Below are 144,179 nucleotides of genomic sequence, written 5' to 3' on the forward strand. Positions count from 1 at the left end.
TAGAAACACATACTTATTCATACAGGAACTCTTTCAATCTCTCACTCTCACATATACTCACTTATATACACCAATAGTCACATATACTAGTTTAAAACATATGTAGTTACTCATAAAGACACTATTGAGACAGTCATTCACTCACTAACACACCCATACACACACTCATCCACCCATACAGTCCTGCACACATGCTGTGTTCAACACATACAAACAGTGAGTCACTCATTCATGCACCTATGCACTACGTAATACCCCCCACCGAACCATGCAGACACTCAGACTGATACTCAAAAAACCAACTAATAACCTATATAGACACCCATGTAGCTACTCACCAACCCATGCAGCCACTTATACACAAAGTGAGAGACTGATACAGATATTTACATATTTAAACATTACTCACTAAGCCATGTATTCACTGTGATACACTTAATCAGTCAGTTACACAATCAATTTTTCAAAAACAAATCATCCATTTAGACACTTATATACCCATTTATTCTTCCATCGACCTTGAGATATACATATATAAAACATATTTAATTTTCAGAAAAACACACATTCACTGGATGATGTCATCAGTGATGTCATCAGTGATGTCATTTGAGATGTCATCAGTGATGTCATGAGTGATGTCACTGACCATGTCATGAGTGATGTAATATGTGACGTCATCAGCAGTGCATTGCGGGCGCGCGAGTTATAGTTAGCAGAACTAACTATAACAGGGGAATTTCAATGGTTTTGTACAAGTGAAAAGTCCAGCTAACTATAACACCCCTGAAACCTATGGTTTTTTCAGTGAATTTCTGAGGTTTTTTAAATGCTAATTCCTAACTATAACGTGCCTGAAACCTATGTTTTTTTCTGTGAATATATATATATATATATATACGCACACATACATACATAATATTTATCATGTAAACAGGATTAATGATATATTTTACATTTAATTTACTGTTGTAATTGTATCTAAATAATTTAATATAAATATTTTAATTTCATACTGAACCCTAAAAGCCCCTTCCTACCTTTAACGCTACCATTCCTTGAACCCTAAACCCCCTTGCTAACCCAATATCTATCCCTGAACCCTAAAAACATATTGCTATCCCTTCTCACTACCCATCTTTGAACGCTAAAAACTCCTTGCTATCGCTTAACACTACCTATCCACGAAGACTAAAAATCCTTGCTACCCCTTAACCATTCCCATCATTGAACCCTAAAAATCCTGTGCCATATCTTAACACTACCCATCCCTGAAAACTAGAAAGCCCTTGCTATCCTTAAAACTAACCTTCTCTAAACCCTAAAGAGCCATTGCTGCCGCTCAAAACTACCCAGCCCAGAATGCGAAAAACTGCTTGTTACCCTTAACGCTACCCATCACTGAATGATAAATACCCCTTTATAATCCCTTCACACTACCATACCTGAATGCTAAAACTCCTCGCTAACCCCTTAACGCTACCAATCCCTGAACACTAAAAACCCCTAACTACCCTTTGACACCATCCATCCCAGAAATGTAAAAACCCATGACACACCAAAACATTCTCCAAATCTGAACCCGAAAAAAAATCTTATATTTCATTCAAAATATTACAATACATAATAAATACAATTAGAATATTGAAATATTAGTATATATAAATGATTATAAATATAGATTACACGTTAGATAATTGTAAAATAATTTAAAATATATAATAAATTAACTCTTACTTACCACACATTAACTACTTTACATTCATTTTATGCATGCATATCCTTTTATATACCTATAGATGTGTATATAAAATTAATAATTGGCAAGTGTTATTTTTAGAAGTGTTATTTTCAAAGTTCTCAGGACCACCCTGGTGTGATTAGTGGCAGGTCATGGTTATAGAAAGGGTCGATACAGTGGTCAAACAATGCTAAATCTCAAAAAAAAACTTAAGTGCAGGGGGGCCCAAATGTCAGGGTTGTTTAATACCTGGCTGTCTAGTCTTGAGGCCACCTCGTGCCTCTTTTTTTCACCACTCTACACTTCCGGCCTCTATGTTGCACTCTTACAGGCCATTTTTAGGTCTCGCCTATCAGACAGTGCAGGGGTTTGGTTGCGGAAGACCTATTGTAATTACTGTGGGAATACAGGCAGCCCATTTCTTGCCATTGGTTGGCTTTGTTGTCACTCTGATTTGCTTGCACCTAGTTCAATGGCTTGCCTTACTCTTCTTGTATTTGTTCCTCCCCTGGAATGAAGCCTATTTATGATGCTTTTGATTGATTGACTTAGAACCTTCCACTGCTCAGATTTATCTTTTCCGTTCTGCACTCCTTGAGAGTGAGTGTGTTTTCTAGCCCTCTCCCTCCTGTGCCGCTTGATTTGATTTGATCTATAGACTTGTAAAGCGCACGTATTGCCAAGGGCGTCTTGGCGCTAGAGTAGGCAGGAGTACTGAACTTTGGCGGCCCAGGAAATATCGGTGTTTCAGTTGGCGAATAACCACGTTTTCAGTAGCTTTCTAAATGACATGAGTGACGTACTGTTCTTTATCTGAATCGGTAGACGGTACCAGGTCTTTGCTGCCCCTAATAGGGAGCTTCTGCCCCCCCAACGGGCCTGCTTGTACCTGGGACAATAGTTGAGAGTGACCTTTTGTTCATTTATGTGTAATCGGATACAGGACTGTATCCCACTACTTATTAATTTTGTTTCTTGACATTGTTTAATTCTTATTAAATCGCACTATCTGGCCGGATAGTTTATATATAGAACTGATTTCTTTCTATATTCATTCTGTGTTTTCTAATTACTTTTTACAAGGACCGTTGTTCTTTCAAAAATTGACTCCCTAGGTCCTTGGTTACCTTTTAGGGTTCCCTTGTCTTTAACAAAAGCTTATTTATCTTCAGCAACTAACAACCATTGACAAAGCCAATTGTCCTGACTTGTTGTAGGTATGAGGTCACTTGTTGTATCATATATCCGGATGGCAATGACAGTAACAGCTAAATACAAGCCCCGCGGCACACTATGCTAAGCACAGATTTTTAGCTTACAGTTTTAAGCCACACCCTTAATTACAGTGGCCACGCCCTTTTGAGAGACCCGCCAGTTTTTTCATCCCACTTAAAGCCCTGGGCATTATGGAGTGTGCAGTGCGCAGTGCGAGTGCTCAGTTTAGGGTCTCCTGGCACAGGATAGCCCGTGTCTTTGGAGTCAGCCGTGCCCCTTGCAGGTATGAGGGGTGGGGCCGGATTGGGGGTGATTCGATAGACGACCACGAGGGAAATGTGATAAATAATTAATTTCCCCTCGTGCTCGTCTGTCGGAATCCCCCCCACTCGGCCCCACCACTCTTACCTGCACGGGCCGCAGCTGTTTGGAGTGCCTGTGTGCCTGCATTCAGTTGACACCACACACCAACAATCTGGGTGTCCACATGCACTCCACACCACAGACCAACATCCTGTGTGCCTGCATCCATTCCACACCACACACCAACATGTTGTGTGACCTCATCCAGTCCACACCACACACCAACAGTATTAACAGGAGTTTAGCCAATGCCCCTGCCGTGGGCACCTGTTTGCACGCGATAAAGTGTCCCATTTTGGTAAGGAAGTCAATGACGACAATTATTGCTGTGCAGCCTTGGTCTTTGCACAGCAGACCGACGATGAAGTCGACGGAGATCCGTTCCCAAGGATGCAGAGGGGTTGGGAGCGGCATCAGGAGACCTTGGCTTTTCAGCCGATCGGTTTTCATTTGGGCGCAGACGGAACAGTTCTTAACCCAGCGTAGGACGTCTGGCCTAACAGAAGGCCACCAGCATTGTCTCAGCACTAGCTCCAGGGTCTTTGTTCCTCCCATATGACCTGCGCACGGTACGTCGTGACACCATGAGAAAACGAGCCTGCGAAGCTGGAGGGTAGGTATCAGCACTCGAGAACCGCACATGGGAAGGCCGCTGTGCAGTCGCCATTCCTTATGTCACTTCAACCATGCCACCCAGGTGAACGTCTGTATCCCTTTCTTCACTTTCTGTAAAAAGGACTCCGTCCGTAGACTGCCCACCACTTGCTCTGATGATAGGATGGGTTGGTCGGGGGTTTCCGCCGGGCGGCAGGGCAGACCTTGTCTGGATAATGCGTCTGCTTTCTTGTTTTGTGTGCCTGGCCGGAAGGTGACGAGAAAGTTGTACTCTGCAAAAAAGAGCATCCATCTTTTTTGGCGGGGGGAGAGCTGTCGTGCTGAGCGGAGGAACTGAAGGTTGCGGTGGTCGGTGAACACCGTCACCTGGTGTTGTGCGCCCATCAACCAGTGCCGCCACTCCAGGAATGCTTCTCGTATGGCGAGCAGCTCTTTCTCTGAGATAGTGTAGTTCAGTTCGGCCTGGCTTAGCTTTCGGGACATGAAGGCAACCGGATGGAGCTGTCCGGTATCAGGTTGACGTTGCGAGAGGATTGCTCCGACCGCCACTTCAGAGGCATCCGCCTCCACGACGAAAGGAAGGTCAGGTTTAGCGTGGCGTAGGACGGGAGCGGATGTAAACGCCGTCTTGAGTTGGTTGAAAGCTGTTTGGGCATCAGGAGACCAGACGAACGGAACCCCCTTCCGAGTCAATCTGGTGAGGGGGGTCACCAACTGGGAGAAATGGTGGATGAACCTCCTATAAAAGTTCGCGAAGCCAAGAAAGCTCTGAACCTCTTTCATGGTCCGGGGTTGGGGCCACTCGACGACTGCTTGTACCTTGCGATCGGTCATGACTTGCCCTGCGGGGGTCAACAGGACTCCAAGGAATTCCACCGTCGTTACGTGGAACTCACATTTCGTGAGTTTGCAAAACAGACGATGATCTTTCAGGGCTTGTAGCACTGTCTTCACGTGGTGTATATGGTCTTGTAGATTAGACGAAAAGATCAGAATGTCGTCTATATACACCACGACGTACTTATCCAAGAAGTCCCTCAACACTTCGTTGAGGAAGAATTGGAAGGCTGCCAGGGCATTACAGAGACCGAAGGGCATGACCAGATACTCAAACAGGCCGAATCTGGTCTTGAAGGCAGTCTTCCATTCGTCCCCACTTCGGATGCGTACCAAGTGGTATGCCCCTCGGAGATCCAGTTTGGTATATATGTTGGCTTCCCTCACTTGTTCCAGGAGCACCGGAATCAGGGGCAGTGGATACTGGTTTTTGATGGTCAGTGCATTTAGAGCGTGGTAGTCTATACAGCAGCGGAGATCGCCGTTGGCCTTTGGAATGAAGAAAAGGGGTGACGCTGCTGGAGACCTAGAAGGGCGGATGAAGCCCAATTTCAAGAATTCGTCCAGGTACTCTCGGAGGTGCTGGGTTTCGGGACCCGTGAGGGCGTATATTCTACTACACGGGACTGTAGCACCAGGCATTAAGTCTATGCGGCAGTCGTATTGCCGGTGCGGGGGTAGCTCCTCGGCTTTTCGTTTGTGGAAGACTTCTCTGTAGGGGTATACCAGTTTGGGAGTGTGACGTCCTTCTCAGCCGCTGTGGCAACGTACTGGTTGGTTGTGTTTCCCACATCAGGAGGACGTCTCGGCATCTTGCACTGAAGTTGACAGAAGCTGGAGTTAAATATATTGAGTTGGTTGCCCACGTGATGTGCGGCTCGTGCACTCTCAGCCATGGTAACCCCAAGATGAGATTGCAGCGTGGAGCCTGGATGATGTTAAAGGTGAGCCACTCGCCGTGGTCTTCCCCTATGGTAACCCACAGGGACGGGGTTTGAAAGATGATAGGGCCAGAGTCCAGCTCCTTGCCGTCTACCGCAAAGACAAGTTCTGGATGGTCTTTGTGCAGTAGAGGGATTCCAAGCCGTTCAGCTTCCGCCTTATCTAAAAAGCACCCGGTGGCTCCGGAGTCTATCATGGCTCCAACCTGTCGGGGACGGTGGTCCACTACCACTTGTAACGAGACAAAAAAGGGGTTGGGTTCCTTGGTCATATCGGCTTCCGTAGAAGGGATGGAGTGGTAGCTTGAGGGAGTCCCTTCCTGAACCTTCAAGCTCTCGGGTTTCCCGCCGATTCGTCTTGGCTGATGGCTGCTGCTAGGCTACTGCGGTTGCGGCCGGTCCCAATCATATAAGAGGGCATCGTCTCTTCGGACTATCGGGACGGCCCATTGTGCTGCGCTCCCGCCAGGTAGGAGATGAGGAACGCTACCCTGGCTTGATTGGTCTGAAAAAGCTTAGGCTTGCAATGAAAGTGCAACAATATTTGGGTCAGGAACACTTGCACCTTATGAATCTCCCCGTGGTATCTTTCCAGAGGAGCTAGTGGTACGTGCGCAGGCATCTCCACTACCACTTGGGGAGTGGGTGTAGGGAACATGGTTCCTGCATCAAAGGGATTCCTCTGGAGACGGTCTAAGCGGGTATGTAATGCGGCTGTTTCCGCTCTGGACGTGGCCAGGTCTACCTGTACCTGCGCCAACGTGGCTAATACGTCGTCTAACGTGGCCATCTCTATATCAGCGTGATCAAGAGGAGGGGAATTCGTGGGCCAATGATTCTGTTGTGAGGGACCCTGTGTCTTCTCCTCGGGATGACGCTGATGCTATAGAGGGGTCCCACTCCCATCCGTCCCCTGCCCGGATTTGTATAAAAACCCTCGGGAGCAGGAGACAGGTGGGCGAGGGAAGGAAAGGACGGAGGCCGCCGGGAGGGATACCTGAAACGAGACAAGGAGAGAGGGGTTAGAGGCGACGTTAGTCTTTCCCTCTCTGTGGTGAGAGTATTCTCCGTATGCACCCTGCTGTACCTGTCTCTTTCGTTGTCCCTTGATGGGTGGATCAGAGGGCGGTAGTCATAAGGTGAGTCGGGTCCAGTTAACTGCACTGGCCCAAGGCCTCACGTTGAGAAGCGGGGTTCTGCGACGGTCTCCGGGTTTGGTTCTAGGATTTAATGGTTCTGTGACAGGATTAGCTCAAGGCTCTTGAGCTTCGCAGGAGCCACCGGTTGCGCTACTACTTCCAGCCCAGGTATCCACGTCAGGTGGAGCGCATGGCCGCGGTGTCTCTTGGGGGTTGTAGTTCCGCGGGGATTCCTACCTCCGGCGTGAGCATGACAACACCACACACAAACATCCTGTGTGCCCGCATCCACTCCACACCACACACCAACATCCTGTGTGCCTGCATCCACTCTACACCACACACCAACATGTTGTGTGCCCTCATCCACTCCTCACCACACACCAATATCCTATTGCCCCCTACTAGTGATAGCCAGATCTGGTGACTCAGTGGGCTAATGCATCCACTCCAGGCATCTATGTTGGACCCCGCGATCACAGGTGTATATCATGGTGGACCCATCAGCATGCCATGCTTCTGAGGCCGATAACACCTACACCATTGAGTTGGGTAACATTAAACATTCTTAAACTGTCTATAGTGCCAAAATGTCCTCTTGGGAGTGCACGTTGCACTCTTCAAATATGCATGTTGTTACGGTACAAGACGCTATACAAGCGGTGTTCATGTAATGTTATATGGCTGCCCTGCAGTCATTTATTGAAGAATTGTATGGCAAATGAGCGCAGGCTAATACTTAATTTTAAACGTATATTTTTAGCTAAAGAAATTCCACCTAGAAGAATAGAATAATAGTATTATATGAATTCAGGTGACTTTGGCAGAGCTTTTAAGGATGTGCAAACTGTTTACTTGAGGGTGAGGAGAGCAGACGCTCAGCACCTCCCCATAAAAAACGTCTCCCCTCTGCACAAGTGCGCATGAAAGCTTCCAAAACACATTGCATAAAGTTTGTGCGGCAGAACAGTTAATTATTCGGACCAATTACCTTGTGCCACAAAACTGTGCGCCTTTGCAATATGGACAGGAGGCATTAGGCAATCCTCTGTCATAATACCATTAAATGGGACTTAGATTGAAAGGAGTGGAAGAAGAGATGTTTACTGAGAAAGCTTTCGCCTGTCCCCAGTAGCGTAGCTCCTGCGTTTGCCGCCTGTGGCGGCCAAATTTAAAGATTGGGGCGCGGGCGCTGGCCATTCCTCTGCCACGGCTGCAAATAAGAGCGACCGCCCCCCCACCACCTGCAAAAAAAAACTCGTGCCGCCTGGGACCACTGCCCCCTTATTCATTCATTTATTTATTTAATGCGTTTTTGTACAGCGCGAACTTTACCCGAAGGTGTGGGAGCGCTTTACAAAAGGACCAGGTACATTACATAAGGACTTCGGCGAACATGAGTTACTTAAAAGATACAAACAGAAACAGTCTTTAAGTACAAAAGTCTACTACAGACACTAGTGGTTAGAGTTACATATATATATATACAAGTTGCAAATTCACTCAAGATCACATTTTAAAAAGCGATTAGGGTTGGACAATTATATATTACATATTTACAGAGCATGAAATTCTTGCCGTCGTTCAGCCAGGCCTTCAGGTGCTGTAGCGCTCATGGCGTGGTCTTGGGTCTGGAGGGATCCCCGAGGTGGAGATGGCCGTGGGGGTAGAATGCTGGGTGATGGTGGGCGGAGGCAGCATGCTGGTTCCCCGGTCTGAACTCAAGCTGCGCTGGGCGCCATCTGTGGGAAGAGAGAGGACGCTCAGGGCATAGTGCCACAATCACCAGCCTTCCCGCAGCAACATACAGGTAGCATAAATAAGCAGACAAGACAACTTTTTGGTGGAGAAAATTGCTGCAGGTTTATTAGCATACCAAATATGCCAACATGGTTGGTTATCTTACAGGCGATCCAAAGGCAAGCCGCCCCTCGCGGCCTACCACCTGATGGGCCAACTTGCATCGTGGTCTTAGCCAATCGGTGCTTACCAGTTGTGGTGAGGGGATAGCCCCTCCCACTTCCGGTGAACCATTGTCCACCATAACTCACGCCCCCCCTATGAGGGGCGGAGCGTTCAAGCGACCCCTGGTTGTACAGGTTTCCAACCGCCCGTAGGACAGATGGGGCACCGTCGCACCCTAGGGTCCACCGCACAGACTTCCTGGGGATATTCGGCCTCAGCACCCTTTGTGCTCCTGAAGAGGGTATCCCTGAGTACCTTTCCGCCTCTGGATCGCCATGTAACTCCGCCTGCAACACAAATAAAAATATTAGAACATCCTTCCCCCTCCCACCCTGATTATGCCGGGTAAGCAGTAGGGAGGGAATCGGCGTCAGGGCGAGGGGACAAAGAGGCCGCCAGGTGGGCGGGGGAGGAATTTATACCTCTCCCCGAACCCCACCCCAGCCGGAAGTGACGCGCGGGACCCCAAAGGGGTTTCTGGACACTAGGCTGCCCAGTGTGCCATCTTGTGGCACTAACGGGGCCGCCATCTTATGAGGGTCCCCTGCGGTGACTTTGCCGGTCAGCCCGCAGACCCATTGCCACGCCACTGCCTGTTCCGCACTGAATTCAGTACGTGACATGCAGAGTATAGTTGTTATTTGTAGTGCCACACAATCATTATTACCGGAAGTCGCTGAGATTACAAAGGCATTGTTCCTCTCTAGTCCACACTGTAAACCCCCATTAACATTTGCAGCATGACTGGATAGGACCTTCCAAATGAAAATAAAACAGGAGCAGCCAATTGGAAATGCTGTAACATTCAAGTCATTGAGGCTCTGCGTGTAAATCTTCACACATAGAGGCATATTTATGAGACCTTTACATCATGCTTACACCACGCAAAGTGGCACATGCGTGATGTAAACCTCTAAGTCACATTTATGAAGCCACACAAGGCCACTTTTCAAGGCTTTGAATGGCTTCAAAAATCTGGAGTAAGGCAACGTAGCTGAAATCGCTGCGTTGCTTAACTCTGTGCAAGGGAGGCGTTCCATGGGCATTGCGGTGAGTGTTCCCATGCAACTCTCATGGTTTTAGATGCATTCCCAGATTTACAAGTACTTTCTATGTGTGCTGCAGCAGCACACGTCGAAAGAGGAAAAAGCCTATCAGGATTGTTTTTGAGCAATAAGGTGCCCCTTCCTGCACAAAATCAATCCTGCCTACAACACAGGCACCCTTACACCATGGTGCAAGGGTGCCTGCATTGGTGCTAGGCTGCTAAAACGGCGCAAGCCCAGGGGGAAGGGACAGGAATGCGCCATATTGGATACAAACAGTGCATTCCTGCCATTTCCTTGTGATGTAGGGCAGCGCAGCAAGGTGACAAATTCCATAAATATGGCCCATAGTCCATCAATGTACTAACTGCCAGAAATTTGGCTAAAGCACGCACATCTGTTAAATGTGTAGGGATCAGGAGAGCCTTCTGCAAACCAGAGCTGGTCTCTGATTCCCTGTAGAGCCATGGACACAGCAGGGCTAGTTTCTGATACCGTGTAGAGGCTAAGGCACACCAAGGCAAGTCTTTGATACCCTGTGGAGTATCCCATACCCTCTAGAGGCTTAGGCACACCAAGGCTAGTCACTAACCCCCTGAAGAGTGCAGAATACACCAAAGTTATTCTCTGATACACTGTAGTGGCTCGGGCATGCACATGTTAGTCACCCTGTAGAACCTAGGGTACACCAAGGCTAGTATCTGATACTCTGTAGAGGCTAAGGCACACTAAGTCCAGTCACCAACACCTTGCAGAGGTTTGGACATACCAACGGTGGTCATCACCACTTAGGAGAGCATATTGTAAATCAATTCCAGTCACCAACACCTTGCAGAGGTTTGGACATACCAACGGTGATCACCACCACTTAGGAGAGCATATTGTAAACCAAGGTTAGTCACCAACATCCTGTAGGCACAAACAGATAAGTCTCAGGCACTCTGTAGAGGTCAGAACATACAAAGGCTAGTTACCAACAGCCAGAAGAGTCTCTGGCAAACTAAGGCTCTTAAAACCACTACAGGTGCACCAAAGCCAGTTACTAGCACCCTGTAGAGCATAGGGCACACCAAGGCTAATCTCGGACAACCTAGAGAGCCTAGAACACCCAAGGATAGTCTCTGAAACCCTATTGAGGTTAGGACAAACAAAGGCTAGTCACCAACATTCTGCACAGACAGAAACACACAAAGGCTACTCATTGTGAGAAAGTGGCTCTGTATATACTGTCCACAGTCCCCAGAGGTTTGGCAGAGGTTAAAGTTAGATATAACCTTACTCTCTAAAGTGGTAGCTTGGTCGAGCAGTAAGGCAGTATCAGAGGACAGTGTAAAGCATTTGTTGCACACACTCAGTCAGCAAATGGTCTCACACACTCAATAACTGAACTCTAGGCCAATGGTTTATATATAAAAAATATTCACTGAAAAAACCATAGGTTTCACACATGTTATAGTTAGCAGGACATTTCACTCGTGAAAAACCAATGAAATTCCCCCGTTATAGTTAGTGCAGGCAACTATAACTCACGCGACCGCAATCCTCTGCTGATGATGTCAGATATTACATCACTGTATTTAGACACTTATTTACCCATGTCTTCTTCCATTAATTTTTAGCTATACATATATTACAAATATTTTTTTTTCAGAAAAACACATATGTCATCAGTGATGTAATATCTGACGTCATCAGCAGAGGATTGCGGTCGCGTGAGTTATAGTTGCCTTCACTAACTATAACGGGGGAATTTCATTGGTTTTTCACGAGTGAAATGTCCTGCTAACTATAACATGTGTGAAACCTATGGTTTTTTCAATGAATTTGCAAGGTTTTTTAAATGCTAATTCCTAACTATAACGTGTGTGAAACCTATGGTTTTTTCAGTGAATTTCAAAGGTTTTTGTTAAAAAATAATATCCAACCTATGTATAAAATAATATATGTACTATATCCTGCATTATGGAATGGTTATTTTTTTTTTAAATTAATGTTTACATATAGTTGTACATCACAGTTATTATCTTCTACAACCCTTGAAACTTTAAATTTTTTTTTTTATGGATTTTTTGCCGTGCGCGTACGGTACGCGTAGTCGCGGAATCGTTACGCGAAGTTCGCGGAATTTTTCCGTTTACGCCGTGCGCGTACGCTGTGCGCATTCCGCGATTTTTTGAAAAAAAATTACAATTAATTTTTGCCCTTGGGGGTCCTTCTGGGACCCCCTGACAAAGGCTAGGGGGTCAGGAACTGTCCACCCTGCCCCCTTTTCACGTTCTCCACCTTTGTTTTTCACCCCCTCAGAGTGCGAGAGACAAAATGGCGGCCGACACTTCCTGGTTTCGACCGATTCGAATGTTTACTAAGATCTAACAACCAATCAGAATCGCGCTCGCGCACGGCGGCGTGCGCGTACGGTAAGCTTACGGTACGTGCTCGGAGCGCGCCTATAGATATATATATTGATTTAAATGCTATTTTCTCAGGAAATACTGAACAGATTTACACGAGACCTTCAAAAGGCACATCCCTGACCTGAGGGCTACCTCTCTGCCAAATTTCAAGTAATTCTGTTCAGCCGTTCGGGCTGTAGCTCGGACTAAAGGTCCTATGGAAAAATGCATGGGGAAAACGCGTTTTGGGACCCCCCCTTTTTCTCAGCCCCCGCTTGACGAATCCCCCCGAGACTTTCAGGGAAGGAGCGGAGCGGAGCGCCCCACCTATTTTGAGAATTTCGCGAGGATTCGTCAATCGGCGCCAAAGTTATTCCAAATAGAATGTTGCGGATTTCCTACGGAAACACGGTCCTAACTATAACTATCTACTGGCGACCGCCAGTAGATAATATGCTTGTTTTATTTTAGAACCGACAATAGGTATTAAAATATACTTTCTCAGAATGAGATGCTTTATATAAAAACTTTTGCAGTATGCAATTGGCTTTTGTAGAAAGTTACAAGTGGTTGCAATAGGCAACACAATTTTAAACACAATAATGCATTGAGTTCAATGGAAGTTTCAAGTTATTTGCAATAGATTACTTTTAGGATTACTTTTGGGATTCCAGGACTGGATCCTAGATTCAGTCCTGGGTCAGTACTTAGAAACAAGTGATACAAGTCGACTTAGTTACTGTTGTGATTTTTAGACAATATTTTGCTATTTTAAAAGTTGACAAAATTTTTCATAGAAAACAGTCAATGATTCCCTATGGAAGAAAATTCAAGTTGCAGGTATAGTATGTTCTTGTTACTTTTGTAATCCAGTACTGGGTGCCTAGACTCAGTACTGGGACCTTTATCCAAAACAGGTAAGTAATTACGTTTTCACAATTTATACGATTTTTAAAGACTATTTAAAGTTTGCAGAAATCGACACTTAGAAGAAATTTCACAGAAAAACAGTCAATGGTTTCCTATGGAAGACAATTGGGTTACTGGTAAGTACGGTTGTGAATATTTTTCAGGGTCAGTGCTGGGCACCAAGATCCAGCACTGGGAGCTCACCTAATAGCAGGTGAGTATCTTCGTTTTCATTACTCGGCTGATTTATGGTGAATATTTTAAGTTTTGAAAAGTCCACAAATTTCAGGAAAAACCAGTCAATGTTACCCATATGGAGAAAATTGAGTTATCGGCTTTCAGGTAAGTACTCGACTGGCAAAGTTAAGGTTCTGGGCACAGACTAAGGGGTCTCCCAGGGTCAGGTAGGTACAGTTGTTACACCCTCACCAGCACGGGGGCAGCCGGGTGCAGAGTGAGTTAGGCCCAATGTTATCCTATGGGAGGCAGGGGGGCCTTGGTTGGTGGCTGCTGACTAGCAGGTCACGCGGCTGTGGGAGCTGGGCTCCTGGTCACTCAGGGCAAATGGGGAAGTAGATAGGTGCACAGGTTACACTGTCAGGGCCACTTGGGCGGCTGGGTGCAGGGTGCTTTTGAGCCTTTGGGCGCTCAATTGATTTAAATGGGAAAGCTCCAGTTTAGAAAGACTACAAGCTCGGGGGCGAAGATTCTTCAGGTGCCACCACCACTTCGAGAGGTAAGTTGGGTAGATGGAGGATAGGTAGGTACCCAGGAGTTGGGCACAGGGGGCCACGGGGCGCCGGGTGCAGGGGTGCCTTTTGGTGTTGGGAAATCTTACCCTCTGTTGATCGTGGTTGGGGGGGTACCTGGTTCTGAGGCTGCAGGCGTCACCAGACGCATCGAGGGAAGTCCTTGGGTGCCGGACTCGGGGTCACAGTCGCCGTGGGGTCGTCCTCGTGGTCTTTGGTCACTCCGGCACAGGCCAGGCTTGGCGGGTGCAGAGTGTTAAGGGTTCACGGTTCCGGGCTGATGCCAGGAATTAGAAGCAGATTTTGAGTAGAGCCTCTACTCATGGGAGTCTCAGGTGCTTAGAGCCAAAAGGTAGCCAGGTCCCCCGGGGTTTGTGAGGTTGCTGACCACAAGAGATGCAGGGTTGGAGCAGGAGCAGGTTTGAGGGTCGACAGGCCGGTAGGGCAGGGGTCAAAGCAGTTGGTGTCTTCCTCTTCTTAGCAGCTGCAGGGCAGGTCTTCTTTCTTCTTGCTCTTCTTTGTATTTCGGAATCTGGAATCTGGGGAAGGAAGGTTCAGGGTGCCCCTAAGTACTAGATTTAGGGGCGTTACAGGTAGGTAAAGGGCAGGGACTGTCCTGGGGTGGGTACACTCCCTATTCTGCCACTCTCCTATGGGAGGGGGGCAGTAGCCTAGTCCTGATTGGGCAGGGCCTCCCATCTTCAAGATGCGCCCGGAGATGTGCTTCACCTCGCCTTCCCCACCTGAGGGGTGGGGTTGGCAGGCTGGCACATCCCTGTCCTTATTTGGGGTTTCCGGCCAAGCTTCCCGCCAGAGTGGGGGTTGCAAGTGGCCTGGGGAAGCTCACAGAGGCGGCATGCCTTTGAAGCTTCCCCCTGCCCATCCTGGGGGAGGAGATCTAGCACCTCGCCCAGGATGTGCATTGTTGCAGGCCCAGGAGAGCAGGGGCTCTCCTACCCAGGGGTCCAGCAACATGTCTGCTGTGTGGCAGCCTAGGCAGCCTCTCAGACCAGACGTGGTCTGTGGTGCTTGGTACATTAAATCCCACACTGGCATCAGTGTGTGTTTAATGTGCTGAGCAGTTTGATACCAAACTTCTCAGTCTTCAATGTTGCCATTATGGTGCTGTGGAGTTCGTATTTGACAAGCTCCCAGCACCATGTACTCTTAAATGGCAGCACTGCACTTACAGGGCGCAGGAATGGACCTGGGTACTATAGGGGCACAGAGCTCGTGCTCCTGTGCCCACACCACTGGCATAGGGCACCCAGCTAGAGGGGTGGCTGATGTATGCCAGGGCAGTGTAGGTTGTGGGCATGGCACACAGGGATGTGTGCCATGTCGACTCTCTGTTTTGTCCTGTATCCAGACACTCAGCCTGCAAGGGCAGTGTGTGTGTGTTACGGTACAGGGCGTCTAAGGGTGGCACAATGAGTGCTGCAGCCCTTAGAGGACTTCCCTGGTCACAAGGCCCTGGGTACCTAGGGCACCATTTACCAGGGGCTGACATGTGGCCAGGGTTTGCCAATTTGGGTTGGAGGTTTTAGTTTAGGGAAGGAACATAGGCCCTGGGCACCTGATTGGCAGGAGCCCAGGGCACACTCAGTCAAAGTACATTCAGCAATTCAGCAAAAAGTGGGGGCATACCATGCAAGAAAGATGGCACTTTCTCACACTCATCAACTCCCAGAAGAGCCTACAGCAAACCAAGGCTAAACTGTAGCAACCTGTAGAGGCTAGGACAACCAAGGCTAGTCTCTCATATCCTGTAAAACCTAAGACACACTAAGTCGTCACCAACACCAGAAGAACCTATGGCAAACCAAGGCAAGCCACTAACAATGTTAGAGCTTATGACACACCAAGACTAGTCAACTACACCCTACAGAGCATATGACAGATCAAGTATAGCCTTAAATACTACGTAGAGCCTAGGGTACGCCAACTCTAGTCTCTAACAACTTGAGAGTGCAGGACACATCAAGCCTAGTCACCAAAAGCCACAGATCAACAGTTGGTATATGTTTATGCTCTTTAGTAATACCCTTCCCTCATAAGTTTTTGCCTGCACAGTGCTTGTGCTGTGCTCGTGAAATATCTTGTAAATATTTTTTTTCTTCAAATTGGCTTAGAACCCTTCTATTACTTATCTTTACTTACCATTGGTTGGCTCCCACGTCCGTCACCCTCATGTCCTTGCTTCCTATTAGACAGTGCCTCCTCCTCGCCTCTGGCTTCCTCCTGGTCTTTGAGTCTCTGTCCTGCCATGGAGCATGGACCAAGTGAAGCTTCTTGTCTGAGGCCAATGTCTTTCTGCTGGTTGCAGACTACTGCAAGTACTCTTTTGTTACTTTTTGACATGAGTGCATGTCCCCACAGTCTCTCTTCTTCATCCTCTCCCTCGGTCATGTTTCTCTAACAACCACCCATCATCCTGCTTGTCATTATTTTCAACCACCCCCTGCACTCCTCCCACTCGCTGTGGTTTTCATTCCACCACCCCGCCCTCCTCCAGCTCGTGTAAGGCTGCTGTGCCACATAGCTTACAGGGAAACCAAAGCACTATGACGCGGTCAGTGCTTGCCGTGTCATAGTGCTTTTTTAAAAGTTTAAACCATGTTGCACAGTAGCTCGCACTGCTGTGCAACCTGTAAACAAAACATTGATAAAGCCAATAGATTTTGCATAGGCAAAACCTACTGGCTTTGCCAATGCTCTTTTGTTTGGCTTTGGAGAAACAGAAACAAAATCCTTAAATAGTGAAATACATACAAACACAAGTCACATCTTGACCTTTCTCTGAGCAAAGATTGTATTTAAAAGACAAGTGTCATGGTGTAACTCCATGCCACTGATCAGCTAAATAGGATCTCCCTTCTTAATCCATTGAAGATTAGGCTGCTGGTGAGCTATTTTAAGCCATTATTTAGCACGAATGCCTAGTAAAAGACTATTTAGTTAATGTTAGGAGTGCAATTAGCTAATCCCTATTAGACGTCCTCATGACATTTCAATTCCCATCAGAAAAAAACAGGCTGGAAGGAGCTTTAGTGGGGATTTGTACTTAGAATAGGAGCAGTAGAAGGCATACTGGTAAGGCTCGATTTTACAGACTCATTTCTACTAAAGCGCACTACGCCGGAGGTAGCATGCTGCCCGGTGACTTTCTTCGCTTCGATGACTTTACTGTTGGCCTCACTGTATGCTTCTGAAACACCATGGAACTGGGGAAGGCAAAGCTGCTGAGAACTGGACTTAATGCTCTATGCCATGCGATGCACCCTGCTCACGGCTTGGCCTGGACTGATGGCAGGCAAGTGGTGTTGACTGCTGTACACCTTCACAATAGAGAACCAAAGTTTGGAGCCTCAAGCGTTATTGGGCAGTTTGAACATGTACATGGACTTTCCTGGGGTCCCGTATGGTCTCCCGATATCCCAGCTCTGCTTGCTGTACAGCATAAAAAACATGTCACAGTATGGCAGCTCTTCACCATCCCATTGGAAAAGAACAAGCTTTTGCTTTCTCAAACCTGCGAACTCGGTGAGCCCTTTCCAGTGCTCCCCCAAGGCTGCGTGTGGCATCCGCAGAAGGATATGTTAGTCGTGTTGACCAAACAAGAAGCCTCGCTCTTGCATTCGGTGCGTTCTGACAACTCCAGCATAAGAGTGGACATTAAGAGTGATGGGTTTATCCAATGTGCTTGTTGGACCAAAGATGGAAATCGCATGATTGTTGCCGCTGGCACTGCGATTCATTCCTACATATGGGATGATGACCAGAAAACGCTGAATGCATGCACTTTTTGTCCCGTATTTGACGTGGGTGGTTACATATGTGCTATTGAGTCTACTCTGGATTCCCAAGTTGCTGTAGCCACCGAAATTCCTCTAGAAAAGGCTAGTGAATTGAACGCTGGGGTTGCATTCGATGTTCCAACTTCTGCTAAGTCAGCATCATTAAACTCACAGGCTTCTCTTCTCTACTTGGGTGAGAGGCTCTCCAGAGACCTGAGAAGAAAGTCAATTGACTCTGAACAATCCATAGCCACTGACTCGGTGTTATCCTCGTTATCAGCCCCAGTGGATCTTGCACATATCCTTGCAAATCATCGACGGTCTGATCCGAGTCCTCTTATTCATCTGAAGCGCCAGGACAACTTGCGAAAAAGCCGGGACTCGTCATACCTGGTTCTTGTAACTTTTGAGAATAAGGTGACCACCACCAGAAAGGTCCACATCTCCAGTATTCTCATGCCTGACATTGTGACGTTTGACCCAAGGGCTCAGCTTGCAGCAGTGGCTTCCAACACCAGCAACGTCATCTTAGTTTACACTTTAACTTCATCCACCGTGCCAAATGTCCAGCAGATCCACCTGGAGAAAAATGAACGAACCAAGGGAGTGTGTTTTCTAACAGACGATAGGTTGCTGGTTTTGGTGGGAAAACAGAAATTTAACGAACCAGCATTTTTTCCTTCGTCAAGTTCAGACAAGTACATTGTCCGCTTAGTGGTCAAGGAACTAATGCATCAAGATGATTCTTCAACCATATCCGATGCCTGCAAGAATCTCTTGATTGATTTTGATCCCGGTGCTAACGTAGCTGGAAAGGGTACGCCTCTTGAGATCGCTTCAAGGGGAGAGGGCCCTGTCAGTAGAGAACACCTGATTCCAAACTGTACCATTAGTAAATCTCCCAGTGGCCGGAGGAGGCTGGTAGACTTGGCTGCATGTAGGAGTGCGAGCTGCGAGCAGAGTTCAACGTCGAGCGCTAGCGACTTTGATGACATCAAAATACCAACAGATTCCTCCATGGTGGTGGAAACCCTCGACGCCGAACCCGTTAATCGGTTACTGGCCCTGATAAACACGGGAACAGTAAGTAGGGGATGTAGCAGGGCCTCTTCACTCAAGATGCCATCTAGAAACAAGAACATGTCTGATGAAGGAGAAAGTCCCATTTCTGGCAATCTTGAGAGGCTACGCGGGGGTTTCGCGCAGCTTGAGCAGCGTCTCTCTGAACTGAAAGGCTCCCCTAAAAATGGAAAGAAATTTATTCCAGCGTACCCATCAGCGCTGGAACCCCCATGTGTGTTCATCACTTTTCAGGTAATGTGCATCTGTTTGATTACATGTTAAAGTAATAGGTTGACGTTAGAGGTATTGTAGAGGTAGCCAACGGCTTTAATTTTCAACTCATACAAGGGGGATTGTGTTTCAGCTAAACAGTGGCAGAGACCTGGCGTGGGCATGTCAGACGCTTTGTTGGGTCTGGGGGTCAAAATCTTTGCAGGGCCTTTTCTAGGTTTGAGCTCCAAGAAGTGTTAGTTAGGAAGACATTCACTCTAGGGTTTGTTTGGGAAAACACAGTATTTGGTGTCACCTAGTGGTGTTGCCGCAATAGCTGCATTGAGGAGGAACGGCTCAGGCTTTCTGTTTTATCATTTAAAAACATGCTGTAGCGGGAGTGTTGGCTCCAAATGATCGGGGTCCAAGATGCAAAGACCCTGGTTGCGCTCCCATGTGACGGCCCTGCCAGTGATGGGTACCCATGTGGACGGCGATCGAGACAACAAGAAACTCAAAGAGGGACAAACTGGGAGGCCCATCCACGGTGCTGACAGTCTGATGTGGGAGACGAGCCCACCCAGGAGAGGAAGGTTGTATTTACCACAAGGGGTACAGAGACCACCAGAAAGTGATGGGAGAGACTACCAATGGAGGGAGTGAGAGAGAGAGAGCGAGAGAGAGAAAGAGAGAAAAAGAAAGAGAGAGAGAGAAAGAGAAAAAGCGAGAGAGAGAAAGAAAGAGAGAAAGAAAGAGAGAGAGAGGGAAAGGGAGGGAGAAAGCGAGAGATAGAGCGAAAGAAAGAGAGAAAAAGAAAAAGGGAACAAAAGAGAAGAAAGAGAAAGAGCGAGAGAGAGAAAGAGAGAGAGGGAGAGAGAGAGAGATGGAAAGCGAGAAAGAGAAAGAGAGCATGGACAGGCAGAGAGAAAAGTGGAAGCTATCGGAAGACCAAGGAAGAACAGCTGGAAAAGTAACAGAAAATGAGGAATTAATGGAGACTCTACCCATTGAAAAGTAAATTATATGCTAAAAAATGCACACATCGAATCGGCTAGAGTTTAAGCTCTGAGTAAAGCATGGTGTAGTGCAGCTGTCAGTGGAGGGGCCAGACGAAGCAGCCAGTTCAGTCTGTGCACACAGTTGAATTAGTTTAACTCTCCTGCTTCAGTTACGTTAAAGGTTAAATGAATCTAGTAGCACAGTAAAGAAATCTACATACCAACGAAGACGGGATCCAAAGCCCAGTCCCAAAGCACACAGAAAGATATTTCAAATATTTATGAAAATGATCCATCGTGGTGACCTCAGTGACACAGATCCAGGGGAAAACTTGAAGTGCTACAATGAAGTGAAAGTGTATTGTAATTTTTTACATAGCGCTCATTAACCCTGATGAGGCATTGAGCGCTTTACACCTGGCAGCACGCTGCTCCACAATCCCAGGCTTGTAGTTAATCTAGTGGTTATTGTTGGTTATTAATATTAGTCTTCTGCTCTCAAGAAAAGTGTTCTTTGCTTTTACTCCGACCTCTATGTGGTAGATTAAATGAATAGGAGTTAGTCGTGCTCGTTAGGTGGTGCGGGTATGTGAGTTCATGCAGATGGTGTGTGGAATTAGTAAAGGAGCTAAAGAAGATTAGGTTTTGTTACGTTGCAGAGGTATGACTTTCAAAGAAGGAGAGATTGTGATTTTTTTAGATGAGGAATGGGAAATTTTCTGAAATACAATAACATAGCCTTAGAGCCCTTTGTAGCAAACGTTACCGGCCATTAAAGGCCCGCTCCACCGTTAAAGGGCCTTTAACAAGGGAGTGGGCCTTTAATGCCTGGTAGAGTCTGCCACGGAGGGCTTTATGGTTCTTAGAACATTCTGCTCCTAGAGGGCAGAAGGTTCTAATTTGTAAAACAAAGGCCTCACTGAGCCCGAGGGGATTGAAATCCCTTCGGGCTTGGTGAGGCCTTTTCACAGCTGTTGCTGTGAACAAATATTGGAATGGAGTGCTCCATGCTTCTACAGGCCGGTAAAGGCCCGCAGAGCAACATTCCAATGTTTTACAAAAGCCTCTCGAAGCTCGAGGGGATTTAAATCCCCTCGGGCTCCGTGAGGCCTTTGTTTTACAAAGTCCCCCTAGAGGGCAAAATGTTCTAACAAAACAAAGCCTTCAGGGAGCGCGAGGGGATTGAAAACCACTCAGGCTCCCTGAAGCCTTTGTTCACAGCTACAGCTGTGAACAAAGACACATTGGAATGTTGGAGCTCCGGGCTTATACCAGCCATTATAAGCCCGGAGCACTCCATTGTTTTCAATGGAGCTACCAACATTCCAATGTTCTAATAAAGCCTTATAGCCCGCCGTAGCGGGCTATAGCGGCTGTTAAAGGCCCGCTGCAGCGTTAAAGGCCCGAGCCAAAGGCAAGGGACTTTAGCAAAGCAGAGAGACTTTAAAAGCCGGTATAGCCCTGTTACGAAGGGCTATAAGGCTTTTAGAACATTCTGCCACTAGAGGGCAGAATGTTCTAACAAAACAAAGCCTTCAGAGAGCGCGAGGGGAATGAAATCCCCTCAGGTTCCCTGAAGTCTTTGTTCACAGCCAGAGCTGTGAACAAAGACACATTGGAATGTTGGTGCTCCGGGCTTATACCAGCCATTATAAGCCCGGAGCGCTCCATTGTTTTCCATGGAGCTCCCAACATTCCAATGTTCTAATAAAGCAGACAGGTAAGTGACAAGCAGACTGTTCTCCGAGAGAGGAGGTATGTAAAAAATGGAAGGTTAGAAGGAGGTCATTGAAAAGGAAAAGGAAGGAGGCAATCGGAAGTTTAAGTCAAGGTAAATTTTTCATGCAGGCCTTTAGGAATATGGAGGAGACTTTTTGAAATAGCATGCAGTCTGGATGCACAACAGTAGAAACGAACCACATTCTTTGCATGTGCGACTTTTTGAAGTATTTTTTAAAATCAGGTGAAAACATTCTGTCCATTGGTTCACAGCCAGACCACCATCAAGGACATACCGTCAGCTCAAGGGTTGGTAGTGTAAAGAAATGGCTGGATGCATGGGTAGGAAAACATTGAGAGATTTCGGCTGCGTTCACAGGAAGCAGTAACCTCATGATCTCAGCATCGTAGACAATATGTGGGGTAAATAATGCAAACATCGAAAAGTAAATTCTACAAATGTTGGAGCAGATGTCTTCTGATGTTCCACCTTAAAGTTATGCACACAATACTAGTTAGAGAAGCAACGGAGATCTATCTAGGTGTCCCTTGTTTAGCATGGTACAAGATGGGGGTGATGACAGGTCCCTTAGAGGGTGGAAATATATTGGCTGTATTCCTGTGGCCAGAGGCTGGAGGCTCAGACACCGAAGTGAAATGGATGGAAACAGGACTGCCTCCATAAGTTCAATGAAGACCGTGTTAGCAAGGGGCTGATGATTAGTCCCTCCTGAGCACTGTGCTTTGGTGGCTGTTAGGAGTGAGGGTGGGACTGCAGTTTCTGTTGTTCGGGTGAAGACGTTTCTAGTCCAGGCCTGGCCTGTTGTAAAGCCCTAATTGCTGCCACAGGAAGGTTGAAGACAGCCAGGTAGAAAGATCTGACACTTCTGTGTACCCATGTTGTGGATAAGCCTGCTTGGAGCCAGTCCCAGTCGTACCTGCTGTGAAAAGCATCACTTTACACAAAGGCTCCGTCGGGATGGCAGTCCGAGCGGACACTTGAAAGAGACTTTACAGACTTCACAACTTGACTACACAGGCAATTATGAGTACATTAACACACATCAAGATCGAAATATCCTCACAACATTTGATTTCTAATGTCTTTTCTATGCTTAACCTGCTGCGCATGCGCTAGGAAACACAACACATTCATTAGTAGTCCACAGTGCTGCATATCCCAGCACATGTACAGCAGATCAGGCACAAAAAGGCATTGACAACTTTTATTTATTGACCCACACTGAGTAAAACAAGGATTTACACTATACGAGACATTATTCTCGGGCTAGTGCCTTGTTTTCCGTCCTTCACTTTTAAACTAGGGTAGGAGACCCCCAGAATAAAATTCGTTCATGTTAGGTACTCCTTTCCCTATTTTAATCCACTACACTATTCTACACCCCTTAGCCCCCACACCTGCACTTCACCATACGGCATCCGGATAAGAAGATCTCCGATAAAGAGCCCCTATTACAGGGAGCCCGTCAGGTATTGCACCGCCGACCCGACGAGGAGCAGCCCATATGATGAAGCATGACACCTGCAAGGGTGTGTGAGAGCATTACTATCCGGAATATGGATTTCCCACACAGACCCCAACTCTCGGGCTAGTGGGACTCCTTGTCTTCTCTGACTCTGTATTTCTAGCTCTCTTATATGAGAGGAACGGCATAAAAACTGTTTTGTAACAATTGACAACTTTTACCCAAGTAACATGAATTAGAATCTGAACATGCAGGATAATACATTATCTTCTTCAGATTGACACAGATGAAGTCAACAAGCAGAGGGCAGGGCCAACGTTTGTATCTAGACACTATGATTTGCAGTGCACAGCCCCATATTGATCATACATAAATAAATATATTAAACCGTTTTAACAAATATCTAATAACCATAAAGGTTTATTCTTCAAGTTATTAGTCAGTCGTCAATGAACAAATTTGGCACTGGTTCAGAAAATATATAAACGCAGCCATAATATTCAGGTGTTCAAGTATTCTAAATTTAAGTATTATGAAGTACAGGATAGTAACAAACAATATGTAAAGCAGGCAAAATATCCAAATATTTTGTTCTGGAAAGAATCCCACACTGTCTAGGTTAAAGAATTAAGAGCGGCGAGGATTTTTAAAGAGAAAGGGAAGAAGGTGTTAGCATGATGTGAGCCTCGGCAGACATTCGGAGGAAAACTAAGGAGTATCTAGCATAAAGCTTCCCGCTCTGGGGAAACCCCAACAGAAAGGTCTATTGTCCTCTAAGTTAGGGTAAATTCTGCCCAAAACTAACTATGGAACACTAATTAAGAGCACAATCGAAGGTTTCAGAACATCCATATCCCGCCCCTACAGTCCAAGACCAATCCCGTGGCGGCATTTGCAGAGAACCGGTAGACTCCCTACATTCCCATTCTCACGCAAGTAGGTACACATCTGCTCGGCCTTGAGAGCTGCATCTTCCAAGCATGCCGAGTACAGGAGGCTCCTTTCATCGTCATCTCTTCACGTCTGCTACCATCTGAGTGTATTCAGGCTGCAGTGGTAAGAAAACCGTACACTAGCAAGCTTAAAATGTGAAATACTCAGCTAAGGCACAGAGTCAATTTAAGTTAACTTGAGAATCAAAAATGAATGCACAGTACAATATTATTAATCCTTAGCAATCAAACGATTATTATTAAGTTTAAATACATTTAGAAAATACAATTATATTGATTATCATTCAGTTTAGCATAATTACAATTGATTTTCTCAACAGCTTAAGTGATGACTTACTACAATTTCTCGGTAAAAAAAATCAGTGATCAGTGACTGTTAAACACACATTGGAATATATGAAACACACGTAAATGCATATAAATGATATATAGAATGTTGAGCCTTCAACTATGTTGCTCACTCTATTTCCCTCCCTCTGTTTCTTTAGCATCAACTCGTCTCTCTCTCTCTCTCTCTTTCTTTCTCTCATACAAACACATATCTCTCAGGACCTCCTTCTCTATTTCAACTCACCCCCCCACCATAACTATTTCTCTCAACCTCTTTCTTTACAGATATCACTACGGCAACATCTCTTCCCCTGACAACTCTCTAACTCTGTATTAACCTCACCTCTTTTTCACGTCTCTCAACTTCTTCTTTTCACTCTACACCACATTCCTCTTTCTACCCTTCACCCCTCTCTACCTTTCATCTTCGTCACTACTCCTTTACCTGACCCATCTTTCTATACCTCTTTTTATTTTACTATCTCTATACTTTGCATTTCTTTATTTTTCTCCAGTCTCTTTCCTCACTACATGTCTCTAATTCTCTCTTTTTTTTTACATTACCCCTCTCTTTGCCTCACCCTTTTGGAGATTGTACTCCTCTGCCTCTCTCTACATTTCCTTCTCCCTACCTCTATCTCTCTAAATCTCTCCCACACTCTAAACCCTTACTCTTTCGCTATCTTTTGTTCTGGCTCCCTTGCCTTTCAATGTTTACTTCTCTCCACATATCTTTCTACTTCATCTCTAGCTCGACCCTGTATCCCTCTACTCTATGTTCTCTTGCTGTACTGTTCTTGTTATGTCTCCTTCCATCTCCTGCATCCCGCCCAATCCCACTGCTCTTCTCAGCGGTATCACAGGCACCAGTCTAGCCAGGGAAGTCCACATATAAGGAGCAGAAGAGGGATGGAGCAGGGAAGAGACACTGGGAGAAAGCGATTCGATGCCAACCGATGGAACGGGGACAATCCTCAGAGCAGCGCTTTGATGTTCACGGTTTCAGCAACAATGCTGGTAGTGGATGGGGGGAGGGTACATTTGTGATTACAATTATTCAGCAACTAAAGCTACGTTATGCACTAGTCTTCTGAATATCTAACAAGTCTCCCCCAGTGTGTTTTTCCTGCATTACATTTAAAAGTCTGGTAAGACACTGAATTCCACATAAAATGCTGTTGCAAATAAAGAAATCTAGATCAAAATGCAAAACAAAATGGCTTTATCAATTGCTGTTCAAACTTGCTTTTGGTCGTACTTGGCTGGTGGACAAGAAGGCATGATATTTAGCAGACACAAGTCTCTAGTTCTAGAGAGTTTATGGCTAGAAGATAAGTGGGTAAGTGTGCCGGACCATACACCAAAAGGGAATCACAGCTCCACAACCTTGCTACCCCGCGCTCCACTAGGAGAACCCTGGTCTTGCGGGAGGAGGTCTGAGGGCTCCTGAGACTCGGAGACACTAGAGGTCCAGAGCAGCTCAGAGCCCACTTAGATTCCATCCAAGCCCCTGCTGTGGCTGGGAAACCAGTCAATAAGGCTTGCTGATTGGCAGATCAGGCTGGAAGTGTGCACAGGCTGCTGTCAAGGGTGCAGTGAAGGGATTGCAGGCTGGGGGTCAAGTTGCAGTGAAGAGAGATCAGGGTGGGAGTGTATTCAGGCTGCAGTGAAGATTGATCAGGGTGGGAGTGTATTCAGGCTGAGGTTAGGGAGTGTATTCAGGCTGCAGTGAAGAGAGAGAGATCAGGGTGGGAGTGTATTCAGGCTGAGGTTAGGGAGTGTATTCAGGCTGCAGTGAAGAGAGAGAGATCAGGGTGGAAGTGTATTCAGGCTGAGATCAGGGAGTGTATTCAGGCTGCAGTGAAGAGAGATCAGGGTGGGAGTGTATTCAGGCTGCAGTGAAGATTGATCAGGGTGGGAGTGTATTCAGGCTGAGATCAGGGAGTGTATTCAGGCTGCAGTGAAGATTGATCAGGGTGGGAGTGTATTCAGGCTGAGATCAGGGAGTGTATTCAGGCTGCAGTGAAGAGAGAGAGATCAGGGTGGGAGTGTATTCAGGCTGCAGTGAAGGGAGATCAGGGTGGGAGTGTATTCAGGCTGCAGTGAAGAGAGATCAGGGTGGGAGTGTATTCAGGCTGCAGTGAAGAGAGATCAGGGTGGGAGTGTATTCAGGCTGCAGTGAAGAGAGATCAGGGTGGGAGTGTATTCAGGCTGCAGTGAAGAGAGATCAGGGTGGGAGTGTATTCAGGCTGCAGTGAAGAGAGATCAGGGTGGGAGTGTATTCAGGCTGCAGTGAAGAGAGATCAGGGTGGGAGTGTATTCAGGCTGCAGTGAAGGGAGATCAGGGTGGGAGTGTATTCAGGCTGCAGTGAAGAGAGATCAGGGTGGGAGTGTATTCAGGCTGCAGTGAAGGGAGATCAGGGTGGGAGTGTATTCATGCTGCAGTGAAGAGAGATCAGGGTGGGAGTGTATTCAGGCTGCAGTGAAGAGAGATCAGGGTGGGAGTGTATTCAGGCTGCAGTGAAGAGAGATCAGGGTGGGAGTGTATTCAGGCTGCAGTGAAGGGAGATCAGGGTGGGAGTGCATTCATGCTGCAGTGAAGAGAGATCAGGGTGGGAGTGTATTCAGGCTGCAGTGAAGAGAGATCAGGGTGGGAGTGTATTCAGGCTGCAGTGAAGAGAGATCAGGGTGGGAGTGTATTCAGGCTGCAGTGAAGAGAGATCAGGGTGGGAGTGTATTCAGGCTGCAGTGAAGAGAGAGAGATCAGGGTGGGAGTGTATTCAGGCTGCAGTTTAGAGAGATCAGAGTGGGAGTGTATTCAGGCTGCAGTGAAGAGAGAGAGATCAGGGTGGGAGTGTATTCAGGCTGCAGTTTAGAGAGATCAGGGTGGGAGTGTATTCAGGCTGCAGTGAAGAGAGATCAGGGTGGGAGTGTATTCAGGCTGCAGTGAAAGGACATTAGACTGGGAGTGTTTACAGACTGCCGTGCAAGGACGTCGATTCACAAAAATGCCAGGGATTGCAGAACCGACATCACTTCCCTTTTGACCCCATGATTACATCACTAGAAATGTCATCCCCTGCCCTGTTAGCGTGTGGCACTACAGGAAATGAACTAACTAGATCTTTGCACCAGATGACGTAACTGTCTTGGAAAAATAGCATGATTTGGGGGAAATGATGCAACTAATATATGTGCTGCCCTGAGACCTGCGAAGCTCTAATAAGCTCACTGAGCCATCTGGAATACATCCTACATACTTATTCTTCATGGTGTATGTATGGAGGCAGTCTTCACAATGGCTGACTTATAGTGCAAAATTCACTACCCCTCTTGTGATTAGTGTATGAAATGTCACAATATAACTCCCTCCTGAACACTGAATATAAAATTATTTGAAAAGTCTTGGGCCACAGACAACCCCCCTGCTTCCGAATCGAATACATATAGATCAATGTGGTGTTCCAAACCAAGGAAATCACTTAATATTCGACGCCTCTATCAAGTGATGGAAGCAGCACAGAATATCTTCCCAGGTGTTGGCTGTCTATCCCTTGATCCACATCAGTCCTTTGATTCTTTAGACTGGGAATATTTGTTTATGCTTCTGCAGGCCTTTAATATATAGCCCCCATGCCTTCATAAATTGAGTTAGACTACTACACGCGGCTCCAACAGCGATGGGCAAAACAGGTGCGCATATTTTCACTGAATACACGACAGGGAACCAGGAAGGGGTACCCATTCTCCCCACTGTTATTTGTGCAGGCCATGGAGCCCTTAGCGCAGTGCGACCGGTGCCACCGCACCGGGTGCTGACTTCCGGGGGGCGCTGTGTTTGCAAGCTTATTATTATTTTAAAACACCTGCTGCTGCGTTCGTTTCCACCAGGAATTTCCAGCCAACAAATAAATGTCAGGATAACTCCTGTGATTAATGTTCTTCCTGAAGAAGATTTGGAGTTTTGTTTAATTGGGGGGTTGACTCACTATAAAGTAGCACAGAAGGTTAATAGGTCAGTGGGTTAGCTTTTAAAAGAGACATCATTTTGTTACTTGCAATTTATAAGTCCGAATCCTATATTAGGATTTTAATTTATATAAATTGCAAGTAACAAAAATAGACATCATTTTGTTACTTGCAATTTATAAGTTCGAATCCTATATTAGGATTTTAATTTATATAAATTGCAAGGAACAAAATGAGGTCTCTTTTAAAAGCAGTAAACCACGGACCTATTTACATTCTATGCACTTTGTAATTGAACTGAACTATTAACTTTTATCAAAGAACTGCATACAGGCTGCAAAGTATAGATTTGAGAAAAGATTAATGTTGCAAAAAGTATTCATTTGGGCAGAAATCTATTCTCATTATTAAAGAGAACACCCAACTATGGTGTTTCTTTTTAAATTCGGAGTATGTGCTTCTCTAGACCAAGCACTATTAAACTATACTGCCTACCAGTGTTGATGACATGTGAATCCTACCCCTTGGAGTCCTATGTCTTATGTAACATCTCCTATACGCTGAGTTACACATGTATGATTTATTGTGTCTGTTTGGGTGTCTGATGCAAAGTGCTCTGACACCATACACTGGTGAGTGGTGCTATATATGCATCTGAGCGAGAGTGCTATATATGCATCTGAGAGAGATTGGTTATGGAGACGGGCACTGTTAAAGGGTGGTGTTGAGGGAATCCGTGGTGGAGGTGGTCATTGGGGGTCGCCATCAAACATTGTCGCACCGGGTGCCACCAGCTCAAAAGCTGGCCCTGCCTTAGCGCATAAACTTCGGCAAGAGGCAAAGAATGGTGCATCTGTAGTGGACACCGGACACATACAATCTCCTTATATGCAGAAGACATTATGGTTTATATCCATAACTTTGGTTTGGATCTTGAGCCAATCGCTGCCCTCCTGAAGCCATTTGAAGTCTTACCTGACCTACAAGTCAACCATGGTAGGTCTTATGCCTTTACCTTTCAAGATACCATCTTACAGGACATGCTCACCATGGGGGAGCAGCCCACCCCAGTTGCCCGAAGCACATTTCGCTATTTATCCATCCAGGTCTATAGCTCCTCGGCAGACTTATTAGACGGAACCTTCTTTAAGCTGTTTCTGCACTCGGAGCGCAGGTAAAGTTCAGAGTCACCCAGCCCATCTCAGTGACGGGTCGCCTTGCCTTTTCAAAAATGGTAATGTTGCCCAAATGACTTCACTATTTTGTTAACCTTTCAGTAATAATCCTACATAGGGTTTTCAAAACTCTGGACTCTCTCCTGCTTGACCTTATCTGGGGCTCTGGCAGGAGGTGCGTTAGCCCCTAGAATCTACAACTGCCGCCGGACAGTGGGGGTTTAGGAGCCCCTGATTTTCAATCCATTGCTTTGCAGCCCAACTGCAATGGCTTTCTTATTGGCCGACTGACATGCACCTGCAGGAGATTGATTACACACCCTCGATGCTGCGCGTGGACTGTTTGAACAACCTACTGCCGCTGGAAGATTTGCGCCCCCTACTCCTTCCGCCCTCCTACGCAATGCCCCACTGTATTGGAGCGCTCCACTTCGCTCCACACGTGATGTCACATCTTATGCACCCCATGTGCCTATCAGTGGTATGCCGACTTCACTAGGCAGGTTCACATCAGTGAGATGGCCTCCCTGGGGAGGATGGGGTTACTTTTTGAGGATGGCACACTATTATTACATCAGGACTTTACACAACTCCATGGGTCACCAGGGACTCCTCTTATTACATATGCCAACATTACACGTTATATTCACTACACTGGTCCCCTACAGGAGCACAGCCAATCACACGTGTTTGTCCAAGAATTACATGGCATGGGAACTGGTAGGCATTTAGTTAAATGCTCTACAAGGGAATACGCTCTCACATACATATGTTACTCACACAGCTGCGGGCCACATGGGAAACAGACTTCACCGCATACTCCACAACAAGAAATGGAAATTCTTGTTGGAATACCCAAGCCTGGTACCTCCAAACATGAGGTTGAAGTTCAGTCAGTTCTCGTTGCTGCATAGAGCATAGCTTACACCCTAGAAATTACTCAAGACATTCCCTACCCACCCCTCCACATGCCCGCCCTGTCGTACGGATGCCGCAGATCTACTGCATATGTTGAGGTCCTGCCCCATGCTGCCTCCTTATTCGGGGTGACATTAGAGAATCCCTCGTCTCCCTTACGAGGTGTCTTTATTGGGACACAATGGAGCCCCGCGAGTTGGAACTCTGTCCTGGACCCGAAACACTAAAAAGTGACACACGATTTGTAGAGCTGGCGCTTCTGCTGACAACCTTCCTCCGCTCCTTCAATGACTGGCGGGCGAGTGGAGGTCTGGCGATGGGGGTCGGCTGAGAGGTCTGTGCTTTGTTTAGAGGAATACCAGGGACACGTAAGCGGCCTAGAGTCATGGAGTGGGATGCCATGCTCGAAAGCGTCAAAGCGCAGGATGACAACATGGAGTAACCCTGTGCGGGGTGATGTTGGTGGCCCTGTTCGACTCTATTATTGATGGGCTCTCCCCACCTTCTTACATGGTGCATACGTGGATGTGAGCTCATGAGACCTTCTTCATTACTCTTTATTTTCAATCTGTGCAGTGCTAGATGGGTGGGCAGGTTTGTTCTTTCTCGTGTTCTTGCTCTAGGGAGGAGGGTTGTTATACAGACGTGTACAGCCTCATGGTGCATGTTAAACCACTGGGAAGTGACATGCACAGCCTCATGGTGCATGTTAAACCACTGGGAAGTGACATGTGCAGCCTCATGATGCATGTTAAACCACTGGGAAGTGACATGTACAGCCTCATGATGCATGTTAAACCACTGGGAAGTGACATGTACAGCCTCATGATGCATGTTAAACCACTGGGAAGTGACATGTCTGCCTGTAGCTATACTGGCTAAGCTATGTGTATGACAACTGTTCTTCTGATGCACATAACCCCTGTTGCTCGCTGGAACCATATGTTATTCTTATACATGTCTGGTTCATGTTCCTTGATAACCCAATAAAATATGTTTTTTAAAAAAACTATTGGAACTCCCACTACAGTTCCACGCACTCTCTCTCCATCCCACCAAATAACCCTTCTTTCCCCCATTACCTCATCTAGTCGGATCAGGTTTGTTAGGCATGTTTTAGGTTCCCCCAGAATCTCTCAGTTCCACGCACACATGATCTACCTTAACACATGCAGAATGAACAAGGCTCTTAAAAAGCTGTCTTAGGTTTCTATGACGCTCAATGCCCCTTTGATCAACATGCCAAAGGTCGCAAAAGCAATGCCAGCAGCAGCAAAAGACATGCCACGGGCAGCAGGCGCTGACCATGGCCACTCCTGAATCACGTCTAGAGGGGCGGGGTCGAGAGGCCGGGGTGCGAGTATGTTTAAAACATGCACTGAAGAGTCATCACTGGGAGTGGTTTTTGTTGTTGAAATATCTTTGTATTAATATTTTTGTTACACATAATGCATATATAATTAGGGTACAGATTCTCGTTCAAGTAGACTGTGATGTTACATTCTAATAATCACATTATTAATCTGGTCGTATCATCGGGGCCCAATTGTCAGCAAGTGTCTTGAAGGAGTTTTGTATGACATCCTCAATTCGACATTTCAATATGTTATAATTAAACATTTTAAACAACAATCACATGTAGAACTTTGGAGTAATGGGAGCACTCAGGTGTTCGTGATGAGATTCCTCGAGCAGCTGCTCAACGCTTCACAATAGCTGGTGTTCTACACCATGGATGGGGGTCTGCCAATCACTAGTGTCAAGTCAGGGGGGATGAGGCCCTTTCAGAGAGATGGTTCCTTTCCTCATGTTGTGCTCGTATGCGGGTAGATGAGTATCCTTGTTCAGTGGTCTACATGACGTCGGAAGGGCCCCCTCCCCCATCCGCTCCTCTGGTATCCCACTCCCGCAACGCCTTCGACCACAGGTCTGCGATAGGGCGGCGTCCCAAGCTTCTGTTTTCTTTCTCGGTCAGTGCCCGCTCTTCCACCCTTGCCCAGGCTGTGACATCTTTTTCCCACTCAGATATTTTGGGACCTATTGAAGACTGCCACCTTAAGGCTATATGCCTTTTTGCCAACACTAAGGCTAGGTCTATAAATCTAGTATACACTTTTTTGGCCTTAGGCCTAGCAAACAGACCTCTGCTGTAAGGGAAAGGGTGCGTGCCAGTCTATCATGTAATATCCCCATGCTCTGATGCCAATATCCTTGCAGGGCCGGGCATTCCCATATCATGCTTGCGAAACCCCAATCTAGGGTCACCATCTTGGGCATTGCTTGTCTGTGGTTCCTAGCATTTTGGGGAGACTGTGTGGGGTGACGTAAGTCATATGTAGTAGATTGAACTGGGTGTATTTAAAGTTGGAGTTTCTAGAGATCTTCTTTGGTAAACTCAGTGCTCTATTCCATTCTGCCTCTGTAATTTCTCTACTTAGCAGGTCCCCCAATTTCCTTTGTAATGCAAGCAGCGGCTGTTCGGACATCTCCCTAATACCCCTGTATAACCTTTTTACAAGATGTCTTCCCAAGCCCAATGTTACCATCGCTTGCCACAGTGCGTGTGTGCCGCATTCTTGGTTACCCCCCCCCCCCCCCCAAGTGTTCTAAAAGCTTTCTGTAAACCATGGTAATTCAAAAATTGGCCATGAGTGATTAGGTCAGCTAGTGGGATCGATTCTCCCTCCTGGTAGCAGTCACTGGTTGTCTGGATACCCGCAACAGTACATTCTCTCAGCTGGGCTTCAGTAAAAAAGGAGGAAGTGTTGCCACGCGGGAGGCCCACCAAAGGAAGGTCAGGTGCGCATAATGGATTCCCCGTTGCCCGCTGGATACCTCTGTACCAACATTTCAACGCTACTTTGAAAAGGGTGCCCTGGGGTTGGATCTCTACCTTGGGACACAAAAGTTTTGCGAGTAGTCCCCCCTTCTGGTCTGTATGTTTCAAGATATCCAAAGCCTCTAATCCTATCGAATCTAACCTTTGGGCCAGCCCCTGGAGTTGAGCTGTCAAGTAATAAGCTTCGAAGTCCGGTGCTCCCAGTCCTCCTCCTGTTGGGGATCTCTGCATATTAGCCAGTGACACCCTATGACATCCCCCATCCCAAATCAGCTCTCTCAGCAATGTGTCTAGGTCCCTAAACTATTGCTTTGGGATCACTACTGGAAAATTTACAAAATAATATAACAGTCTCGGCAATTCCAACATTTTGGATAGAGCCACCTTGGACATAGTGGTAAGTTTAAGGGAGCGCCAGAATGAAATGTTTGATTTGCTTGCCGTAGGTTGCCGTACAGAAGGTCCTGTTGCTCATGGTACACCTGTACTCCCAAGTATATAAATGAGCAAGGAGCTCAGTTGGTGTTAGATGGGAATGTTGGTGGGTGGGGGTGTTGAGGGAGTAAGTGGAAAAACAAGTGTTTTAGATGAGGTCACCCGCAGACCCGTCAGGGTGGCATATTCCTTCAGTATGATCAAAGCACTCTTGACCCCTTGGTCGCCTTTTCGTAGGTATAGGAGTATGTGGTACACATATAGGGATATTATAAACTCCCTCCCATCTAGAAGCAGACCATGCCTCCTTCCCTCCTGCCTAAACCGTTCTTCCAGCGATTCAATGGCTAAGGCAAACAGAAGGGGGGACAAAGGGCAGTCCTGTCTGGTTCCTCTATGAATATTCTATAGTGCCGAGACTATTCCACCTGATCAGACCCTGGCCATGGGGCAGGTACAGAGCAACCTCACCCATTTGATCCACACCTCTCCCAGTCCCATAGTTTGCATTAATTGCATCAGAAAGTCCCACTGCTGGGAATCAAATGCTTTTTCTAGGTCCACTGCCATTACTACTGCTTCGGGGTTTGCGGCAATCTTGCAATGGTACAGTACATAATATAGTCTTCTAAGGTTCCCAGATGTCGATCTCGTTGGAAGTAATCCATTTTGGTCAGTGTGGACTAATGCACGCATATGTGGGAGTATTCTTGTGGCTAATATTTTACTTATAATTTTGAAGTCCATGTTTAGCATGGACAGCGTGCGAAAATCTGAGACATGTGGATTTCCTAATTTGGTTTTGGGAAGTGGGATCACTTGTTGAGGCCGGGAAGCAACCGGATCGTAAAGAGTCTGTATATAGCTTCTCCAATTGGGGGGCTAATAGAGACCTGAAAGTGGAATAAAACTCTGCCGGAAGCCCATCTGAGTCCGGTGTCTTCCCCCTAGCTATGTCTTTGATAGCTGCTCAGATCTCGCAGGCACTTATCGATTTCCCCAGATATTTCTGTATGTCAGGGTATATTTTATTTAAGTGTAGTGTGTCGAGGTATCTGTCTATGTGTTTGATTGGCAGCTCTGTTGGCGGCTCATTTAGTGGTGTGTAGTATTCTAAAGAAGCGGTATTGATTGTTTTGGGTGAGTATAGCGTGATCTTGTCCTTAGCCTGCAACCTAGTGATAGGAGTGCCCCTGTTTTCTGGCCTAATCAGCCATGCAAACAATTTCCCTGATTTCCCGCCCTCGATATGCTGTCTTTTATGGTAAGCTTTGAGATCCAGCATGCTCAGTCTATCCAGTGTTATGTTATGTTTACTCCTGGCTTCGGACAGTTGTCTCTGAATGTCGTTTTGCTCCACAAGTGTGGTTTCTAAGGAGTTAATCTCATTTTCTAATTTCCGGAGCTCAGTCTCTATCTCCCTCATCGCCCCTATGCTCTGCCCCATGCACTGGCCTCTGGTGACTGTTTTAAATGCGTTCCATTCGATCAGGGAGGAACTTGCATGGAAGTATTCTGAAATCGAGGTACTTGACGTGTGCTGGAAGCAGGCGTCTTTCAACATGGCAGAGTATAGTCGCCAAACCGGGATGGCTGTGCCTTCAGACTGGGGACAGAGATAGGAGTAATGGGCTACGGTATGATAGGGTGCGCCCCAGGTACTCAGTATCAGTTACCACCGGGCTCAGGTTCATCAAGCAGACAAACATATCCAACCTAGTGTGCCGGCAGTATAGTGGGGAGTAGTATGAGTAATCCCGTGTGTATTCATGTTGTAGCCGCCATATGTCGACCAACTTCCAATGCCCCATCCAGTCGCTGAGATCTTTCGCGTTCGAGCTCGCTACTGTTCTGTGCTATGGGGGAGGGGACCTGTCAAGGCCTAAATCCGCCACGCAGTTATAGTCACTCCCCAGTAATATGTCATGTGCTGCGACCCCTGCTAGTGGACTAGATAGCTTGTGTAGGAATTGTAGTTGGTCCTGGTTAGGGGCCTAGATACTACCCACTGTCACCTCTTTGCACAGAAGCCTGCCTTTAACAATCACGTATCGACCCTCAGGGTCTACAAGTGTCTGTGTTGCCTCAAAGGGGGTCCCCAGACATATCCAAACTAATGCCCCTCTGGAGTATGCAGAGTATGTTGTCGCAAACAATTGCCCCTCCATCGTCTATGGAGGTGATGCCCCCCTTCCGCTGTTAGATGTGTTTCTTGGAGTATTACTATATGTGCTCCTCTACACCAAATATAACTGTGTATGTTGTGACGTTTTGCGGGGCATCCCATGATCCTGATATTCTAACATAAGACTTTTATCCCCCGAATATGTGTGTTTGTAACTGCCATGTGAATCTTATGTTATAATCTAGTCCATGTGACAGGGTGAGACTATGCCTAGAAGTCCAAGTGCTCATCTTAAGGTTCTTAAACCCAACTCCCCTACCCAAGGGCACCAGCACAACCGCTAATTGCCCAAACCTGCAAACAAACAAATACGTTAAGGTAGAACGCTGCCTCCGATACATCTGGCAGAACACTCTGCAAGGAGGGGGGGGGGGGGGGGGGGGTAATCGTGTTAATGTAGCATCTCTTCCTCATCCCGGTCCATCTTTTCTGTACGTTGTCGAGCCAGCTGCTCTCCAAGGGTTTTTGGTGCCCCCCACAGCGGTGCTGGTGTGGGTGATCCCATAGGACTCTACTCTCCGTTTGCGGCCCAATTTGTGACCTCCATTAGCACACCAGTCGTGGTTTAGTCTTGGGTTCAGCAGGTCTAAACAATGTCATCTGCTGACCGTGGGGTTAATTTGGGGAGTGGGGGGTCACTTCCAATTGAGTCTTCAGGCTCAGAGGCTGCGTATTTGGATCTGAAAGATGCATCTGTGTCTCGGGCGCGATTGTGAGGTGATATAAGTTGTGCTACGGCTTGTAGCGCTGCTTGTCTACCTTGCTCAGTTTGGGAGGCCGTGGGTTTCTGCAATTGAGTTTTTCTCTGTGGGCGCCTTTGCCTCTTCCTGGTAGCGTAAGACAGTGTCTGAGGGCCCTGTTTCTTTCTGGGTAGAGGTGTGCCCACATTATATGCTTGCAGCCAGGACCAGGTCTCTTCCGGGGAATCACAGAAGTGCGTGGCTGCATCTCAAATGATTCTAAGCTTTGCGGGAAACATTAGAGAGTAATGGATCCCTGCCTCCCGTATGGCTCTTTTGGCTTCCAGGAAAGATGCTCGCTGGGCCTGAACCTTGGCAGTGAAGTCTGGAAATATTAGCACTTTGTTGTTGTCTATTATGTAGCGGCCATGAGTGTGGGCTGGTTGTAATATATTGTCACAATCCCTATAGTGGAGGAGTCTTGCTATCAGAGGACGGGGCGGTCTTCCTAAAGCTGCGGGGCGAGCTGGGACTCCGTGTGCCGTCTCTAGGGTGAAGAATTGTGAAATGTGTTCCAGAGCTACCACAGAGCATAGGCAGTTTTCCAGATAGGCCACCATATCTGCTCCCTATGCAATTTCAGGGGCACCTATGACTCGTATGGTATTTCTTTGGCTGCGACCTGCTGCTTCTTCAGCTCTACATTCTAAAATTGTCACTCTGGAGGTGAACTCTTCTATTCTGCTACTGTTTTCTTTTTGCTCAGGTTGCATTTCTGTTATTGTGGTCTCCACTTCCCACACTCTGTCAGCGAGTTTGTGGTGTTCAGCATGTAGAAGGCCCAAGCTCAGGGAGACCACCACAAAATCCTGCTGCAGGGCTGTTTTAGTATCGGCAATGGACGCCAGTACTCTGTTCAAGTGCGAATGTAGAGAGTCGTCCGCTCCAGTGCTCTCCCCTTCGCCGTCTCACGTGGCACTGGGGAGGTCTCTCTGGTGGTTGGGTCTGTTCTCCCTGGCTTCTGTTTAGGTTTAGGCATCTTGTCTCAGTCCAGGTTCTGCAGGCCTGCCTGCAAGCTCTATGTGGCATACCAAGTGAGAGTTGAAGGGGGTATTTATTGTTCTTGGTTTGCACCTGCTTGCGCACTGCATATGATTAGAGGGCTCGAGTGATTCCATATTGAGGAGGCGTGTGGAATGAACACCCAATTTGCTTAGGCTTATTGGAGCCCTCTCCTCACAACTGCCACTATCTGTCACCCTACTCCATTCATGCGGTGCTCTGTATCCTATGTTACTTATAGCCCATTCACGAGAAATGTAGGTTAGAGGAAGGAGTCATCTTCAACTCTCCCCTGTTGGGTCCTCCAAGTGTGCACAGGTTCTTGGCAGCGTGTTCCAATTGTCAAGTGTATTGGGTGCACACCTCCAGGTCCTCAGGGTTACATGGCTTCCCACGGTCCCATTTGAACCCGGGCCCGGGTCCTCGCGTTGATCTCCACGTTACCCAGCTACAAGCCTTCTCCTTACTGCATTAGGCCTACCCACGGGGGACACTGGGTCAGATCCTTGAGCTGGCAAAGTATCTCGGGGACCTTCGCAGCTTGCTCCGTCTCTTCAGGGGCCCCACTGGGCTCTCATGGCTTAGAATCTGGGCCTCCAGGCCTTGATATGGTCAGCGGGGTGGAGGGGGTCATCTGGCCCCCCCCCACTCAGGCTATGGCCGGTGTCTGGTTGTGCTCCTTATTTCTCCCGCACTTTAAAGTCCTGGCTATTCTCAGGGCCTCATGCTTGGCCTCGGCTACCCTTGCTGGGCCCTGTGATCTTTGTTGGAGTGGGCCGTGCCCCCTCAATCTCGATTCTCGTTGGCAGCCTGGGCTGGGGTCGCGCCTGAGCTATGGGCAGCCTACTTTTTTCCGGGACTGCAACTATCTCCATTTCCCAGTACTGCCCAGTTGCAGCGCGCCTCCCGGGGAGCAGGATTCAGGGCAAGTCGGCTATCTGTGAGCCCCCAGCCGCCCTGTGCATGAGCTGCCCTCCAGGCCTCCGGCTACTGTCCCGCTCGTGTCTGGGGTCCTCCCTCAAGTCTGCCATATTCAGTGTGATGGCTATGTGGCAATGTAAGGTAGGGCATCGCTAATTGTGCAGCATCTGTTTCCACTAAAATACGATTCTCAGGCGGCTCCCCAACCCCTGTCTGCAATGGGGTCCTAGCCAGCTGCCTTTGCTTTTCTTTACTCCCCCCCTGGACCATTCAGTTGGCCCTGGGATCTCCAAGCAGTCACCGAGCGCAGCAGGCCCAGCGACCTCGCCCCGGCGACCCGTCACCCATAACTGTGAGTGGGCTTCACCGGCTTCCCTTGGGTCTGGGGTCGATAGGTCTTACTTTAGGCTGCGGCTAAAGAGCCAGGGCCCCTCCTGGGCAGAGGTCATCTTCCTCACGCTTCATGACTCTCGGGCCGATCTCCAGCTGTTTGCTCCTTTACGTCGGCCTCCTCGCCTCCGCTCCAATTCCTCTCTCCGGTGCTCTCTTCCGGCGATTTCAAACCATTTCTATGCCCCCCAACAGGGGTGTGTCATAGGAGGTCAGTTTGTGCGCCTCAATTTCAGTGGACCCCACTGGTTGGGACCGGATTACTGGTCGGCCGGGATGGAGCTCCGAGCTCACACGTCCCCCATGCTTGAAGTCTTGGCCACGTCCCCTCACTGTGAGTGTTTTTAAGCTGCAGTGAAGAGAGTTCAGGGCAGGGAGGAAATGTCTGCAGACTGCTAAGAAAGTTGTTCAGACTACAGTGACGAGAGCTCATTCTTGGGACTGACTGCAGATGTGTAGAGAAGATACCAAGCTGTGGGAGGTCAGGCTGCAGAGGAGAGAGACCATAGTTCCATTATAGGCACAAGACCCCACCCACACCACAGCAGAATAGGCATGCATGAATAAATACACAACACAACTTTTTATTTGGAGAAAATATTGCTGCAGGTTTATTCCATACAAAAGTATGTAAATACGGTGGGTTATCTTACGGGTGATCCAAGGGCAGGCAGCTGTACCAAACTATGCTGCACTGCCCGCCTGATGAGCCAAGCACTGTGGAAAACCCAATCAGAGCTACCCTTATAGGGGTGATCCCCTTACTGGATCACGTGACACATTGGTCCCTTATTACTCACGCCCCTTTCAGGGCGGAGCGTAGCAAAGCAAGCTCCCGGTTGTTCAGGCCCACAACCGCCCGAAGGACTAATGGGCGCCAACGTCATTGTTCCAGGACCCTCCCATGAGGCTCCTGGGATTTGGCTCTGGCACCCCTATTGTGCTCTTGCAGAGGTATCCTTCTGTACCCAAACTGCTTCCAGATCACCCTGTAACTCCGCCTGCAACGACAAAGAAAAATATTACAACGTCTTCTGCAGTTCGCCTGCCTGTCCCATGCTGGTACGCGGTAGGGTGGGAGACGGCGTGCCAGGCAACAAAGGGGACCCAAAATGGAGGGGGGAGGCCTAAATACCCTCCCCACCCCACGGCACGCCGGACATGATGTGTCTGGCGCGCCCAGTAAGGGGACTCCTCCTGGAGTCCCGCAGTAGTGAGTGGGGGTGGGGAAGTGCCCAAATGGATCTAAGGGGGGCCGCCCTCTGAGGTGGCCCCCTGCGGGGGCTGTGGGCAGCCGCAGACTGTATGTTCTGGCTGTGATGAAGCGAGATCAGGCAGGGGGACTCTGCATACTCTGCTGTATTGAAGAGAGGTCAGCATACATGCCAGCATTTCAGAACTAGAAAGAGGGAGATTTAAAAAAAAAATCAGTGTAATGTATATTCCCCGTTGACTTCTTTTGAAGCAGAGGCAATTTCAGGTGAACGACAGCTAAAATTAGACAATTTTTGGGATTTAAAATGTGCGCATCTCCTGCCTGAAATGAGTCTGTTGGCACGTATGAGTCATCAGTATTTTATTTTTGGCAGGTTTACATAACACAAACAAAAACAGAGTTTGGAAGTTAGCTTCATACACATTTTTCTCTTAGATCATTTGTTGAGATTCACGTGATGTTTTAGAGCTGAGGGGATTTGAACATGTGTTCTTTGCACAGCCGAGGGACCAGCCTTGCAAGTGTGCTAATGCAAGATTGGATGTCAGATCAATGGCAAAATATACTTCGTTTTTCCCCATACATGGCGTGTTGGTGCTTTGACAGGCAGCGATGGTGACAAAGGGGATGTACAAGAGCTCAAGCTGCCTGCCTTGCCTGTCCCCAGCAGATCATGATTCGGCAAAAAACGGATTTCTGCATGCAGGAATCGGGAGGTGGGAGAATAGCCTTGAAATCGGTAGTCTCCCGCCTGAATCCCGAGAGCTGGCCTGTGTGGGTCAGGCAGTGAGTGCATGAAGGATGCAGTGACGTGACATCAGACTTTAAGAGAGCGCAGGCTGCAGTGAAGCGAGATCACGTTGGAAGTGTGAGGGTGTTACAGTTATGAGGCATCAGGCTTGATATGTATGGATGCTGCACTGAAGAGAAAGCAGGTCAGAAGGGTGAGTATGCTGCAGAAGTGAGAAGACATGTTAAGGTTATAACCTCAGCCAGAGAAAGCAGGCACAATGTGTAAGGATGATGAAATGAAAAGAGATCTGCGGAGACCGTGTGGGTCCTGCAGTGCAGTGATCAGGCTGTGAGTGTGTCTGGCCGCACTCTGGGATGAAGAGAGATCAGGTTGAGAGTGTGCCACGGCTGCAGTGAAGATAAGCCAAAAAGCCTGCAATGCATAGAGATTAGGTTGTGAGTTTAAGGCTTTAGCTGTGAAGAGAGTTCAAGCTGCAAGTGGGTGCTGGCCGCTGTGAAGTGCTTCAGGCTGAAGGTGTGTGGAGGTTGCAGTGAACAGCGACGCGACGTGGACGGTGCACTGGCATTATGTGGTGAATCAACTGGCTAAATGTGTTTATGTAGAAGCTGTACTGAAGAGATCAGGCAGATATTGGCTGACCAGGCTTTGAGAGCCAAACTCTGGGCCTGCCACAGACAGAGAAGTAACACTAAATGTTGGCTTCACCCATGGATGTTTAAGGACTATAACACAGCACCCTCCAACATAGAGGAATTCTGCCCTGACACAGCCCGCACATCTATATTAAAAAAAAATACATATCAGTGCTGAAAAGTAGGGGGAACCTTGTTCCTTCGGCTATTCAGGGGCCAGATCTGGGATCCAGCTAACCCAGGGAAACATGTTGAATTTGTCCTGGTGTCAGTTGCACCAATCGAGATTGAGTGGTGTCCCTCTTATAGCACAGCCTGTAGAGGCAACGATGTTGCAATGATGTAATCAAAGTGGAGGCTGTGGTTTGAAAATAAACAATTTATTGATGATAATCCATCCGTATTGTAATCTTCATTGTATTCATGAGATTATAAATTTTCAAAATTTGAGTGGTTAAAGGCTACAGAGAAAATATAATCCTCAATGTATTTCGGGTACGAAGTTACCCTTCATCAGGAGTAATTCTGTGAAAACATGATACATAGGAGTGATTTGTAACGACCTATTCAGTGGAATAGTAGTTAGTCAAAACGTGTCCAAGTGAACTATAGTAACGTTAGAGTGAAAAACATTGTGTGTTAGCGATATTCCAAAAAAATGAAACGAATGACGAAAATAAGCTGTCCGCATTAAGGAACGGTTAAAAAAGTTAGAGAAGGTGATACTAGTGAATCACAGAATAACGTGGTGTATCCATGTAAGAAACGTGCTCTGGAGCTGTAAAACTTGTCACCCCGTGATTGAATAGACAATATACGTGTGAACCAGTGTGGAATAATCTGTAACTGAATTTGTCCTGGTGTCATTTTCTGACACCGGACAGAATTCAGCAGATCCCGCACGTTGTCTGCATTCCGTTCGGAGCATCAACCCGCAGGTATCGATGGTGCTTGTTTGTTTATTTTCACTTCCAGTGAGCCAAAAACAAAGGGCTGATTTAAAGGACCATCAGCCTTTCTTTTGTCCACGTATCACCGTGGCTGGACACTATCTGGAGCCTATCACAAGAGCTGACGCAATAGAAGAAAACAAGGATAAGCAGCTTATCACTTCACAAGTACTTTAGAGGAACTATGACTTGGAAGCAAGTTTTTGACTTTGTCCACCCCCCTATGTAGGAGATGTGCATGCACTTTAAGAATGCATGATTTAACTGTGCGAATGAGTATTCACACAAATATTGATTTAAATGGCACTTACTAATTTTTTTATTTAATCATTTACAGCACTACAAATCCCAGTGTAGTGAGTCAGAACGCTTTACATCACACACAGAGGCACAATAAATCATGCAAGTATGTAAATCAATATACAGGAAATATTATGTAATACAATGAGGGATTATAAAGGGTAGGAATCACATATCGTCCATACTTGTAGGCAGTATATTTTAAGAGAGAATGGTCAGGAAAAACAGAGCCAGGATATACTCATTTATTCTGGTTGTCTATACTAACAAGTCTTTATAACTTCCCAAAGGAACCCTTTTTTGTAATCTTAGAATAACAATAGATTGAAGAAAAAAAACAATAAGGGCCTAAACCTGTGGCTTACAGTTAGCATGCAGTTCCTTAATGCCGGTAAATAAATCACTGTGCTATATTAGAAGGATTGCAATTTATGAACTGAAATTAAGAAAATAATCTCAGTGTCAAAAGCAGTAGCCCACTTACCTATCTACATAAAATACAAATTTGTGATCTGTGTGTTACACAATGAGCTTTGCCTTAGGCACATTTTGAGTCGAAAATGTGACTGGACAAAACACAGAACTGAACCGGGATTGCATTAACCACTGGAGTTATTTTAACACTGTTATAATCCCCTCACAATTGCTGGGCACACAAATGTCTCTTCAGAAAGTGACTTAGCCCTGTAGGACATTTCAAAATGCAGCCTCTTTGTGGCCAATTAAGTATGATAGAACAACTTTACTGTCACATATGTCCTTGTTGACAATTCCTTTGCAGCAGATTTTGTTCAAAATAAATTTGTACATTGTCTGTCACGCTCTGCTTTTTGAGTTCTGCCCCTTGTGACTCCACCCTGTTTTCCACGGCTGCATTGTGACCCCTAATTTATAGGTCACGGTAGTACATTTCCCAATTCCAGCACTGCTACATATAAAAAAGATAGAAAAGACCAGCGTTTCAGAGTTTGGTTCTGTGTTCATTTAAAAATGTTTACAAATCAAAGAGAACAGAGCTCTCAAGATGCCTCAAGTCACATATGGCCAACTCATTGAATCCGTTTTTAGGTAGAGCTTTCGACCTCTTGTTTATACTCTAGTTTATTGTTGTTTCAGTATCCTTTAAAAATCCTTGCATGCTAGTGGTCAGTCCTGCATGTTTGTCACTCCTTTTGTCTTTGTTTCCTTCCATGGGAGCAGGGACTTAGTAATGCATCATTACGCTTTGGTTGTTTATCTGTTCTTTTTTTCTTAGTTTCCTGCTGGTGCTTGGGAAGCTTCCCTTTTTATTGGCAGAGCATTCTTGCTCTGAGCTTAGCTTCGCTCCAAAGCTGTTTCCATAAACAGGGCTGGAAATCAGGGTGTTATCTCTGTCACATTTGCTTAGCATTCAAAGACCGATCATCGCTGGTTGCCCCTCCCGACATATCAAACTCTTTGCCCCATTTTTATTTATTTATTTTTCTAAACAATCACACACAATGTTGAGCATCCCGCAGAGACTTGAACCTGGTTCCCCAGTATAAATTTGACCGCTCTAGCAGTTACTCCACATCCACAGTGATGGGACTGATGTAGCAGCCATCTTAACCTCTTGCGTGCTCATGACGAGCTCAGCTCGTCATGAGTCACAGTGGAGCTGTGCTCATGACGAGCTGAGCGCGTCATAACGGCTGCGGCCCGCCCACGTGCGAATAATTCCCCACCTGTGCGGGAGAATTAATCAGTGGGTGGGGTCGTGACGAGCTCAGCTCGTCATGAGCACAGCTCCACTGTGAGTCATGACGAGCTGAGCTTGTCACGAGCACAGCGGCACTGCGGCCCCCCGCCCCCCGCACCGTGGGGGAATTACCCCCGTAGAGATGGGGTTAATGTTTTGTTGCTAACTCCGTGCTGCAATGTCAGTGCGTCCACTGAGACACTGGTGTACACAGAAATGCAGCATGAGAACCAGGGAGCAAATGGCCGGCCAATCGTAGACACTTAAGAGTGGCTAGCAACTCCAACACTACTGCTTAAAGTATCCGGACTCTAAATGACAAAGTCCATACTGGTTAACTCCTGAACTACACCATGTCATCACATAACTGTGGACTGTAGCCTCGAAGAGCTCTGCTCTCCGTGCCCGTTGCCTGAAGAGCTTGCACCGGCACCAGGTGACAGAGTGTAGCCCGGGACCTGCCACCACTGTCAATAGAAAAATCTGGAGCCCAAGAGAGCAACATCAGTCTGCTGGGCCCGGGGTATGGCAGATGGCGATGGCCATGTCAGTTGTGGGCACAACACTTCAATGTGGCTGTTGCGCATGGAGGATGTCCATTGTCTGACATTAGCGAAGGGGCATGGTCTCAACACGCAGGCTGCCATATTAAGTGTGGCTAAAAACCTTACCAGAAAGAGGACATGAGAAAGCTTCTCCCTTATAGCACAACAACTGCTTACAGTTATTAGGATTTATTTTTTTCACAGTTTATCAACTCATTTGTTATAGGGGTAAGAGAAAAAAGTAAAGCACCAACATTGATAATAAGTGATGGCATGATAAATACATTAAGTCTGCAGTGGGCAAAAATATTTTTCTCACTCATTTTAAATCAACATTTTATAATAACTGGGTACCTTTAAAGATCCGAAGACTGTTTTAGTTGCATTTATATGTTTAAACAGAATTTCTGCTCACAGCTGTGTCATTTTTAAGATGGCTGCTTGCTCGCGACGCCTGATGGAGCCAGTTGTGAAGTAACTTACCTTTTCCTCCATTTGCAGCTTGTCTTTTTATAATGTTTATCCTACCTTAGCATGGAGCGTTCATGTTCTGGTGTTCTGTAGAATGTGAGGCTGACGACACTCGACGGTTGTCAGTTGCTGCTGGATCGTCCAGGTAGTTGGATGTCAGGTTGTGCTCTGGAATAAATCTTTTCTACAAACTTACCTGGTGTTCCTGAAGTTTATTCAGATGTTCATCTCAGCAGAGCCATTGTCACTTCGCGTAATGGTCAGCTGTTTACAAACGTCTCTCCACCATCGTAGAATGGTGACGTTCAAAACCCAATCCAACATGTCAATTGACATCTGGAACTAGTGAGTGTAGCAGGGGATACAAGACTCTCATAGTCGGGGCAAGTATATGCTCTGCTGATCTGAAACAGGCAGATAGATATGGCCGTGGACATCACCCTACTCTTCGAAGCTAGCGTCAAAACACTGAAGACAAGAAACAAGGCACTGGGAGTAGCCCTGGACAACAGCAGTAAAGATGAACTGTTTAGGAAGAGCCACCCTAATGGGGTCTTCAATGCTCGAACCAAGGAGGTGGTGAGTGACGTGACAAGATGCATACATGAGTTTGATTGATAACAAAGTCGCCCCTCAGCCCCCTAAAATATTATCTATTTTTATTATTGAGCATTTGTAAAGACCTCAAGCTCTCCTGGCATGCTAAATGTCATATCTGTAAGAAAGGAGTGGTAGAAAGCAACTTTCCACGTGGAGAGCCACTATTCAATAAAAGGAGCCACTTTGGAAACATCAGAGTGCTGCTCCACTGCCCTAGTGAGGAATACATTTGGTGGAGTTTATTATTTTATGACTTTTACATTTGCTTTGTGTGCATGGATCATTGAATTGATTTCTTGTATTTTCGATGTTGAAGGTTGTTTCACTTCACACCTCCACCCATCACTTTTAAATTGTTTGTTTCAGTGTCCTTTAAAAATCCTTGCTTGCTGGTGGTTAGAATGTGCTACTTTATAAAGTCTTCCATTGTCACATGTCACAGGTAATCTTCCTCTTTATCACTGTTTTTTTTTCTCAGTCCTTCTGCATGTACTGAATTCCGTCACCTGCCCTTTCTCTCACACACACACACACACACACACACACAAACACTTTATCTCTCTCTTTTTCTCTCTGTCTCTCTTCCTCTCTCTCTCTCTCTTTTGCTCTCCCCCACCCCCTCTCGCGCACTCTCTCTCTTTCCACCAATGCAGCATCTAAAAAGAGCACATACTTTTAGGGAAATGCAAAATTAAGTGAAAAAATAAAAAGGCTGCATTGCTGCCATAGATTACCTGAAAATATTTTAGAGTCAGTCATTACTGAGAAATCAATCCGTGTTTTTGCCTGTAAACTTAAGGACTAGAAGATAGGGGACAAAAGAGACCCAATTCTATGTCTGTTTTATTTCAAATGGCATGACCCAGTGTGCAGTAATTGTATAGCTGTTCAATTCCTGGAGGCACAGCACCCAGGATAATGTGCTGTATGGCTAAACACTTACAAGCTCCCAAAAGCGAGACCTATTAGCTTTGCCAATGCTTGCTATTTTGTTGCTGTCTGTGACTCGTAGTCCTATATTTATATCAGCAAAACAAGATTACAAGTGCAAGAATCCAAATGCAAAAAACAGGAATGGATTAGCTTCAATTTCTATGATTCCATGATGAGGAGCGAAAGGTGGAGAGAGAGAGAGGAATAAACCTTTGATGGGATTTTTATGCATTCTGCATAGGGAATCAGAAAAAAGACCATAAAGGCTCTCGTTTTGCCTTGATATGTAAAATGATGCTAACCTTTGATAACTGAAACCCACAGTGGGAAACTGAAACCCCCTCCCTCGTGCTGTGATGAGCAGCAGGGGCAGTCCACTCAGCCTGCGCCTTGGCCAGTGGGCTCCTCCGATGCTGACTCACCCCTCATTAAAGCCTGCTGTGCTGTGTGCATGAGATGAGGCAGCACACCAGGTGTCTCTGTAAAGAACTTAACATCTGCCCATGTTGTGACGAGAGGGCTGGTGGAAAGCATGCACGACAATTTAATTATTGTGCACAGTCTGTCTTGAAAACCGAGACTGGTATTTCTCTAGCAAAAAGTGCTAGAAATTAGTGCCAGTCTTTGAAACACTGGTACTGTCTGAGCAACTAGGGACTTTTGGGCCAGTGTTATATATAGGGCCATAATGTACCTTTCAAAAGATGCGACTGGTGCAGACCGGGACAGTATGCCCTATTATGATGAATGCGCTGTCCCCAGGGCAGCAGCAAACTTGCTCTGCCCTGGAGGCAACGCGTTTAGTGAAATACAGCGCTGCTGTTCACAAGCCTCTCTGTGTTTCTCTGTGCAGGCAGCAACCCACCTGCATTTTCAAGAGGGATCAGAGATCCCCCTGCAAGAGGGTGCAGTGAGTGACAGCACCCACCTGCAGAGGGTTGCCCTAAGGAGGCACACAGCCAGTGTTTCACTTTCGTTAGGCACACTGTCAGTGCACTTCCTAAGGGCATGGTTTCCTCTGTGTCTGCTCCCATAATACAGTGCTGGTGCAGAGGCAAAATGATTCCCTCATTTGTATGGGGCACGCATCCGTGCAAATGAGGTAACACTATCTGATGTTAGCGCTGGCGCTACATGTGCGCCACTGATATCAGTATTACAGAAGGAGCCACAAAATAATCTTTAGCCCCTTCCACAATCCCATATTGCCCGGAAGCGCAAAAAGCGGGAGCACACCCCTGTCGCGCCCCTGAGGCACTACGTGTAATATGGCCCCTGGTTACCCTAAACTGGAGTAAAGTCAACTCATACAAGATCCGCAGGAGACACTGCACCAAAGATTCTAAAAACGGTGCAAAAAAAGAGACTGGGAGATAGTATAGGAGGCAGTGAAGAGACACCAAGCTGGGGATCTCTGGAAGCTATACTGAAGAATGTTTTTGTTTTCCCCAAATACCAAGCATTCTGCTAGTTTTCTTAATCCAAAGGGGCTGTAGAAGTTTCCGGAGGATGAATTTTGGACCGGCCTCAACAGTCTCCGGGTTGCAGAGGGCCATGTATCACATTTCCAGGGATATAGAATTATATGTTAAATGATTCCTAAAAGATATTTTGATTTTCTCGAAGAATAAAAAGGATTGTATGCAGCTGGAAGTCTGCAGGAGAATAAAGGAAAATAGTTTGACTCAGACTGGAGGCAAGGGTAAATGTTTCTGTGACAAGGTGGACAATTTGGGGCTCACGGTATCCAGAGAAGGTTTGTTGCCTAAAGGGTCTTTGGTTGAAGCTGTGCAAAAAAGTCCTGCGCTGGACAAGAAGGAGTTACCTCTTTGCAGGACTCTATGAGTATTGAGTGAATTCATGAATAACTTTGCAGATGTAATGGAGCCAATGAGAGCATTGATAGGAAAGGAAGCAGAGGTTTGTTGGACTGAAGTCCAACAGAAAGCCTCCAATCAGATAAAATCAGAGATTATCAATGAACCTACTTTACAACCTTTTTCCCTGGGAAAGGGTTGTGTGATGTGGTGATGGTTGATGAAAGTATTTATGAAGTGCAGAGTTATTGCAAAAAGCAAAAAAGAAAGAGTGGAATATGGTTTTCAAATGAGTATGGAAAAGGAGTTATTGTCCTTCATGTGGGCCACAAAACATTTCACAAATGATATCTGGGGCTGTCAGCTTGTCCTCTGCACTGATTATAAATAAGACACTGTCCCCGGGAGTGGGAGAGTGGTGAGTAAACTAACAGAGAGTAGTGACCCAATATGGGGGAGTTTGGAATCTCAGGGGTGGTGAAGTGTGGAATATGGTGTGCTGAAGGAATGAAGCTTCTGATAATGTGTCTGGTGAAAATTGGGGCTGGGCCTCACTGGAGGCCGGAGAGAGGCCACCAGCCACACTGGAGGCCAAAGTGATATCACAGTGGTGAGTGGAGTGGTTGCAAGTTCTGTAGCTAAGCTCCACTCCGATGATTCAATTGCTTCCAAGGTACAACAGATAGCCGATAGGTAGAATGAGGACTGGATCTGTAGGACTCAAGGATTGCGTGCATCGGCTTTGCATCACATGGCTTCGTAACTGCTGTATATATACCTAAATTGTTACTTTCCATTTTCCAGTGGGGGAAACGGGTTGGATACTCCTCTTAGCATTTCCTTTGACTTTCCCTGGTATCATTTCAGAATTTTCCACGCAGCGCTTAGGGGGCCTCGAGTCCACTATACCTTTGCTTTGCGACAGTTTCTTTCTTGTTCTTGCCTGCTACAAGTCCTCATCTTTATTAGAGACTGGTTAGCAGATGTAGTAAAAGATCATAGCAGGATTATGATGAGACAACAGTGGTTATAGATCAGGTAAGCAGTGTCCAGATGTTGTAATATAGGGGTAATTAGCTCAGATGTGTACGTAAGTGGTAGGCAAGGGAGGCGACGCTGGGGATTTTGTTGTGCAAACTGCAAAGAAGCCTGATCAGGCCTGGAGATTGTGGATACACAGTAAAGTTGATGTATTTTCTTGCATCCAGCATTTCTAGTACAATACACTTTGATATCACACTGGTTGTGCATAAGTAACTGTCATAGAAGGTCAATCGTTGGCTGAATATGAGGAGTTTTTATTCCTTACGATGCTACGTTTCGAGCCCATAAGGGTAGGTCTTAACTGTGGAATCCACGGTCTACGCTTCTCCCAAATGGCTGTTAGACTCCCGGAGGCTGTGGTAACAAGAGTGGCTTCGGCTGCTTCCTTCATCATGGACTCTGGCTTCCTTTTGTCCCAGCCACACTGGACCAAAAGAGGCTCAGGAGTCCACCCACTGTGCTGCAGAATGAACCATGCTCTCCAGTGCTACTCCGGTCTCGATTTAGAGACACTAGGATTCGTCCATTTGCAGGAGAGTTCACTGGACTGGACACCTTTATGAAACAACCCTGGCTTCATGATGGATCTACAAGCTTATTATAAAACCAGGACTACAAGTCCCAGAATGTAAATAGAAAATTAAGCTGGAGCAGTTAGCTATACATAGACCTGGGAAACATGGCAGCTATGTAGAGCTCAGGTGACGCTGTGCGTAGAAAAAACAGGAGGAATGATTGTTTGCTTTGATTTGGTCCCTGAGCCAGGCAGTTTAATGGCTTTGCAGGCAGGTGGTGTGCTGACCTCCCAATATTGCTCTAAAATGATGGCACGAGCTGTGTGTGGGCTCAGAAAAGTCTGCTTTTACCTATCAGTCCAAGGGAAGGGAGAAAGAGGGTATAGAGTCCTGCTACCAAGTTTACTCTCTTCATCTGCTGATGAAGGTGGTGTGAAGACCTAAAGAGAGTTGTTGCTGGTGCTTCTGCAGAGCCTAGCTAAACCCCTTCACACTAGCAGGATGGACCTCGTGGGTGGCACACTTCTGCCAGCACCCAAGTCCGTTCAGTGGATGTTAGTGCTGGTAACGCCCAGACAACTGATGCCCCACCACACAACGTGCCATCGGGACACACACAGATTTGAGCCGTGGCCCACTGCTGCAACTTACTGGGCAAGTAAGTCAGCTTTACTATTCCTTCAGCAGCTAGGGAGGGCCCAGGTTTTTTTTTTACAACTGTGTACCTCTGTCATATGGACTGACCCTCCACTTGGGTGAGGTTCCCAGAGACAGTCACACTATGAGTCAGACAGTGACGGCTCCTCAGCTAAGGCGGAGGAGCATCGCCCCACTGCTTTCCAGCAGTAAAATAAAGGAAACATAAAATTATAATAACTCATTGTTCTTATCATTTTATGTTTCCCTGCTGCGGTAGCTTTGCGGGCGTGCGGGGCTGCTCTGCTTACAGAGCAGGGGAGGAGTGGTTTGCACTCCCTACGTGCGCATTACTGTTTGGCCGGCCCCCTCAATGGGAGTCATAGTCCAAGAATGAGGTGTTTTTGTTGGGTTTCCAAGATGATTTTCCAAGCAGAAGTGGGTTTGGGTGTCATCAGCATACATTTAGAAGTTCACCTGCTGATGCTCAAGAAGAAGTGCCAGGGGCATAATCAGATGCTGAGGAGAAGACATGAGAGGGGCAGTCTTTTCACTGGGCCATGGGTGACTGATCACGCTGCAGTGGTCTTGATTGGCCCTATTGCCTGATATGCCAGCCCAGAGTTCGAGCCTTGTGTACTCTCTTGTATGCTTGACAGGGCCACAGAGAGGGCAAGGAATATCAGAGTAGATTTGTTCTCCCTACTCAGGGAGAGCAGGAGCTCTCCTCTAATGCTGGCCAGGATGCTCTTGGTGCCTTCACAGCTATGATTGTTGTGTCATAACGAAAGGAGAATATCTCCCCAAATGCTGCACAGAATCCTAAAGTATTCTACCTAATATACTCAACTTCTTATGGATTAGAGAAAGTGCTTCAAAACAGAGAGGAAAGAATGATTAATGCTTATTTAAAAAAAAGCTTTGGATGAGTCAATGGAAACAAACTAAAGATAGCACACATTATGAAAAGCAATGCTTTGATGTTTTAAAATAGTGTGTTTCTTAACCGTTTTGGTTTAATGTTGATGCCAGTTCGTATGTACACCACAGTGTTCTCAAAGGAGGGCAGTCAAAACGCTAACGTGCCTTATAGAGAAGCACACACATGATGGAAATATAACAGACACAATGTTCCACACGGCTGTTTTGTGTTGCCAAATGGGGCTTCAAGCAGCCTTAAAGTGAAAGAATAGAATAATCGTGCATGGAGAGAATACAATGAGAGATTCTTCTGTGACAAGACCTGAAGATGTCTACTGAGTGCAGCCTTGCATATATGTACAGAGAGAAATAGGTAGTTCTGGGTCCATTGCACCCGGTGGTTCCTCATTCTCTTCCCAAGTTTCACCTGGAGATTGTGGCTGCCTTCAGCAGCTGCTGGAGTCCCTGGGTGAACTTTACCAGCTCCAGGGTAAATCCCCAGACTTGTAATTCCGATGAGATGGACTATGGGGAACACCATGAGCATTACTGGCAACACACTGTAGTGTAAATAGTATTTATGACACTAGGCACCCTGCCCTACTGAAGCAATATGGACCAAATTCACACAAAATCATACATTTCCCCCGTAGGTTTACTCCTACGTTTTGAGTAGATTTACATTATTATTTGTTTTACTTACAAGGGTTTCATAGGGTATGCAAAGGACAGTTGAATGATCCTTGAGCAGTTGTGGAAAATGTGTGTAAATTCTTAAATACTCACACAAGGAAGCATTTTTGCATGCGTAGGTGAGTGATTGCACATGGGAAAATATCTTACCTGAGTGAAATTGCATGTGTTTGCTTTTTTTTTTTTAGGTCTGGATTGACTGCTGCTGTCACCAGACCTGATGAGATCAACAGACGAAAAGCTGTATGGAACAGTACTGATAGAAGGGCTCAGGCTCTGCTTACATGTTGATCTTCCTCTCTACAGGTTTTGATTGGGCAAAAGATGTGTGCTTCCACTGAAAAAAGTGCTTTTGTTGAACTGTTTGCCTTGTTAGAAAGTTTATACTCAAGACCGTATACATGAGTTGGCTATGGTGACAATCCATTGATCAAAGCAGACCTCTTTTTTATGAAGAGATACAACAGGTCAGCAGGCCTGACTCATTTATTGTGAAAAGCATATTTTCAAGGCATCTGGCATTTTTGTGTGGTTCTTATTTTACTGTGTTAAAGGCTGTGTATTCCATTACATGAACTCTATAGAATACTGTATTAGGCAAGGATTTGGGGTAGAAGATGGTCACTGTAATAATCCTCAACATTGTATATTGTTTTATAACTATACACATTTATGTAATTATATGACTGTGTGCCTGAAGGTTGTCTTTTGGGAAAGTTTATGCTAATACAGTAGTCTTGAGTTGTTAATGGGAAAAAAATGATAAAGGCGAAAGGGCTGATTGGCTCATTGGTAAAAGTTATGTCAGCTGCCATATGTCTGATCTGTTTATCATGAAACCTTATGAAAAAGGCAGTAGGCCTGACTTACTTATTGTGAAAGGCATATGTTAAAGTCAATAGCTCTTTATAGATGGATTGTTATTACATAATTGTAATGCCATTAGACAGACATTTCATCATCTGGAATCTCACGGATGACCATATTAGAAAAAATAATTTGGTGTTGGTTACCCCCTCCAACAAACCCTGGGGGCTGAAAGATTTGTACTGCGATACTCCTTGTTAACGCTTCTTAGGAGGGACTGAATATTGTTTGTCAAGTGTAAGAGCACACGTATATATGACTGAATGACTGTAAGCCTGACGACTTCTTTATAGGAAAGTTTATGCTCAATACAGTTGGTTAAGGTGACAAGACAACAAGAAAGGCTACAGGCCTCGATGGTTCACTGTCTGGGAAAGGTTATGTTAGACGCCATATGTCTTATCTGTTTATAATGAAAGATTATGGTAACTGCAGTAGCTTGACTTATTTACTGTGAAAGCTTATGTTAAAGGCAACAGGCCTTCAAGGGGGGGTATGTTTACACTGAATCTAAGCCTGTAACAGGTGTCTTGCTAGATTGAACCTCACAGATTACCCTGTTAGGCAAATGTTTGGTGTTAATTACCCTAATGACAAACCTTGGGGTTGCACTATGATAATCTCCATCGGGCTCTCTTCGGAGTGCTTGTATACTGTTTTGCCATCTGTAGTTTTGTACAGATTTGTAATTGAGGCTCAATTTATGTCAGAGGCCATAGATGCTTTCTGACTATTTTTAAATGTTATCAAAAAAGGCATCAGGCCTGATTTATTTCTTGTCAAAGGCATATGGTACAGCAAATAGGCATTTTGGGGTGAATTATTATTATACTGTGGATAGACTGCACAATACCATTTCACGATGGTCACTTGTTGCTATGTTTAATTTGTTACATATTTTTCATTGCAAACACGTGCACTCCACGTTTAGCCAGAATATTTTCTTCTTTCTACTTTTCTTCTTTTAATTTATCTTGTATATGTTTGTGAGTTTGTGTGTGTGTGTTTTTGGGGAGTGAGTGAATGGATGTATGGATGCATGGGTGCAAGGAAAACAGAGTGCATGTATGACGATTTATTTAGTGTCTAACTGCACTGGTGACTAAAGAGGTACTTTTAATTTATAATCCAGACCTGCTGGCATTGCCAGTGCAAGTTTACTCTTTCTTCCCTATCAGCCGAACAATTTTGAGGGTGTTCAATTCCCATACCCTTCCTGTAATTGGTTGATTCCGAGGGGTGTTCCCTTCCCACACCCATCCTAGAACAGGATTGACTTCTGCTCCTGATGGGAGTATGTTTCAGTCATTTTCAGGCTGGGTAATACCTGTGAGTACCCACAAACAGGTGAGTTTGTTCGTGTTTAAAATCTTTGCGCATTTCCGCCCTGAAACACTGACTGGCAGCACTTGGGAGAAAATTTACTCACACAAAAAGTGCTTCTTAGTGAGTATTTTATGAGGAGAATTCTGAAGTGCATTCTGAATCACAAATGTTGCTTTACACCTTAAAAAGGTGGTTTGGACATGTAAATTGAAGACACGTAGAGCTCCATGATGTGGAAGAAAGGTTATAACCAGGGCCACTGAATTACGCAGCGATTTTCACATAATAATAAATTTGCCGCATTTGCCACATATTTCATCTGCTGCTGCATAATCTGCCGATTTTAACAAAAAAATAATTTTGTCCTTCGCTCAAACGGTTCAAAAGTTAACAACAAGGATGCGACACCTGATGCTGCACAGTGGGAGACCCTTTGGAAAGGTTGACAGGTCACATGTCTGTTGATTTTTTCTGTATCTGGTACTAATGAGATGCAACCAATGCCCAGACAGTCTTAACAAGTGTATAAAAGACAAAATAATGAATTAACAGCATCACAAAATCTGCTGCATTAAGCCACATAATTAGCCATTTCTTGCCGCATAATTTACTCAACACTGCCGCATAATTTGGCCCTCCTTTGCCGCATAATTCCATTGTCCCTGGTTATAACACAAACCATCCATGAAACATTTGACCAAAGACTTGAGTGTAGCCCTCAAATACATGCATTGTAAGGATTTAAGATGTAATCTCCAAGAGAAGTATAGCTGACAATGCCAATCCTCCACCTGGTCCATCTCAGACACTCAATAGGAATACACAGGTTAGAAACCTGATGAAAAATAATCAAGAGAGGTGAAGGAAATTACGCCAGAAACACCAGGTATGAATGGTACCCACAGCAACCTAGATCGTCCAAGACCCGCTGTTTGGATTTCTTGAATAAAACAAACACAAAATACACTGTGAGACTTACACAATATAGAACATACAATCTGTTGCATATTCAACTCCAGTGGTGCCTTAAGACTTGGCTCTGTCTTGACAAAGCAAGACTGTGAATAGCCCCAGTGCAATCTGGGTTCATTGCTAGAGCTGAATAGCGAAGGAGAGGCTGTGAGAAATGAGATGGAGGAAGGTGGCTCTCTGGAGGGCAAGCAGGTGTGTGATGTAGTTGCTGAAAGATGTAGCATCTCAATTGAGAGGCTCCCAGGATGGTGAGCATAGCACATGTATAGCACAACAGCAAACACAGGAAGAGTGTAGCAAGTGAAGGAAGGATTGGGAAGGTAAGAGGGGAAGGTCACATGTTGGCGGGGCAAGGAACCAAAGGGAACAAAACAACATCGTTGATGGTACTGAATGCAGAGTGATGAACTGCGCAGTAGCGATGAAGGCGATACAGCTGGGATATTTCAAGGCACTGACCTAGTGCCTGGCCTGCGAATACGTGGTCACTGTCTCCCTGAAGTCTCATCCACAACCCTGAAGTGTATGTCAAGCTAATCTCCAGGATGCGGTTTTCCATATACCTCAATCAGGACTTCTTCTAAACTTCAGTGAGGTCTTGAAGCCTACATGGCTGAGTATCTGCCCTTTATTTACAAGATACTTCCCAGTAATCCTGATGTGCATACCCAAATGTCAGGGGACTGGTGGGGTGCATGTGAGGCATTGGAGGCAGATGGCGGTGTTCTGTGAGACCCAGCTCTGCCCTTGGAAAGAGTCGAACAGGTCAGAGTTGCACAGTAGTTGCTGGTGAAGCAGCCTGGGACCCAGTGAGTGAGAGAGTACAGGAAAGGGCCAGGCTGGCAACCACAAGAGGAAGAGTGTTGCAGGAAGAATTCTGGCAGTGGGCCAACATCCCAGAACATAGGCAATGTCAAACAATAATAATGAAAAAGCATCAATCCTCCAAATGAAGGTCTGTTAATGGTGCAGCAGTTTGGTAGCTTCTTGGACCTGGAAATCCCTACCAATGTAGACTGTCTGCCCCCAGTAGTGAGAAGTAAATTGGAAAGTTTTTGTAGTCTGTGGTAGTATCTGCACTTGACGCAGATTGATCTTTTATGGAAGTACCCAGGATTGGTGGAAATCTAGTGGACTTCTGGTTTCCCGGAGGAAGAAGTTGCTGTGGTGGCTGTACCACTCCTAGGGAGGCCCAGGCTTTTTTACGCATACTTCAAGCATCTGGATCTGCAATACCAGAAAAGTGTACAGCTTAGCAGCTTAGCAGGAGACTCGTGCCTCTCCCTTTGAAGCACCTTCACCTCCCTAGGATGAATATAATCAGTGACAACCAGACCCACACAAAGAAAAGCATTCGTCTCTAGCACTGGGTGTTGTGTCCACCTCAGGGAGCTTCCTTCCCTGGATGGTGTGCTCTGGATGATGCTGGTGAGATCAAGAACCCATCTGACATAAGGAGTCAACCAAGGCCGACTGCTGTATCTTTCCCTGTCCATGAGTTACTTGTGGTGAGGTTTACCATGGATATGGGTCTCACAAAGGTCAGGGACTCAGGGCCTCTTCAACCCACACTTCGAGACACACTGACAGATGACTGGGTCTTATCTTCTGTGGATGGCAAATGGAGCTGCACCTGATCATTGAAATTTCTTTTCTGATGTCTGGACTCCTCCTGGCCTTCTCAGCATTGGCAAGACAATCATCAGCCCACCAATGTACCTAATGACAAGGGGCAAGCTGGATGGTGGAACAATGAAAGATGATGACTCCCCTGGAAGGTAAATATCACACTGCTGGCCCAGGGGTGACACTTAACAGCCGCACCATTACACCAGTTTTCTGGCCTGTTTTGAAGGCATACAGACTGGCCTTCAAAACTCTTCATATCTTTGTTCAATACTATGCAGAGATATGAACCCAGTACTCTGGTAACTCCATCCTCATGTTTCATCGGGCTATATCTAGTGTGGATGATTCAATTCATAGCGTCTGATCTCAGGTTGTGGCTACGGATTTCCTGGTGTGTGAACGTCTGAAGGATATTTGGGTCCGAGTCCCCACACATATTGAAAATAGTGCAACATCTTTTAAATTTTATTCTCTGACCCATTGTGATCCACTGACCCTCTTTAAGAGTAGAGGTGATGTGTGCCAATTTCTATTTTTTATTCTTTGGAGTGCCTTGATTTCCTTACAAGGGGTCCCAGTGTAGCTTATGTCACAGTGATATAGTTTGCAAAGCACCAGTACTCTAGTTTATTTGATTGTGTGATGTAGGAGCTCTTCTGTAGGAGAGGGGTAATACTAAGCCTCAAAAGTTTGCAGTTGCTTTACTTAACTACACAGAGTGCAAAGTAGAGCTCTGGGTTCAACCATGCTTCAACATTTTAATGTCTTTGTGGGAGAGGGCTAATTCCCCCACATCCTCTGGCCATTGCAAGATCACCAGAAACTATTTCAGTATTCTGCTTGTGAAAGTATGAGTGAAAGGTTGTAAGGTGACTGTCGCCAGATTTAATTTTTTTTAGAATAATCAATAAACAACTTGCAGCTGTGCCACCACTGATCCTAACTTATAACTGCGGATTTCCACTATTCTTCAAATGTATATACATGCATAAATACATTTTGAGGTATACCCGAACATTTAATCAAGGTCAAAATAGGTTCGTGTAATACCTGCAGTGCAGGAAATACACGGCCCCATGTAGTATGAAGCATTGATGATCATGGGAAAAGAAGACGCCTAGTGTTAGTGCAGTGCTGCAAGAGTGCCTCACTAGAAATAATCAAGCAAAAAGTGTTTGTGTGACCTGTAATTTGAAGTAATGCATACACACTGATTAATAACGTCCAGTCTGGATTCTGTTCCAAACACAGTATGGAGACAGCACCATTCAGGTACTAGATAATGCTCTACAAATCCTTGCCTGTTGGTATTGCTTGTTCTCACAGCAGGGTCCAATACCCTTGACCAGTCCCTCAAACACATCCTATCTCTAAGAAGCAAATGCAAAGGTAAAGTCCTGAATTGCATTCAATCCTTCCTGTCTTCAAGATCTCAGTATGTAAACTTAGACTCATTTGAATCTCCCACAATGTGAGTCAAAGTTGTTTTCCCTCAAGATCTATACTTTTACCATATCTCTTTAATCTCCATATGAAACTCCTAGCCTCTGAACTTCAAGACAAAAGCATTTTCATATGCTAACATGCTGAAGATAAGAAACTCTGCTTTAGTGTCTCCAACCCTGCTAGCCTACACAACCTGAAGATTTTTCTTAAAACACTAATTGACTGGATTCCTCTCTCTCCCTAAAATGAAACCCCAAAAAACTAAATTTGTTCCCCTCCACTCCAAAGTCACCACGCCTATACATGTGTGGCTAGAATCACTACACTCTGTGGATTCTACCCCACTCTAATGCCTCATACCAAATCTCCGGTCTTTCTCATAGATCAATGCCTCAACCTAGTAGATAACATTGCCAGGCGGACTAGACCTCATCATTTCAACTACACCTACTTAGGAAACTAAAACCATACATTCCTCACTCAGACTTCAGATCAAATGTTTAGGAGCTGGTTCTGAATCATTTACATGGAGGAAATGCAATCTTGTCAGGCTACTCTATCACCTTTAAAATATGGCCTACGTGCAGCTGATTGCTTAGTCACAGGAGCCAGAAACTCTGATCACATCACTCCCATCCTAAAACACCTTTACTGGCTCTCCAAATGTGCATAGTCCCTTGAGCCATTTATGTGATTCTCTTAGGACTCACATTGAGATCTGCAGCCCAACTTGGATAAGGCATTGCATTCCTGGGCTGTGGTTTCCTCCATTACCTGAGACTGAATCCAGGATTTGGAGGAGCCTTCTTCCTCTGTACTTCTAGGATGAAGTTGTATTGCATTGGAGTGGAGAGGAGCTGGCCGAACCTGGGAGTAAACAAAAAGTCCTAGCTGAAGCGTGGGTGGAGGCTTATTCAAGAATAATAGCATACCGTTGGGGCTTGACTTAAGATGCAGCTATGGTTTGTAGTATTCTAGTGAGTTGCTTGGTAATTCTGGCATAGAGGGTGCTCCTGTAGTCCAACCTACTATTGACTAGTGTGTGAGGGAATTTTTTTCTAGTGTTGCTTTGGAGCCATTTGAAAATCTTCCTCAGCATCTTCAGGTTGTAGAAGCAGGTTGCAGTGACGGCGTTGGCTTGTGCGGTCATGTCCAGTCTGCTGTTGATGATTATTCAGAGGTTCCTGCAATGGGTGCTGGGTGTGGATGTGGGTCCGAGTTCAGCTGTCCACCAGTTGGATTCTAATGGTGAGGTGTTCTTGATGAAGATCACTACTTCTGTCTTATCAGTGTTGAGCTTGAGACAGCTGGCTTTCATTCAGTTAGCGACTTTGGTCATGCAGGCAGTGAACGTGTTTCTTGCGCTGGGAGTCTTATCTGAGAAGGAGAGAATGAGTTGTGTATCGTGACATTGCAGAGGATGTTGATGTGTGAGTGGATGACATTGGCCAGAGGGATCATGTATGCATTGAAGAAGGGGCTGAGCGATGAACTTTGAGGCACGCCACAGATGATTTTCAAGCTTCCATTGAGTAAGGTGCCAGGCTGACAGATTGTGCTCTATCCATTAAGAAGGAGCGGATCAAACAGAGGGTGGCTCTTTGGATGCCAATGTGAACGGGACATGAGACCATGTCAAATGCTGCAGAAAGGTCATGGAGAATGAGAGCTGCTATGTCACCTCTGTTAAACTGCATTGTACAGCACACATACAAAGCAGGAAAAGTGTTAAGGGATAGTTTTTTATGGAAAGGCTCTTTTTCTAGTACAAAAACTATTCTTTACAGAACGCACACACCCTTGTACTATGGAGCAAGGTTGTGTGTGTTTGAGTAGGATAGTGTAAAGTGCGCTAGTGCAAGGAAAGAAAAATAGCACCATATCTTAGTAGATATGGCACTGTTCTGCTTTCTCCCTTTCATGCAATGCAGCATAAATATTTTGTACATCTAGGCCTTGCTACCCTGGTTGCCCCATTAACTGGACACTATATCACTTGGAGATGACAGGTGTTTGGCCTACTTGAAGCTACCAAGGCTCAAACCCGCGGAGTTATCCCTTCTTGAACTTAACAACATTGAGAAACTTGGACAAACAGCAAATATGTCAGACCACATTTAATACTTTGCATCCACTGCACACATTAAAAGACTGGTAACCAAAGATTTCAGAAAACTGATGGAGGATCCCAATCTACAACGCACAGACTTATATTATCTATAGACCACAAAATTATAGTTTAATAGTGTCAGACAGCTTGGGTGCTGTTTGGGAGATCATCTCAGCCGCAGAAGCTGCTCAGAAAGTTATATTTGGATCCCCCCTGAGTCAAGAAAGACAGTCATCCATGCACTCATTACCAGCAGACTGGACTACGGAAATGCACTCTACGCTGGCATCAACAAGGCCCTACTCTGCAACCTCCAGACAATACAGAACACCGCCGCTAGACTCGTCCTCGGCATCCCCTGCCACAAACGCATCAGCCAACACCTACGAAGAATCCACTGGCTCCCCGTGGAGAAAAGAGTCACCTTCAAGATCCTCACCCATGCCTACAAATGCCTCCACAAAAACGGACCCAAATACCTCAACGACAGAATCAACTTCCACGTACCCAAAACAAACCTCCGATCTTCCTACCCCGCAATGGCTGAAACCCCACGCATCCACAGAGCCAGAGCAGGCGGAAGATCCTTCTCTCACATTGCAGCCAAGACCTGGAACGAGCTACCGGTGGACATCAGACATGCCCCCTCCCTGAACACCTTCAGGAAGACCCTCAAGACCTGGCTCTTCGACTAACAGATCTGCGGACCCCCCCCCCCCCCCCTTCAGCACCTTGAGACCCTCACGGGTGAGTAGTGCGCTTACAATTCCCCTGATTGATTGATTGATTGACTGGCTGCATAATGGCTGGTGTATATTTAAAGAAATCAAAGTTCCAATCCCTCATCATCTGCTACGTAAGCCTTGATGATGTAAACATTGTAATCTCAAACCCAAAGACTGTTGGCAACAAGTGAACCAGCCTAGGTTCCCAGGCCCTTGGATGCCAGTGGTAAGCAGCATTTACTCAGCAGTTAACAACCCAATAATCACTGTCTTCTACAAGACCAGTGGATAGCCCTGACAGAAAGTCACTCAAAGGAGATATGATTATATTACTGGTTTCAAGTGGGAGTGGTAGCCTTTTCTACTGTATATTAGCAAAGGACAGGTGAGGTAGATATAACTGGTCTATACCATCTACAAAAACCACAAGGGAAATGCTGCTCAATTTCAAGAGACCATGAAGAAATAATGACATCTCCAAAATAAGCCTCCCTCTGTCTTCTCCTTCTTGCGCCTCTATCCTCCTGGTGAGTGTCACATGGGTCAGGTCGTGTGATTTGGGGATGACTGTGAGCGTGTTCTGTGATTTGGAAGGCAATTTATAGTTGACAAAGAATCATTGGAAAATGCTAGTGTTACACTTTTGTGTGTTAATTCAAAATGTGCATTATCAATAGTGTGCAGAGCAATTAATCTACACTTCACATGTGAATACCGACATGAAGATATTACAGTTTAAATACATTTGCTATGATATATGTTCTTTTGGCTTAGGCTAAACGGGCCTCAATCAAACCTTGACGCTATCTTGTCCAAAATGGATGTTGTAACGTCATGTTTACTCTCTGTTTATAATTCTGCCTAACACTACATGCAGCAAAATCATTTTGATATTTCTGAATAACACTGTTCTTGAAGAGAGCCTGCTAGAGGAAGCTTTAGTAACAATTTCCAAGGACCTTCCTCTTGCATGTGCTGTTGCATTCATTCACAATGGCTCACAGTTGTTTATGTAACTAGTTTTTTTCTAACACCTCCGGACGATATTAGGTCAGAATGGTCAAATCAATATTCACACAGTGTGTTAGTGCTAAGTTAATAGAGTTATATGCCGAGTCATAATGCTGTAATATGATTTGTTTCCCTCAAAGTCAGTCTCCAGCAGCCTTTTTGTGTCAGACAGTCCGATTCGGAAAGGCTGTCAGAATCTGACATCGTAAGCGGTTGGTCCGAAACGGTGTCCATAGAGTTGTACGATTTGGCTCTGAACGACTCGAGGACTCTTATTGCCGATCAGAACCGAGTCGGACTTCCCGAACAGTTTCCCTGCATCGTAATCGGTCAGTCGGAAACTTCTCCGATTCGGTCGGAAACATAGGTTCCGAAATGGTTTATGGAAATCCGATTGTCAGTCGGCGGCTTTCTTACGGACATCATAATCGGCCCCTTAGTCTATTTCTGATTTTGCCTATTATTCTGCATTGTTTTTATTACTGAGAGCCTTAACCTCTTCTGTGCCCATGACGAGATAGTCTCGTCATGGAGCACGGTCGCGCTGTGCCCATGACGAGACTATCTCGTCATGAACCCCGCCCGCTAATGTAACGCCCGGCACAGGAGGGGGAAAGGGCGTGGCACAGAAGGGGTTAATGGCAATGACTCAGTGCATGTAAACGAGACAATTGCTGCATCTGCACTTTACAATCTCTTTATTGTGCTTTTGAATTTTTGTAATAAACCTTTGTTGTTTTCTAAATTCAGCTCTAGAACTCACTTTTTGAGGCAGTCATTTCCTTAGTGACCATATTTGGAAATGCAGTCTTAAACCTTGTCTCTGGAACACATTGCCTCATGATTTGAGGTTAACACAATCCCTGATCCACCCAACAGCAGGACACTCAACTGAGATGTACAATTTCTAGGGGTAGTATATTTTCATTGGCACTGTGTGATCTACTAGATGTAATTTATTAGACAGGTATTTTCATGGCATTTAGGAGCTCTCTAAATGCCTGTCAAATTCTGCTTATTAGCCTCAAAATATTTTTTTTTTATTTATTGTCATTAGGCATATTAAAAGGAAACACTAATGATGTGTGCCAATGAAGAAGCTGAAAGAGGCATTCATGTAGTAGAAAGGGCAATGCCCAAACTTCTGAAACTGTGAGGATATGAAGTGGAATTGATGAACATGATGTCAGTCTTGTGGGCGTAATAAGTAACCAAAACAGGTAATGAAAGACGCAGCGGTAGAAGCTTAACTAGCGACAAGAAGTGACTAGTGATTAGTGGGGGTATGGAGGGAGAGACAGCAAAACATGCTAGACACAAAAGATGACCAACCAGATAAGTGATATCGCAACCAAGAGTGCGAAGTGACAAATGCCAAGAGGACATAGAGTATCAAAGAAGTGAGAAACTACAAACAGCAAGTTTTTTATGCCACCAGGAGATAAGACTGGTACAGCCACAACATTGTCTAGTTGTCACAGATAAAAGGTGTATGTTACGCTTTTTTAATAATGAGAAGAACGGGGCTTCACCTTGCGTCCATGCTTCCTACAAGACCAAAGGGGCATGGTATCTGCAAAGAGCACCCATTATTGGATGGACTTCCAGATTACAATTTCCCAACTTCATCAAGAAAAGATAAAAGACATAACATTTGGAAAGAATAAATATACCTTGTTCGCTGGGAGCATTAAAGAAGAAGGAAAGATGCAGTCTAAGTAGATGTGACATAAAGTGACACTGATCAGCAGTGAACGATACTTGTCAAAAGGGATGAAAAATATTAAGAAGAAGGATTAGGAGATGGAGCGCAGCAGAGGAATCAGTAATGGAGGAGAATGGTATAAATAAGATGTAGAAGAACTAAGAAAGAAGGAGAGTATTGATAATAATAAAAACAGGATAAAGTGGAGTGGGGAAGGCATAAGAATTAATTTGTTGACTGTAGAATGAACAAAAGGAGTAAAGAGCTTAAGATTTATATCCTGATTCCAGTTTATTGGAGTCCATGTGCTGTTTATTGCACCCTATAAACAATTATATCCTGAGGTATGTTACTTATCGGTGTGATAAATAGAACCCATTATGGGTTTCTGGGAGACAACATGCAGATTTTAGATCTTACTGCACCAAAATTTGCATAGTATGGTAAATGCAGTACACTTTTTTCCTCTCAGATCCCAAAAGGTTTGACCAGCTAATTATTTTTTGAAGGGTGAAATATTTCATGCACCGGGTAATTATCAGATGCAGTAAATATAACTTAATTCAGAATTCCGATCCCTGCTCAAACAAGGGTTCACGTTGGTGACTGAAAACACCAACCCCCTCGGAATCAGAGTAATGGTGTCTACCTGGAGGATGTGTGTTTTTTAGCAGAAAGGATTCCGTGGGTTTTAGCTCCACCCAGAGGAATATTCCTCTATCACCTCATTATTGGCTGTTTGGTGCATCATTCATTCTCCTTTAATTTGTGAGGGAGTTAAGAGTGTAGACATGGACCTCAATTCACCAAAATGCCATGTGTAGTGAAAGTAACAGCACAAGCCATTTGACCTTTACTTTCACTCACGCACCTACACATACACACACATTCACACATTGTCTCTCACATAAACACACTTTCATCCGCAAGCACACATACAAAATCCATTTGAAAGCAATTTTTGCTTACCTCAGCTGCCAGGGACTCTCATATTTCAGCTAACTGTACCCCATTTTATAGCACTAATAGTAAATAATATATAACATATGGGGCAGATGTATTAAGCATTTTTGAGTTCTCAAAAGGGCAGATTTGCAGAATCTGCCTGTTTGCGAACGCAAAAATTGCTTTTCCGATACAGCAAACCTAATTTTGCGATTCAGTAACCTGTTACCAAATCGCAAAATGGATTTGCGATTCGCTATTAGGAAGGGGCATGTATAGGACGTCCCTTCCTAACACCGAATCGCATCGGTATTTATGAATGTTTTGTGACCGCAACCGCGGTCGCAAAACATTCGCATTTTACCACCTACTTCAAGTAGGTGGTAACCCATTCGCAAATGGGAAGGGGTCCCCAAGGGACCCCTTCCCCTTTGTGAATGTTTGTAAAACTATTTGTAAGAGCAGGCAGTGGTCCCCTGGACCACTGCCTGCTCTTAAAAAATGAAAACAAATCTTTTCATTTTTCATTTTGTAAAGCATCTCATCTTCTTTTAAGGAAAACGGGCTGCTTTACAAACAAAAAAATATTGCTTTATTGAAAAGCTATCACGGACATGGTGTTCTGCTGATCACAGCAAGCCACCATCGCCGTGATTTTTGTGATTCCTAGGGGGTCGCAAATTGCGACCTACCTGATTAATATTCATGAGGTAGGCCATTTGCGACCCCTTAGGAATCGCAAATGGTGTACTATACACCTTCATACATTGCATTATGCTATTTCTTAATTGTGAATCCTTGTAATTCGCAATTAGGGAATAGCAAAATATGAGTTACTTACATCTGGCCTATTATTATTTACTATTAGTCAAATAAAAAATTGATGGAAAACAAAACAGCGGAATCCCAACCAACGTCCTTAAGGACGAGCTGCCCCTGTATTCCTGGCACTGATTTTGCCACCTCTGAGGCCAGGGGTCACAAAGACAGTGTCAGGGATGGCAAGGGGCAAAGCAGGGGAGTGACGTCAATGAGTGTAGACCAAAGTCATCAATATAACAATAGCGAGGCACGCTGTTATGAAGGTTCACATCAGCTCGATGTAAGCAATGTTTCAGAGATAGAACTTACTTGGGGGTTGGTTGATTTTTATAACACTGTAGGTTGACTTTAACTCTTGAAAAGCCTGATTGAATCTGACGGGTGACATTTCTGGTGGGGGTGATAGGTTCCAAAGTTAGATCTGACAGTTTGATCGAGAGGAATTACTGACCTGGCCATGCATGTGGATGGGCCATACTGTTTAAGGTATGAAGTCTGTGTGTGAATATGAGGTGCAGTGCATGTCCAGCTGTGTGTGTTGGGCCACTCATAGCCTGTTGTCAGCATTCCAACATGGGTAGCATTGCGAGTTAATTTGTCGGTAGACCTATGCTACATACATATAAAGAATATAACATAAATGAAAAGCAAGCAAAGAATTGAATTCAGCTGCTGAATTTATCAGATGTTGGCATGTAGACTTGTGGATGGGGAGGCAATCTCAGGAGTACATCTGACAATGGATCGACTCATGCTTCAATGCATGGTTGTTTCGATTTTTTCAGCGCCATTTCCACCAGTGCTAGCAGAGGGGGAACAACAAACACCAGGTAGTTTTAGAAATGGACCAAGGGCTGAATGTTTTGATTCCTAGGTCTGCTTGTCAATCACTGTTCACCTGTGCTTTGTGGCTCAGTTTGCCACATGTGAATGTGCTGGGGAATCTTAATGTGGCATTTATTTGACAAATCACATACTGCTGGTAGAAGCACTGCTACCTATTTGTTCCATATTGTTTCTGATTATAGAGCAAGACAGTCCAATTCCGGCTTCCTTGCATGAATCAGTGCCAGCTGTTTCAACATTAAACCATCTAGAAAAATCCCACACCTTCCAATATCCCTGAATAGTCTGGTCAGATAAAATACCTTGCAGCGGCTTGGTTTTGTTGCGTGTTTAAATTGGTGTTCTATATAACGTGTTAGAAATAGTGTTTCTGGTTGGCAACGGTACGCACCCAGGCCAGGCAGAATCCGCCACTCTAGTCAAGGTAAGTCAGATACACACCAAAGATAACCTATGCTCACCCTCTGGTAGCTGGTAGACTTATTTACAGAGGCAATGTGTTAAGCATTTGTGCAACACACTCAAACAGTAATACAATAAATGCACCACAAAAGAGACTCCACACAGGGTTGATACAAGTAGAATTCTATATTGTAAACACATCAAGGCCAAAATTATAGAAATACAGTGTATACTTGCCAAGATTTGCACTTGTCAGAATAGTACCCTCTGTATTGCGGAACACAAGGTCACAACAATGGAAGTCGCAAGAGGACCTATTGACAGTGCTCACATTACATGTATACAGGCTGGTAAAGCACCCTCCCCTCTATTAGGGGCTTTTCAGGAGTGCTGCTATTGCAATTGCAATGATCCTGTTCGGGGATTGCCCACTGAAACTCTCGATGTGGCCACTCTAAACTGATGGGGCAAAGCGTGCTTACCCTGGGGTCCTCCCCCGAGGCCCCTACTCTGCACAAGTGATGTTCCTGAATTTCAGCATGTCTGGAGCCCACCTGGGCAACTCAGACCGCTACTCCCAGTGCAACCAGAGCCGCCCACAAGGGAGCACGGGATGTCTTTACTTGTTATTTGTTAATTGGATTTATATAGTGCAGGGATACTCTGGCAGGCTTTCCCAGTGCTATGCTACCAAAACAGATCTGGCTACACATTAAGAAGGTGGTTCCTCTTCCAGGAGGTTTAGAACAATCAGGTTTTCAACCTCTTCCAGAAAGTCAAAAGGGAGCGACAGGACCTCTGATTAGTGGGGAGGGAATTCTATAGCTTTGGGCCTAAAAAATAGAAGACTTGACATCCTAGTCGAGATCTCCATATTCCAGAAATGCCCCACAGGTCCCTCAAGGGTATCAGAGATAATTCCAAACACCCTCTATTCGCAGGTCGGTTACAGGGACCACACGGGTCTTAGGACCCCAACGCATAGTACCTTCTGTGCCTCGGTGAAGAGGAGGCAATACGCAGAGGGGCAGGAATCTTTGGTGGCCCTGAGATTGCAAAAGAACAGAGGGCAAGCCAACAAGCCCTTGTAGAGCATGTGGGCACACAAAAGCAGGTAGTTAGCAGCAGGTCAGCTCATTCAGACAAGCTGCAAAGTGGCAGTCACTCCTGCTGCCCATCAATCAGCAGGCTAACACAGCAAAGCAGTTAGCAAGAATATTGGTTCCTACTGGCAGCACAGCAGTCCTCCTGGCAATGAGCAGATATAAAGCCAGCAGTGTCTGGTTACAAGTCCCATGCAGTGTCTGATTAGATGGGGTCAGAGCCCCAAGTACTTATACCCAAAAATGCCTTTGATGAAGGGGGTGACTTCAAAATAGCCCTCAGAAGTGCACAAATATCCCTTTCAGCCCAGCCCTGGCTTCAGACTATCAGTAGGGGGTAAATCAGCCCTTTGTGTGAGTGCAGGACACAACCTATTCAGCTGTAAGTGTGAACCACCTCGCCCTCTTCCTGCCCAGGAAGACTATCAGTATGCAGATGAATGCAGATGTATCCCCTGTCACACCCAGCCCTTCCTGTGCGTTGGTTGTCTGGAGAGAATGCACAATGTATATCTGTCACCCAGCCCAGAAGAGTATTGGAGACAGGCTGCAAAGCACAAAGAGTTATTAGCTTAGAAAAATGTCCACTTTCTAAAAGTGGCATTTCTAAAAAAGTAGTGTGAAAGCCAACTTCACTAGTATGTAGGATTCATCACTTCTATTCTAAACACACCAAACATGGCAACAACACTCCTTTCTGATCAGGAATAACCACTGAAACATACATAAGAGAATTCCCAATGTTAGCTCATTAGAGAAGTAGGCCTCTCCGAATTGAAGAACAAAATAGACTGTTTGTCGCTACCAGGACATGCAAAAGTTAAAGATTCATGTCCTACCTTTTATTTACACGGCAGCCTGCCCATAGGGCTACCTAGGGCCTACCTTAGGGGTAACCTATGTGTAATAACTTGGGATTTTAAAGCTTGAAAAGTAGTTTTAAATGTCAGTAGAACATAAGTGTGAACAGACAAGATACACAATGACCGACAGTGATATAAGGGAATATCCCTTTTTAAGGACAACTCCCCTCACACACCTGTGGTGTCATGCTTCATCATAGGGGTGCCTCCTCGTGTCAGAACCTAGTTCTGGTGCGGGCTACAACCTCCTCTCTATGAGAAGGGAGCTCAGGGATGTTTTGAATGTGGGCACACGGGTTGTTCTAAAAACCCTATGTGAGCGTGGTGTGTGGAAAAAGTAACGTGCAGTGCTGGTTATGTGTGTGTGATTTAAAACAGCCTACAGAGGTAGCAACAAAATTTGTTCAGCTCCCTTGTGGCAGGATTAAAAACAATAAACTGTGTAATGAGCCTATCCAAATTCGATATGGCTACATTAGTAAGATCAACATGTTTCAGCCTTAATAACCTGTGTGTCTAGGCTTTCTTCAGGATCTATAGAGAACAGCTACTGCTGTAGTGAGTGGGTGCAAATAGTGTAAACGTTAAAAAGGGAACAAACAATGGTGTCTAGAATACTGAACCAGGTATTTTCGTGTTCAGTCACATCCACCGTTCAGACCTGTAGTGGAGACAAACAAAAAACAGCGTATATCTCAAACTGTGTCACACCATTTACTGACAAGTAGAAGCCAAGGCATACTTAGCCTGGCTTGTTCACTGTTAGTCTGCTAGCAGTAAACATTATTATGGCACTCACCTATTTAGGTTAATAGAGTTACCACATCTGTCCGGTACTATATAGTAAAAGGTACAAACGCCAACCTATATAGAAAGAAAAGTGGTGGCGTAAAATAGGAACTGAAGAGAAGGAAAGAAAAGTAAATAAAATGATAAAAAGGAGACCTAGCCAGTGACGCACAGAAACAACGCTGGTATGGGTTTAAGGGTAGAGGACCAGTCTGGGACCCAAGAGGACACCCACATGACATTGCTAAGTATCAAGGTCCAAAAGTAGGGACCTGAAGTAGTTAATGTGGGTATAAGAAAGGCGCTTACCATCTCGCCGGTAATAAAAGTAGTAAAGGAGAGCGCGATGTTAAACCGCTCACCATTAGGGGCTCCCTAAGAGGGCATGAGAGTCACAAAAATGCACGTATTGATAGGAGTCGAAGAATTGCCTCCGACAACCATAACGGGCTCATTAGTAGCGCTAAACCCTCCTCCGGTCCCAGCAACCTCGGTAAGAAATTTGGGATTCAAATTCGATGCCTCTTTGTCAGGAAAAGCCCAGATTAGCCAGGTTTCTGCCAGCTGTTTTTGGAAGCTAAAAACCCTGAGAAGATTCCTGAAGCTAATACCGATCAGCTGCAGAAAGTCCGTTGTTCATGCTCTGGTCATCTCCCAACTTGACTATGTGAACAGTTTGTATCTGGGCATGCCTGAGTACCTTGTTAGAAAGCTGCAGATTATACAAAACGCAGCAGCAACACTGATTAGGAATGTTCCATTCCGCCATCACATCTCACCACACCTCCGGAGCCTTCATTGGCTACCGGTAAAGAGACGCATCAAATTCAAGGCTTTAACCTTGGCCTTCAGAGCTTCTCGAGACTCAGGCCCTATATATCTCAAGAAAAGACTCCAGAAATACCATCAAGGCAGAACCCTTCGCTCGAATTATCAGGAATTACTGGTAATCCCCCATTTCAAGAAATCTAGGATGGGCGGCAGGTCGTTCGCGGTAAGAACAACCATGCTATGGAACTCCATGCCGGAACATCTGCGTAAATCCCCTTCAGAACGTGTCTTCAGGAAACACCTGAAAACATGGTTGTTTGATCGGGCCTAGACCCTCTTGGCACCTTTGCGTTTTGCTGTCATGCTCTGCTGCTAGCGCCGGGACACCTCCGTTGGAGGTAGCCGCGCGCTCTACAAATGCCAATAATAATAATAATAATAGTGGGCTATAAGCCCACTACGCCGGCCACACGCTCGACCCCGTCTTCTCCTCCAGCAAGGACATCACCTCCAGCCACGCCACCGGACTCCACTGGACAGACCACAGCTGCGTCCACTTCAGCTTCAGAAGGACCACAACTCACCACCACCCGCAACTGGTCCCCCGCAGAAGCTGGAACAAGACCACTGCCGACCAGCTCACCACATCCCTGAGCCAGAACCCCCCCCCACCAGATCAGCGAACCCCAACCAAGCCGCCAACAACCTCACGAAATGGATCAGCAACTGAGCAGACTACCTCGCTCCACTGAAGACCCCCCCGCCAGACCCGGCACCAAGAAAGCATCTTGGTTTACCGACGAACTCAAGAGCTCCAAGAAGAACTGCCGGGCCCTCGAGAAAGCCTGGCGCAGAGACCCAACTACAGACAACATGACCACCCTCAAGCTCGCCACTCGAAGACATCACCAGCTGATCCACGCCACCAAGAAATCCGCATTCAAGGAACGACTGGACAACAACGCCCGCAACAGCAAGGAACTCTTCAACATCGTCAAAGAGCTCTCGAACCCCAGCGCCGGAAACAACGACATCACGCCCTCGCAAGACCTCTGCAACTCGCTCGCCTCGTTCTTCCACAGCAAGATCGCAGATATACACAACAGTTTCAGCACACAGCCATCACACCCTACGACCGAAACAACGCCCCCCACCACCACCCTCCGCGCCTGGATCCCAGTCAACACCGAAGACACCATCCGCACGATGAACTCCATCCACTCAGGATCTCCAACCGACCCCTGCCCTCACCACGTCTTCAACAAGGCCGACTCCGTCATCGCACCCCACCTGCGGGACATCATCAACGCCTCCTTCGACACCGCCACCTTCCCAGAGAGCTGGAAGCACGCCGAACTCAGCGCCCTACTGAAGAAACCATCAGCGGACCCCACCGACCTCAAAAACTACCGCCCCATCTCGCTCCTTCCTTTTCCGGCCAAAGTCATTGAGAAAACCGTCAACAGACAACTGGCCACCTTCCTCGAGATGAACGGATCCCTCGACCACTCGCAGTCCGGCTTCCGGGCCAATCACAGCACCGAGACTGCCCTCATCTCAGCCACCGACGACATCCGAGCTTTGCTCGACAACGGGGAAACAACGGCCCTCATCCTCCTGGACCTCTCCGCGGCGTTCGACACGGTCTGCCACCGCACCCTAGTGCAGCGCCTCAACAACATCGGTATCCAGGAGAAGGCACTGGAATGGATCATCTCCTTCCTCGCCGGAAGAACACAGAGAGTCCGCCTACCCCCGTTCAGATCCGAGGCCACCAAAGTCATCTGCGGCGTACCACAAGGATCATCACTCAGCCCCACCCCCTTCAACGTCTACATGAGCCCCCTCGCAGCCATCGCACGCCAACACAACCTAAACATCAGCTCCTACGCCGATGACACCCAGCTGATCCTCTCCCTCACCAACGACCCTGCCACCGCCAGAACCAACCTACACGAAGGGATGAAAGACGTAGCCGAGTGGATGACGAACAGCCGCCTGAAACTGAACTCAGATAAGACGGAAGTCCTCATCCTGGGATCATCACCCTCCACCTGGAATGACTCCTGGTGGCCCCCTGCCCTTGGCAGCGCACCCAAACCAACAGACCACGCACGCAACCTGGGCTTCGTCCTGGACTCCTCCCTCTCCATGACCAGACAAGTCAACGCCGTCTCCGCATCATGCTTCAACATCCTACGCATGCTACGTAAGATCTTCCGGTGGATCCCCACCGAAACCAGGAAGACCGTCACCCAGGCCCTCGTCACCAGCCGACTGGACTACGGCAACTCCCTCTATGCCGGAACCACAGCCAAACTCCAGAAACGACTCCAGCGCATCCAGAATGCCTCAGCACGCCTCATCCTGGACATTCCCCGACACAGCCACATCTCCGTACACCTGAGAAACCTGCACTGGCTCCCCGTCAGCAAGAGAATCACGTTCCGACTCCTCACCCACGCACACAAAGCTCTCCACAACCAAGGCCCAAGATACCTCAACGACCGCTTGACCTTCTACACTCCCACCCGCCAGCTTCGATCAACCAGCCACACCCTCGCCGCCGTCCCCCGCATCCGAAGAGCCACAACAGGAGGAAGATCCTTCTCCTACCTGGCTGCCAAGACGTGGAACTCCCTCCCCATCCACCTCCGCCTGACCCAAGACCACCTCTCCTTCAGGAAGCAACTCAAGACCTGGCTGTTCGAGCAGTAGCGGACCCCCCTCCCCCAAGCGCCTTGAGACCCTCCGGGTGAGTAGCGCGCTATACAAATGCTTGATTGATTGATTGATTGATAAGCAGGCTGTAACATAAATAGCGCCGCATGCAGTCGAGAAAACTATCCATAGTGTGGCCAGTCTCTACTGTCAAAGCCACAGCTCTGACGAGCAAACTACAAGTATCCACAAACGTATAGGACACTTACCGCAAACAGTTTGCTGCGTGGGCCACGGCGTCTGTCCAACCGACAGGAACTGCCGAATGACCTGGAAGCGGAGGTTCTTAAGGAAGCACTTCCGACTGCAGAGGGTCAGGGGAGTTGTAGTAACACCATGACGGATCATGGGACGTTAAGTCACCGTGATCCTGACAAGACCAAACCAGAACGAAAACTGCAACAATTACCGGAAGCAGTAACACTCTGGAGTTGGACGTAAAAAAGGGGTTTGAGATAATTACAAAAGCGTGCAAAGGAACGCACGCAATAAACCACCTAATGCACGCTAGCGGTACGTGAGGCTATCCGGGTGCCTAATAGACGGAAAGTCCGTTTAAAGGATCAAGACTGCAATAGGATAAACGTAGCATGTCAAAATTAATGTATATATAATGACAGCCTATGGAACATACCAGATGTGGTCAATATGCAATTGCGCTGATAGGGGAAATTTATAATAGATATACAGGGTAGAATCCCAGGGGGTATTCAAGGCACACAAGTGCCGTAAACAGCGAATTAATTGAGCTCATCCGATTCTTTAGTAAAGAAAATCTGCAGGAAAGGGATGCAGCATAAAAGTCTCGGTTTAGAGAAGATAGTCATGTCAGTGATAGCCAAGGGATCTCATCGTTGAGTCCCACCCTGGATGTGCCCAACCTGAACACCCATCGTTGTTCCATGCGTAAAAGCTTGAGTGTGAGATCAGGTGTGAAGAGATTCAGTTTGTCAATTACCGTCCAGGTCAGGGAGTCTGCCTGGTGTTGTAGTTCTGAGAAATGTTTTGTCAGTCTTGTGTTCTGTTTCCCACACCTAATAGTGCTTTTATGTTCTTGCATCCATATCCATACCTTGTGTGTGGTCATTCCCACATACCTGAGACCGCAAGGACAGGTAATGAGGTTCACTATTGCAATTGGTATGATACGTCAATTCCCACGGTTTGTTGGTCCCAATATCTATATGTTTAGTGGGGCATGTTTGTGCACAAACTGAACATGAGCCACAAGGAAAATGGCCCTGCACAGATGGCAGTTGCCATAGTGTGTTCACCTTTTGTCTGGGTTTAGGAAGAGGTCTAGTGTGTACTAAGGTGTCTCGTAAGTTAGTGCCCCGTTTAAATGCAAACAGTGGTTTCTGTAGTGTAAGCTGGCCTTTGTTGAGAATCTTCCAATTGTTCTGGATTGATTTTTTGACTGCCTTGGAAAGTGTGCTGAAGGTGTTCACGCAGACCAATCTGGTTTGTGGTGGCTTACAGGAATTGTTGTCTAGTAAGGCATCGCGATGGTTATTGAGTGCACGTTTTGCTGATTTCCTTACCAACGTACTGGGATAATGTCAATCTGAAAGGTTATTTCTGAGCGTGTGAGCATGCTCTTTGTATTTGTCAATGTTGGAACAGTTACGTCGCAATCTCAAAAATTGTACAAACGGGAGATTGTTTCGAAGCGATCGCGGATGGTAGCTCTCATAGTGGAGAAGTGCATTCCTGGCTATTGGTTTGGTATAGAGTTCAGTATCTGGCTGGCACCTTGATGGAAAAATTGAGAGATACAAAAAGGCGAGTTTGTTCTTGCTGTTTTCACATGTGAATTTAGGATACTCGCTGCATGTATTGAGCCAACTATGAAAGGAATTGATAGTTGTTTCTTCTCCTCTCCAAATCACCAAAATATCATCGATATATCTCTTCCAAACCCGAATATGGGTCTGGAAGGGATTGTTGGAAGAGAGTACCATGTTCTGTTCAAACGCATGCATGAACAAATTTGCCAGGCTCGGCGCAAAAGTGCTGCCCATTGAAGTGCCAGACACTTGAAGATACAATTGTGTTTCATACAAGAAAAAATCTCTTTCATAGCTAAAGTCGTGCACTTCATTATGAAGGGAATCGGTGTAATGGTGTCTGGAACATGTTGGGACAGAAGTTGTTCAATAGTCGCCAAGGTTTGGTCTTGTGGAATGCAGGTGTAGAGTGATTCCACATCAAAAGAAACAAGATAATCAGTAGCAGGATCAAACAAAATCTCTCTGAGAAGCCTTAAAACATCTTTCGTCTCTTGTAAAAATGTTGGCATAGTACGTACCAGTGGACGTAAAAAGAAATCAACAAACTGGGACAAAGCCTCCAAAATGGAGCCAGTGCCAGAGATGATTGGTCTTCCAGGCAGAGGTCTTGGTATTTTATGAATTTTTGGCTAGACATAAAAATAAGGTGTGACTGTTTCTTTTGCACAGAGATACCCAGCCTCCTTGTGCGTAATCCAGCCATTATCAAGTGCCTCTTTCGTCATCGTCGATATCGTTTTAGAAATCCTTTCTGTAGGATCTTGAGCTAGTTTACAGTATGAAGTCTATATGTTCAGCTGACGCAAACATTCTGATCTGTATGCTGTTGTGTCCATTACGACAGTGGCACCCCTTTTGTCTGCGGGCTTGATTGTGATCGTATTGTCCGTCTTCAGTTGACATAAGGCTCTTTTTTCTTTCTTGCGGAGGTTCTGCAAACTATGTGAGGGATTTGAAGTGCTGAGTTCTAGATCTTTCAGAGCAGCCTTCTCGAAGGTAATGACTTCTGCTGGTATTGACATCTTCGGTGGATTGAAAGTGGATCTGAGGCAAAGATCGTTGTTCGCTGTTCTCAGATTATTTTCTAATGGTGTTTTGTCAGAAAAGAAAAAGTAAAGCCTCACTTTCCGAAAAAACTGATGGATCTCCTGTTGTGTTTTGAATTGGTCACCCCTGTTAGTGGGGACAAAACCCAATCCTCATTTCAACACAGTATTTTCATCTGTCGTCAAAGCTCATTGGCTTAAATTCACTACAAGGCTCGGTCCCGAATGGGACCTGGCTGCTGTCCTGTCCTGCTCCTCGTGTTCGGTGGAGAATTCGGGGGGGGCTTCCCAATGGACCTGTTGTTGAGCTCTTCTTTTTCCCCAGGAACAGCCACGGCCTTACCCTAAAAAAGGCTGGACAAATTCTTGTTGTTGTGGAAATGTCATCATCGGACCCTGTGGTGCAGGTCCATAAGCTGGAAACGGTTGATACCCCCATGGAGCCGGCGGACACCAATGGTTTGGTTGAGCTCTGACTCGTGGTTTACGCCAGTTGTTGTTACCCTGGTAATAAGTCCGTTGGTGTGTGGAATCATGGCTGTTGTCCGAATCACTGGAGACTTCTTCACCATCTGAAGTTGAATCGTTCGATCCATAACGCCTCCCTCCTTTATTGAAAGTCTGGGTTTGTAAGCATCATAGTATAAGGGTATACCTTTTCCAAGGCAAACTTGGCCAGATCCTTCTTAAATTTGGTGATCTTGCTTGTAAGAAGAGATTCTTGATACTCTTTAGCTGTTCTGTAGTGTCGTCCAAGTTTTTCTTAAACAGTGTTGCTCCAACTATCACTTTGATTTTGGATTCCAAAGTTTGAATATCAATTAAAATGGTATCAGCTACTTGTTTTGCGGTTTTTATGATGAGTATTAGCCAGTCCCTCGTGCATCTCCATGCAATGAGGGACCAGTCTTTGAGGAAGACTTTGTTATCTAAAAAGAGTCTAGGGGCGTTTGGAACCAAGAGAGCAGTTGGCGCACAGTTGCCCCTCAAGTACTCAGTCATAATCGAACCATGGGTGGTTGTTCTAATGTGTAATCATTTCAAGTTTTGTCATTTGCTCCAGTCATCTGATGCCGTGATGGTTTGAGTTAGTGGAGTATCAAGAATGCTGGGTGTTGTCAATATGTCCAGTATCAGTGCAGTGATATAAGGGAATATCCCTTTTTAAGGACAACTAGGTTCTGACGCGAAGAGGCACCCCTATGATGAAGCATGACATCACTGGTGTGTGAGGGGAGCTGTCCTTAAAAAGGGATATTCCCTTATATCACTGTCGGTCATTGTGTATCTTGTCTGTTCACACTTATGTTCTACTGACATTTCCTGGACCCGTGGGTTCCTTTTTGTGTATGCAATTTATGAGTGGGGATTGTACCCACACTGGTCCTTAAACTTCTCTAAGGACCCCCTTTTGTGTGTGTTAAAGTAGTTTTAAATGCCAAGTTGAAGTGGCAGTAAAGTGCACACACAGGTCTTGCAGTGGTAGGCTGAGACAGGTTTGGAAGTCTGCTTCTGCGGGTAGCTCATTCAGTGCTGCAGGCCCACTGTTAGCATTTAATCTACAGGCCCTGGGTATATGGTATACCATTTTACAAGGGACTTACAAGTAAATCAAATATGCCAAACAGGTGTAAACCAATCCTACCATGTTTAGGGGGAGAGAGCACCTGCTCTTTAGCACTGGTTAGCAGTGGTAAAGTGCTTGGAGTCCTAAGGCCAACACAAAGAGGGTCAGAAAAAAGGCAAAAAGTTTGGGGATAACCCTGCAGAAAAGGCCAGGTTGAACAGAGAGCATTTTTGTTAGGCTGTGTTTTTTAACCAACTTTGCAGAATCTATCTGGCAAATAGCCATGTTTTTTAATTACAGAAAACGTGGTCCCCTCTCAAGTTGTGTTATCTCACACAAGCCTTCCTGCATGTTTGGCATCTTTTTAGTATTAAAGTCAATCACCAAATAAGTTTACTTCCACGCATTTCCGCATACAAGGCTTACCTATCATTGTTGGCATTCATCTTAGATTTCACACATATTAAACTAAACATTTAAACTCTTTTCCAAAATTATAATTATAATACTTGAATTCAGGACAGCTAATCATTCAATAATAAAAAAAGGGAGAGAAGACGAGATACATGTATTCATCAAGTATAGATTTGCTCTCTCTCATACCTTCTTTTGCTCCCCTTCTCAAACTCACACACCCCTTCTCTGTCCCTCCATTTATTGGTCTCTCCATCCATCCCTCTTTCTTTCTCTCCCTCTTTCTCCCTATTTTTGCTGCTTCCTCATACACACTTTGTAGATAGGAAAATAGTTCACTGCTATTTTGAAACAAACTTTGTAAAGTGTGTTTCCCCCCACACTTCTCCATCTAGTTTATCTGGTAAACTGGTGTTTACAATTTCTTTCACACCCTCTGTCTCTCTCTTTTATCCTCTCACTCTCTTCTCTTTTCTCACCTTCTCCATCTCTTCTTTTCTCTTTTTCTCTCCCTCTAACTTCTGCTTACTCAAACAGACTCCAACTTGTTCTATTAATATTAATTAAATTATGTCAAGGTTCATATCCTTCACACACTCTGTCCTCTGTCCTGCCCATCTGGTGAATATTCTGTAGTAAATCTTCTTTTCACTGGGCTTCTCCTAAAAGTGACCAATCACTAGCCTCCCCTGCATATGTTTGAAAACTCCTACGATGATGCTGCAGATGGGGCTTCCAAGGCCCTCACAAACCTCCCCATGGAATTTCAGAATTCTGTGAAACTCAGTTTATCACCACTGTCAATGACATGCATACATTTACAAGTATGTCAGAATCAATTTACCCAGAGGTTTTGCCGACCAATTATTCACAAAGCTTAGCCACTGAGGCATCTTCAAATGCCATTAGCTGATATTTACATAATAACAGAAATTGGGGCAAAATACTTGGCAAGAATATAATTTATCATCACAGCAATTAAGAGAAGAAGAAAATTCAGCAAAAGGCAAACCAATGGTAGCTCTCCAGAACATCCATGGAGTGAGACATCTTTGCACCACGACTGTTGTTAAAATGCAATTGCATCCTTTCTCAAATGGCGACAAGCATTGACAATTCCAATAGGTCAGGCATTTAAGGAATATTGCATGTTTGTGTGAAACATTACAAGTACATAGCATGGGGATGACTATCAATTGTGTGGAAGCAAAGACCTGTAGAATAATACTGGTGTTGGATAAAAGGTCAGGCGACAGTTGCACTATCAAGCGAGACCCTTGCAGGTTTATGCTTTTCTCCCATCTGTGCTGCTGCCAAATAAAACACCATACGTTATAGGGCTATCTAAGACACATTAATAGCATTGCATTGTCATGGGTATGCCCCTGAAAGTTTATGCTCAGGCAGATGGATAAATAAACAAAATGATTACAGCTGTGTGGAGGGCTAGCACATTTTTTTCGGAAGCACACACATCCTACCAAATCAAAACATGTATCCTGGCTCCCAACATGTGGGCAGAGCCACAGCACCGCTCTAGTGATGCCCACATAAATGTCTGGTGGCAGCTGCGCAGTCAAGCTAAACCATAAAAAGGTTGTTGTGACAGAGTCAGGAGGAACTGGGTACTAATTTATGCAGAAATTAGATACATAGTAAGATGGTTTAATCCAATAAATGACATAATGGAGGTGATGGTTTTCAGATGAGCTTGTATCAGGAGGTCTCAGAACAGCTAGTAACCCTCACTGTGATTTAAGATTTCCACAGAGAAAAGCTATCATTGTTCTCATTCTTAAAAAGTCAAGAACGTGCCTAATTACACAGAGACCTTCAGCGCTAGGACTTGGAGATAATACAGATCATGATTGTAAGAGCTCTATATATAGCCAGATGGCTGTTTTGAATGTTTGAAGGGTTCTTATAAAGCTCATGGTAGAATAATGGAAATGCTAAAGACATATAAGTCCTGAAACTCATCTACCACACAATACAGGTACACAAAAAACACTATCAACGAACCAGGCTTCTAATGCCCACCTTTCAAAACAGATCCAACCTCGGCCCAGTGAGATAAAAGTGTTTCCAGGAAAGATCATTTCATAAACTAGGTTTGTCCATACAGAAATGCCCCCCTTTCAATCTCTTCAGATCAGTGGATGGGTAGGAGTTCTTGCTAGATTTTTCAACTGCTTCCCTCACCGGACATGCTCCTCCTATATGGTCATGTTTAAGGAAAGGCAACCTTTAGAAAGTTGCCCCTCTACTGCCCATTTTGTCCAGTGGATTAGCACAGTTGCTTCCCAGCAGACAGCCTTCAGCCCTCCTGGCGAGTAGTGTGAACGACTCCCAGACTCAGGAACAATAGTAGCTTGCTACATAGGAAGGAGCTACCTCGCTCTTGCTGAAAGCCACGCAGGGAGTTGGCCCAAAAGGCAAGCTTTAAAGGTGAAGCTGCTTTTGATGGGAAATGGCAATCACACTCATTTTGGGCTGCCCCTTTGTTCAGGTAGACAGGCTGGTGGCGAGAACAGAAAGGGAAAACCAGTGGCCAAACCTGTTCTAACATGGGTATGTAGCCCACAGGTAGCCACAACTAGAGGGTAGGCTACCAAGCTCCTAACATCCAATGAAGGGCCCAGACATCTTGAAAGTGGGCAGAATAGTACACTCTGGGATTGCTAGATGCCACACGTAGCCGGAAGTTTCAGGACAGGAGGGACCCTGGCAGCCCATTGGCTAGTGACCTCATTATTCCCCCCAGGGCACTTTCTGGACATAATTATGGCACCCCTGGTACCCAGAACCTCAGATCATGATGTAACTAGAGAAAGGACTGAAGAAGGGGTACCCTGCTACCTGGAAAAGAGAGGCTGCACCGACTGCTAGACTGCACCTGCCGCACCTTGGGCTAGCAAAACAGGACTGTGTCTGTGGTTCCTGGCTCGTGGGAAAGTTGCTTCCGATGCCCCAGGCCCAAGAAGTGACTCCAAGGGACAGTCTGCTGACCCCCTGAAACAAGCCCAAGGACGCCATAAAAGCTGAAGTAGCCCACTTCGGAAAGTCAGTAGCTACATTCTTCGAATCGCTGCTGACCACCGCTGCAACTGCTTCTCCAAGCGGGGTCTATGGGTGGGGATGGGCCCAGCTAGGAGGAGAGGCAACTGCTTTCTCCAAGCGGGAACTATTGGAGGGGACGCAGGACAGATGATGTCAATGACCGCCATGCCATCGTCAACCTGAGCAACGGAACAATCCCTTGGTCGCACTGCTAGGCCCGCCACCCACCCTCGTAGAGGCAACAGAGAGGCTTTGTTTACTTTTATGGATACTTGAGCTATGTACAGTCACTGGGAGCAGGCACAAAGATAGAGCTCAGAACAAGGCAAGGGGGAGACAGAAAGGTTAAGACCTTTCCTGGGAAAGACATGAGTGAAGAGGGAGTGGGAAGCATCTAGGAACAAGCGAGTGCCAGGGACACGACTCCACTCTCCAGCCCGATCCTCTCCTCCACTCGTGCCCCTCTAGAACTCCCGCACCACAACCTTCCAACCATTCCATAACTCATCACACACACCAACTTATAAGGAATCACAGTACTTACATATACACTACACATCCCCCTTCCTTAACAACCCAAAGAAGGAACCAGGATACAAATACAAACATAACAAAAACAAGTAAAAGCGACAAACAGAAAAACAAAAAAACTACAACAATTCTACCACACCTCATGTTACATAATCTTTAAGCCACACTGAAGGAACCCTATTCCTTTTTGAACAATTTACACTCTGCGTATCAGAAACAGAGAAACCTTGAACTGCTTCAGAACTAACAGAAGAATCATGGTCAACTTCAGGAATGGCGAGAGACCCTTCCCCTCCTGTTGTAACAGAAGCAAAACTATTCTGAACCTCCTCTCCATTGGAAAGTGCAGCATTGGGATTTCCTTCTACAGAGTTGAATTCTTCCCCCAAATAATCATCCGAAAATAACTTAGATTGTACACCACTGTTTTGAAAATAATCCTCCACCCAATCATCTTTTGAAGGGGCAACAACTTGTTGATCACCTTGTACATTCCTGTTATTAACATCTAATGCCACATTCTTAAGGTTCCACACTCTCCCATCCGTTAATCTCACAGAATTACAAAGAACTTCCACCACTTGTTTCAGTGCCTCAAATTTACTCTCCCCTTTTGATACCTTGATAGGTCTTCTTACACGGACCCAGTCTCCCACCTTTACAGAAGTAGATTTCACTCCATGACGAACATCATAAAATATTTTACTCTTTGTATGATTGGAATCTAACTCATTTTTGACTTGTATCGGGGACCAATGTTGTACTTCCCCTTGAAAAGACCAAAAAGAGTTTTGAATCCCGATTGTCGCCAGTTTGTTGTGAAGCACGTAGACGGATTGGTATTCAAAAGGATTTATTAATAACACATTAGAAATACAGGAACAAGCGAGTGTCAGGGACACGACTCCACTCTCCAGCCCGATCCTCTCCTCCACTCGTGCCCCTCTAGAACTCCCGCACCACAACCTTCCAACCATGACATATATGTATTTCATAACTCATCACACACACCAACTTATAAGGAATCACAGTACTTACATATACACTACAGATATCCTCATGAAGTGGGGGAAATGAATAGCAAATATCTGAACACCCAGGTATGGAAAAGGTGTATGGGTGTTCACCCTTTTTGTATTACATTTCCCTAAATAGTCCTGCCATTTCCATAGGAATGGTCCCTTTTTTGTATCTATGGGGAACCTAAGGCTGGAAATGCTACAGAAACGTGGCATGTGTAATCTGCATGCATCAATGCAACCATGATAGGCAGAATCTAAGTGTTTATTCTTTTGTGAATCACACCTAGTTGTTGTATGTGCAGGTTAAACTTTTTATCGTTAACCCTCACTTATGTAGAAGAGCTTTTGCATTGAAGCCATCAGTTTATGAAACATCTGCATAAGTAGTTGAAGTTTTATTAACAGTATTATATCTGTGGGGTTACAAAGAAGCTGCTAACTATTTAATCTAGTGGCACATGTTCATGCTGAAAAAGGAGTGAAAGATCTTATGGCAAGGCCACTTAGGAGGACAATCTAAGTAGTGCGATTGGAACATTCAGAAGTAGAATTTTGAAATGTCTCCTTAAGTTTAAGTTGCCATCAACAATTCCTTCTGGTTGTTAAAGCTATGAAGCACTGCACAAACATGTGCTTCACAAGGAACAAAACAGCTCACAATCCTCACCACTGATATTTTTAGTGATCATGAGGTCACAAGTTTGAATCCCAGCAAGGCAGACTCAACCTTCCATTCTCCAAAGGCCAGTAAATTAAGAATCATCAAATTGAGTAAACAACACATCTGTTGCTTATAGTGCTTAGAAGCAGCAGCTATATAAACATATTATTATTATTAGCGATGGCATGGAACCCCAAGAAAATGGTATTGTCAGTTATTTGATTCAAGTGACATATTTCCTCTATGGTTTGGTGAGTTAAATATAGTGTAATATTTTTAACACAGTGGATGTATTATTATAGCAATATAGCCCCCGCTGTGGGCTATATGGGTCGGTAAAGGCCCTCTACTTGAGATATAAGCCTGAGTTGCAGGCAAGGGCATATAATGAAGGAATGGGTAGTCAACGATTGGTATTGCCGTACAGAGAAGAGCTACAATGTTATTAAAACATTGGAATGTTGAGCGCTCTAATGAAGACAATGAAGTATTCTGGGCTTCTAATATAGCCTTATAGCCCGACCTAGCAGGCTCTACCAGCCATTAAAGGCCCGCTCCAGCATTAGAGGCCCAGGCCGAAGGCGAGGGCCTTGAACAAGGGAGTGGGTCTTTAATGGCCGGTAGAGCCAGCTAGGAGGACTCTAAGGCTATTAGAACATTCTGCCTCTAGAGGGCAGAATGTTCTAATTAGTAAAAACAAAGGCCTCTAAGGAGCCCGAGATGGTTTAATTCCCTTCGGGCTCCAAGAGGCCTTTGTTCAAAGCAGCAGCTGTGAAAGGAAAACACATTGGAATGTTGCTCTCTGGGTTTCTACCGGCCAGTAGTGCCCGGAGCACTCTGACTACAATTGAGTACTCAACATTCCAATGTTCTAATGGCCAGTAGAAGCCCGGAGCGTCAACTTCCAATGTTTTCCTTTCACAGCTGTTGCTGTGAACAAATGCCTCACTGAGCTTGAGAGGATTTCAACCCCCTTGGTCTCCCTGTGGCCATTGTTTTACTAATTAGAATATTCTGCACTCTAGGACAGGAATGTTCTAATAGCCTTGTAGCAAGCTATACTGGCCATTAACCCCTTCCCCGCTCATGACGGAACCGCTCCGTCATGAGCCACGGTTGCCGTGTGCTCATGACGGAACGGTTCCGTCATGCCACGCCCGTTGGCGGCCGCTCCGCCCACGCGGCGCTGTTTCCCCGCCTGTGCGGGGGGACAACGCAACTGGGCGGAGTCATGACGGAACTGTTCCGTCATGAGCACAGCTCAACCGTGGCTCATGACGGAGCGGCTCCGTCATGAGCACAGCGCCACCGCGCTGCCCCCCGCACCCCCCAGCGCCGCGGCAGAATTCCCGCCGCGGCGAAGGGGTTAAAGGCCCGCTCCCTTGTTAAAGACCCTTGGCTTTGACTCGGGCCTTTAACGCTGGAGCGGGCCTTTAATGGCCGGTATAGCCCGCTAAGTTGAGTTATAAGGCTATATTAGATCACACCAACAACTGAGGGTGGAATGTTCTGAATGAAATAGGTAGAAACAGAAAGAAAACATTTGGAATTTTGGAGCAGACACTCTACACCAGCCATTATTGATCCTCGGACACCACATTGTCTTCAATGAAACTAATAACATTCCAATGTTTTAATTTCCTAAAATGAACTGATGATTCGAGAGATGTTCTTTGGAACTTTAAAACCAAACATTAAAATATTACTTACTACTTTAATTATGGTCAGCATAAGGATTCTCGGGTCTAAGCATGTTTGGGAATTGTGGTATAATACCTTAAGCCTTTAAAGCTCTGCTTTTCTATCTGTTCCGTATTTCCTTAGTGCCACATATAATGTACCTTCTGGGGATGTTATTTCCTGTAATGTGACAGGGTTTAAAGGTCATGCCTTGCAACTTAGCACTACCCTCTGAGATATCTGGAAGTTGGCTCTACTACTAGAGAGACAGATACTTGCAAGTACTCATTATGTCTCGCTACAAGTATTCATTATATCTCGCTATGTCAACTAGCATTGTGTTAGGGATTACATTGTAGTTTGAAGCTGCATGAACATCTAACAATATTTCCCCATGTTTGTCTTCCCAGAAGCCTGTTTCTGAGGGCGCTGTGACGGAAGACACAAGAGCAGTTCTCCTCTGCGATGGCAAACTTCAACTGAGCACAATTCAGGAGCTCTTCCGGCTGCCGGTTATCGAAATCAAACATGGTAAATTGGCTTGTCTTTCTCCCACCCTTGTCAAGGCTGTGACACACATTAAATAGTTTCACATTGTGTGTAAGCCTCAATACTTGGTCAGCAGTGTCACCCTGGACTAGCCACACTGTGGCATCTCACTCCTGGTGGCCTGGTGCACAGTGAGCCAAATGTCCACCCACAGAAGAATACTGCTCCAGGCCACTGTTGAAGATCCTTAAGTAGAAATGCAATCTTTGGCCCCATATTTTTAGAACTTGGTTACATGGAAACACAATTGAAGTTACCACAAACATAACTGCAGATTGTCTGTTATGTTTTTTGGTATCATAGTGCTTCGTAACTCCTTAAGGTCACCTCAAAGCACTGAAGCTGCAGGTAAACGAGGATTATTATTCCACTCGAACTGTGTAGCCGTATTATTCCTTTTGCACACTTGGCTCTCACTTAGGAAAGTGAGCTGGGCAGTTGATGAATATTGCTGAGATAGTAGAGAAGCTAGAATTCAGATCCTGTAGGATACAAATAATTACTCTTAAAAGTTAGAGCAACTGAATTTATATTTGGCTTTATGTAGATACTAGGCCTGGGAGGTAAATTTCGTTCTGCTAGCGGAATTTGCGGAATTTGGGTAATTGCCAAAAAATCAGCGGCTTCGCGTAATTTTTTGCTTGTTCATGCGTTCAAACAGCGTCTGCAAACAGCGTCTGCGAACAGGAAAAAAGCATTGCAAACGGGCGGAACAAGCAATTCCGCGTGTTTGCGGAATTTCTGCGTGCTCGCTGAGATTTTTTACCGTTTCGCGGAGCTTTGCGTTGGGCAACTATGCAAATTCCGCCCACCCCTAGTAGATATTTGTAGGTAGGGCAGTAAAAGTTAGAAACAACACAAAAAGAAGTTCTCAGATCCTCTTGTGGGCGAAAAATTAAATATTTCACTATTATCACCCCATGCTGTGAGGTATTACACTCAGTGCTTAATATGTAAAAAAGAAAAGAACATGTCGGGGACTACTGTTTCTTCTTAATAGCCTGCTGCTGAACAGCAGGGTTGCAGATTCGGCCTTCCACCACCCTACCTTTTCCTGCGTCTTTATCTCACTCCTGCAGGTTTTCATTCTCCTTCCTTCTTTCTTTCTTTCTTTGCCTTTCTTTCTCTTCTGCTCTACATTAAATCTGATAATTAAAAATAAGTTGTCGTCGCCAAAGACAACTGATTCCCTCCCTCCCACCTACAACCTATGGTACAAACTAAGCACTAACTATACAGCAATAAGATGGAGCTCTAAGGACAAGATTTGTCTATGAGACACTTTGCTTAAACATAGCCACCTAGTGAGTCAGAAATACCAACCAGAAGGCAATAAAGTATCTATTGGCTATGACATGTCTGCCATCTTCCCTAGTTCCTGAGCACCCCTGGTGCCAGGCCGTACACCCCAATGAGTGTGGTTCAACCAAAATAGATTAAGAACCAAGGAAACCAAAATCGCACTACCCAACCTGTAACAGGGATCCCACTCAAGCCCAAGATAAACTTTGAGATTGTCAGTGAGATAATTCACCACAAGTCTCAGCATGCGTTTCACTTGATCACCAAGGAAAAATTCGAAGGGGAGGTCATTTAGGGGATCTAATTGGTCACTCAGTTTCAAGTCAATGCAGAGAGACTGCTTGTACTGGCTGGAAAGGGTTACCATCCTAAGAAAAGTCACCATGGTGTAGCGAACTTCAGAGGCTGGCCGATTGTGGCGAAATTGTTAAATGGCAGGATCACCCCAGTCGTTGGGGACACCCACCCACCCAAACAAGTGTGAACAAAAGTGATAATAAGAAGGCCAATGCAAGCATGCAACATGTTGCCACATACAGGACTGAATTCCCAAGATGACTGAGTAGGTCTCTACCCTTAATTACCCAGAAACGACTCGAAACCAGGAACTGTGTAAATAAGAACCACTCACATTTAGTCTGGTGTTCGTTTCTCAGCCGCCATCAACCCATTTTCCAGCACCTCGAGCCCCACGGGTCTATCGCTCGTCTGAATCTTGACACTTTCCTGATTCATATAACAATTGCTATAACAAATTAATATGCCTCCAGAATATCTCTATGCCTCAGACTTTCTTAGATATTGCTGTTAAACACTCCTATTCCTGGAACTTAAACGTAAGAGATATCTACATAATTGATTTTACTTGTTTTTTTGTATAGCCTCACTCACTTCACAGATAGAGGCAACTTCTGTTTTGTGAGTACAAGCTCTCTGGTTCTGATATATATTCATGTTTCTTAACATTAATCGAGATTGTGTAGTTCTCTCTAATGCCAAGTAAATTCTTTCCTAAGCGCATACAGCTACCCTAAATACAATATAAGCCTCGCGAAAATATCTAAAGTCTCTTAAAGTGATGAGAATCCTTCCCATTCCTCACAGGAAAGTGAAACAAAAATGTCTATGTTTATACTCCTTAAAGATTCTCTCTGAAACAGTAGTTTAGGCTCTTCAAGCTTGTTTCCAAAATGCATTAAATTCCTTGGAATACTTCTAGGCATCAGCTTCACATTCACATCAGGACTGTCTGGACCATGCAGGAAAAAGAAAAAATGTAGGATGAAAAGGAAAGAACCTGTGTGCTCCTCCGTGCATTAAAATGGACAGATATGATTTCGCCATGGATCAGGGGTGGTATTGGATGGGGTGGGGCAATGCAGGCTCATTATATTAGCAGTCCTGGAATTCATCTGTGCATATCCCTCATCTCTGGTCAAAGACAGATCTAAAATCAGTTCTGACCAGTTGGACTGCATGGTCCTCTGTGGCTCAGTCCCTAGCAAGCATTGCCTCCAAGGCTTTGCTCAACTGGGCCTTATTCTTTGCCTTCTTGGTCCAAGACCTGCTCATCTCCTCATGTCAGGCAGAAGACCTTCCCTCCCTTCTTCCATTGTGGGACTCAGCGGAAGGATTTCTCTTGGATTTAGACCTAATCCTGGTATGGAGAGAAACTGGATCCAAAAGCAACATGGCCCTGTTCTTGGTAAATGCTGCTGCTGTATAGTCTCCTTGAAATCCTGCTGAAGTTCAGTGTTTGGCTGTGTTGGGCCAGTATTTGCAATCTTTTGAGGGTTCTGGAAGGAGGCCAACACACTACCTTTCCTTGTAATTTCAAGCACTTCCAATCTTGCGGGAGTGCATATTTACAACCTTGTTCAGAAAACAAGGGCGATGCTGGAGCAAACATAACAAACTCTGTGGACCTTAGACATTCCCAGTAAAGGTCACAGATGCTAGGTGAAGACTGACACAACATAAAGGAAAAGTGGAGATTAAGTACTGAGGTAGCAAAATGCTGTCTGTCAGTAAAGCAGATGTTTCCTCCCCTTACAGAATTTCAGGGCATGGTTCCAGGAGCAGTTTCAAGCAGATTGTCACTTTTGTAGAGAAGAAAACAAGACCATTTGTATGGGAACCACCATTTTGAGCTCATGCCCACTGTGTCCTCCATAGGATGCGGTTCACCATGCACACATAATCCCTAGTGCACAGCACCCATAACATTTGCCTCTCGTTGCACTCCACACACCTAACACCACTGGGGGTAAGTAAGGGCCCAGTTTTGGGGGGAAAGCACACCTTACACAGAGGAAAGGCTGGTAGACCCTCTTCCCTCTAGGAGTACAGATAAAAAAGCCCCTATCCCTGAATGAAGATCAACTGTCAAAAACATTCAGACTACACATAGCTTGATGGGCGGACACAGTGGCGTAACAGCCCCCGCAGGGTGGGGGCCCCAAGCTCCAGGGGGCCTCCTTGGCCCAGTACTCTGGCCGGAGAACTCCTGATTGAGCCAGAGGGGGCCCCTATTCGTACCTTGCAGGGTGGCCCCCTCAAGTTTCCTTACGTCAGTGGGCCCACAGCAACCAGACCTATGGGTGGAGTGCACTTTGTTTGGTTGCACCCAACCCCCTAATACATCTGAAAACACATGAACACCTCAAGTGAACTCAGTTTTGTATTCTCCTGGGCCAGAACACAAAACACAGGGAAGGACAGCAGAGCTCAACTGGAGACGAAGGGTGGCACAGGTTTCAGAGGCATGCAATACTGTTTTTCACTACACAAGCAAAAGCCAGAGAGCCATTGGGAGGCAGGAGTGCACTTCTATGCAAAATGTCTATGGAAGACCAGTGACACAACACAAAATTATACACACACCCAGCCCCACCCCTCCACAGAATATGGCGAGGAGCCGGACACACCTATATCTCACAGGTTTGTTTAGCCATGGGAAGGATGGAGGGTCTCCTAAAAGGTGAGCCAGTCCTGCACTACAGAGGCTGCAAGAGTCTATGGGGCATATTATCAAGCACAGCGTTAAAAGTATCGCCGCTTTAGCGGCAGGAAACTGCTGCTAAAGCGGCGATAATGGGCTTGATAATATGCCCGTGAGGATTCCCATAGAAGCCCATGTTGACACCAGAACATGGGCTTCTATCTGAATTCTCAAAGGCATATTATCAAGCCAATTTTAACGCCGTTTCTTGATAATATGCCCCTATGTTCCTCCCCAAGGCGGATCCCTCATGTAGTCTTTACATCATAAATATATTTACCTGGCGGTGGTACTCGCTCCCTCACTTGTCTTGTGCAATTGAATAGAGGTCTCGATTACTAACTCTCTCAGCCTCTTTAACGTTTCTCTACCAGTGCTGGCTAACAAATAACTGTTCCATGTGTTAAAACTTTGACTTTTGGTCGAATCTCTCACGTCGTTTTCCTGCCGACTTGTTGGTTGAGCCTCAGCTTTCATTATGTATGAAATACACAGCGGGACAGAGATGCCAGCAGAGCCTGGCAAGCTGTGAGGAAAAACACGCACGAGGCGCTTGTAGCCAGAAATATCTGCACAGATTTTCCCACTTCCGCAGCATCTGAAAGCATGTTTTTTGTTCTCTCAGGGAACAGAGGAGCTCCCTCTGAGATGACTAATTTCTGAGCGCGCTTGCCCACAGCAATCTGCGAGCGCTCGTTTCTGTGGAAAGAGCCAGCAGGGACGATACGGGCGCCAATCAATAGACGTGGGATAAAACAAAAACAAAAATGCTGTTATTCACATAACATCGTGATGAAGCGCAAGGAATGAGTCTGAAAAAAAGGAACGTGCTTACGTCATTGACGTAACTAGGGTTCGCCATGACTAGGCTTTTTTTGACACGCCTGGCAAGGCCCATCCTGCTAAATTGCCAAAAGGGGTCGTGAAGACCAACAGCAGCAGGAATAGAAAGTAAACAAGGCTCTGAGACCAGTTTACTTTCTCTATTTCACCTTGGTACTTCTCTACTCTGGGCCTTCAGCAGCAAATGCAGGGATGTGAATGGGCTTATACAGCAAAAAGTGTCAGTCCTGTGATGACATCAGAAGACCAAGGGTGTGTGATGTCACTACTGGCATTCTCTTGATTCCACGACGATGGTTCACATATAAAATATAAATAGACCACAACTCTGAAAGAAAGGCTGTTTTGTGTGTTATTTTAAAAGACTAATGCCCCCCCCTGCTTTTTAGGTAGTTTCCCAACTGCGTCATACATCATTCTCAGCCTGACCTGATGCCTCTAGGGCTGCTCCCCGCCTCTTCAGGCATTCCTACTGCTTCTGTCTGTGGGTGGGTTGCAGAAGCAATGCCTTCTGCCTGCTTGGCGATGCGCCTCGTGTCGTGCTGAAATTTCATTGTAGGTGGCACCAAGAACAAACAGTACGTGGGCTAATCTGGCGCGTGGTGGTCGCTGCGCATAGGACTAACGCTTCACCTTAGTGGTGATGCCCAACAAAGCCGCACCCGATATGGGGCTGCTCTTGACCTGGAGAGGCAGTTTGGACTAGACTGCTCCGATTTGACGAGGACCAAGGCAGAGACGCATGTTGTTGATCTCTCTCATTAGTGGAATTGGCAGATGGAGAGGGGGGTGTTAGAAATGGGATTTCTGGTTGGCTAAGGCTTGCACCAAAGCCAGGCAGAAACCACCACTCTAGTCAGGGCAAGGTAGTTACACATTGATGATAACCCCTGCTCACCCCCTTGGTAGCTTGACACGAGCAGTCAGGCTTATCCCAGAGGCAATGTGTAAAGCGTTTGCGCAACACACACACACAGCAGCAACAAACTAGGCACACCACAAAAGAAACTCCACACAAGGTTATATAAAAAAAATAGCCTTTGTATTATCATAAACACAGTAGAATCATAATCACATAATCTACTGTGCCAACTGGCACTAGGCAATATTCACAGGGGATTATATACAGGACCAGGCCAATCGGGCCACGGTCAGAACCATCAGAACAGGTAAGTAACTAAAACACAACCAGTAACTACTGGTACCACAATGACCTAAGCATTATCACATGAGCATTAGACATCACTCTAAAATATCATAGCATGACATTAGGCATAACCACATTAGGCCCAAACCTCATTAGCATAAACACATTATGCAACATTCACATTTAGCATAAACACCTTAGGCCTGAACCACCTTAGATCAGGCCTAAATCATGAGCATAAAGGTACCATCATTAGGCATAAAATACATTATGCATAACCATATTAGAAAGGGGCATAAAATATGAGCAAGAAGGCATCATCAGCAGGCAGAAAACACATTATGCATAACATCAGCATAGTAGTGCACACATAGTAACACCTAAAATAATTGCCCACTACGTTGCAGCTGCCCGCACTCTCGCGGTGCAGCTGATGTAAACTAAGGCCCCAAAGAAAAGGAATCACTGGCACCACTGTGCACGTTGGAGCCCCACTCTGGGACTCTGAAGTTAAAAATGCCCAACGTTGCAGCTGCCCGCTCCTGCGGTGCAGCCGTGACCAAGGTGAGCCCCCCTCTGGGACTCAAAAGAAAAGAAATGGCACCCCCGTTGCAGCTGCCCGGAATGGCGGAACAGCTGAGGAAGAATCAAGCACTGGCACCACTCGTGCAAATTGGAGGAGCCCCCAACGTTGGAGCAGCCTGCTGTCCTGCGGGGCCACTTGGGTAACCAGGCACCGGCAATGTGTCTCACTCTCACTATCCCAGGCCAGCCCCACTCACCGGCAGTCCGGGGGACTCTGTGGCATCTCCGTTGGATGGCGCCACAACACGTGGGGCTCTCTCTGCTCACAAGAGCCACGCCTCAAATCCTGCACAGGCCCTGCCTGTTCCGGCCGCACTCCTCCTGTTCCCACGAAGGCGGGGTGGGCTCCCGCCGGGCCTCAGGCACCTCCTTCTGGGGCACGCAGCCCTCCGCCAGGACTTCTTCAACACGGCGTCTCTCCTCCCGGCCTCTGCAGCGACAGCAGGAGCCCTCGAGGCTCCAACGTCGGGACCCCGGAACTTCCTTTCTTCGTCCGGCCCGCCCACAGTCAGGCACAAGCGCCTGACTTCCTGGTCGCTTGGCGATCGCTGCTGTCCTTTTGTTCTTGGCCTGGGTTGCGGCGGTGACTTCTCGGCAATGGGGGTGGGCTCCCGCTCGATGAGGCAAAACCGCGGGGTGGGCTCCCACTCTGGTTTGTAAGTATCCGCAATGCGAGGTGGGTTCCCGCTATTTTAAATATCTATATAGTGGGGTGGGCTCCCGCTCGGTAGGCGCAATGCGGGGTGGGCACCTGCTTTCCTGGTACCAAGGGGGGATTCCTACGATGGGGATTCCCTCGAAAAAGACAGCAGCTCAGCGGTGCGCATCCCACGCTCTCCTCCTGCTTGGGCAATTAAAGGAAGAAAGCACAGCGCTCACAAGGCGCTAGAATCACAGAGAGTCGAAGCCCAAAAGTTCCTCGAGGTTCAGGATAAAGCTGGGCAAGGCATTAAGAGTCCTTGTGGCTGGGGACACCCCAGCAGGGCGCAGCCAGGCAGACCAGCACGCAGGGACCCCCAAGAAGCTGCAGCTGGGTCCCACGACGGTTCCTCCTGTCAGAGTGTCTCCCCCAACCCAAGTAAGCACAGGGAACAACTCATGGGGTCACAGCCACTACATTTATATACCAGTTTCCTTTGTCTGTAGGGCTGGGCATGGGAGAACCAGATGCAACTGGTTCTGGGGGATTTTGGAGCACTCTGCTTACAGTGCTCACACCCTCCTTTCAGAGATGGGGCTCTGCCATCAGACACACCACAGGGGGGCGGAGCCAGCATTCACTAGGGCAGGCACAATCCTATTCAGGCATCAGGGACGTCCCCTCCCACTACTCAAAATGTAGATGTCCCATTCAGCCTAGCGCTGACTCACCCTGCCCCTTCTGGAGCCACACACACCTCACCAGCCCCTGTCACTCAAAAGCCAGACATGCAATTTACATCAGGCAGGCAGACACATAGCACACAGAAATGCCAACTTCTAAAAGTGGCATTTCTAAAATAGTTATAATAAATCTGCGCACACCATTGCGTAGCATTTATTATCACGATTCCAAACATACCAAACTTGACCACGCTGCGCCTCTCATATCAGGGATTACCACTGAAACACTTATCAGTGAATCCCCAATGCATTCCTAGGGGAAGGCAGCCCCACAGTAGTGAGAAACTAAAATGTCTGTTTGTCACTACCAGGACATGTCACACACTTAAGGTACATGTCCTATCTTTTACCTGCAATGCACCCTGCCCATAGGGCTAGCCAGGGCCTACCTTAGGGGTGACTGACATGTAGTAAAAGGGGGATCACGGACATGGCACACACTTTAGGTGTCACGTCACAGCGGCAGTAACACTGCGCGCACAAGCCCTGCAATGGCAGAGGCCTGAGATAGGTTTGCAAGGCTACTTTGGTGGGTGGCGCAATCAGTGCTGCAAGCCCACCAGTAGCATTTAATTTACCAGCCCTGGGTATGAGATACCACTTTACAAGGGACTGACAGGTAAATTAAATAGACCAAAGCAGGTGTAGACCAATCCTTATATTTCACACAGAGAGCACACGTACTTTACACTGGACGGCAGTGCTAAAGTGCCCAGAGTCCTAGAACCACCAACACCATGTCAGAAAAAAGGCAAGGAGAAAGGCAAAAAGTTTAGGGATGTCCCTGCAAAAAGAGCCAAGTCCAACAGGGGGAAATTGACAAAGATGCACTGTAAGTGACATAAGGTCAGGGCCGGTTCTAGGATCTGCGGGCCCCCGGGCCAAAAGGGAATATGCGAGGCTCCCTCTAATTTACATAAGTGACAAAGCTCCGGAAGCTGCTATGTGCAGACTCCTTCTGGGCAGCAGCTCCTCCGCCCAGCCTCCTACAAACACCTCTTTTACAGCTCCTATGGGGCTGAAGGTGTGAGAAATGCTTGTGGGCTGAAAGTTAAAACTGTGGGGGCGCTAAAATGCTGGACAATGGGCGTCCTGCAGTGTCTCTGAATGGTCTCCTTGCAATTGGGACAAAAGGCAGTCTCTCCCTCCCACTGGCTCCCCCCCCGAAACCATCCCTGAGAGGCTCAGGGGAGGGGGCCCCTCCCATGAACCATAATTGGAAGGGGACACCTTTCTTTCAGTTGGATCAGCAGGGAAACAAGAGGACACCACCTGTGCGGGCTGAGTGCGAGACCCTGGGCAGCTGCCCACACAGCCCGTGCCTAGAGCCGGCTCTGCACAGGGTAATTAATTAGCAGTTGTTGAGAATAATTCAGGCATTCCACTAGTAAGTTTTTTTTTTCCCCTGTTGTGGCGTGCACCTATGCTGCACCATCAACCATCTTGTGTTATGTGTGACTATGATAATTCTGAGCCAACAAACAAAAATATGCTTCAGTGCCATTAACATTTGCATTTGCATCAGGATAGAACTGTCAGAAGAGGGACAGATCAGTTTGCTGCAGGCCCAGGTCTCTCTAACCTTAAGGTTTCTCAAAGTGGGGGTGGGGGCGCGGTAGCCCCAAGTAACTGGCACCATTTATCCACTCTCCCTCCCACCTATTCAGGAGTGTTATCCTGAGACTGGTCCTCCTTGGTCTGTACCCTAAGGCTGGGCAGGAGTCAGGGCCGAGTCCGTCCTCCTCCTGCTATACTTTTCGGGGTTCTGTACCCTCCTTTTGGGAGTGGCACCCCCAGAATTCACAACTGCCAGGGAGCTTGTGGCAACCATCCTGCACAAGTCTCCCACCAGTTCAGGAGTGCTTTCCTGAACCTGATCCCCCAACCAGGGTCTGTACCCTGGGGGTGGGGGGGGGAGGAGTCCTCCCACCCTCTCCTGGAGAAACACATTCTTCATGTATTGCGTGAATGTCTGCCTGGCTATGGTCCCCTGACCCCTGGCCCTCTGACAGAGCATGAAGCCATCCTAGGCCAAACATGGTGTCACCAGGGTCATTCCTGGGGTGCTCTGACCTCAGAGCTGGCAACCCCTGACCCACTGGCCCTCACAATCCTTCATCTGGACTTCTGCATCTTCCTCACCGGAGTGGTACTGCCAGACACCAGAACTGGTGGGACGCTTGGGGCAGCCGCCCCTCAAGTTCTCCTGACAGTATGGGTTTCCCCACAGTGAATAGCCTCCAGGTACAGACTAGGCTCTCTCCCTGGCAACCCCTCTGGGTACAATCCAGGCTCTGCGGATGGGTATTGGGCACCTTGGGCTTCTGCCTGCCCCCACCCCTCTCTCCACTCTGAGAAGGGACATGGGACCCTCTACCCATCCCACTACACTGGAACCTGTCTGGATTACTACGAACCTCGCCTGCCCTTGGTTGGGGGGAACCTGAGCACTCTTTGGGTTTGCTCCCCAATGCCTCTTAAGACCCTCTGACACTCACCCAGAAGTCTGCCTCCAGTGCAAGCTCCCTGGTGTCAGAAAATTCCCACTCCACCAGGTCTTGGCTTAGCTCTAGAAAACTGTGACTGAACATATGCTCTCTGGCAATCAAATTGTACATCCCTTGTGTGTGTTCACCATACTACCCTTCACCCAACCATCCAGTGCCTTGAAAAAGTACCCCACATTATCCCCCATCTGCTGAGACAGTGTCTGACTGCCCCTCAAACTCAACCTACCCTCCTCTGGAGTGGCTCCTTACTCCCTTTCCCGGACTTCCTCCATCGAGGTATACCTCTCCCTGTCACTCTCTTCTAGAGCCAGTAGTGTGTCCCTCCCACCACTTGGAATATGACTCCCTATGCCAGTTCCCCAATCCTCCTCAGGGACCCTGCTACCTCATACACCTGAGCCCTCGGGTGTATGCCACCCCCTCACTAAAGTTAGAAACCAAGGGGCAGATTTACAAGCCCCTTGCGCCACTTTTGCGTCATTTTTAACATGGGAAAAGTGACGCAAAAGTGGCGCAAGGGACTTGTAAATAAGCCCCCAAGTCTCTGAGTGTGTGGACCTTTTCTTCAGTACAGGACATGGTCTCTGCCAGCATCTGAGCTGGACTCAGCCCTCCTAGCTTCTAAGTCTAGTTCCGTCAACTTCATCTAATGAGCTAAAATCATTTCCTTTTTCTCCATTTGCAGTCTCTTTCTCACCATATCCAAAGTTTTGTCTCTTTCATGCTTCAACCTCCTTTCTAGTGAGGCCTTTAAAAGAAAATTTGAGATCCTTGCAGAACTTTTTGAGCTGAGGCAGAGTATAGGTTTCAAACCTCTCCTGCTCAAACACCAAATCTGCTGTTACAGCTGAGGGCCCTCCAAACAGAGACATGATCGTAGAAAAAACTCAAGAGTTGCAAGAAAGCAGAAAGAGAAAAAAACTGCATGCTGGGGTGTAATGGGCTGTGATATGAAGCAGTGTACACCAATCATTGTATGTAATACACAAATACAAGTTCTATCGTAACAGCTGATCACAAATGTTAGAAATGGGGTCTCTAGTTGGCAGTGGCTTGCACCCTGTTTAAGTAGGGACCCTCACTCTAGTCAGGGTAAGTGAGCCACATAGCTAAGATAACCCCTGCTCACCCCCTTGGTAGCTTGGCACGAGCAGTCAGGCTTATCTCAGAGGCAATGTGTAAAGTATTTGTACACATACACAATAACACAGTGAAAACACAGTGTGGAGAGAAGCCAACAAAGATGGCCGTTAATTAACATGGCCATCTGTGATGGAGCCTAACGGCTAAATTGTGTAGCCACGAGCACATGGCCCGATCATAAGTGGATTACCTAGCACACCCCCCCCACAAGAGGTGATCAGAGGAGGCGGCCGCCTAAGGCCTTGAATGCCTCTGGAGCCGCGGAGGCCCGGAGACGAAGCCTGGCCGCAGAGGGGTGGATCCCACACTGAAAATCATTAAACAAACAAAGGGTCAGAGGTGTAACCGGAGAGCTGAAGCAGCGGTGGAAGCCAGGTAGGGGGCCTGGAATGTCGGAGGTGAGGCTTTGCCATGAACCATGCACATTGTGGCCTGCCTGTTTGTGGGGGAAGCCTGAGGAAATATGCAGAAAGCACAGTGCCAGTGAGTTGCTGAGCTCCCAGAGACCACGACAACCCTGTGTTGGGCAAAGAGCCAACCGAAGAGACGAATATCTGGGGTGGGACACGGATGGAGTGGACGGGCCAGCTTGTGAGTGTGGTGGGTCTGGCAGTGTGACCATGGAGGGGTGAACTACTTATCAACCCGCTTCAACACTGAACTGGGGCATGCTTGGCTTTCACAAACGACAGTAGCAATCCGACCTGGGCGCCGCTGAGCTTCCCTTCTAAATGTCGAGGATTCTCAATCCTATAAGAGTGATTGACCACAGGGAGGGAGGCTGGAGGCAACTGGTGGATCAGTAAGCATTGTGGAGCTTCGTGAAACCACCGGGAAGCACATCCTTTGTCCCAGGGAAAACCCTGAGTGGGGTACTACTTACTCACGACTAGGCAGCGGCTACTACCTGGGGTAACGTAGTGCCCGAGCAAGGGGAGGAACCCCCCCTTCCCCTCATAGACAATATGCCTGGTGCTAAAGGACAGAAGGAGATTTTCCAAATTAAGCTTGACAGATATACAATGTCAAATCCTCCCGAAATGGAGATAGCAGCCTCAGCCAAGAGGGTCGCACCAATGGAACCGATGGTTCCGTAAAAGACATAATGGAAGCAAAGGTGGAGTGCGCACCTCACTTGAACCGCGAATGGACTCAATACCACCTCTTATCAGGGTTGACTTTCGGAAAATAAATGACAAAGTCACAATAATTGAAACCATCGCTAGTGAGCTCCATTCTGACTCAGAAACTTTGAAACAACAAATTAAACAATTGCAAACCTCCTGCCAAATTCTATAAATGAAACTTGATGACTATGAAGACAAATCTTGCCATAATAATGTCAGAATTTTGGGAGCTCCAGAACGAGCTGAAGGGCCCTAGTCACTACCTATCTGCAGCCACGGGGCCTCTCCAACTTACTGTCAATCGAAAGAGCCCTCCCGGTTCTGGGGGGCAATCCTAAAAAAGGGGCACCTTCTAGGCTCCTGTTAGCTAGACTGTTCACCTTCAGAGATCGATATGCCATATTATAAACAGCTCGCAGTGCCCCGCCGGTTAAATATGAAAATAGTACTATATCCTTTTTTTCAGACTTCACAATCAAAGTGCAAAGGTAAAGGAGATCCTTTCTAGAATTTAAGAAGGTGCTATGAGATAAAGGGGTGAAATACTCAATGTTATTACCTGCAAAACTGTGGGCTGAGGCAGAAGGAAAGGTATGGTTTTTTGACACTCCAGAGGCTGCACAGTAATGGCTCTATGGTTGGAGAACAGTACGTGGTAACAGTCCTAGAACACAACGTGAGAAGCCCCACAAAAAGATGAATGAATACGGAGGCCGCAGGACAGCCAACATCAACACAATGGACACCGAGGATAAAGATAACAGACCCGCTAGATTAGACCTAATGGTGACTCAGTTCGTGCCTTAGAGAAGACAAGTTGAGATGGGCCAGGTGGACCCCAGATCAAGAGGCAAAGCGGCGGACACTGGACAATATCCTTTATAAATTGCATATATAGTGCAGATAGTGTGATAGTAAATTTAGGGAGCGGGGTCTGTGCTCTTGCTCCGTGGCACTTCCTCTCTTTCTTCTTAAAGACAAGTTGGGGATGGGACGAAAAGCACTATGCATAGTTGTGGGAACAGGTAGTTAAAAATCCGGATTGCAGCAAGCCGCAATTCATGTATTGTGTTTTTGTTGTTTACATTGCAGATGACATGAAGGGTGAAAGTGACGTTACTAGGCGGGCGTGTGTCTAGCTCCTTGAGACACGTGGGGAAAACATTGCAAATATCCTCCTAAAGCATTGTGGAGCGGAGAATGGGAACATGGGGCCAGCACCTGGGCCAATTATGGGTATCCGCTCCCCGTATAGGAGACCGGGGTATGGGAGGGATTATTGTACAAACTCTACACAAGCCAAACATAAGCACCAACGTTTAAAGGGATGAAACTCCTCTCTTGGAATGTGAAAGGGCTGGGAGATAAACTTAAACGGGGGATAGTGTTCCAATATATATAACAAAACTCCCCCGATGTCGTCCTACTGCAGGAGACACACCTGGTCGGCAACTTCTGTAAACCTTTAACATGTTGCGGATGCAAACTCATGGCACATGCTGGATTCTCCACTGGATCCAGAGGGGTGGGGATACATATGCGAGGTACCTTCCTCCTGGCAATAGAACATACTTGGGTGGACACACAGGATAGATTCACTGCTGTTACAGGACTTTGGGAAGGCCAACCGATTACAACTGCTGCAGTCTACATCCCTCCTGCACTGCACAACATAGCTTTCCAAGACCTGGGAGACCTGCTTTTGAACTTCCCAGCCGGGAAATTGATTATAGAGGGAGACTTGAACACAGCTTTGCCAGAATTTCTGGATCGCTATTCCCACAAGACTTTCATCGCAAGCCATCACATTTTTCTGAATTTGTAGCAGCCTTGCGACTGGTAGACGTTTGGCAAACCCTTAATACAGACAGGCAACGTTTTACATTCCACTCGGGTGCCTAGAATAGCCTTTCCAAAATAGATTATGTTCTCACTCTGGCTGATGAGGTTACACACTTTAAAGACATACAACATTTAGCAAGAGGTATCTCAGACCACTCCCCGTTATGGCCTCTCTATGCATCAGACACACGACAATTAGGGGCGGGCGGTATACTCTGCTCCACCAGCGGAGTTCCCGGAGTTTTTGCTACTCCGTGCTCCGCTTTGAGAGCAGAGTTTAGCAAAAACTCCACTACCCACCGCTGCATAGCGGTGTTTACCGACAACCACCATTGACATTGGCAATTATGACCACAACAGTGCTGCTCCGTCTCAGAGCTCAACAAAGTCGACATTCGATCAGTGCCTCCTATTCACAAAGTGAGATTGGGATCAGTAATTTGGCTAACAGAGAATTAATCCCCTAATTTCCATACTGTCCGTTCTGCTTGTCACTTGCAATTGCCTACCTGTCCTGTCCCTTTGACTGCCTGCTCCGGTTGCGCTCTTTCCTCCTCCACTTCATGGCCTCCTCCACTAGTACCCTGATACCCCCTTGTTGAGAGTGCTTCGGAAGTAATGTAACGTGCAGGGATGCACTACTGCACTTTTCATAACTTCCGCATTTTTTTACGTATTTGACGCAATAAATAGCTACGAGTGATTGGCACAAAAGGAATAGGGGAATGAGGGAATACTTTAAAAAAAATTAGTCTCCCCTCCTGTACAAGGCTGGTGTATTTTCCTTCCTTGCTAATATGGTACTATGTATACAGATATACATATTAGGCCAAAAAAGTATGTAAATTCAGCTTGTATCGTTAAGCACTACACCCGCTGACATAAACTGCGCTAGATCTTCTGCTGCACCACCCGGGTGATACCTTTGTCAAGTGTACGTCCTGCCCATGGGGCTAGCTTGGGCCTACCTTAGGGATGCCTTACAAGTAATATAGGTTTGGACCTGGCAAGTGGCTGTAATTACCAGGTCAAAATGGCAATTTAAAAATTGCACATGGCACATTGTGGTGGCAGGCCTGAGATAGGCTTGAATGGCTACACATGTGGGTGGCACAACCAGTGCTGCAGGCCCACTAGTAGCATTTGCTTTACAGGCCCTGGGCACAGCACCCCTGGTGCACGGCACTAGGGACTTACTAGTTAATCAAATATGCCAATCATGGAGAAACCAATCTTACCATGTTTTAGAGGAAGAGCATATGCACTTTAGCACTGGTCAGAAGGGGTAAAGTGTCCAGAGTCCTAACGCCAATAACAAGGTCAGAAAAATACAGAAGGAAGGCAAAATATTTTGGAATAACTCTGCAGAAAGGCTCAGGTCCAACACCAAGCAATAACTAAGGTAGCCTCTGTTGATAACAGTTCTGGCTGAGATGATCTAGGAAACTAAGTATGGTGATGAAGAAGAGCAGGACTCAGAGTAATTAAAATTACTGGTCAGTAACCTGGTCATTACCTGGCTTCCTTGTACTAGTCCATAAAGATTGAGGCAATATCCAAGCTTTCAGAAATGCCACACTGTCTCCAAAAAATAGAAGGAACCAAGCTGTTTTTTTCAGTGCATATTTCAATAGACATAAAGCAAAAGAATACAATATATATGTTTATGGCACTCAACCTCTGAAGCAAAATCTGCTGAAAACTACCTCACACAAGCAGCTGATAATGTGACATAAAACTATGCAAAGAAGACCAAGTTATCATTGTATATACCTCTCAATGTGGCTCCCTTGAAAGCTGCCCAGGAAGTATAATTACTTCTAGTTGAGCAACCCTGCACTGAGCCTGGCAAAGGAACTCCTATTGAGTCATAGCTATTGGAAATAGCCAAATGGGTCCGCCAACTAAAGGTGGAAGAGAATGGATGCTTGCCCTGTCTGTGTTATCCAAAAGTAGTAAAAACGTTGCCATCTTGTCCAAATAGAAGGATAAAGCCCTGTATACGTTTATCGAATCCAAACAGTCCTCGGCTGCAGAAGATGGAAAAAGCAAAAAATACCAGAAGCACCAAATCCTGGGAGAAATGAAAAATTGTCGGGATCTTCGGGAGAAAAACCAGAGAGGCTCATAAAGCCACTTTCTCTGGGGAAAAAGTAGGAATGGTTCTACACATAACGCCCCGAGTTCACACACACACTTTGATCTGAACAGATAACAAAAATAACACACTGGCCAAAAGAACTTTAAAATCTACTGTTAGGAGAGGTTCAAAAAGAGAATCCTACAAACCTGGATGGCCAAAAATTAGATCACAAGAGGGGACAGGAGAGTTGTTTCTAACAACTTTATGAATGGCATAAGTTAATCTAGAAGTTAGTTGAAGCTATTAGATTTTGATGTTTGAAATTGGCACAACCAACACCGTCGTTTTTAACAATTCCATCTGTAAAGCACAAGTGAGAGGTGAATGTATTGTTAAATAAAGGATGATTTCTCTACCTACTCAGCGACTGGTCAATTTAAAAAAAACTTCAGAAAATATGCTGGGCAGACTCTCCAAATCGAAACTACAGAAACCTGCTCTTCCTACCAAGAACTGCCCAATTGCAGATTCCAGGCAGAATCCTGAACATTTGTAGTTTGGCAAGGGGTACCCATTACCAACCTGCCACAAATCCTTTGACATCTTTTAGTTCATCAACTAAAGATTTCTTCGGTGAATTAGTCACTCTATAGAATCTTGACCTACTATTAAAATGTGTCTTCACAAGCTCACAGGGCCATATTGGACATTCATCGTGCGCTGTATTTGCCTGGGCTGCATTTGGTCCCAGTCCAATCCTTAGCAGCAACAGCCTATCACAATGTTAACTTGCCTAAAAACGTCCATAAGGATTCTGCAAGGGCGAGGCAATACCATAATCTTAGCCATGCCTATGGACTGCTGCTGTGCAGTCACTAGTAGGCCAAGCATGGTCAAGGGTTAAGGCTCCTGGGCCACAATATGCTGTAACAATATTTAAACCACCAAGAGGTTAATGGAAGCTGTCCAGCAACTTTCTTTGTTGTGTTGGTGTTTATCAGTTGGATCACGATTGTCACACCCCTCGCTTTTTGTTATTTTTCCGTCTGCAGTGCCCTCGGTTACCTGATCTCCTCCTGTTTGACTTGAATTCAGGATACTGTTTTTTTGTGCCGTTTCCTTGTTCCCTTCAATGTGCAACAGTTCACTGGGTTGTCATTTTACTACAGCCTTACTGGCTTTTTTCCAGCTTTGGTTAGGTTCACATCGACTGTAGCTGTGTGTCCTTAACCTATTGGAGAACCATCACACATCTGTGCTGGGAGAGTGGTGCCTAAGAATGTGGCATATTAGCTGCCTTTATTTAGTTTTAACTTGTGCATTCTCATGAGTATGGGTCGAATCACTTTCTGGAAAGCGGGGCAGATTGTCATCAGAACCTTTTAGCAAACACCTGCAAATCCTGACATAATTGATAAACAAAGTGATCACACTCTAAAACATTATTCTTCATTAAATGCTAATGCTTTATCATTTAATCAAAGGACTAATGGGGAGAATCCCATGCTGCCATCTCATATGGGTCAAAGTATTGAAAAGGTACAAAAGGCACAAAAGAGGATCTTCAAAGAATTCTAAAATCTTGAAAATGCATGCAGGATGGTTAATTCATAATACTGCCTGATGGTGTTTGGAAAGGTTTTCAGTGTTGTTTTTTATGACCCTTTATCTTTGGTCTTCCAAGAATTTTAAATTGCATTTAAAATTATCAAGAATGATGGCTGTATTGCACTGCATCCCAAGCCAGAGCCCAATAAATTCTAGTGATATTGCATTGGTATGTTTTTCAAAGACCGGTATTATAATCAGGGATGTTACTTGGGCAGGTATTATCTTTGTTGCTATTAATGCCTGCTAATTGAATTCCGGTCCAAGGACACTATCTGATCAACAACAATAGATATACTAACATTTTGTTGGAGTCAGACAAATTTGATTCAGTGAAATCTTCAAAACTGAAACAAGTGTTTAAGGTCAAATCTGCTGATCCGCTCTCCTAATGTCTAGTATAGGACTGTGTCTTGTCCCAGAAAGTGGTCATTATATATGTTTTACAACTAGTATCGGAATGAGATATGTGAAGCCCACTAATGTGGCACCAAAAATAATTATAGCACCTTAGCTGATGATCTTCCCTGAGCGTGGTTTTGTTTGGTTACCCAGTTTGCATCTTCCATGGCCTTAGTGATGTCCCTGATGTGGCGGGTAGCAGCAGAATTATGAGAAACAAAGGAACATCACAGATTTGTTTACCTTAACTTGGAAATTGTCCAGGTGAGTTTCCATGACAGAATAAGGAATTACAGGGGGAATCAAGTCCAGAGCTACCAATTTCCACAGTTTGCAGGATTACCTCAGGGATTAAACCCCCCTCTTCCCAGTTGTCCAATTACCCCAGGTATCAGTAGCTAACTGGGGGCAGACATAACGTGTCCACATCCAAGGACCTCTTAATGAGTGAAGTGAAATTGTGTATATTTTACCAATAATTGTTCTCCAGTAACGTGGGGAAAAACAGGTGACTGAAATATGCCTCATAAAAGCTAATATAATTTATTTACAAAAAATCTGGTTCCCAATTTCTTATATTTTAAATTATATCATTATTACATTTACTATTAACCAGCAATATATGTTGAACATTGACAGGTAGCTTGACAATGTTGCTAAGGCATGCTTATTTAAAACTGCCTTCTGCAGGTGTTGTTGTTTAGTATTTTTGTACCTCCAGGCTTTGAGCAAGATAAACCACATAATTAAATTATGAGGGATTTGAAGTTGTTTATATAAAATAGCTATATGTTTGAGATTTCTAAAACAGGATTTCTACTCAGACACTTGCGAATGTTGGGGATCTTGAACAGGCAGAATACTGGCAAATACATTAAGCAATTCTAGTAAAAATAATATGTAACACGTGAGGTGGCATATTGTTAATAGACTGGAAAAACAAATTATGTTTTTCTTTTTTGAATTGACAAGATCATTGGAAATATACCAAGGAGACCTATTAGGTTTGGTAGTAATTGTTATAAAATGTTAGAATATATATTTGTAAGCATATATTTATAGTCCTGTTTGCCTAGAGCTGTAAAGCAAGGTAGGTTTCGATAATGGTCCCTGTCGTCAATTATACAAGTTTAATTTTCAAATCAGAAAGAAGAAAGTTGGATAAAGGAGACTGTGGATCTGAAACTTATAAAAACAATTCCTGTCAGATGAAATTCAAAACAAAATTTCAGTAAGGGCAATTTTTGATGCAGCAATATACAGCATACATTTAATTTCTGACGAGAAAATTGGTGTTCTAATTTTACGAGGGGGAGAGCATTAACCTGACCCCTTCTTTGACTAGTCTTCAAATACCTTATGATGAAGAATTATTACAGATAAAGAAATGTAATTTATTAGACTACAAAATATTTACAAAAGAGGCCACCAGAAATCTACATAGTGACTATGTACAATACATAAACAATAAATGGCTTGTAATACAAATGTAAAGAAATATAGGCAATGCACTAGTCTGAATTAGGTAACACTTCATAAAAAAAACAAGGTTTTGGGGAAATCCGTTGGTAGAGCCACTCATAATAAGTGTTCAAAGAAGCCAGATTTACTTTGTTACAGCAGACTCGATTAATCATGGTTTTATTCTGCATGATGTTCAGGGAAATTAGCTTTTGTTGGCTAACAATCTAATTTTGGGAGGCAAATGCTCAAGAGCACAAGTAAAGCATGGAGCACAGTCTTCATCCACTTTCCACTATTTAAAGCCCCTGCCCAAGCCTGTTAGACATAAGACGTGCCTTACTTAGACCAACATTGAACCAAAAGGGCATCAGGATCTGCAGGCAGGCAGTAAAATTATGTTTTAATCCAGAGGAGATCCAACTAAACTGCCGATTCACAAAGTATTTTGATAAAGTGGCAGAAAGACTTGAGCATAAGTCAATCAATCAATCCGTGACATTTATAGAGCGCGCTACTCACCCGTGAGGGTCTCAAGGCGCTGAAGGGGGGGGGGGGGAGGGGCTGCTACTGCTCGAATAGCCAGGTCTTGAGGTGTTTCCTGAAGGTGAGATGGTCCTGGGTCAGTCGTAGGTGTGCTGGGAGGGAGTTCCATGTCTTGGCTGCCAGGTAGGAGAACGATCTTCCTCCGGTGGTGGTTCTGCGGATCCGTGGGACGGTGGCGAGGGCGAGGCTGGTGGAGCGGAGCTGGCGGTGGGGGTGTAGAACGAGAGGCGGTTGTTGAGGTATTCGGGGCCCATGTTGTGGAGCGCTTTGTGTGTGTGGGTGAGCAGCCTGAACGTGATCCTCTAGTTGACGGGGAGCCAGTGCAGGTTTCTCAGGTGGGCGGATACGTGGCTGTGGCGAGGGATGTCAAGGATGAGTCATGCGGAGGCGTTCTGTATGCGCTGCAGACATTTCTGAAGTTTGGCTGTGGTTCCTGCGTATAGGGTGTTCCCATAGTCCATTCGGCTGGTGACGAGGGCCTGGGTAACCATCTATCTGGTTTTGGTGGGGATCCACCGGAAGATCTTTCGGAGCATGCGCAGGGTGTTGAAACATGAAGACGAGACTGCGTTGACTTGCTTGGTTATCGTGAGGGAGGAGTCCAGGATGAATCCCAGGTTGCGTGCGTGGTCCATGGGTGTCGGTGCAGTGCCCAGCGCCGTGGGCCACCAGGAGTCGTCCCAGGCGGATGGGGATTGTCCGAGGATGAGGACCTCTGTCTTGTCCGACTTGAGCTTCAGATGGCTGTGCTTCATCCATTCTGCGACATCTTTCATTCCGTCCTGGAGGTTGGTTTTGGCGGTGGATAGGTCTTTGGTGAGGGAGAGTATCAGTTGGGTGTCGTCGGTGTAGGAGATGATGTTGATGTTGTTTTTTCGTGCGATGGTGGCGAGGGGGCTCATGTAGATATTGAAGAGGGTTGGGCTGAGTGAGGAGCCTTGGGGTACGCCCCAGATGATCTTGGTGGCCGCGGAGCGGAAGGGAGGGAGGCGAACTCTCTGGGTTCTGTCGGAGAGGAACGATGTGATCCAGTCCAGGGCCTTTCCTTGGATCCCAGTGTTGTAGAGGCGGGTTATTAGGGTGCGGTGGCAGACGGTATCAAAGGCTGCCGAGAGGTCCAGGAGGATGAGAGCGGCTGTCTCTGTTGTCCTTCAGGGTCCTGATGTCATCGGTGGCTGCGATGAGGGCGGTCTCGGTGCTGTGGTTGGCTCGAAATCCGGACTGGGATGGGTCGAGCGAGTTGTTTGCTTCAAGGAATGCAGTCAGCTGTTTATTGACGGTCTTTTCGATGACTTTAGCCGGGAAGGGGAGAAGAGAGATGGGGCGGAAGTTCTTGAGGTCTTTGGGGTCCGCTGTGGGTTTCTTCAGAAGGGCGTTGATTTCTGCGTGTTTCCAGCTTTCAGGGAAGGTGGCTGACGTGAAGGAGCTGTTTATGACGTTCCGGAGGTGGGGTGCGATGATGGTGTCAGCTTTGTTGAAGATATGATGAGGGCATGGGTCGGAGGGGGAGCCAGAGTGGATGGTGTTCATGACGTGGGTGGTGTCTTCAGTGCTGATGGGGGTCCATGCGCTGAGGGTGGTGGTGGGGATCGTTGGTTTGGTGGCTGGAGGCGGAGTCTGGGGTCCGAAACTGTCGTGTATATCTGTGATCTTGCGGTGGAAGAGTGTGGTGAGGGAGTTGCAGAGGTCTTGCGACGGTGTGATGTCGTTGTTGCTGGCACTGGGGTTGGAGAGCTCTTTGACGATGCTGAAAAGTTCCTTGCTGTTGTGGGTGTTGTTGTCCAGCCGCTCTTTGAACGATGTCCTTTTGGTGGTGCGGATCATCTGGTGGTATTCGCGGGTGGCGCTTTTGAGGGCTGTCATGTTTTCTGATGTCTGTTTGTGGCGCCAAGCTTTTTAGAGGGTTCGGCATGATTTCTTTGCGTCTTTGAGGGCGTCTGTGAACCATGAGGTTTTTCTGTTGCCAGTCTTGCCTGGGGGTTTCTTCAGTGGAGCGAGGTCGTCAGCGCAGTTGGTGATCTACTGTGTGAGGTTGTGTGCTGCGTCGTTGGTGTCAGGGGTGTCGACAGGTGGGTTCTGGCTCAGCGATGTGGTCAGCTGGTCTGTGGTGACTTTGCTCCAGCATCCGCGGGGGATCTGTAGCGTGTGGTGGTGGGATGTAGTCTTCTTGAAGGTGAAGTGGATGCAGCTGTGGTCGGTCCAGTGTAGTCCGGTGGAGTGGCTGAAGGAGACGTGGTTGTTGGCGGAGAAGATGGGGTCGAGCGTGTGTCCACCAGTTGCTTGAGTCCGAGGTTGGCGAGCAGGGTGGTGGTGTTGTTGTCTTGTTTTTCTCCAGGTGGAAGTTCAGGTCCCCTAGGAGGATGTACTCTGGTGAGGCTAGGGCGTGCGGGCTGATGAAGTCGGCGATGGTTTCGCTGAATTGTGTCCGTGGGCCCGGGGGTCTGTAGATGAGCGTTCCTCTGAGGGTGGTCTGGGGGTCGGTGTGGATCTGGAAGTGTAGGTGTTCGGCGGCGGTGCGAGTGTCTTCGGCGTTGGTTGTGACGCTGATGGTGTTCCTGTAGATGATGGCGATTCCTCCTCCAGTTTTCTTGACGCAGTCCTTCCGGGTGATTTTGTAGCCGTCCGGGATGGCTATGGCGATGTCGGGGGCCGAGGAGGCGTTCATCCAGGTTTCCGTGAGGAAGGCGACGTCTGGTGCTGTTGTATCAAGGAGTTCCCAGAGTTCGACGGCGTGTTTGTGGACGGAGCGGGTGTTGAGGAGGATGCACTTGAGGTGGTTGTTATTGTTGCTGTGTTCGGTGGGCGGGGTGCAGGTTCGGAGGCAGGTGAATTTGCAGGCTTGGTAGGTGAAGGGTCCGTGGGTGCGCTTCGGTGTGGCTCGGTGGCAGGCGGCAGGTCGTCCGGTGTTGGGTGCGATGAGGGTGGCGGTGTCGTATCTCAGTCGGGTGCCCTGGCATCGGCTGGGGCCCGGGGTTCTGCCGCTGGGCGCGGTCCAGGAGCGGACGGGCGCAGACAGGCTTGCCTTTGGCACGCCTTCGGCGCCCAAGCGGCGCGTCCTCCATATGAGGGTCAGAGGGAGGGAGGAGCAGCTGGGAGGTGGGAGCGAGGCGGCCAATGGGAGACGAGGGGGCGGGGCCGCAGGGACGCAGCGGCGGGAAACAAACGGCGGGGGAACAGAAAAGAAAAGGGGGCACAATGGGGGAGAGCGGAAACAGGGGTACAGAAGGCAAAACGATCAGGGGTACAAATGGGAACACCAGACAGAGGGAAAAACAGGGGAAAAAGGCACAGAGGATAAAAACGGGCACAAGTAAGCAGAGGCAAAGACAAGGTAGCACAGTACTCAGCCGGTTAGCAGGCGGGCTGATGTGAGCGACAGTGGCAGCGGGACACGGTCACACAGGGGGCTATGTGGCGGTGAGGGGAGCGACCTGCCTGGTGACCGGGTCAAAGGTCGCTCTCTCTACCGCTGCACGGCCTCCATATGAGGGTCAGAGGGAGGGAGGAGCAGCTGGGAGGTGGAAGCGGGGCGGGCAATGGGAGACGAGGGGGCGGGGGTGCAGGGACGCAGCGGCGGGAAACAAACAGCGGGGGAACAGAAAAGAAAAGGAGGCACAATGGGGAAGAGCGGAAAAAGGGGTACAGAAGGCAAAACGATCAGGGGTACAAATGGGAACACCAGACAGAGGGAAAATACAGGGGAAAAAGGCACAGAGGACAAAAACGGGCACAAGTAAGCAGAGGCAAAGACAAGGTAGCACAGTACTCCGCCGGGTAGCAGGCGGGCTGATGCGAGCGACAGTGGCAGCGGGACACGGTCACACAGGGGGCTGCGTGGCGGTGAGGGGAGCGACCTGCCTGGTGACAGGGTCAAAGGTCGCCAAGTCACAAGCAATAGCAGAATAGAAGGCAGCTGGTCTACTCTTATTGAGCATTTTTTCAATCAACCTACATACCCCCTCTTACGTCCAATTCATGTTTGCACTTTTTTAAGCACAAACACTTTATTCACGCTCCTACACACGTTAAAAGGCTTGGACAGTCACTGGTAAGTATTGGCACCTTATCCATATTTATATTCACGTCAAAAGGGCTGAACAGTCAATAAAACAAAGACTCGACACGACCTTCATCAAAAGCATAACAGTTTGGAAGACTGTATTTTAAAGGTTAAAGTATAAATTGAGACACTGGTTTTTATCTTCTCTTTTTTTTAAGCACTTTTAATGCCTCGATGGTTTTGTCATTTTTGTTAGTTTTAATTAACTGTACAATAAATTATTACTATTAATATTTAAAGCATGCTTCTGATGGTAAAAATAATTCAACTCCTTGGAAAGTAATTCTGTTTAATTTAAAGTGCTCACTGTATGATAATGTTGATTTCCTCTTAATTCTTAGAGGCTTGACACCTCTAGAAATCTGTTTCCAGAATGCCTTTGAACATAATTGTAAGATTAGATTTATGAAATATCCTACTCCAGAAATAAGTTGCTGTAAAAGGGCAACTGCTATAACTTGCATGTATGAACATTTGACAATGCTGATCATCAAATCTTGGTCAGGAAGTTAAACTGCCTTGGAGTCCCTCAGTTCTTCCAAAAATGATCACAGGTCATACTAAAGCTTGGCTACATGTTCATGTTAAAGGAAACAATGTATTGCCTAGCTAAAAAAAACAGAAAAGATCTCAAAGCAAGGATGTGTGTTAGCTCCACTTTTATTTTCTTTGTAACTTGGGTCCTTCCACAGCTACCTTGGTCAGGCCTTTACTTTTACACCTCAGAAGGGATCCACTAGTCATTTATTGTTTGATACTTGCTGATGATTTTATGTTTCTTGACAACCACCGTCTGGACATTACATTTATTAAAGATATTTTCAGATAAAATCGCCCAATTACCAAAACAGATAAAACCAAAGTGATGTAATATTTTGTAAGGATGAATACCAAATATAAAGGAAAAAAAACTACAAAAAGTGTATACAAATCTAAAATTGTCCTCACTTTGTTATATGAATTTTGGTAAAGTTGAAGGGAAGGTGTGAAAGAAATTATTCTCTTAAGATAGTTGATTAGAATATGGTGGAGTGTTTGAGCCTTTATAAACTGGCGGTTCACCTGCCCTACCAACATTGTGTTCGCCCACCTTAGGTGGGTGAAGTGGCATGTTTCTGGCAGCTCCACATTCTGAAAACCTTGAGATGGATGCACGTCTGCCAAATGTCTTTCAGGTCACAAGCCTTCAATGGAAATTGAAGTCCTGGATAGGGGAGTCAAAGGAAGAGAAGTCTAGGAAGAGTCGCCCTGCTCTTCTTAGCCCAAGGCGTTCGTCACAATACAGCAAACCATGATGCAAAGACATCCCAAATTATTTCGACTCTCCTAATGTGTTTACAAGGGATGCGTACATTATGTCAGGCTCTGTATAAAGCAGCCAACATTTTCTGCTTATGGATGGGATGGGGTCTCGAATGACTGGACTAAAAACATTGACACTCTATTGTGAAGCTTACCTTTTCCCTGTTTGTCTGTTGTAGGTTCTTCTTGGATCGTCCTCACTGCAGACAATGATGGGTATATCCCGTTAACCTTCAGAAGTGCACAGGAAATTATCATCCGGGACGCAAGCGCCAGTACAAGAGTTTATGACAGCTGTTCTTCTAATGTATCGGAGGCTGCCAGCTCCACTGAGTCAACCAACAGTGCAGCACAGGAAGCCAATAGTGAATAGCAAAAATTTGCATCTCTACCTTTGATAATAGCAGATGTGAACTGTAACATAATATGGTGAAACTTTGGACACAAGGAAGAACAATAGTATTATAAAAATGCATGAAAAATCTTGTAATCCTGTACATAGAATTTTTGTAAAAACCATCACAATTGTTTATAAAGAGCTGGTATGTTGTTGACCACCATGAATAATAAACACAAAATTCATACTTTTGTGTTTCAGTCGTCCTCCAAGAGAGCTCCAAGCGACCTTCCAATACTACTTCCTATCATTCAAAGAATGGAACAGAAATCTTTTAAAGCTCAAATCCCTAAATTCCATTGTTTTCAATGTGAGGGTGTTGCAGTAGCATATAATAAATATGTACTATTTTTATATATTTTTAAACACTAACTTATATTTGTACCTCCTTCATTCTTTGGGAAAATGTTGTGGTACCAATGGTTGGCCATGTGTAGTACTGGACATACTACAAAAGTGTAAGATATTACACAAGTATAAGTTTCTACGAAAGGGCTGCTTGGAATACCAAAAAGTAGAACAACGTACTCCAAAGTGGAAACTTACTCGAAAGTGTAAACTTACCCTAATGAAACGGTGCCTCAGTCTTTCATTGTGGTCTTTTTCATTCATGCATTTCTATAGATGTGCTCTTTTATTAAGGCAGGCAGAAAGGAATCTGAATATATCATACCAAGAAGTGTATAGTAATACTGATGAAGAATGAGTTCTATAATCAAATTATCGATTTTTCACCACAATTTCTTAAAGACAATGGCTAAAGGTCCAAGGTTTTACAAGCATATCGAGTTGTTTTGGTGTACCATTTGGCATTGTGAGACGTTTCTCAGGCCCATAAAGTTGTAGGAACCATCTATGAGTATGACAGGTGAAAAATGTGCATGTGCCCCATACTGACCAGGATACCGGGTACTTGGACTCTAATGGGAAGGTGGTCTCCAAAGACTCTTTGTCACAATGTGGTTGCTTGGTCCGGGTCAATGCAGGTGGTGTGAAGATTGAGATTATATACACTGTAAAACATAACTATTACATTTGCAATAAAGATGTAACTTCCAGTCAGAGTTGTTACTTGGTTAAATCAATAATAGTTGAAAATATGTGGTAAGTAGCAAAGAGTAAAGCAAAACAATAAAAAGAAGGTATAAACAATCAATACAGAACATCATCACTAGTTATCCAAATTATATTCCCAGGTTACTGTTTTCTATTGTTACAACAATCACAATAACCTTGCTGATAATCAGCAGATGCTTACGAATTAGAAGGTTTACTATCCTCTGTCATATGAAACAAGGACCAATGTTATCCTATGGGAGTGGGTCCTAAAAAATGATCATCCCGCCAAAAAGTAGGATTCTCGCTGTGCTATTCATGAACCCTTCAGTGATCGTTAAACAGTGTTAATCCCCAAAAACTCAGAAGCTTCCATTGGTTTCCCCATCAAGCTGCAGCCATGCTTGTGCAGAAGCCTAGAATAGCCTAAAATAGGACACTTGTGTAGTACACTAGTGAACTCTGCCCTGTCAGGGCTTGCAACCCTTTAGCTACTACTGACAATCAGGGAAGTCTTTCACGGCAGACATTGGATTTCCACGGACGTACTCCCTGGTGGGATGGGTAGGTCTGAAGTCTTCCCGGCAGATCCAGCCGTAGCAGGGTGCTGCTGAATCTGCGCCCTGTTGCTGCTGTGTCTTGAGGAGAGTCTGTTAACTCCATGCTACTGTTCCCAGGCCTGATTAGCCCAGAAGGCCACAATCAAGGGAGGAGACATGTTGTGACCCCAGATCTGCTGCATTGTATCTGCCTCCAAAGTCCCCACTAAAAAGAGGCTCCTATGAAAACGGAAGGAGCTCGACGAGTGCATAAGTATCGTGAGGCTTCGGGAACACAAAAATGGCCCCTGGGTCTAGATATCAAAGAGTGCTGGAATGTCCCTTTTTTCAGGACCACCACAGTTCTATGACAGGTTGAATCTCCCCCTGTCATACACTCACTTTTTTAATCCTGACCTCTAGATGCCCCATTAAAAATTGTCTGGCGTACCATAGTTAGTTTTAGCTCATTTACACTCTCTTTTCTCCTTTTACCCCTTCTCGCCACCCTGCTCAGGTTTTAGGATACCTCTTTTTCTTACAAAAAAAACCATCCCTGAGCTCCTCCCTCTCAGTAAGGTGGTTGTAGCTCGCACTGCGACTAGGTTCATAGTGCGAGGAGGTTACCCGATGATGAAGCATGCCACCCACGGGTTGGTGAGGGAAACCATCCTGAAAAAGGGACATTCCAGATCTCTTTTTGATATCTAGTCCCAGGGGGCATGTTTGTGCTTTCTAGTTGTCTTGGAGGGCAGTCACACACTGCTGGTCTCTAAACCTCCTCAGGACCTATTTTTGTGTATTGATTGTGAGGCTTTGACTTGAGAAGTCATGAAGACTTTAGACTTTCTGCCCAAAGTAAAGCAGTGGAAAGAATGACTGCCTCAGTTGTGCTTCTAAGCCCCATACAGGAAACAGGAGTGACCTGCACCTGTGCCTAGTTCATACCTCGACTACCAGATACACAGGACTGAAGCCCCTAGGAATGCCTGTGTGGGGAGAGGACACTGGACAGGGAGGAGCAGCGCCCCCTGGAGAACCTACAGAGAAATACAGACCCTGTATTCAGTGTCCATAATTGAGCTGTGCGATATTTAGTGTTGTGCATGAATAAAGGGCTTGCTATTGCTCATAGAGGAGCACTGGGCTGACAGTGAGTTTTATTGATAGGACGTGTGTTTGCCAGTAAAAAATAATAAGGTTTGCATGTGCACATAAACCATAAACTCACAAAAGAAAATAGACACTTAATATAAGCAGGATAGGGTAATTTGGATGTGTAATGTATGCGTGGCTTGCACACATCAGGCAAATGAAAAGTTCTGGCTCTGAGTGGAAAATTGCCTTTCACTCGGGAGTGTCAGAGGAGTGGGAAAAGAGTTACAGAGCAAACGTGGCTAAAAGCAAAAATCAGTAAGTCTCAGACGCCTTCAAACATTTAAGGAAACAATTCCTGAACGTGTCTAAGCATCTAAATTCACCAACATGGAGCAAGCACCAGCTATTCATAAAGTATACATATAGGCACCAATCAGTGCAGTTCTTTCAAAAGGTGTGCAGAAATGTCAGTCGTGTATATTAAAAGAGAAGTTTTTTTCCTGGAAAGTATTGAAAAATAAATGTTCAAAATGCCCCAAAATACCAAAGCTTATGTATATGCACTGGCTTGTTTGTATTCAGTACACACAAGTGTGCAAGAACATGGGTGCATGTTAACGTCATACATAATACATATGTAAATGCGGTGAGTGGTAAGTGGGGTTTATTGCCATCATTGAGTACGAGGAGGGACTTATGAGAGGCGGAGCTTGGAGGGGGTCACGAAGCCCCTCTGCTCCCAAAACAATGATATAATAAATGTATTCATGTTGGCGAATCTGCATATATAGTTTATGCAATGCCAATGAAAATCAACGCGACCCAGTGAAACAAGGTCTTGATACACTAAGCTAATACATTTACACTTTTATTACCACAGTGCATAGGTCGGGCTCCATGTTATTACCACCACAGTATAATTTAACTGTATGAGGAAATATCGCGTGATGTCTCACTGATTCTGATTCAGGAACCACTTCACACAAGAAAACAAAACAGCCCTTTTTTGCAAGGCCGAGGTATTGTGGTTCCCTCTTTCTACACAGATTTAACCCTTGTGAGCTGGTTATGAGTAATTACACTATGTACAACTGCATATATACTATATATCAACACATATGTTTGTACACCTGGGCAGCGAGACACTAGATGCGATTATCCAACTATTTATAAACCACACACAGGTACGTGGATGATTTACTTTTTGCTTAATTCACACATATATTCCCATATCATTGTGGATCCCCCCCTCCCCCCCTCACCTCCAGGTGACCAGTACATTGCCATTAACTATACGAGGTGTGTAGCTGACTAGATGGGGAAGGCAATTAGCATACAATCTGCACCTGACACATTGGATGGTCCCAACATTACCGTTAGACAAGTTAAATGCATTTCCAATGTACTCATATGTAAATTACATTAATTTGGTAGCAAACCTGCTGACTGCTTCTAGTTCTATTACAAAACCGAAAAACGATGAATAAAATATTTACAGGTAAAAGCCGACAATGTTTCCCCCCCTTCATAGGCAGTGAGCGTCCTGGCCGTGATCTGCTGCCCTGGGTGTACTGCTGGCTTACTATAGGATAGTTTTATTCCAGGCTCTCTTGGGAATGCATTAGCTCTTTACAAATGGCCGCCACTAAGGGAGATTAGCGCGTGTAAATCACAGCTTACTAATGGAGGGAGCAGACACTGTAAAAATCACTGCAGCCCAAAATAGCCGTTTTACGCCAGGCTAAGGCAGGCATAATCCAATTACCATCCTGTTAGCATCATATCAGTTTGCGCCGGCTTTCTCTGCACGCTTGGGCCTTGCATGGTGTCTGCCCTGGACCCTGGCAGGGTGTTGTGCAGCTGTAGTGCTGGACACTGATGGGTGGTAATTGGTGCATGTTTTCAGCGTTGACAGCAATAAGGTAAATGTTTGCGAGGTTTGCGGGCCTTTTCTGCCATTAAATACTCTGTTTTACTTTTATTTTCCAACACAATGTCAGATTAATTAAAAAAAAAGGAAAATAATAAGGTAGTAATAATTACATACAGCAAAAGGAAAAATGAATTACTCTCAGTCCTGCCTGGATCAATTGGAAATATGTCTATTAGGTGAGGGTGGTGTGTGTATCTGAGAAAGAGAGAAGGAAGTGCTGGAAATGGAAACAGTTTACCCCGGAAGCACACACACTGAGGCGAGGTTATTGCAGAAGCAAGGTGGGGGCAGAGCCTTCCTTTGTTAAGATAGCACCCTGGGCGGACAGAAATGTGGCAGCCTTGCTGATGGTAGTGAATTAAATGAAGAAGGAGGAGGCCCTTTGTGTTCACTGGTCAGTCCCTGGCTGAGCAGGGACTGGCCCCTGAACACAAACGACTCCGGACCTCCCTCAGCTCACCTGAATCACCGACAGCTTAGCTGCCTCACGCTGATGATGGTTTTGTTGGCGTGTGTCTGCAGGGGTGAGACGGTGAAGGGAGGGCAAGGAATGGGGCAATGGGGTGTTAAAACCATTGCCCGCGGTATGAGAATGAAGGATTGAAAGCACTTACTGGCAAATCAGACAGAAACGAGCACGCAGGGACACGGGCAAGGCTGGAGCAAGACGACAGGGGCGCTGCTGTTGGCATTACCTTAATGCACACAGCTCTGTGAGCCTCTCAAAATATTGGCGGCCTGGGCCTAGTTCGCCAATGCTATAGGCCGGCCCTGGGTGGGGGGAGGGAGGCAAGTCACGAATGGCATGGCAATCACAGACGGGCACATGTATCAAACTGAGAAATAGCGATTCCTAAATAGCGAAAATTAAAGAATCGCTATTTAGAAATCGCTATTTCCAATGCATGACCATTTTAGCGATTAATTACCGAATCGCTAAAATTCGCACTCGCAAATAGCGAGAACGCATCTGCGATGCGCAAACAGAGAAATACCTAACTGCGTTCTCGCTAATAGCGAAATCGCAAATAGCGCGTCGCTCTTGATGCATGGTGATGACATCACAACCAGGAAGTCATCCAGCCCATGCATCATTCTGTGCTCAGAGAGAGTGAGAGGAGGAGGCTGAGTGCAGGAGCAGAGCAGGACAACCAACTTCTTCGCTTGCAGACCTGTCTATTGCGAAAACATGGATCCATCAGCATCAGGGGGGGAGTGCATCAACCAGGAAACGTAAGCTGATATTCAGTGAGAGAGAAATTGAAAATCTCATTGAGGAGGTAGTTAGGAGCCATGACAAGCTATTTGGAAAACTGTCTCTCAAGGTACCAGAGGCAGAGAAAAGGAAAATCTGGCTCAGGATCCAGAATAAAGTGAATGCAGTGGGGGTCACCCACCGCACAATAGACGACCGGAAAAAACGGTGGTATGACCTGCGCAAGCCGTGCCAAGGAGAGGATTGCCGACAGGCTGAAGGAGACCAAGAAGATTGGAGGGGGACCAGCAACACTGCCTGGGAATACACCCATGGAGGACCTGGTCGAGTCCACACTCCAGCATGAAGCTGTGGTGGGCGTGACCCAGTTGGATACATCCGGAGCGGCCACTACATCACAAGGAAAGATGCATGCAAGTGTCCATTCCAAGAAACATATTAAATTGTGCACATCACCTCAGTCAGCTCAAGTGTACAGAAACAAACTCCAGTCCACATTTTCCTCCCACACCCAAATTCATTATGGGAGGTTAGGCAGGTTGGTAGACAAACACACTATAAGAAGGTAAAACACGTGAACACTGTGTGACAGTCACTGATTTAATTAGACCCAAAGTATGCTTAATGTGACACGACATTACCCGTAAAACAATTTAACATTGCACTGTTTAACATCACAGATGCAGCAGAACGAGAGTCTGAGGCCAGTGACTACGGAGACACACAGGAGACTCTGGCTGACTTTGAAAGACCTGTGGTCCCACAAATCACAGCCCGTGCCCCCCCTGTACGCAGGGCCACAGTTGCACCACTGCAGACCATGGAAACTGAGGATGAGCCTGAACCAGCTCCAGAAACAAGCCAGCCTCGAGGTACCCCCACAACGACACCCCAAGCACAGGTCCGGCACAGCACAATCCAAAGCCGGATGTGCAGATCAAGGTCACGCTTCACACCGCAGGAGGACCAATGTACAAATGTCTGGGGTGGGCTGGAGGGCCAGATGCTCACGGTGCAGCGCCTGCAGGCAAAACATATGAGGTCAATGCAGGCACAACTCAGCAAGATGGCAAGTAACATTGCAGTCATGAGTGATTGCATGCGAGAACTCACAACAGCTGTGGTAGAAGGCAACAGGCTGTCAAATGCGGCCATGCAGGAGCTGACCAGGGTGATGCAGGAGGGCTAGGTGACAGAGAGAAGAAGGCATCGCCAGTTAATGCAGCGCTTACAAGGCTATACTAAATCGAACAATCGCCTGAGCACCAACACTGCACTGCTGTCCCGTAGGTCCGTGGCCATGCAGATAGAGATGAGCCATTGTTGTGGGGATGCGGCCAAGGCACTGGGCCAGGTAACCAATGCCGTGAAACAAATCCAGGCTGCCACTGCTGGGAGTAGCAATGTGACGGGGGAAGAGGGGAGTGAGGAGGCCTCTAGCCTCAGTAGCCTATCAGTGCCTGTCCTGACATGCAGGAGGCGCACCACTCGGAGCACAACTCCCTCTGGAGCCTCCATGAGGGATGGTGATGATGCCGGCGAAAGGTGCGTGGTAGGAAGAGATAAACAGGCATGTCCAGAGCAAATCAACCATGGTGAGGTAACCATTGACACTACCATTACTAGTGACTGATATTCAAGTCCTATAATAATGTCATTGTATTTTTTTTGCTGCATGCAATCCCTGTGCTACTTGGCACCTGGTATGTGTGCTTTAACACAACAACCTGGTTTAATGTTGGTAAATACAGTACAGGACAAACATGCTGTGTCGTGTCTCATCATTACTCACCTCAAAAATAATGTTCTGTAATTTCTGCACGTCTCCTTCGCCCTTCTGCTGAGCTTGACCCATGTGCTGGTCGTAGTTGTGGCCCCTGCTGGTTGTCCTCCTCAGGACCACTGTCGGCCAGTTCAATGGGTATGCCTCTCCAGGTAGCAATATTGTGCAACATGGCACATGCAGTCACCATTCTGCAGCAGGTCTCGGGTTGTACTGCAACGCTTCACCAGTCTTGTGGAGGCAGCGAAAGCGACTTTTCATCAGCCCAAAGGTGCATTCGATGACATTTCGTGTGGCGATGTGCGCTGCATTGTCCCTCTGCTCATTTGGGATGGCTGGGTTGAGGAATGGTGTCAATATGTAGGTTCGCACATTATATGCGCTGTCACCTACAGGGTAGTGAACAAAGGGTTAGTGACAGTTATGCATTGCCATTTGGCCATTTTGTGAGAGGAATCATTATATATGTTTACCAAGCAGATGTCCTTCGTCAAAATCGCTCCTGAACAGACAGGTGTGTATGCCACTGTGTCGAAATAGGTAGGAGTCATGTGTGCTTCAAGGGTATTGAGTCACAGTGTCTGTTATGATATGGTTAGCAATTCAGACTACTTGTACATTGATGGAATGATAGGATTTACGGATCCTAAAAATGTATTCATTCACTGCTGGTGGACAAATGGCAACATGCGTACAATCTCAGCAACCTATTACATGTGGAAATTGGGCTACATGGTAGAAGTCCAGTTTGGCCTTATTCAATTCCTTTGGGGTTGTGGGGAAGGTAACATGGTTGTGAATCCTTGTCATCATGGCGTTCAGGAAAGAATTGAAGATACGTGAAAGGAAACTTTGTGACACCCCTCCAGCAACATCTACTACCCCCTGGAAACTGCCGGACGCAAGAAGGTGTAGGCAACATAGGGCCTGCACATGAGTGTGGATGGTATGGGTCCTACGAGTGTGGCTGTACATTAGGGGTTCCAATTCTGCAATTAGGTCAATGATCATGTCCCCATTCAGCCTGTACTTGTCGTAGATTTCTTCATCTGTTTGTCCCAACAATGTGATGCGCACTCTGAGAATGCGCTCCTGTATTCTCCTTCTTCGTTGGGCTGCTGCATGGAGCCTCATCCTCCTCATCCTCCTCACCATCAGGTAGAGCGCTGCCATTGTGAAAGATTCAGAGGCCTTCTGGGTCAGTTTAAGTAGGTTTCGGAGGATTTGCACCTGTATGGCTGTTTTACTCATGGTTACCACCTGATTGTGATCCTCCTTAAATTGCACTTGCAAAATAGCGATTTTCATGAAAATCGCTATTTGCTATTTCTCATGCATCTGTTTGCGAGTCCTTATTTGCGAATCGCAATTTGCAAATCGCAATTTGAGATTTTGGAACTAAGGAATCGCTAAATATCTGTCTGCAATTTTTGCGATTCCTTATTTTAGCGAATTACATGGATTGTCTCAGATTGGGTTCATGCATTGGGAGTAGCTAAATTGCGCTCGCAAACAGGCTTTTTTAGCGATTCGCTACTTTTGTGAGCGCAAGTTAGCTTGATGCACGTGCCTGTCCGTGATTTACAGTAAGCCTCTCTTCTGCCAGGACGTAAGCAAAGTTTTCCGAAACACCAGTGCCTAATTTGGAAAAAAATAAGCAAAAGAGCCCAAAGTTTTGATCAGAAGCCGACTGTCACTGGTGCCGAAAACCAAGGATGCACAGTCTTGATTTCACCTCACGCCTCTTTCATCCTCTACCAGAAACTTCCTACGCCTTTATCTTTCTCTCACTCATTTGAGTTCTTTTTCATCCTTGCTTTATTTCATTGTCACTGTTTTTCCGTCCTTCTTTTCTTCTTTCATTCCCCATATTGTGCTTTTTCTCTGTCATGGTCTGAGTCAAAGTCTGATGAGGAAAAATAAGTGCCAGCCCCTACAAAATGGGTGCCTGTGGGCCCCACCAGCAACCATTGCTCAAATTAAGCACCGACAAACTCTGTCCTCAAAAGAAATCGAAAGGGAGAAGTTCTATATAAACTCTGTTTCATTTAGCTTCCCTAAACAGCCTGCGTCTTCGAAACTCTATTTGTGTTCTTACTTGACTTTACACAAGTGATAAAATCTGATAAATGAACTGAATTGAGGCATACTCTGATGCCTCAATTCAGTGGCCCTCGTGGGTCAGGTTCCTATACTGGAACCATTAGTTTAGGGACTCCACAAAGGAGAAAGAGCTCATATGCTGTTTGAGGAAGAATGATATGTCCATTCTATCTCTTGCAGAAGCTCTGGGCCTCCCCTGTAAGAGTATGGACAAACCAGAGCCATAATTCGACCCAATCAATTGATCATTACACATTGAAACACTCACAGAACATTTTAAAGCATGTGCTTAGCTCCTCCCACATTTGACATGAGCAAGTTCCAGGGGTCTGGCTCATCCACATCATCTAGATGATAAGATGTCTACGACTGAAAACAGGAATTTTAAAAGCCTTGTTCAGCATGTGATTCATATCATTAATGTCAAATCCTCCAATCAATCAATCAATCAATCAATCCATTTGTAGAGCGCACTACTCACCCGTGAGGGTCTCAAGGCGCTGGGGGGGGGGGGGCAGGGGTGCTGCTACTGCTCCACATTCCTCCTGTTTGTTAAATGCTTATAAAAAACCCTGACCTTTGCTGTATGTCAATAATTCAACAGGTCTACTCAGCCAGATGTGTCTGGTCACTGATGAGTAACAGATTAATTTATATATTATTGTCGTAGTGGCTAAGGCAGAATTTCACATTCTGTATGCATTATCTCTATATTACAAAATAGCACGGACGTGCTCTTATGATTGCCTACCACAGTTGAACCCGTAGACATAGTTGAAACTGGGGTAAATAGTGATACCTTCAACAATGTCTCAACGGGTATTAGTTAGGATCTCATTAATTATATACTTAATTAATGAGAACACAAGGGGAAGTACCAAAGCGTATTACTGCACTCATGTAAACATTTCAAAACACAAGATAATGAAAGGCAGCATCAACATTTCTCAACAGGTGCAGTGAATATAACAAAGTGAACACTTAGTGCTTGTGAACCAATGTCCGTGAATCGTGCGTGTGAGACACATAAGCACATGTATCATTTCACAGGATGGCATCACACCTACATTTATTATGGCATGTCCTGGCTCCATCCCCCACCATCTACCAATATTTTCTGCGAGACATTATGCATCCATTTGCCCCATACTGTGCGAAACTTTCGGGAGCAACCCCTGCTAGCATAAGTGACTTTTTCTGCCACCATATACTTATCCATGGCCCGTCTCCACTCCTGTAATGTTGGGCTCTAATGCACCTCCCAGTACCGGGCTAGGTCTCTCTTTGCCACTACAAGGCCTAAGTCACAGAGCAAGAGTGGTCTGTGGCAGAACAATGTCATTAGGAAACCCCAGGAAGATGAATTTGGGTTCTAGCGGGAACGTTGCTGTAAGGACTTTACTGAGTTCCTCAGTGATTGCTACCCGGTAGTCCTTGATTAACGGGTATCCCCAAATAGTGTGGAAAAAGGAACTGTCCCTCTGTGACACCGCAAGCAATGCAGGTTCTGTGCCCTCCCCATAGTGTGTAGTCCCCGTCTATCATTGTACACTCTGGGAAGGATTTTAAATTGGATTAAACATAACCTTGAGTTTATTGCTACCTCCCGCAGGTACATCTGAGCCACTTCCTAGTCAATATCTTCCAGGTCTTCTACATCCTCTAACCATTTCGCTTGCATCCTTTATAGGGTGTTGGCCATGTTGTTATTTAGGGTTTTGTTGGTTTGGGAGATCGCCCCCTTTCACAGCTCCTACATTTCCAATGGGGCGTATTCTGGGATGCCCTCTCCAGGTAGCCCCTCGGCCTGCCATGCATGCTGTATTTGTGCATACTCAGTGGCGGCTTGCATAGGGCGTGCTGCGGGGCAGTGAGACGGGGAGGGCAGGGTAGGGGGGCAGTAAACTTGGACATACAACGGAATGGAGGAACGTAATAATTGCTTTCCTCCATTCCGTCGTATGTCCGAGTTTACTACCCCTACCCTGCCCCTCCCCAGTCCCTCCTCACCGCCCCACAGCATGCCCTATGCGAGTCGCCACTGTGCATACTTCAGAAATTGGTTAGTATTCATCCCAAACTCGTGCTGAAGTGAGAAAAATGGCATTAAGGCTCCACTCTCTAGCATATCCCCTACCTTGGAGATCCCATTAAGATCCCATGCCTCTAAACCCTGCAATTTCCACATCTCCCGGAGTCAATTTCCATCCCACAGGGGTGTTTCCCACGTGGGTCTATGGTGCCATCCTAGACATTTCAAAGCTTTTCCCTAGGCCTCTAAGGCTACTTGGGTGGCTGGGAGAAGACGCTGCACCACTTTGCCCCCATAGAGATAGTGTAGGCAGGACTTTTTCTCCCACTTCACCCGTCTTGCCTAAAAGTGGGGTGATCTAGTGGGGAAAATAACCAGTCGTTGACGTTCATTAGATGGGACACCCGGTAGTATGCTTTCAAGGCAGATAGAGCTAATTTCCCGTTATGCAGGTTACATTGTAGAGGTTCAAGGGTAATTCTGGGGTGTTTCCCATCCCACAGCAAGGTTCACATGTCACCCTCCATCCTAATAAAGACCTCTTGAAATTCAATAGAATGTGTTCTGCAAAACATTCAACAAGTTTGGGAGTGAGATCATTTTAAACATGACTGCTCACCCCAATAGAATAAAGGGCCGCCCTCTCCAGCTCTCCATCGCTTCCCGGCAGGCTTTCGCCAGCATCCCCAGGTTCTAATCGAAACAGAGTTCCTTACCCAGCATCATGAACATTCCTAAATATTTAAAGCCATCTTTCGCATGTGTCAAGTGACGGGGGAGTAGGGACGTGGCTATTCCACCCAGTGGAAGGTAAAGCACCAAGTTATCCCAAATAATTCAATGGCCGGAGTAACCCCCATACTCCTCGAACAGGTGGAAGATTAAGGGGAGGGTTGTGGACGGCCTCTAAGGGACTCATTAACAGGTCGTAATCCGGGTTGGGTGTTGACGTATTGGAGAGGCAAAGATCCAACGCCCATTCAAAGGAGCATTCCAAGCATGAAAAGACAGGCTGCATGCAAGTGTAGTACGCAAAGCGGAAAGACAGCGTGCCATAGCATTGAAGCATCCGGTCAGGGAGCATTTGTAACCGTTCTTGGTAATGTAGGGCCACAAGCGGTGCATCCATTGCGCATCAGGCAGATCAATAGAAGGACACCAGCGGCTATGGTAAGCAACAAAGGTAATCCACCAAAGACGCTGGAGAAAACAGAATGAATAAAGGCCGGTATTACACCAAATATAGTCTGAAAAGAAGTCACAAGGCCAGAGCCCACAATTTAAAAAAAATGCACCAGGCCATGTGTATCAGACGCATTGAAGATACAATGAATTAGTTCACCGAAATGTTGTGGGAGGTTCGTATTTAAAAGGGCCTGAATCTCAGAATCTGTACTCACTATCTGCAGGACTAATGTCTCGCGTGCAGAAGTGAGCGGTACCTCCTGTTGGAACAATAGCGCTTATTCTACTCAACTTTTGAAGTCTGCTTTTAAAGTTGGGATGCAAGGCCAAATTGAGGTATCGAGGTTCCCATGCAGGGGTGGGAAAAGCAAATTTTTACAGAAAACTACGCACTGCGAAACTGTTAAAATGTACGGTATGCCAGCAAGCAAACCGCACTATTCTTCGCTATTCAAAAGAAGATAGCTACCATTAGAAAGCAGGGTGAAAGTGGGCTTAATACCCGGTACAGGAATACCTTCTAAAACACAGGCAAGATTTGGGGCGGTAACACTACAAGCCCCATGTATCTGTATGTTTTTGCAACAAGGGAACAACCTAATATAGAGTCACAAGAATCCCCTGTAAGGTATACGTTTCTGTCATCTCACAAACATCCGTATGTAAAAGGCACTGACCACACTTCATGGAGGAAAGCGCTGCCCAGGGGTTCATAGCGACCTATCGGGTAATGCTTCATGCACAAGGTAAATTTAAACAAAGAAAACGGTAAAGAGATAACCCCGTGGAAGAGCCAGACAGCAGAGTCAGTTTCGGCCATGGAGAATGGTAGAGGGTCAATCTTCTCAATATGTAAAAGTGTGTACGTTGCATCCTTCATGGACATAAACTGTAGTTTGTCAGTTAAATTAAAAGGGAAAAATAAGGCAGTTGTGTTTAAATAATCCCATGGCACTTTTCCTATTTTCAAAGTTTGCAAAGTCCATGCAAACTGCATCACAGAACGTAAGTGATTTTGACCATGATACAATACAGATACATCCTCTTGTACAATATCAACAACAGCTGAAACAATATTCCCTGCTCCCTGATTTACGGAGCAATTAAGGGTTGAGAAAACCAAATGTAAAACTCTGGAAAGGAGCTGGAGGAGGAATTACTCACAGGACTCTAAATCCAACCATAAGATAGCCTTAAAGCAGTATCAAGACCTTTGTAAATTAGCCAGAAAGAAATATGTATCCTTCACTATCTCCAATGCCCAGAACTGTTCGGGTACTTTGTTTAGCATGGTAAAAAAACGTGCTGGTTCGGACACACAGTCAATGCCACCTATCCTTAATGAACAACAGTACGATAACCTCGCAATCTATTTTGTGAACAAAGTTGAACAAATATACTCTGCATTACAAACTACTCAGACAGTGGCATCTGGTACGTCATCTCCCATGACCACAGAGCGAGTTATTCCATGAAACTTGAAGCCTGGACATTATTTGTTTTTAATTCTTTCAAAAAAATCCTAAATAGTATTAAATCTGGCTCTCCTCGTGATCTCATCCCTCCTTCTGTGCTGCAGCAGTTGGATTCATCCTCTTTGATGCTCATTATGTAGCTACTAAATGCTTCTACCCAAGAAGCCGTTGTCCCCTCAGATTGGAAGTATGCAATGGTTCTTCCTCTCTTGAAAAAGGCCAATGCGGATCCTTCCCAGCTGTCTAATTTTAGGCCCATTTCCTTGCTTCCCACCTATTCCAAAATTTTGGAAAAACATATTAATCAGCAACTTATTCGTTTTATGGATTCAACTAGCCTTTTACATCCCTTTCTGTCCGGTTTCAGGGCAGGTTTTTCTACTGAGACAACTCTGCTTGGAGTATCAGAGGTGCTACGTCAGTGACTGGATGCTGGGGATACCGTACCTCTTATATTGCTCGGTTTGAGCACTGCATTTGATACGGTGTCCCACACTGTGTTATTAAACTCCTTGCAATCCTTTGGCATTACTGGCACAACACTTGGCTGGCTCCGTCTTTTCTTGCCAAGTGGACATTTCAAGTTTTTTCATCCAGAGCCACCTCTAAAATTTACCCCTCTTCCTATGGGGTGCCTCAAGGCTCTATTTTGAGTCCCCTTTTATTTAATTTGTACATTAAACCCCTGGCAACGATAGCAGAGAAATCAGGGTTGTGCCTGTTCTCTTATGCTGATGACACCCAGATCTTCTTTTCCCTTTCCACGGGACAGTTGTGCGGACCTTCAGTGCTTCAGACTGGTCTACGAAACATTGCATCGTGGATGCAAGGTAATCTTTTTAAGCTTAACGCTGAAAAGACCAAGGTCCTCATTTTGGGGAAAAATAAAAATCTCTGGGACCCTCAGCATTGGCCATGTGAAATGGGCGCTCTCCCTCAGCCCTCTGCCTATGTTCGCAATTTGGGAGTCTTGATTGATGATAATCTATCTATGAAGCAGCAGGCTGTAAAGTGGCTGCCACTTGTTTTACCATCTTAAAATGGTTGAAAAAAATCATTTGTATGCTTCTGGTTTCCACCCAGAAAACCGTAGTCCAGGCGCTTGTGCCTCGAGAATGGACTATGGAAACATCCTTTATCTGGGTTCTAATAAGGATGTTATACGGAAACTACAAGTGGTCCAAAATTCTGCTGCTAGGGTGTTATGCCGGCTTCCCAAAAACTCTGCAACTTCCAGTGCTCTGCATAAACTTCATTGGCTTAAGGTTGAAAACCGTGTGAAGTTTAAAACCATGAGATATATGCACAAAATTAAAATTGGCTCTTCTCCAAAACACTTACAAACTTTGGTTCACCCCTACCTGTCTTCTCGTGTACTTCGCTCAGCCACTCAGGGTAAATTTGTGGTGCCTAGTGTCAAACTTAAAAGAATGGGTGGTCGTTCCTTTGCCTATCTAGGTCCAGTGCTCTGGAACTCTCTCCCCACTGCCATTCGCAATGAAACCTCATTTCCGAGTTTTCGTAAACTTTTAAATACATGGCTATTTAATCAATAATTTTAATTCTTTGATTCTAACTTACTGCTTTTGGTCCCCTGCCAGGTTTAGTGCTGGGAAACCCTAGTTGGGTAGCTGTGCGCTCTACAAAATTAACCTAACATAACATAACATCTAACGTGTAAATGATAGAAGATAGTGTGTTGATACTATTGTCAACAACGGCAAGAACCTTTTCTAGATTAGCTTGATCTATTTCCCTCAAACGTGATGCAGCTTCAATTTGAGAAAGCTTTCAGATTTCATTGTAAGCTGCGCAAAGAAACCTCTTTGTTTTGGAACCAGAAGGGCCTTTAATAAAATCGGCCCAGTCAATATTACTGGACAACAGCGATAAATGTTGTTTAACTGACGGTAGGGATGAGTGTTGTAACCAAGTTTGACACAATGTACCTACAGAATACGTAGTAAACGCATGTGTATCTGAAAAACGTAGATCTGGTCTAACTTGTTTGTAACCAGGGGCTGAGTCATGGAAACGCAATTGGCAGGTATCAGCACTCGTCTTCCAAACCAGCCATCCCAATGGGTCTAAACTTGACGCATTAACGTTACATTCTGGAATAAAACTTGCAGTTCCTCAATCGAGTAATCAGTATCAAGCTCCAGTTATGATATTGAGCCAGAGTAGGGATGGCAGGGGCATTCATCTGTTTTGTAGTCGCTGGGCCAAAACGGGTTGTTTGATAAATGGAATCATTCAAAAACAGTGTTTGTGTTGGGATGAGGCACGCACGATGCAAAGATTCAGTGCCTCCAACTTGCCAGGATCTAGAACCCCAGACAGATTTCAAATCAACTGTGTCCTTCCAATGTTCATAGCCACCGAGTGAAAGGCAGCGTTTAAACAAATTGGAATACAACAATTTTGTGTGAGTCAACATCAATTTGGGAGTAGACGATATGTTTAAAATAAAAGGACTCTGGGTTGGACCTATTAAAATATGTATAATATGTAAATTTCTTTAACAGGATTTTAGAGCTGCCTTCCAATGGAGTTGGGCAATGTTCCCATTATGTGTAATTAAAAACATTTCTAAATGTAGTAGCTTTATGCAGGTAATGGTGTCCAAAGTGCTGATAACAATATAAATCAGCATAATTAACAGTATTTAAATACAAATCCTCAGCCTCAAAGGCAGCATAATACTTCTAATCTGAAAATAATGATTATATTGCTTTCACATCCCAATCTTCTGAACGTATGTTCTGTTTCACCACATCTCCCATTGAAACACAAAGTGCATTTAGAACATTAACAATCTCGGTAGGTTCATGAATCTGGAAATCCACAGCATCCCAGACAATGCCGTCAGCGACTGGAAAGGCAGAGATGTTAACAAAAGTCTGGTCTTGTTTCATGTTGTGAGAAGACGAGTGGGGAGCTAAAGTTCCAGTCACCAACTGAACAGCAGAGCGTTCTGGCAAGTAATGTCCATTGATGAGTAAGAAAAAAACTGTCACAAAGCCAACGGACATTAACAGAAAAATTAGGATCAGCACCAACCAGATGTATGTCCACGGAGCAACCAAATAATTCAGTTTGAAGCAGGAGACAAAAATACTGAATTTTGTAGGGTCAACTGATGAGTTGGAAATCGAGTCAAAAGAAAAGCGTGACTGGCTACGGGTAGTTGGTTGTAAACCAGGCAACGACTCGCTTGTGGGATAAGCATATTCAGTTTCCTCAGTACAGGCAGAGGCTGGCTGGGTAAGCAAGGGATCAGTGACAGAATTCATCTCTATGGCAGTGTCACTCTGTGTGTCGTCAGATGCGCCAAACACAGGATTCCTGGATATTGCTGGACATGATGCAGCTGGTGTTATACTATTCAGGATCGGCCAGATGTTGTAGCTTGACATTGTCCACTGAGATGTATCTGTTGTCTTTGCGACCAGGAAGTGGTGGTAAGATGACTGTACGAGTACACTTTACGCCAAGCACTGGAACCGGTGCACGATAAGAGGGGCCAAATTCTTTTTTGTTCTCCATCTTCTCTCGGACCAGATCTCCAACTTTGGGTAGCCAGCCAACTACCGGAATCTGTAATGCTGCATCAGCGGCAGAGGGTTTCTTGTAAGTCCTGTAACATAGTAGAATGATTATCTACGTCAAAGGTTGCAGCTGCCGCCGCCATGTCTAGACCATCATGGTCCAGAACAAACATTTGTATGCCAAAGAGCATTTCGTATGGGGTCCGCCCACCCAGAGATCTTCTAGGGAGATTATTAAGTGCACGTTGCACGCTGTACAAGTGGGCTAGCCAGTTCCTGCCAGTACTTAAGACTCTAGCTGTCAAGGATTGCTTTAAATCACGGTTCATTCGCTCCACAACTGAATAGCCCTCAGGCCTGTTTGGAGATGGAAATTTCACCTGCACCCCCAAAGACCACATAGCATCCTTGTATGCCTTAGAGGTGAATGCTGGACTCTGGTCAGAATGGAAGGTGCCACATGCAAAAATTCCAACAAAGACACGCAAATCCCTGATGACATTACGAGCGTCAGCACTGCGTTATGGCCAAACCCACACAAAACGTGCACAAATCAACTGCAACTAAGATTTACTTATAAGCAGTATCTGAAGAAAATGGACCGCAATGATCAAGATACATACAGCAAAAGGTCTATTAGAAATGCACAGCTGTGTAAGTGGTGGTCGTGTGACAGTAAAGGGGACGCGCGCAGAGAGACAGTACTGCTTTGTCATGCTAGATGACAAGTGTTGACGGAGCCAGTTCTTTTATTCGGTTTTTAATGTGTTTTGTGTGAAGCTTTTATTCTTAAATAATAACTTGCACCAGCTACCGTTATTTTACTGTAATTGTGTCTCCCTTCAGCTATTGGCACAGTTACGTATTTTAAAACGCCTGTTTGCACATTAAACGCACCCTAAATATTGCTATTTGCACTTAGCTTACCTGTTCTCGGTGCTGTCTGATTGCCGTGACCGGTTGCTCCTCCCCGTTCCACCACGGGTGTTGTCCCGATTGATGTGGAGGGAGTCTACTACTTCCGGTACACGGCAGTCAGCGCTCTAGTTGCTGCTTCTCCTCACGTTTAAAACTGATGCCCTGGCTAACGCGCAGAGAGACAGTACTGCTTTGTCCTGCTAGATGACAAGTGTTGACGGAGCCAGTTCTTTTATTCGGTTTTTAATGTGTTTTGTGTGAAGCTTTTATTCTTAAATAATAACTTGCACCAGCTACCGTTATTTTACTGTAATTGTGTCTCCCTTCAGCTATTGGCACAGTTACGTATTTTAAAACGCCTGTTTGCACATTAAACGCACCCTAAATATTGCTATTTGCACTTAGCTTACCTGTTCTCGGTGCTGTCTGATTGCCGTGACCGGTTGCTCCTCCCCGTTCCACCACGGGTGTTGTCCCGATTGATGTGGAGGGAGTCTACTACTTCCGGTACACGGCAGTCAGCGCTCTAGTTGCTGCTTCTCCTCACGTTTAAAACTGATGCCCTGGCTAACGCGCAGCGGACGCGCGCAGCGGGCGCGCCGGCGGCGCGCCGGCGGCGCGCCAAAGGCAAGCCCGTCTGCGCCCGTCCGCGACCAGTGTGCGACCAGGGCCAGGCACGCTGCTCGAAATGGAACCGACAGGGAAAGGATCGTGTGGTCTCGAGATGATCTGTGGAGGCTTAACACGGATGTTGACTGCCACTTGCACAGGTTTGACCCAGGCTCCCTCCCCCTCGATTTTACTTGCGGGACGTGTGGGAAATACCTCGGTGTATGGGAGAATGAGGTGATGGGGCTTCGCAAGTCCAGACCGCTCAGCAATAGAAGTCTTAGAGCAGGGTTGCTGAATTGTAGATCCCTTTCGAAGCATGCCAATGATATCTGGCTGCTACTGGAAGGCCATGATTGGGATGTTTTATTTTTAACTGAAACGTGGCTTAGTGAGGATAACGTGACGGCTATAGCCTTGGCAGTGCCCCTGGGATACACAATGTGCCTCGCCAACCGACAGGGTGGAAAAAGAGGTGGTGGGGTAGCTGCTATAATTAAAGATCAGCTCACACTAACATCCTCGGCCCCTATGCTGATCGCGGGCATGGAGGGGCTTCACTTCTGCATTCAGGTGGGCTCTCAGACATCCTTAGCAGGTCTAGTTATTTACCGCCCACCTGGGGGGAATGACTCTAATCTTACTGACCTGCTGGACGTAATAGTGCAGAGCTCCCTCCTCCATCCCTACTTCCTTGTTGTGGGGGATTTCAACATCCATATGGACAGAACAGATTGTGCCCAAGCAGAGATATTAAGGGCCACCCTGATGGCCGCAAATCTGAGCCTAATTAATAAGGGACCCACACACAGGGCGGGTCACACACTCGATCTCATCCTTTCGAACATTGAAGGGGTGTTGCTGGAAGATCCTCTGCCACTACTTTGGTCTGACCATCTGCTTTTACCTTTTTCAATAAATCTGGCAGCTGACAGACCAACGCCAAGCAAACGAGTTTTCATGAAAAGACAATGGTCGAAGCTTGTCCCGTCCGCTATGGGCCCAGTCCTGGTGCAAAACATGCCCACGTTAACACGGAACGCTAATTCTGACGCGCAGCGGCTTCATTACTGGATTGAAAATATGATTTCATCCATTGCTCCAGCTAAACGCGCGCTGTCCAAAAGGGACTCCCCCTCTGCTCCATGGTTCTCACAGGATCTTAGAACGGAGAAGGCTAAATGTAAACGTTTAGAGAGGCGGTGGAGGGTAAATTATGGGACTCTGGAGAGAACTCATTATAAGATGGCCTCCCATAAATTTCAGAAGGCTGTCCGAAAGGCAAAGAAACAATTTTTTGCTGCGTCAATTGAACAGGCAGAACACTCCAGCAAGGAAGTCTTCAAGGTGGTTCAGTCCTTCTTCAAGCCTAGATGCATTGAAAGGGAGATACCGCCTTCGGTCACTATCTGTAATAAAATCTCGGATTTCTTTGACCAGAAGATTAAGAGCGTTTATGATTCATTTGGCCCAGAGGTAGCAACAGAGAAAACAGAAGAATCTGCTAAACTGCTGATAAGCGGTCCGCTGACCTGTTTTCAACCTGTAACTCTGCCCGCGGTTTTACATGAATTAAGGTGTTGCAAGTCAGGCTCGCCGGATGACCCCTGCCCTCCCAAACTGTGGTGCACAATGGCGGATTTTGTGGCTCCGTCCTTACAACACGTCTGGAATACATCCATCTCATCGGGGGTCTTCCCAGACATATGGAAACATGCTACCCTCCTCCCTTTAAAGAAAAAGCCTAATGGAGATCCTACGGATCTCACCAACCTACGCCCTATCTCCCTTCTGGCTGCCCCGGGCAAGATGCTGGAGAAAGTTGTCCAGCGGCAACTCAGTAAATACATAGAGGACAACAAGATTCTGCAAGAGACTCAGTCAGGTTTTAGACCAGGTTTTAGCACCGAGACAGCTCTGATCGAGGTGGCAGAATCAATAAGATGGTCGTTAGATTCGGGAGACTCAGCTTTGCTGGTGCTCCTGGATCTTTCGGCGACTTTCGACACCGTTGATCACGCAAGGTTGTTGATGAGACTGTCGGAAGTGGGCATACAGGATCAAGCGCTGGCCTGGTTACACTCCTACCTGTCCCAGCGAACCCAGAAGGTCGCCTTGGGGACTGTTTCTTCTACACCTAAGCAGTTAGGTTGTGGCGTACCTCAGGGCTCGGCGCTTAGTCCACTTCTATTTAATATCTATATGGCCCCACTCTTCATACTGATCGCTAACTGGGAGGTCAAGGCAGTATCTTATGCCGATGATACTCAGCTTGTGTATCCATACGCAGAGGGGTCTGAGGCAGCCTTGTCAAATTTTAAAGGCTGCCTCCAGGATGTGGCGCCCTGGATGAACAATAATAAATTGAAACTTAATGTGGACAAAACGGAAGTGCTGCATTTTGGCAAAGGCGCCCCGCCCCCCTCTGAGCTCTGGTGGCCGGCAGCAATGGGCTCCCCCCCTTCTCCCAGCCCCTCGGCAAAAAATCTGGGAGTGCGATGGGACAACAATCTGTCCTTTGTTTCCCACACCCAACAGCTGATGGGCTGTTGCTTGGGTAAACTTAGGAATCTTCGCAAAATCCTGCGACTTTTGCCGACACATTGCAGGAAAATGGTAATCCATGCGACAGTCACATCTAGATTGGATTACGCGAATGGCCTGTTCCTGGGATTGCCCAAATACTTAATTCAACGCTTGCAAGTGGTCCAGAATGCGGCTGCGAGACTGTTAATGCATATTCCATTCAAGCATTCCATCTCTCCGCATCTTCGATCACTTCACTGGCTACCTGTGGCACACAGGATTCAATTCAAGGCTCTTACGTTAGCTTTCAGATCCTTGTTTGGCTCATGTCCTACTTACTTGAGGGACCGACTGCCAAGATACACGCAGGCCCGCTCTCTTCGCTCCAACCTCCGGACCCAGCTTGCAGTCCCGCGAATAAGAAGGGCCCGGCTGGGCGGCAGAACGTTCTCTGCCAATGTAGCAAGTCTTTGGAACTCACTCCCCCCGGAGCTCCAACAGGCCCCCTCTGAATCGTGTTTTAAACCAATGCTGAAAACCTGGCTCTTCTCCCAACCTCGTTAATTAACTGTTTTGCACTTCGGTATTTGTTTTTTCTGCTTGCGTTCAGCGCCGGGACACCTCCTGGAGAGGTAACTGTTCGCGCTTTATAAAGTTCTGTATTATTATTATTATTATTATCTGTTGACAAATGTCACAAGAAAGCCCATAATTACGAGTCTGTTTATATAAACCACTTCACCAGTAACATTGCTGCAAAATAGAAACCGTCGCAGACACTCCAGCATGCGCCAAAGCCATGCCTTCGTGTGCGGCTGTAATCAATGAAAGAGTGTGGTCAGCGTTGGGAATTAACCTGTCACCAACGTCACTAATTCTTACAGACGGAACCTTATCGGGACTTAAATGATAAGAGTACTTTGGAGGTAACCCTTGAGGGTAATTATCACCCTTCTCAGTAGCAGCGATTGCTGCAATGATGTCATTATCAATCTAAGTCATGGATCTTGTAACGGCTGCAACTAGACACATGGCTACTGCTGATTTGGCCGCTTCATCAGCCAAACTATTGCCGACCGCGTGTGCCCCCACACGTTAGTGGCCAAGTGTATATATACCATATGTGAGTGTCAGACGTTGTTTAAGATCTGCCACTCGAACCCAAAGCATCTTCTGCTTAATTGTGCTGCCTTTGGAATCACGATAGTCATTCTGAGACCAAAAGAATAAGTTGTCATTGAAAGCTTGTACACAGTAATAAGAATCACTTACAATTAGAGTGGTCACATTAGGATCTGCAAACTCCAGTGCAAGCACCAAAGCGCGCAACTCGGCCAATTGGCGGTACAGTCTCCTAATGCCTGTGTATGCACAACACTGTATTTGAACTCACCGTTCACCATGGTAACTGCCACAATTGCACAGGTCACTGAATATGCATGCTTAGAATCTGTTGTCAGTTGCGCTGAACCATCAGTGTAAATGATACAATCGTACTCCTTAAGTGGACGCATAGACAGAGGAGGCGGATGAACAAATTCATACTGCAAAAACTCCTGTGTCTGTAGCGAGGAGTCAATGATAAAGGTGACATCGGGAGATGTCAAAGAAGTAGCCCACTGTATCCAACATGGTTGCAAGGACTTCGACTTTGGTTCACTTGCTTACGTCACTGCTTCAAATGCAGGGTAAGTTGTCACCACCAAAATGCGTTTCCCCTGTGCCAGTGCACGTTCTTTCAAGATCGCCATCTGCACAGCTGTCAAGACCTTTTCAACACTGGAAAATCGCATCTCGGTCACCTTCGTTGAACGTCAAGTAAGTGAAACACACTGCGCCTGGAACGATTCTTATCACCAGGTTTGTGCGGTTATCACGTGTTAACAAGTATTTAGATTCAAGAAGATCAGACTGCAAGGATTGCAGGATAGTCAAATGTTCCGGAAGCCAGAAGGCTTTAGAAAATGTTGATTGTATCAAGGCATAAAGAGGCTTGATACACTAGGCATATTCGGGAATGTAAGTACGCCCGAAGTTCAAAAATCCCAGCAAAGATTGCCGTTTTTTCAGGGTTGCTGGAGGTCACAAACGTGCGCACTTCTCCAGGAAGTGAGGCGCTAAGCCTTTACCTTCATTATTGAGCTCATAGCCCAAAAGCAAGACTGTGTACTTTGCAATGTGTGAATTAGCAAAGTTAAATTTCTAACCGTAGTCTGCAAACAAAACAATGATGCGGTCGACTCGGCAAAGATGCGGACACAATTCATCGTCGGTGAGATAAATATCATCAACGTACGAGTATGCATCTGGGTCAATGCTGTCCAGTAACAAGACAACACGGGCGGCGAAAACACCGGGCTGTTTTTATAGCCCATAGCTATATGCCTAAATTGTTTTTGTTTACCACCGGCTGTAAAAGCAGTCCATTGACTGCATGCCAGGGATAGATTGTGACTGAAAAAGCCATTGGAAATGTCAAGTGTAGTTTTATATTTCTTACAAACAAGACTGTCTACAAGAGCAGAACTATGGGTATTCTGTACCGCAAAAGTGCGACAATGAGAGTTCAAATGTCGATAATACAAAACTAAGTGGTACGACCCATCGGTATTGGTAATGGTAAAAAAAGGGTTATTCATCAGTGACACACATGTCTCAATCACTCCTTGATACTCTAACTGTGTTAGAATCTAAGAAACGGTATCCTTCGCTTCCTGCCGGAGGGGATATTGGGGTTGAGGCTGTGGCATTGACCGCAATGGTATCTCATGGGGTGGAGAATCCTTATCCCAGCCCACATGAGTACGGTACAGAGCCGGTGCAGCCCATTCCTCTGCAAAAGCCTCTGCATGCTCCTTGGAGACGTTTTTCAAAAAACGTGGAAGTATCACCTCCTCCCCTTTCGGAGCTACCAGAACAAAAGGTGGGGGCCAACAAAATGTCATAAGAAGAGGTCAGATTTTCCCAAAATATCCCTTTAATAACTCTTTGAACGTCACCTTCAATTAAAAGAACTATGTCATATAGTCTATCGGGGGAGCCACTCGAGTGTCAGCGGTTTCAACTGTAACGAACGTGTCAGTTGCTGTCGCCTCCAGAAACGGACGCAGTGCTTGCCGCACTATTGTAACTTCCGCTGCGCTGTCGAGCAGCGTTACTGCCCATGTTAAATTCAGGAGGCCGGTCCTCACCGTCTGTGGCATATCCCGCTGTTAAAGCTGCAACTTTCTTCTTCTGAAACTGTGGGCGCTGACGCGAAAAATCGTCTTGTTTTCCTTTTCTGTCAGTCTGACGAGGCTGCTCACGTCCCTGTGGGGCACCTCGACCTCTGCCGCGCTCTTGGCGTTCACCTCCACCCGCTTGTGAGCCTGATGTTTCCTGCAAAGAACGAGGAGAACGCTGGTCAGGAACCTGAAACCCGTCAGGAGACCTAATTCGCGCACGGTCACGCAAATGATAAGTGCGCTTAGAAGACACGGTGGTCTGTGACGTGGCACGCGACCCCTGTTTTTGTTGTTGCTTCCCCTGTTTTTTAATCCTCCACTTCTTTTTATTAAAGATGGGACGCGGTCTTTTTCAGACTGAGTCTTTTGTTGTGATTGCGGTAGAGCTGATATCTTAGCAAAAGGCTTAACACCCAAACTATTGCGCCCAATGGTCTTATAAGCCTGGGCAATATTTTTCGGCAATTCGCATGGCCTGTCAGGCTTTGGGACTAGAGCCAAAGCATTAGCCACTTGAAAGTTTACTGCATCCCCCTTCACATTAGCAAGGATTAGATCAGCAACTACGTCGAACACCCCGTCCAATCTCATCCCCAATTCAACAACCGCCTCTGGGCCATGTTCATCCTTAACACGCTTAATCACGGAGGGGATTACGGTCATTGAGGGAGTGCTGAAATATTTCGCATACACTGCCGCAAACACCTTTCCCCAATTGTTACAATCAGTTACTTTGGGTATTAAGTCTTTCTGCAAACTAATTGTCAAAATCCTGTGTTTCTCCAACAGAGAGGTATTCGGAAATACCACCTCCAGCTGGTAAAATTTTTCAGCAAGCCAGTAAGGTAAGTCATACTTATTTTGAGGACGCTTGACCATTACCGAATTAACCATAACGGGACTGATAGTCACACTGCCAGGTCCAGCTGCCCTATGCACCCGTATCAAAGAGGTGTGCATCACGCGGAGTTCATCCACTCGAACTGTCAGATAACGTGAGTCTGGGGTGTACCCAGTCAAAACCGGCCATGTGGCCCCATCGATAGATAAAGGGCCCAAACGGATCGGAGTCGCTGGGTGTGGGAGGGCACCATTTAACCAAATATGGTGTTGCTATGCCGATAGCAGGACTTCAAGATGTGTATAGGGCCGATAATTGTGAGTAAGATCTGACGGAGTATAAGTATGGAACAAATCATCGTCCCCATTTACTGCTGGAAAAGTGACCCACAAATAAAACACTTCAAAGTGTTCTGTTGGATCGGCTTCCACTACAAAGATAAGAACGACACCCGCGTCAGGCACCCCATATGCTGTCAAATGCCGACAGAGTGCAGCGCGCCTATGCGCCGGTATACCGACTTCAGCTATGAAGACAAAGAAAGTCTAACAACATAATGCGCGGCAGCACAATAGAGGGTATCTATGAAAAGAAAACACATTTTAATAACATCATTCTTTTTTTTTTTTTTTTTTTTTTTTTTTTTTTTTTTTTGAAAAACCTTTATTGATGTTTCAATCATTTACATGTATGGGCCTACAACCCCTCGGGGCCGGCCGCTAAATAATCAGGATAATAACAAGCGAATGTCAACACAGGCGGCACCTCGGAGAGCGAAATCTTAAGTTCAATATAGTCCGGCCAATAAGCCGCGCAGGTAGGGCACCAGGAAAGAGAAGGTTTTTCATTTTATGATGAAACAAAAGAGTAGGATCAGGTGCCAGACAATTTACCAACAGTGAGAAGGGCCAGGATAAGAGACAAACAATTAGCAGCAATACAGTTAGGCGATGGTGCAGGCGCGAGAAAGTACGGATGGGGAAAGACATCAAAGAGAGTTGCGCCTACTGGTCCCCGTACCTAAAGCCCAGCGAACCCCCCAGAAACTGTGGCACACATGAAGAGCAAACGATTCACAAGCAGGGTGGTGTATCGCACTGATCCCAGAAAAAAAGGGCAAAAAGAGACAGTGGAGAAAAAGGAGGCCATGGAGAAAAAGATAAAGACGAAAGAGTCCCCTCCCCCATCCCCCCACCCTGCACCTCTGCAAATGAGTATGGCCCCACCCCCCAGCAGTGTGCCTGTCGCCCTGGAACTAGACCCGAAATATAGAAGAGACAGGGAAAAAGAGAGTGAGAAAGGGCCCACCCGGACGGGTGGGCGGAGAGAACATAATAAGTTGGAGGAGGGCCATCAAAACATATCCCCGGCTTCTCCCTCCCGCACGGTGAGGTCTCCCCCCAACAAACAAGCAGCGGCACCAAGCCGAGTATATCAACAAAAATAGGGGAGGGGGGGGGGGATGGGAGGCATTACACACCAACTGTTCGAATGACCCCGGGAGCGCACAACCATGAGTCCGCCTATCTATGAAGTGACCCCCCTCGGAGGATCAGCCTCAGCCTTGACCACTTTTTGCGATTCTGCCCATGCCTGCCCCTTGACCCAGCACCATGTCCAATGTCCCAAGGTATAGAAGTGTCCAAAAACAGTTGGGAAACGCCGCACACAGGTGGGGTGGAAGTCTCGTGGCATCCGAACAGACCGCTTCATGGAGGGGCATCTTTTCCAGTGTTGCCCGAGGATCTGCACTGCCCACAAGGACCTGAGAGGCCAGAGCAGCCAAATGAGATACACGGTGCTGAAAGTGTCCCTGGGCCGCCAGAGACCGCGCACGGGACAAGGCCACCATCTTCCGCGCAGGTCCAATACCTCCGGAGCCGATCAAGTTCACCGTTGGCCGATCACACGGTAGCATATGGTCCGAAGTGTCCGGCTGTACACTAAGCGCGGGGGGGGCCACAACATCTTTCTCTTGTGGGCAGTGTGGAAAGCCACTGCGTATCCGTGGACCAGCATGCCGCCACTGTCCCAACGCTGTTACCACACCATCTAGCTTCCCCCCCAGGACCTCGGCGCCATGAGCGAAGGAGTAATGGAGGGCACCCAGGGCCTCCAGGAGGTCGCCATATCCCAGAGCGGCTCCCTCCGATCGCTCCGCCACACTCCCGAAAGTCACACACCCCCAGTCCCGCTGCGTCCCAGCGGAGAGGATGGCCGGCTGCATAATGACAAGATGGCCGCTGGGAAGGCCCGACTCATATAGGGGCCAGGACCCAGGGAACAACGCCTCGAGGGCCACGTCGCTGGAGACAGAGATCCCGGGACAGGCACAGATCCAGCCGTTGCGCGGTCACAGGCAACAGTCGCCTCCGCCACGGACCATCTCCCGCAAAAAGCCGGGAGCAGCCCGCGAGGATCAAGGCGGGCCAGGGACGGCGCCCAGGCAGCTCACCAACAAAGGCAGGGGCAAACGCCACAGAATCCGGAAATCGTACACCCGGGCATGTCCTCAGTCCGCAGCGCTCAGTAGAGGGGAGCGGCCACTGCAAAATGCAGGCCGAGGGGGGCTCCACTCCGGTGGACCGGCTCCACCCAGGCACAACAGGCCGCTGTTGTTCAACTGCCACCCGGTCGAGGTGCCCACTCGAGGTCCCGGCTTCGGGACCGCACGGGCCGCAAAGTTCGATCGCTGATTTCTCCGGGTGTGTGGCAGTCAGAGACCTCGGAGTCACGCGGTCGGTTGCCACGTTCACTTACGGACACATTCTCGTGGTGCAGAAGAAGGATCTCTTGCAGGATATCCGTGCGGGGTGCGGAGGCTCACGGAGCCGGGAATCTACGCTGCCGTCTCGGTCGCCATCTTGGCTCCTCCTGAAATAACATCATTCTTGAAGAAACCTATAAAACATCAATATAGGAGGTATCACCGTCACCTCTGTTTCTGGAAACAGAAGCGAGGGTGTTGTGGACAAGCAAAAGTACGTCTCGCAGATAAGAGCCAGACCAAATGTTGGGCGCCATGTTGCAGGGATCCTGCACATATACAGAACTACGAGCAAGAAACCAGGACCTCGGTGTACAGTGGTGTACCAACTGCCCACCTTAGTGCCCGGAACCCCTATCCGACTAGCTATAGTGTCTCATTCGTTCTCCGTACTACAGTGAAGCTGCCAATGATTAGACATCCTAGAACATGTAACTCAGACTCTCTCAGTAATCGCGGGAGCAAGAACACTCTTTCATCAACTCACTCATACTTGTCCACAACGGGAGTAATCAGAGACACAGTATATTTTAAAATGTTTATTTTAACTAATGTGCTCTATAATGAAGTACACGAGCCAATATTAGCAGCAAAATGCATAAACTCAATATAGTGAGCATTGTCACAATTCCATAAAAGATGAACGGGGATATAATTTTATAAAGCTAGTGGGAAAAAAAGGCCTAATGTGTCTTGCCACCCTCCCCGTGCTAGGAACTAGTTTATTATAACCATAGAAGACCTCTGGGCTTTGTCAGGGGGACCCCATACCTCCTGGTTTAGATGCAAGGGTTTACATCTCCGGACAAACACAGCTCTTCTCTTCTGAAAGATTTTCCTTCAAGTACCTCAGCCTGCCTACACGCAATTTTAAAAGCACCCGGTTTTCAGTAGTGCACCTGAGGCAGTATTATGTCTAACATGCGTGGGACTGACCAATTCAGATTAACGGAGCACATTGTTTTTCGAACTTGAACACGCTGTGCAGACAGAGCCTCAGAGCACAGCAAGAAAAGTGAAAGGTAGACGGTTCTCATGTGAACGAGCTCAAGCACAGGATTTGTGAAAACAAATTCATGTAGAAACGTGTGCAAAAAGCAGCAACATGGCAGCCAAGCTTATACTAACTTATGCTAACTTAGCAATGTATTATAAGAAAACAGTGGTTCTGTCGGGTATAGGTAAAACAATTGCTTTATCGAAGGGATGAATCAAGGAAAAAAAGAGAATCAATCAAGTTGACCACACAATCTCAAAGTGCAAATCAAAGATCAGGCTTGTTTTGAAGGATGTAATGTCATTTTTTATATATAAATTACATCATTTATATAGCGGAGCACAAATGACATTGGAAATGCAGGGTTACCAAGGTAGTAAACTGTAAAGTGAGTCAGTGAATTTGTGACAGAGTGACATAAGTGACCAAATTGTGCATAATATATACAGTGAACGAATGCAGAACTTTGTTATATGTACAATACGTAAGGGAAGGGCCAGTATCGAGGACAAACAAGGACACTGTTTCATGGATAAATCAGAAATTGTATGAAAAACAGGTCTCGCACTGGTCCTAACATTTTCCGTCGACGTTTCAACCCAATAAGTGCGACTTTGAATCGTCACGCAGGGTCTTCATCAGGACAATAAAATACACGGTGGTAACCTGCAAGAGCAAGTAGAGTGTGTGTCAGACATATGTTGTGATTGTTTAGTTGTGTGATCCCGAAAGATACGGGACACCACTCACCTAGCCGGCGGTCTAGGAGGGCCTGGTAAGGAATTGTTCAGAGAAACAGAGCTCCTCATCAAATGTGGTCTCTGTAAGGCAAAGTACGTGTTGCTGTAAGGTCTGCGCCTGTATAGTCGTAAGGCTAAGAGTCATGGTTACAAGTAATGGCCTCTATATTAACAAGTTACAGAAAATGGGTGAAAAGCTATGGTTAAGAGTAGTGGCCTCTGTGTTTGCCGGTTGCAGAGGACAGGTGATTCGATCGTGTGCAAAAGTGGTTAAAATGGTTAATAGTGGCGGTCTATAAGGGGACCGGTTCAAGAATTATAGCGATTGAATCAACCGTGTGGGGAGGGGGAAACAGTTTAAATGTTGATTTGGACGCTCACCTTAGTAGGCGTAGTTCAAATAAATGAGGACAACTCCGGTGAAAAATCGCGTCGGAGCCGTTCAAGGTTATACTTCCTATTGATTCTGAAATGATAAATATTGGATCAGGATAGTTCACAGCCGGGCGGGGCCCTGGGCACTTGTTACGGGGACGATGTCTTACGTGGGAAAGAAAGCGGTAACGATTCGCGCTGCAGCAGCTCCTGTCTGAGTCGGGAGAAGCCGCAACTGACAGGCAGGCCGCTACATGAAGGAGAGCCGCGCTGTCACGTCTGACGTCGACATGGTGACGCGTAAAG

General features: G+C 46.2%; 1 protein-coding gene across 1 annotated transcript; it reads left to right on the forward strand.

Annotated features, from left to right (window-relative positions):
* The first annotated feature begins 17,049 nt into the window (after positions 1–17,049).
* Positions 17,050–113,277, forward strand: LOC146816707 (WD repeat and coiled-coil-containing protein-like). The gene is made up of 3 exons (XM_085610598.1): positions 17,050–19,024; positions 86,025–86,145; positions 112,688–113,277. Exons 1-3 carry the CDS (start codon positions 17,132–17,134, stop codon positions 112,879–112,881), a joined length of 2,208 nt encoding a protein of 735 aa, XP_085466724.1. The 5' UTR covers positions 17,050–17,131; the 3' UTR covers positions 112,882–113,277.
* The last annotated feature ends 30,902 nt before the right edge of the window (positions 113,278–144,179 follow it).

The sequence above is a fragment of the Triturus cristatus genome, chromosome 6, assembly GCF_964204655.1.
Source record: "Triturus cristatus chromosome 6, aTriCri1.1, whole genome shotgun sequence".
NCBI classification, from domain to species: Eukaryota; Metazoa; Chordata; class Amphibia; order Caudata; family Salamandridae; genus Triturus; species Triturus cristatus.

What these genes read in the sequence shown, in the direction of transcription:
- LOC146816707 (XM_085610598.1), top strand. Translation starts at nt 17,132, where the DNA reads ATGGAACTGGGGAAGGCAAAGCTGCTGAGAACTGGACTTAATGCTCTA. An exon ending in GTGTGTTCATCACTTTTCAG is followed by an intron (nt 19,025 to 86,024) that starts GTAATGTGCATC and finishes TTGTCTTCCCAG; the next exon opens with AAGCCTGTTTCTGAGGGCGC. An exon ending in GGTTATCGAAATCAAACATG is followed by an intron (nt 86,146 to 112,687) that starts GTAAATTGGCTT and finishes TGTCTGTTGTAG; the next exon opens with GTTCTTCTTGGATCGTCCTC.